The sequence below is a fragment of the Sapajus apella genome, unplaced genomic scaffold (genome assembly GCF_009761245.1).
Source record: "Sapajus apella isolate SASKATOON/1434 unplaced genomic scaffold, GSC_monkey_1.0 scaffold90, whole genome shotgun sequence".
NCBI lineage: Eukaryota > Metazoa > Chordata > Mammalia > Primates > Cebidae > Sapajus > Sapajus apella.
Genome location: NW_022437030.1, coordinates 5778041 through 5922219, shown reverse-complemented (window position 1 = coordinate 5922219; position 144179 = coordinate 5778041). Strand labels below are relative to the sequence as shown.

The 144179-nt window shown below is 38.8% G+C and overlaps 1 protein-coding gene across 4 annotated transcripts; it reads left to right on the top strand.

Moving 5' to 3' along the window:
• The first annotated feature begins 24105 nt into the window (after positions 1-24105).
• TOX3 (TOX high mobility group box family member 3) lies at positions 24106-129882 on the top strand. Of its 4 annotated transcripts, none has more exons than XM_032255717.1 (8): positions 24366-24613; positions 100070-100135; positions 104207-104458; positions 117692-117961; positions 122025-122252; positions 123895-123975; positions 127923-128645; positions 128919-129882. In XM_032255717.1, exons 1-8 carry the CDS (start codon positions 24527-24529, stop codon positions 128970-128972), a joined length of 1761 nt encoding a protein of 586 aa, XP_032111608.1. In that variant the 5' UTR covers positions 24366-24526; the 3' UTR covers positions 128973-129882. The 4 variants fall into 4 exon arrangements, with proteins under 4 accessions (XP_032111609.1, XP_032111608.1, XP_032111607.1 ...); XM_032255716.1 differs by having other exon boundaries at positions 104204-104458; XM_032255718.1 differs by having other exon boundaries at positions 24106-24613; positions 104204-104458; positions 127923-129882.
• The last annotated feature ends 14297 nt before the right edge of the window (positions 129883-144179 follow it).

Sequence of the window (144179 nt, the reverse complement as noted above, 5' to 3'; positions counted from 1 at the left end):
AGATAAAAAAAAGAAACCAAGACATAGCATGTAATTAATATGCTGCAGAACTGGCTTTGGAGTCAGACACATGGGTTCAACCCTCGCCCATCAGCTTTGTGACTTTGAGCTGGTCCCTTCGATACTCTGTGCCTTGGGGGCAACACAAGCCCCTAACTCACTGCATTTTTGTGAAGATGATGTGGCCAGGTGCAGTGGCTCATGCTTGTAATCCCAGTGTTTTGGGAGGCCGAAGCAGGAGGATCACTTGAGAGCAGGACTTTGAGAACCAGCATGGGCAATACAGCAAGACCCCAGTCTCTACAAGAAAAAAAAAAAAAAATTAGCTGAGATTTGTAGTCCCCGTTACTCAGGTAGGAGGCTGAAATGGTAGGATAGCTTGAGCCCAGGAGTTTGAGGCTGCAGTGAGCTGCAATTGCACCACTGCACCCCAGCCTGAGCAACACAGCAAAACCATGTCTCTGGGGGAAAAAAGATATTATAAAATGCCTAGAATCAGGCCTGTCATGGAATGAACACTCATGAGATGGTAACTGTTATTACTATTGTTATTATGAGTGTTGGTCTACATATCATCCCTACAGGAGGGTTCGTTTTATGCATGAGGAAAACAAGGCACCAAGGCTCAGAGAGGTTAAAGAATTTGCCCAAGGTCACACAGCCAGCAAATGTTGAAACTGGCATTTGATCCCTGGTTTTTCTGATATATTAACTCTCCATCCTGACTTGTTACAGGTGATGAATGGAAAAGAAAAAAATCGTACACACTAGCCGTGCTTAATCCATGCTTCCTTCATAAATATACGTTTTTCTAGAAGCCCAAATCATTAGCATATCTTTAGATGATTTCCACACCTGTGAGGGCTCTGCAGTCTTCTGTGAAAACCTGATTTATATTTGGAGATTCTGGGGAAATGAACATCCTCAAAAGTGGGGCATGGGAGCTGCATGCAGATAAAAACAGCATCCAAGACAATGGCTTGGTGAGAGAGGCTTCAGTGATTCACAAGTGACTATGGAACCTCTCTGAAGATTCCTAAGGCTTCTGTGTGCATGTAATCCCGAAAGCTTCTGTAATCCCAGCACTTTGGGAAGCCGAGGTGGGTGGATCACCTGAGATCAGGAGTTCAAACCAGCCTGGCCAACATGGCAAAACCCCATCTCTGCTAAAAATACAAAAACTAGCCAGCTGTGGTGGTGGGCACCTGTAATCCCAGCTACTAGGGAGGCTGAGGCAGCAGAATCACTTGAACTCGGAAGACGGAGGTTGCAGTGAGCCAAGATCATGCCACGACATGATCTTTTTGCTGCCCACAGCAAGATTACTGTCCCATGGGAGCATCTACTTACTTAAGCTGTTCTTCTGATTCACCATGTAAGGGAAGTTGTGGCCATCCCCACTTCTTTCTTGCCTGTAGTTCAGAGCCTAGAGTTTGTTGAGGACAGTCTAACCCCAACAATGGCTCCTGCTTGGCCTTTAAGCAATCTTGATAGCCCATTTCCCTTTGCTAGTGATAAGTCAAGGATGTGCATGTGACCCAGCTCGGCCAATGAGATGTGAGGAGAAGTCTGCAGGAAACTTCTTGGTTCTGTTTCTCAAGCAAGAGAGATATGTGAAAAGAACACTTTTCCTATGACTGCTTTGTTCCTGCTTGGTATGCTGGTGTGAGGACATGATGCTTGCAACTATAGCAGCTGGTTTGCAACTGTGAGGAAAGACATTGCTGACACATTGGGAATGCCAGATCTGGAAGAAAGAGCGTAGGTTATTGGTGGCATCATTAAACTGCAATACCAACCCTGGAAGAACTTACTTCCATACACTTTGCTATGTGAGTTCTTGTTTTATTGCTGATACTGCTATTAATTGGAGTTTCTGTTTCTAGACATAATATGAGACTGTCTTGGGATGGGACCTGGGCATGTATGATTTAAGTATTCTCAAGTCATCACTGAAAGAGTTGAGAATCACTTTTCTACACCATAAACATCTTGAATATCATGAGAAGTGTTAATACCATTCAGAAGAGGATGAGAGACTTCTTTCTGGTTGGAGTATCAGTGAAAACATCTTGGAAAAAGTAGCACTTGGTTTGCACTGGGTGGGATGGGTGGAGCCTAGACATGTGAGGATAAAGAGAATGGTCTATAAGTGAGCAAAGCCCTGAAAAGCAGAGGCTGTGTATTGGGAAGGACAGGTATCTCAATTTGGCTGGATAATAAGATGGGAAAGACAGGAGAGAGGCGGCAAAGAGGTTTGAGGCTGCACTGGGTGTTGGGTGATGATTTAATGCCATGCTAAGTACTTGGTGCCTGACCCTGAGATAATGGTTATAGGCAATTCAAGAGAAGTTTAAGACTCAGCCTGAACCATTCAAATGCTTCCAAAGCAATTAGGCGACAAGAAATACTCAAGGAATCTCTTAGAGACCCAAAGAAGCCATACATAATTGGTTCCCCAAGGAATGGCACAGAGAGAAAAAGCTTCAGGATGTCAGAGTCAGGAGGAAGAGTATGGGATCGAACCAGATCATGGAATTTAGGGATGTTAGAGTAGGAAAGATACTGACCGACTCAGTCCCTAACTTTCCAAATGCCACTGGAATTCCATTTAGGATGCTCTTGGGGAATGAACCATGGAACTCTGTCTAATCCCTTCTGAGAAAAATACTTCACTGATTTGCATCTGTCCTTGGACAGTTCCAATGGTATGATCATCCAGTTTTTAATTGCCAGAGTCTGTCTTGCTATAACTGCAGACCACTAACCCTCATTTTGACCTGTGAGTTCGGAGTGGAGTAGACTGAAGTATTTATTCCACTCCTCTGTAACAGGACTGCATGCAGTTCCCTTCCCATGACCTCACAGTGGATGAAGCCCCTTAAATTTGGAATGGCTTAACTTAGGCAATGGATATTGGCAGACATGATATCAGCAGAGGCTTTTAATGCATGCACCCTCTTGGGCCTCTTCTATTACCCTAAGAAAAATATTCCCAGGGGCACCTTCTGACTCCCAAAGGAAAAGAAACATATGGAGCAAACCTAAACCCCAAACATGGCCTGGAGCCAAACCCAACCACACCTACGTTAGATCAGACAAATTCCAGCTTACCTGCAAATACATAAGAGATAAATAGATGTTGTTACAAGCCAACATAGTATTAATGTGACAATAACTGACTAAAGCATAGAGCAAAAAGAATAGGTTTACTCCCTTTTACACCTGAATGCTCGTCAAATAGATGGAGGTCACTATTATTCCTGTAAAATATTATCATTTTGTTCTCATTTGTCCCCAGTGCTGATAACCAGCTCTTGTGTGACATGCATTTGAAATCCCTCCTGTATGTAATTGCACACTCTTTCACCCAGAACTGAGCACACAATACTCCAGATGTAGTATGCCCCACACAGAACCTAGTAGGATCATCACTGCCCTTCAACTGAGAATAAGACATTTATTACTGCAGCCTAAAATTGCTTTAAAAATATGCTTAGTGGCCGTATCTTATTGAAATTCGGGTTAATTAAAACCCCCAGGTCTTTTCCTGCTCAACTGCTGTCAATCAGACTCCTCAATCCTGTACCAACACAACTGACTTTTTTATGTTAAATATAGATTCTATTACTCTTAAATTGCACATGGTTGATGTTGACCTAACATCCTGGCCTGTCAGTACAATTGAATCCTGATTCCGTCATCAAACATGCCAATGATTCCTTCCATAAATGTGGTGAATATGCCTGCTACATCTTCTTCCAGATCATCAAGGAAAGAATATTAAACACAACAAAAGTAAAAACAAGCACCTGTGGCATATCTCTAGAGAACTGAGTACAGTTGATTGAAATCTTTTTAACTGTATAGTCATTCTACCTGTGTTCTTGCATGTTGTCCAGAAAAATATTATCAGTGTCATGACCAAAAGTCATGCTTAGATCAATGTACATCAGCGAAGTAATTTTATCAAAAATGGAAATTGGCTGGTACACTGTGATCTATTTCTGGAGAACCAGTTTTGGGTCCTAGTAATTACCTTTCTTTTCTATTTGCTTACCAACATGCCTTACCTTATAATTGTCAGGAAGCAATATTAAAATAATGTCTAGTCTTGAGAATCTACTTTTAATAATGTTTATGAAATTTCTCCTTGGTGAAATAGTATAATGTGCTGAAGTGCGCTCTAAGATGCTGTGAACTGTCAGGGCGCTTCTCTTGGACTTGACATGGTCTCCTTTGTTATGTCCTGGATTAGGTTTCATTTATTCACCACCCTGGACCCAACCCGGCCTTGCTATTGGATGGGAGGCCCTGACACTGGCATGCACCCTTCCCACTGTTGTAAAACCTGCTTACTATGGTTTCAGCCAGTTTTACAGATGGAGGGGCTCACTGGGGCAGCAGCTCCCAGACTCTCAGGGTTATCTGGCACCTCCTCTCCACTCTCCTATGTTATATACCACTCATCTCCTGCCCCAGTACTTTCCTGTTGCCACTGAGGTACCAGACACCATAATACAGACTCACTAAACACCTTCACATGGACAATGCAGAAGTGCAGAGGAGCTGAAGTCCCCTGGAAATTCCTTTCTTCCTCTTTTACAGAGGCATAATGTGTAGACGAGGTAGCTTCCCATGGTCTCCTAGAGAACACAAGACTAAAAAATCAACTTGTCAGGCCGGGCGCGGTGGCTTATGCCTGTAATCCCAGCACTTTGGAAGGCTGAGGTGGGTTGATCATCTGAGATCGGGAGTTTAAGATCAGCCTGACCAACATGGAGAGACCCTGGCTCTACTAAAAATACAAAATTAGCCAGGTATGGTGGCACATGCCTGTAATCCCAGCTACTGAGGAGGCTGAGGCAGGAGAATCGCTTGAACCCCAGGAGGCACTGTAGGACATGTTTCCGAGATGTCCCATCCAAAGTGGGTGGAATCTGGAGAATTTATCCTCTGCTAAATAGCACAGATCAATTTTTTAAATTGATGGCTATTTAGGTATCTCACATATTTAACATAATCTAAACCCTAAGATCATCTAAAAACCTTACAACATCAACTGCTTTATTTGCTTACAATCTGCGATTTGAACTGGACTTGGCTGGGCACTTGTGCTGGTCTGTCAGTGGTTATGCTTGCAGATGTGCTCAGTCGGCAGAAGGGTTTGGATCTGGGCTCAGGTGGGACACTGAGATGGCTGAGTGTTGCTCTCTCTCACTCCACGTAGTCTCAGGGTCCCCCCTTTCTCCATTAGCTCTCCATGGCCTTCCCAGCAGAGTAGCTGGACTTCTTACTAGTAGCTCAGGGCTTCGGAAGCCACTGTGCCTTCTTCAAGCTTACGCCAGAAACCTACCTGTTCTTACCTGTGCATTCTATGGGTCGAATCAGGCCATAGACCCAGTCCAGATTCAAGATGAAGGACCTTCACAAGAGTGTGGATATGAGAAAATGTAGTCACTGGGGAGTCCCGATATGAATAGGCTACTACAAGTGGCTTCAGGGGAGACTAAACTAGTTACAGGATCAGGGCTCTCAACAGACGTGCATTTCCTTTTATTAGAATTTATTTGTAATATTTAGCTTGAAAAGATAATTACACTTTTTACTATTGGTTGAAAATCACTGACTTACATCATGGAGTTATAGAAGATTTGGAGAGATTTAACCCTTTGCCTTCATTTGACCAGTAAGGGATCTGAAAACCTGTACAACATTCCTCTGACTTATGGTCCTGGGGTCTGTACCCCTAATTCTCTGCCCCTCTTCCTACTTTCACCTGCCTTCTTCTGATTTCCCATCTGTGGGCTTCAACACAGTCAGTTCCTGGATCAACAAACATTTATTCAGCACCTGCTATGTTCCAGGCATATGTTCCAGAAAGTTGCTATTCTAGTAATTTAGTAATTCTAGCCTCATATATAACAGTGGTGTGCTGGGGCCAGCTTGGACCATCTCACAAGACCTGATTATGCCTGTTCATCTCCTTCCAACTCCAAATTCAGTGTCAGCATGTTGGCAGCTTGAATTTTGTCATGACAGGAGTATTTACATCACAATAATGGGCAAACACGACAAATTGGGACTTTTTTTCATCCCCAAAGAGTTGGTTGTTAAACATTTACTAGCACACCCTGGATTTAATCTTAAATCACATTCTCTTTCAGGCTTAGACAGGTTCTTTCACCAAGGTCCATGCTGACCTATAGGTCTCTGACTTTTCATTCGTGTATTCATTCATTCAGCAAATATTTATTGATCAACTCCCATGCTATTTACACCATGTCTCAGGGGCAGTCCCCACTCTTTCCCAGCTAATTATTTTCAGGCAGGAATGTGGGGCTACCATTGCTAAATGTTCCTTTTTTAGGAGACATGAGTAATACAGATTTTTATGTAGAAATTGTCCAATTTTTAAATGTGAACAAGTACTGCCTGTGTCAAAGTAAATACATCTTTAAGTTACCTTTGGGGCTGGGTGCAGTGGCTCATGCCTGTAATCCCAGCACTTTGGGAGGCCGAGCTGGGAGGATCGCTTGAGCCCAGGAATTCAAGATTTGAGATCCACCTGAACAACGAGGTTAGACCCCATCTTTACAAAATATAAAAAGAAAAAAAATTAGCTAGGCATGGTGACGTGTGCCTGTAGTACTCGCTACTCAGGAGAGACTGAGGTTGGGGAGCATTGCTTGATTCAGAAAGGCTGAGGCTGCAGTGAACCGAGATCGCGCCACTGCACTCCAGCATGTGTGACAGAGTGAGACCCTTTCCCCAAAAATAAAAATTAGAAAGGAAATTGCATTTGCCGTGGAGTCCACCAGTTTGTGACCTCTGTTCTAATCCTAACAAAAGTAGGTAACAGCAAGGCCTTAGCCTCTCCACTCCTTTAGTTCCGCCAGTCATGCTACAGTTAAACCCAGGCATACGCATAGCACTCCACCCTTTGCCCTATGTCTGTTGTGCTAGTGGTGAGTTTTAGATGTGTGTTTCAATGACCTCCGCTTAAAGGCCTTATAGGGCTTCCTGGTAATGCTCACCTCTCAGCCTCCCATTCTACTCTCTCCTATATTCTTTCCACTAGGCTGCTCTGGCCTTCTTTCAGTTTCTTGAGCATCCCACACTGCCTTCTGCCAGAGGCCCTTTGCACTTGCCACTCTCTTTCCAGAACATTGCACTTTTCCCTCGTGAATGTAAGACAGAGATTATTTTCTGAAACAATCTTCATTGTCCTAGACTAGATCATGTCCCTCTAATTTACCCTGTCGTTATTGTGTTTTGCTCTATTGTAGCATTGCAGTGGTCATGAGCACGAACTTCTTAGATCTCTTACTGATGGACAGTCCCAGCTGCTGTACTCCAAATCCATCACCATATCTCTGCAGAGGCCACACTTCCCAACGGCTTTTCCCAGCCTATAGCTAAGCCCACCACGAAAACTAAGCCAGTTCCATGGCCTTCCCAGAACATCCTTAGGATGACCCTGAATCGAAGACCACCCATCCATCCATCCTCCCTTCTCTCTCCTCTTCACAGAACTACTTCCTGGTCTGATGGCTTTCCTGGCCTTCTCTAGCCTCCCCCCTGCCATTTTCTCTTATTTTTTCCTTTTATTTATTTTGTTTTGAGACAGGATCTCAGTCTGTCACCCGGGCTGAAGTGCAGTGGGGTGATCCAGACTCACTGTAGCCTCAAACTCCCTGGCTCAAGCGATCCTCTCACCTCAGCCTCCTAGTAGCTGGGATGACAAGCATGCGCCACCACACCTGGTTAATTTTTGTATATATATATATTTTTTGTAGAGACAGGGTTTTGCCATGTTTCTCAGGCTGTTCTTGAACTCCTGGGCTCAAACAATCTACCTACCTTGGCCTCCCAAAGTGCTGGGATTACATGTGTGAGCTATTGCACTCCACCTCCAATTTAGGCATTTTCCCCAATAAATACCTTACCTGTTTATTCCTGTCTTAGTGTGCATCTTGGTGGACCTGAACTAACACAAGTATCTATTATGGTGATAAATTTATGCCTATATGTGTAATTTTTTTTTAACGGACTAGTTTTTATTCCTTGATCTCATTCCTCAAAGCAAACCTCTTTTTGACTTTTTTTCATTAAACAACTCAAAGCATTTAGTTTTATACATATAAACAATCATATATGTGCAATTACTTGACAAATGTGTACCTCTCAGAGTAGATGAGGGCAGAGACCAGATTGAGCATATATTTGTCTTTGGTTTATCATTAAATCCCAGGACATCCACTAGGGCTGAGCTCTCACACTGTGAGCTCCCACAGTGGGTGCTCATGAACATTTGTTAATTTCATAGTGATTGAAACAATTAAAAATATAATGCAACAAAAATGGAAGGTATGCTTAAATGTAATGTATGTTTGTCCTAATTATAGGCTTTGTAGTTATTTTTCAACATAGAAAACTGAAATTGGGGCATATTCCTGGAGAAGAAGGTAAATAAGGCAAATGTGGTCAGTCACAGCAGTCTATGTTGTAATATAGGGACTTAGAATTGGATCACATTTCAGTGTGCTTGTAGGATGGACCTCTGGTTTTTCCTTCCCTAAACCATAATAGTTTGGTAATGGAGAATACGCTAAAAAGTGTCAATCCAAATACTAACCAAGAATGAGCAAGTCAGCTAGTAGGCAAAGAACGCAGTTGACACTGTTTTGAGACTTGACTTGCTTGAAATCTATAGGGAGCCAGCTCCGGATCTTGGGCAAGTCACTTTGCCTCTCCAGATTCTGATATTTCCATCTTTACCATGAGACGAGTGGCCTGGAACCTCTGAGTCACCTCTAGCTTGGGTAACCCTGGATTCCAAGTGGAGAGGAGAGAGAGGGCGGGAAGGAGGGACCTCTTTCTTGTTCCTTGCTGTGTTCCCAGTACCTACCTCAGTGCCTGCATTTCGGGAGGCACTCAAGAAATCTTGCCTGAACGAGTGAATGAAAACCTGAATGGAGAATACCTCTTCTTTCCCCTGGGTACACACTGTTTCAGGGCCCCAATCTGTGCTAGCAGGGGAGGCAGGAAGCAGCTGTTTACCTTTGAGGGAGCGGCTGGGTGATCTGCCTGTGTAAACAGCCATTTACCCAGGTGTCAAGAGGAGCAACTGAAAGAGAACACACATTTATTCCTTTCCTCATGGTAATGATCCAGAAATCCTGGCTTGTCTCTGCATTTTTCCCGGCACTGCTGCAAGGGGAACCTGGTCTTTTTCTAACACAGCCCCGGACCAAGCATGATCCCCAGTACTAGTCTCTACTCCTACCCCAAGTCACTTCCTCTCTAGTCACCCTTCTAGTCACCTGTTTATGCTTCAGGGCAAAAACCAGTATCTGAAGTTACCTTTTAATTGAATGTTTTGGCCTGCCTGTTGTCTGTATCCTTTTCCTACTATGTAAACACCTTGAGAATAAATTGCTTTCTTCCATGCTCTATCCCCACACCTGGAAGAATGTCTGGTACTTGGTGAGACTGCTCAATCAATGGGCAAGCAAGGTTTGTACCAAGCCTGGTTTAGTGCACTCCCCAACCTGAAAGGGTGCCTGAAATTCCCATTATTAAAGTCACCTCTGGGTTAAGTCTGCATTCTTCACTCAATCATAGCACACCACTTTTAACTTTGTCATATTTCCTGCTTTTACTTACTTATTTCCTCAATTCATCTTCCCTCTTTAATTTAAATAAATGTATTTAAAATGCAAATTGTATGTCATGATTATAAATGGAAACCAATTGCACTTTCCATAAATAGAAAGTAACCATGAAAATAAATACAATAATCACAAACTGAAGTGGCAAGAAGATGGTGGATGGAACTCTATTTCAACATATTCTTTATTTTGCAATATTGGGTATTTTACTGTAAGTATTTACAAGCATTATTTTGATACAGGGTTCACAGACTTCATCAGATGTCCAAAGAATCCCATGTCATTTTCCTTAAGAACACCAGAGTAGAGATACCAAGACATTGACTGCCAAGCTTGAGATCTTTCTCTGTTAAAAAAAAAAATTTCTAAAATCGTATTAGGATGGTATAAAAGACATGTTAGCACCAAACTGAGACTTTCTCTATGATATAATAAAAAAATTATCAAATAGCATTAGGATGGTATAAAAGACGTTAGCATCAAGCTGAAACTTCCTCTATGATATAATCAGAAGGACTGACAGGAAATAGAAAAGGGGCCACGTATAGCATCTCACACCTGTAATTCCAGCACTTTGAGAGGCCCCGGTAGGTGGATTGCTTGAGGCCAGGAGTTTAAGACTAGTCTGGGCAACATAGTGAGACCCTGTCTCTATAAAATTTTTCTTAGGAAATTAGTTGGATATGATGGTGCATGCCTGTAGTCCCAGCTACTCAAGAGGCTAAGGCAGGAGGATCACTTGAGTCCAGGAGTTTGAGGCTACAGTGAGCTACAATTATACTACTGCACTACAGCCTGGACAACAGAATGAGAACCTTCTCCTAAAAAAAAAAAACAGAGAAGTGAGTGACTTTCTCCATGTAACTTTGTGTCTGTGGGCTCTAGTAAATTATCTCAAGGAAACTGAGATGATTTAATGGAGCCCACAGGCAATAAGACTTCGTAAGATGTTCAGAAACCCCAATTCTACATATATTACTTAGGGTTAAAATTGCAAATATATTAGTACCATTATTTTGGATTATCAGTTCATATCATTAAATATTTGTTGAGGGACTATTATATACACAGCTCATGTGCTAAGCCCATGTACTAAGTATCTCTTGAGTAACGTGAGTGGAGAATGACTATGTAATCATGGCTATTTTAAAGTGTATGACTAGTAACTCCAATATCCGGACACTCTTAGGGTCTGCTCCTCATCTGTTTCTTCAGTCATGTGGTTTTGTCTCCTTAAATGACTGGTAGTTTGAAATTAGATACCAGATGTGTATATAAAACTAAGATAATTTGAGCCTCTTGGTAATTTTATTTTCTTTCAAAGAAGATTCATTTTTATTTTTAGTAAACAGCATAGAGGCAGATCACCTAATCCAATCAGGGATAATGTTTAATCAAAGCTGGACTTTGTTATTTGTGAGGGTTGGTCTATTTCTGGTTCACCCTTATGTTCTAGAGTATAGCCCTTGGTGGATGTCAACTAAAATCTTGGGATACTTATCATGGACTCTTTTCCTTACAGGGCTCTGAATTCCAGTTTTTCCATATAGTGTGATAAGACTGACAGAAGCCTAGCTCAGCTTCTCTGCTCTCAGCCACTACTTGTGAATCAGCTTAAGGCCTTGAGAGGAAAAGCAGACTGAACATCAAGGACACCTCTTTGTACTTCCCTTTTCTCAAGAATCTTAGCCCCTCAAGTCCTTGCTGACATGGTAGCTCTCTAATGCCTTCAAACCAAATCAATCGAATATTTTGTCTGGCTTTTCTGGTTGCCCTTGGCTAATGGATTGATCTGTGACAAACAAGTCTGTCATTACAGCCTACAGTCCATATCCTTGCATGGGAAAAGCAAATTACAAAAATGAAAGAGGAGTTACCTAATCATTTACATTGGTTACCTGTTATACATTATTTCATTTCACTTTCTATGCTACCTATTTTTTGTAATGTTTGGACTCTAGTTTTCAGTGAAGACATATTTCATAACATGAGGAAGTTTGTAAGGTCATTTCCAAAAGATGAAAGAAATTAAAAAGGCATAACAAAATAGCTGGAAAGTGAGCTTGTCCTTATCTCTGTTTCCTAATCTGGGAAAGTCAAGCTTACAGAGAATCCAGCATTAGAGGGAAAGGTATGGTACCATGGTTAGACTTATGCTGTTGATTATGGTAGCCTTCCCTTACAGTATCAAGAGGCCCCTTGGTTCAGGGTTTTTCAAGGTTGGTGAGTTAACTGTAGTGACTCCAAATTATTTACTGGGTCATTTAAACTACTTGATCTGCAAATAAAAGGGAAACTGAAATTATAGAAATCTTCCAACTCTAGGAAAACATTTACTTAGCCAAACTAACTTTAGCATGCAACTAATTAAAAAGGACTTCCTTCTTGGAAAGAGAGACACATATTCAGAGTGCTGTAATTTATTTAAGAGTTCATTTTGAAAACTCTATTCCATCACTTTGTAAGTGAACACCGAAGTCCAACTTTGGAAATTAATATTCACGTGAGCTAATTTTTATCTTACTGATTCTACCCAGATTTCTAGCCCTTTAAGATGATTTTGAGTCTGAATCTCATTTCTAACCATCTTAATTAATGTTTTTATCATTATGTCAACTAAGAATTTAGTGGATGTATTTTCTATGTCCTAACCTGCTTATTAAAATATTGGGAACATTTTTTAAAAAAATCAGAACTGAGGGCAAGATAAAATTGGGCTTTGCTAAAGACTTCTTCCAGCCTGTCAGTAATGAATCAACACCTTTGTATATGATTGTTCCATCTGCTTCATATCCACTGACTACATTATAATTTTATCCACATTTCCCTCTTCCACTAGAGCTGCTAAAGAATTTATTCCCATTCAAGTCCTCTTGGTGAACTAACTTAGCTATAGATCACAAGAGGCAGCCCTTGCATACCACCTGACCCATGCCCCTGGCCACAGCCTATTGGACCAAGGGTAAACACTTGATGAAAACTGGGCCAGATTCTCTATCTCAAGAATTTCACAAACACAAGGGTCATGTGACTTAGCAGCTGAAGCTACCATCATGGGGCACTCATGATGAGCTTCATATAAGCAGAAGGGTGAGGAGAAAGAGACAACCAAAGCATGCATGCTGAGAGAAATATAAATTTGAAACCACGAAGAAAGAAAAAGACAAAGAGAGTAGCTGCCTATTGGCTTCCCAGTTCTCTGGAGGTCTGACTTTGATAACTGCACTTCGATTCTGTGAAGATTTTTTTCCGAAATTTTAAAATAAACTCCCCTTTTCTTGGCATGAGCAAATGTTATAGGTTGAACTGTGTCCCCTACACAATTTATTTGTCAGCCAGGTCCAGTGGCTTATGCCTGTAATCCCAGCCCTTTGGAAGTCCTAGGTGGGTGGATCACTTGAGGTCAGGAGTTCGAGACCACCCTGGGTTTTTCAGTAGAAACCCAGTCTCTACTAAAAATACAAAAATCAGCTGGGCATGTTGGCACATGCCTGTAATTCCAGCTACTTGGGAGGCTGAGGCAGGAGAATCGCTTGAATCTGGGAGATGGAGGCTGTGGTGAACCAAGATCATGCTGCTGCACTTCAGCCTGGGCAACAGAGCAAGACTCCATATAAAAGATTAAAAAAAAAATTCATATGTGGAAGTTCTAACCTCCAGTACCTCAGAATGTGATTGTATTTGGAGACTAAGCTTGTAAAGAGGTAGTTAGGTTAAAATGAGGCCCTTATTGTAGGCCCTAATCCAATCTGTCCTGTGACCTTATAAGAGAGAGGAAGAGACACCAGAGAAGTGCACTCACAGAGGGAAGGCCACGTGAGGACACAGTGAGAAGGTGGCAGTCCGCAAGCCAAGGAGAGAGGCCTCAGGAGAATCCAAACCTGCTGCACCTTTATCTGGGACTTCCACCCTTCATAACCATGAGAATATGAATTTCTGTTATGAAAGCCACACAGCCTATAGTATTTTGTTATGACTGCCCTAATGGACTCATATAGCAAGTCTAAGAGGGTTTCACTGCTTCCCATTGCATGTAACAGAAAACTAGGACTCAACTGGATCAAAAGATGAGATTGAGTTATCTTACAAACTAGAAATCAGAACAGAAGGAGCTCCAGGTTTAATCAGTGACTCATGACATCGTCAAGGATCTATGTTCTTTCTGTGTTTCTGCCTCTCCATTCTCATCTCAGCGTGTCAGCTCTGATCTCAAGCTAGAGATCTTCTCATGCTGATGAGCTGGCTACAGCATTTGAAGATATGACATTGTCCAGAAGAAGAAACTATTATATATTTTTTGAGTGTTTCTTTTTAAAAGCAAGAAAACCCTTCTTAGAAGCCCTCTTGTACTTTTTTCCACGTCTTATCGACCAGAAATGCATCAGAGAACATGACTACAGTAATCATTGGCAGTGAAAATAGGGCCATCATGAAGGATCCTCCCTGGATAAATATGGTCCCAAGGAGAAGGGAGAACCTAAATAAAATAGAGGTAGGGTTAAGAAAAAAGGAGAGGGAATGAATTTGGAGTAGGTAACCAGCAGTGCCTCTGGTTTGTTTTACCAATGCTCCCTAGACAGGAATTCTGTGCAAAATTGTCATGGGAGATTTTGACAAATGTGTTACTGAAATAGCAACACTTTCTTTAATGACACTCCTCTGATCTATCAATTTATTTAATATATACCAACAACAAGCACAAAATAAATTTGGATTTTCATAACCCTGCGTAACTTAAACTTTTTGTATGCATTATGTCTTTTGCTATACATATCGATTTTACAGAATGAGAAACTGAGGCTCAGAGACTTGAAATGATTTGCTTGAGAACACACAATGTTTGTCCTAGCATAGTGAATACAATGACCAGGAGGCACATGTCAGTAGTGATGGATTAGATTGGATTAGAGCAATAAATCAGTAAAATGGTAGGAATCTAGGTGAGATTATGAGGACCTTGAATGTCAGAGGAAGGAGTTTGAAATTGATTAAACATATAATAAAGTCTTAATCTGAGGCATGATCTGATGAAACAATATATCAGAAAGATTGATCAAACACTGGTTTCTAAAAGCAGTTAATAAGTGGCTTAACCAAATAGCAGACAGAGGCCAGACTTAATTTGAGATTCATTCATTTTCCTCCAACCAACATTTATTGAACCTATACTATGTGGGAGGTCCTGTATTCAGCAGTAGGGTTAAGAGGATGTACAAGACAGGTATGGTCACTTTCCTTGTATCAATTAAGGTCAGAAGGGTCTGTATTAATCAGGATAGGCTGGGCCACGCTGCTGTAACAAATAGACACTGGATATCTGGTAATGCAATACCATCAAGACATGTTTCTGCTTGTGTGAATTCTGAGGCATGAATTGTCTTCCATCTGGTGCCTGTGTCTTCCAAGGCCACCATAGTAGGTCAAGAAAGATATAGAGGAAGCATACATATAGAGGAGGCAATTCTTAATTGCCTCAGCCTGGAAGTGGCACATATTACTTCTGCTCACAGTCCGTTGACCAGAACTGGTCACATCATTCCCCACCTAACATCAGGAAAAATTGGGAAATACATACTGGGGAGCATTATGTATTTGGTGAGAATTAACTGTCTCTGCCACAAAATTTTATAATAAATACCTTAGGTAAAGGTCTGTCTCTTCTTTATTCACTTACAAAGTTGTACTATGCAAGTAGTTATATAAACATCATTTTAATGACAACTTCTGCTTGAGGAGAAAAAGCATCATATTAACCTTGCTTTCAGACTGTGTATCTAAGGAGAAGATAAAGAATAACAAGTCCGTACTAAAGAAAGGTGACATTTTAATTTCTTTGCCCTGCAGTGATGTAGTGGAGAGACCTCACTTTGCTGCTTTTGTGTCCTTAAGCAAGTCACAGAACCTTGGTGAGCCTCCTTCAGCTTAGGAAAGAGAATAATCCTTATCTACCCCAGAGAGATGTCATGAGGATCAAAATTTAAAATATAGATTTTGCAAATGTCTACATGCCACCATCATTGACACACAGAAGAAACTAATTAAATCTTAAATGAACCTGCTCTATATGTGTCAAAACAAATTTTAGATTAGAACTCACAGTTGCGTTGTTTTCACACCATCATATATCCTCTCGCATCGAATCTAACTCAGCTGCTTGGACTTCAAAACTCCATGATGTTTCACTTCCAAGTCTATCTCCTCCCCATATGACTTCCCAGCATCTTATCTCACCAAACTCTTACCCTCAGCACTCACTCACTCCTCCTGCTCCACAATTTTGCTTGCTGCTTGAAACTTTTGTTAGGTCTCTAAAATACTCTTTCCATGGCACCCGTTGCATTATTGCAAAATAGGGGGCTCCTCCTTACTCTTTTCTAGGCCAGTCCCTCCAGAAGGGTCATGCTTTCTGAGCCATTGACATGGGGCTTGGCCATCTGATTTGCTTTGCCCAGTGAAAAGTAAGTGGGAATGATGTGAGCAGAAGCTTTGACAGCCATAGCGGGTTTGCACTCTCTTTTGCCTCTCTTTCAAGAACTACATGCCCCAGATAGAAGCTTCTTTTTCACCTTTGGTCCTGAGATGAAGATGTACAAATGAACAGCAGCTGATGGATGATGGATATCAACAGGGCTGAGGAATAGTCCTCTGTGCTGGTAACCCACTAAGATAGTAATGGTTATTTGTTACTGAAGTTTAATCTACCCAACAGATGGCTGATGCAACCCAAAATTCTCACCACACATAGAATCTTTTCTCTTTAATAATGATGTTCAAAACCTTCCTCCACCAGGATATTTTTTCATCCCTCTTGCCTTCCCAAAATGCCGTCTACTTTCAAATGCCTTCTCCAAGAAGGTTCCTCTGATTATCCTGATCGTAAATGATCCTTCTCTTTTCTAAGTAAAACCCTAACATATTACCTGTAACAATGTCTGTAAATAAATGTCTGTTGACTACACTAGCCTGAGAATGCTTTTCCTATGGCACTGATTACAATATTTCATTATTACACTACTTTCCTCATGTCTTGTCATGTTTAGTGTACACAGGGATCATGCTTTTTCCATTTCTGGAAACATAGTACCATATAATTAGAAAGGCACAGTAAACATTTGTTGAAAAATAAATGACACGGGTTTCAGCTCTGAGTAATCACACTCTACTCTCTTGCTGGCACTGAACACAGCTCTCTAACTTGGTGCTTAAGCACACAGGGGGAATTCAGTTGGTGATGGTTCCAGATTAAGAGGGCTTAGTCTTTCAGTTGAACAATAGTTGAAATGTGGTTTTGTACTGCAGAACAAGTTTTAGACTGGTGAGATGCAAAAACTTCCTTAAACCCCTTTCTCTGGGCCTGAGAATTGGCCAGTTCAGTCACACAAACATTAACCAGGACATTGGCTCTACAGTAGCTAAAATTTTGTTTTTGTTGTTGTAGGTATGTGAGAAGCTAACCAGAGTTCCTAATTCTAATGAGCTCTCCAGATTTATGGCTGCAGCATCGCCAGTAAGGGGTAGGGAGGGGCATATAATAAGCTACTCTCAGAAGATCAGAAAGAAAAGGGAAGGTGAGGAGGTATGATCTAGAATGCTCAGGGTGGTGTTTACATGACGATCTCCGTGCCTTATGAAACTGACTTTATGTCACAGTGAAGAAGATATTTTGAGGAACAGTAGAGAGTACTTCTTAAATAGTTACTTCCTCCTGGGGAAAAATAAAACAATTAAAACGTAGTAGCACTGGGCAGGTTGGCCAATAAACAAGCAACTTGGATGGAAAAAGAATCAAAATCAAACATGGATTTTACTCTAAGGTCTAGGCTAATCCAGGACACTCATGGAATTTGTTGTGGGTGAATGAGGGAGGAGACAACATGAGGAAAGAGGCAATAGGCAGTAGGGGAGGCCAGCTTTAGAATCAGCCACACAAGTTACGAGAGTGTCATTTTCAGTAGCTGTCCTACCTCAAGATGTTCCAACCAAGTACCAGTTCTGAAGAATCTTCAAAACTTCATTGCCATCTTCATTTCCTGCCTGCCCTAGGCTTCCGGGATGTGTGGGTTGGGATAACAGGTGGAAGGGAAGACAGCAATGCTATTTCATTGCACAACTCTAGGGGGCATCATCCACACTGCATTTATGTAGCGGAATGTAATTCTCCCTTTCCTCCCTGTGGCCTCAACATAGAAGAATGTTTTTCCTGAACCATTTCAAAAACCACCTTTCTATTTGATTTCCATTATATATTTAACCGTTCTTCAATTCCCAAAGCACTAGTTCAAAATTTTTAAATCTTTTCCTTTCCTTCAACATGTTGTTGACACAGGTTAGAGAGAATAGATGAAGCTAAATGATTTTACCTGCTCTCCTTAAAAAGAAAATCTCTTGTGCTAACTAACCTCATTTTTTAAAACATGCATTTTAAAAAGTGCAAATCCTCTAATCTAACTTGTAAAACATTTAATATTTTGGATATATGGCTTTAATGACCATCCAGAAGTCACAGTGGCTGGACAATAGGAGCTGCCAGACTATTGTCAATTGGCCACAAAGCCATGAGGTGGCTATTTTTCCCGGGTCAAGAGGTCAAGCTTCACAGCATTAATTTTGCTGAGTTTCTTTGTTATAAATAACAAACAAGGTCATTTATTTTCATTTTCTTGTTTCTAATTGCATGCATCTTCTCCCGAGGATGAACTCCATAAACAGGTGGCTGGAATGCTGGGGAGAAAACTTGAAACTGTTCCAGAAAAAGAGGGCATGTCCCACTCTGGCGAAACAGTTTGATGAGTTAGAGATTTAGTCACTGCAGGATACGCACCTGCACTATTACTCCAAAAGCAAACACTCATCTGTTTGGCACGCACAGATCTATGTAAATTAGGAGAGATTTTGCTGCGAGTCCTTGGCTGTTCTGTGATCAAATGCAATTGTTTCTCATTTCTTAAGAAACAGAATCTTTATCAGACTCAGTTCTTTACTTGTTTATTTTTACAATGTTATTGTTTTATGGTTATTAAAAAATAACATGTCACATAAATTAAGCCTAGAAGCATGGATGCTTATTGAAGAAAGGATTGTCATGCAAGGTTCCAACTATGAGAGATATTTATGTGCAATGGTATATAGACCTGTCATAGCAGTGTTTGGTTAATATCTGCCTAATGATTTTCTCTCCTTAATGCCTCTATAGATGTCCCTTAGTGAAGAATAAAATTATGGACTGACCCCCACCCATTTGCTAAGAAAGTACTGGGTCTTCAGCTTCCATTGTTCAGCCGGTGGTCTTTGTGGACAACACCAGGGGCCCCTCCTGCTGAAGACTGTCTGGATTTCCTGATTTTCACTCCTGTATAAACCCCCTCCCCCATTACTACTTTTGTCTCTTTGCGGGGGAAAAATCTTTTTCACTTAAGCAAAATAAAAACTACCCAGTATTTGTTTCTGGAGTGTAATTATAAACTTCATTGTACATTCTTCCTGGCTTTGATGCTTATCTTGAAAAGTTCAGTGAAAATAATTGTTTTTATGAAAGCAGAGAAACCATTTGATAAACACGCTGTCTCTGAAAATTGTTCTTGCCACAGAGGTCATTCTTTCACTTTAAAAGAAATGGAATATATTTCAGAAAACAGGCAGGACAACCGTTTAGGATTACTGTGAATACGTTTTTTTTTAAGGCAAAATGTAAATACACTGAAAATTGCACACCTCCTGATTGTGTTGAGTGTTTTGGTTTCTAAAATAGCTTTATTGAAGAGCTACTTAGGTCACAAGCAAATATGTGCTGCATTTCATATTTGTGGTAATGAATTCTCAGCTTAGTAGTTTTTTGCTACCAGGGTGTTGGAGGTTACTGTCCCATAATTACTATATATCTGTCAGAACCTATGTGTATATCTATTCTTAGAAAAAGTAATAGTCAACTGGCAAGATGATTAGTTTTCTAGAGCTCTTCTTGTGCATGGTAATACAGAGACCAACAGGACTAAAATTGTTTGTAGTAATATGAGAACCTCAGGTACACAACTGAATATATATTTATTATCATGAAAAAAAAGTTTGCGGATTTTTATCCCATTTCCCCAGACTTCTGTATTTTGTAACCAAAGTAAAAATATCAGAATAGCTCACGTTTCCAGACCAGAAAAGTTTAGATTCGCCGAAAACTGAAACTAACAATGGCTATGCTTGGGATTTTTTTTTCATACTGTAATTCCTGTGTGGATCTCTCTATGGTGATTTGTTTTAGGTATTACACTGGCAATGTGTCATCAGGTCACTCAGATCAGAATTCTTCCTGTATGCCATGTGTAGGTTAACTATTGTGAGAGTCTTCGTAGGTGCTGACTTGCTTTCATCTGCACGTGGTTTAGACTTTGCATGCAAAGTGTTGATGTGCAGACATGACACTCTCCTAAATTTCATAAGGATACAAATACTAAGAATACAGGCTGGATAGGAATACTATGCTTTACGACACAACACCAAGTTCAGATAAAAAACTGAATATAAGGTATTTTAGCAGTATAATACATTAGCTGTTACTATGGAAATAGATGAGAAGAAACGTGCGTAGCCCTGGCCTTGTTAATTTCCACTTGGAACTACCGTTAATTTGGCTACATTACTTATTGCAAGGATCATAATATTTGGATAGGATTTTTCATCGCCAAAACTCAAGAGAGTTAAACTGTATATACTGTTTAATAGTATTCACATCTCATCTTGAGCAAGCAGAACACAGAGGGGTTAAATTACTTTCATAGATTCGTAAAAGTGGGGGTTTCAGTGAGGTTTTTGGTTATAAAACTCTGGCAGGTTTAATGAAGTCCTCATGGAGACTTTCTTGCATAATTTGAAACCAGATAAAGTAGACAAAGTTTTCAGGTTCCGTCAAGATGTAAGGTAGTTTTCCCACAATGTAAAGTTTGTGCATTTTCTCCCCATTTTTAAGAGATTCTTGGATGACATCAACTATTTATTTAGAAACACAAAGCTAATAAGATGGACGGTTGTTATCCAAATCATCTCAAAATCCTAAAGGAATTTTCTTATGCCCAGAAGTTGCATTTTGGCTGCATAATTGATTCTTCTGCTGTCCTTCTAAATCAATAACTGTTAGCATTGTTCAGCATAATTCAAAGCATATTTAAGATATGTTGTTGGAGAAGTTTCTTCAAATTCAAGGCTAATCCAGTATAAAGGAAACCTTTGTCTATGGCTTTCAGAAACAAGACTGCTGACAGACTGAAAATAGTGACACCCTTAAGATAACAAATACCATGACAGTTACAATTGCATTAAATTTTTAAAAGCATCATTGTAAAGTTTTTAATGCATAGGCTTCAAAATCAGTGGAACCCTTAAAATTAGATGACAGCACAAAAACAAAGGAGAGAGTGTAATCAGATCAGTTCTAAAGGAAACTACATAGGATCCTAGTTTTAATGTATACAAAGTGTCTACAACAGCAGGGTGCAAAAGGCCCCACCCCACCCAAGGCAGACTGTTCTAATCCACGTTAGAGGCCCTGGATACACTCTTCTCAAATACTGCCTTAAGGTTCCCTACAAATAAATCACACTATTAAAACATTCTAACTTTTTTCCTTTCTTCCTTCCCATGTTCTTTCTCAACTTTCTTTCTTTAATGGATATTTATTTCCTGCAAACAAACTATGTGCCAAGCATGGTCTGAGGTTCTTGGGATCCAGCACTGCCTCATCCCTTGAGCCTTCTTATGCAAATACCATGGGGGCGTAGTGGTTGGCATCATTTACACTATATGTGAGTTTGTTTTTCATGTTGCTTCTCTCAACAGCAGTTAGTGGCGGTACCATGACAGTATCTTCAGGTGACTGGGATGGTTCAGGGCATGTATACACGTGTGCATGTGAGTACATGTGTGTTTTGTGTTCTAAGAGTCAAATTCATAGTCCTTTTTGAGGACTACCTTATGTGTCATGTTGGGAATTTTCTTTCTCATTCACAAGTGCCTAAAAAATCATGTCTGGTACACGGCAGTTACTCAAAAAAAAAAAAAAAAAAAGCGCCGAATGCATGGAGATTGGGCAAAATGGTCAAATCAGCAGACTTCCCCAGAGCCCTTTTTCTGTTCTAGTGATTTTCTCATTCTAAATGCCCCAACATACACATCTTCAGCTCATCACCCAGTTTCTTCCCTTACTCCAAATCATAATCTAGGCTCAGATCTTGTGCTTACCTTACATCCTAAATCCAAATAACAAAATGCAGACTGATGAGTATTGTTCCCCTCTAAAAGGCATTTGCTTCCTAACAGGGAAGGGAAGTTTAAGAGAAAGCCTTTTCCAAAACAATGGCCAGGAGTTAGGGATTGTCACTGAGCATTCCTAACTCCTGAGAGCCTTGGGGGTGAAGTTCTTGCTTTACTTTCTAGGCTCCACCGCCCAAAGCTGAATGCAGTACATCAGCCCATTTGCAACCCCGTTCTTGCAGCTAGTGGGTTTCCACTGAAAAGCATATTTATATTCGTGATCCTCGAGGTCTGATTACAACTTCAGGTTTAGTCTCTGCAACTTTGATTATACTTTTCTTTATCCTTTAATCAAGCTCAGATTGCTCCAGATGCAAAACGGAATGAGCAGAAGGTGAGGATTGTGAGTGTGCAAAGAAAAACTTAGCTTTCCAGACTTTTGGCTCCTTGTCAGAGCTATCTGTAAACATTTTTTTTTTTAAATAGTTCTTTTTTGGTACCCCACATCATCACACTGCTCCTCTCCTGTGGCCAGATCCTGCGCTATACACCATTGTTAAATACTAATAGGAAACTTAAAAGATGTTCTCTTGAGAGACAACAGGTGGCCACTGCAACCTCCAGCTCTGATTGGTGGAAAGGCCACAGGCGCCCAGTGGCCCAGAGAAAGGGCCTCCACTTCTGCGTTTCAAGAACTTACTCAATGGGGTGTTGTCCTGATAATATCTCAGCTCACTGTCAATTTGTGCAACCTGCTGGGCCATTAGGGAGCGCCGCTGGGTCGTCAACGTTAAATGGAGACTAGGGAGAGGAGACCAAAGCTTTTCGGGGGGCGGGGTACGGGGGTGGGGTGGGGATCGGAGTCAACCCAGGGACAATGTGAGCAGTTGTTTATTTCCTGAATGCACACTGCTCTCCCGTGCAGTCTCCAGACCCAACTTTTTGATAAGAGAAAAGCAAATACACAAACTTTCACCTAACTGAAGTTTATTTTTTTTCTGCTCCGTTCCAGAAAGATAATATTGAGTGAAGGTACACACACAGGTGTCACAAGCCCGATCTACTTTGGAGAACAGAAGAAATGAAAATCCATGTCATGCTTGCCTGAAAAAGCTCAGGCCTGGGCCAGCAAGGTGTGACCAGGGGACGAAACTCTTCGCGAGTGTCATAGGAAATATTTCAAAATGTCTCCATTCTGGTTAGAGTAGCTCGCAGATAACTAAACTGGGGAGGGCGCAGATCTCACGGCCTCTCCACAACGTTACCATCTAGTATAAAGCCCCTTCCCTTCCCCAAGGCTGAAGGCCAAACTCAAATTAACTCAAAGCAATAAAGCCGATGAGAAAAAAACAAATAAAAAGATGGAGCTTAAGAAAGAGAAAGGAAGAAAGAGGGGTGGATGAGTGCAGGGTGGGGAAGTTAATCAGCCAGAACCTTTTAGGAAAATAGGGACATTTTCTCTCCAAGAGCAGTGAATGATCCGCCTAGATCCAGTTACTCAAATGCCTTTCGAATACAAACAAGAGCAAAGAGAATACGACGAGAATCGACAGGAGGCTTCACCTGGAAAGCTTCAAGTCCGCCTACCTGTGAAAGGTCAGGCCCCAATATCCCTTCTGGGAAATCCCACAGGTGAACTTGGGGTCCCAGCTCCCGGCTACCGGGAGACACTCGTGCAGGTTGGCGTCTGGGTTAGGTGTGTCCACGCAGGGGACATTCGAGGGGCAAGGCAGGGTTGAGGAGAGGGGCCCGGGGACAGGCACCCACGAGGAAGGAAGGGGGGCGTGGGAAGGAAAGCGACAGGAAGGTAGCAGACGGCGTGGGGATGCCGGGGCCCGGGGAAGCGGTGGTCGCGCAGGAGTAGGGTGGGACACGCGGGACGCAGGGTCAGCGTCCGCTTCGGCCGAGGAAAGGAGGGGAGAGACGAGCGCTCCGAGGCAGCGGGGACAAAGAGAACCGGAGCGGGAAGGGGGGCGAGGTGGGGAGAAGAGGGGCCCCGGAGAGGGGGCGGCCGCCGCGCGGGTGATGGGGCCGGCGGGGCGGGGTGGGCGCGCCCGGAGGCGGTCCGGGCGGAGGAGCGCACCGGCGGGGCGGGCGGCGCGCCAGCTGCCCGCGGTGGGAGGGGCGGAGCGGCGGCGGCGCGGGGAGGGGACCGGCGGCGGAGGCAGGAGGGGGAGAAGGAGGGGTGGGGCCGGGCCCCTTGTCTCCGCCGCTCGTCTCCTCAGTCCGCCCGGGGAGGAGGAGGAGGAGCGGGGCCAGCTGCCGCCGCCTTCGCCGTCGTCCCAGCCTCGCCCAGCGCACCTGAACTCTCCGCGCCGCCCCGGGCCCCCGCGTCCCGCCCTGCGCCCCCGGCGCCCGGCCCGCGCGCAGCGCTGCCTCGGTGCCCCGGCGGGGCGCGTCCCCCGGGCCGCCTCCCGCTCTCCCGCGGCTCGCGTGGCCGCGCCTTTGTGTGCGGCGGCCGCGGCTCCCGGGCTCCGGTCGCGGCACCGCTCCGGCCGCGAGTCCCGCGCGCCGCCCCCAGGCGCCCCCGACGGTGGATCTAGCGGCGGCGAAGAGGCGGGTCCCGGCCCCGGCGAACCCCAGCCTCGGCCCCCGGCCCCGGGCCCGGCTCCGGCATGGATGTGAGGTTCTACCCCGCGGCGGCCGGGGACCCTGCCAGCCTGGACTTCGCGCAGTGCCTGGGGTACTACGGCTACAGCAAGGTGACCGGGCCGGGCCGGGCCGGGCCGGGGGGCGGCGGGGCCGGGGCCACCTCCCCATCCCGGGCGAGCCCCGCGCTCGGGCTCACCGCCTGCTGCACTTTTCTTCCGCCTCTTTCCTCCCCTGCCTACTCCTTTACCTTTGCGCCTTCGTCTCTGTCCAACTCTCTCCGATTTTTGTCCCCCAGCCTGCGTCCCCCTCGGCCCCTCTGCCCCCTCCCACCTCCCAGCCAGACTCTCCTTTACTGCCCCAAAGAAGCGAAGAGCAGCCCGAGGACTGAACGAGGGGGTCGCGTGTGATTCTTTGTTGCTTTTATTAGTAAACACGATCGCAGCTCCCCTGGAGTGAATGGGGGGGGCAACGCAGGGGTCCCTGATCTCCTGGTCCGACGATCTTGCCCTCCCCCACCCCCAGTCCTTCTTACCTCCCCCACCTACTCGCAAGCCGGCCTCCGTGCCGCTTAAGGACGGAAAGGAACAAACTTTTGAGTATGCCTTGGACAGGGAAGTGGGGGGAAGTGGTGGGACCACGCAGGTGGCCTTTGCTGCCCTTTCGCTAGGGCGTTTGGGACCTCGGAAACGGGGTCCCTGGCCCTACCTGCTTAGGTGGCTTCTCTCCTCTCATTATTTTTTGGGGGGTAAGTTTTGCATTTCGGGGATATCGGGATTAGAGACCTCCACACCACACCCTGGGGTCACCCCACCTTCTCCACCTTCCCGCGCACCAACTTCTGGGACCCAGCGTTCTAGGTGGTGAGGCGGACCTCAGAAGGGAAGCAGGCGCCGCTTGGAGCAGAGAGGCGGGTGGGAGTCGCAGGCTGCGCGGAACTCCCCCCACCCCTCGGCGTCCTCTGTCCTTCCTGAAACCCCCAGCGCCGAATTTGCCGAAAACATCACCCTGAGGGTGAGATTCGGAGAAACAGCCGGGTTCTAGAAGGCCTGTGCCTTTTGAATGTGGTTTCTTTCCCCTTCCCCCTGCTCCTCCCTCCTCCCTCCCGTTTTCTTTCAAATCGTAGTTTGTTTATGATTGCTTGGATAACAGGAGGAAAGAAGGAGCCTGCTGAAAGAAAGGTGCTAAACAAAACTAATGAATAAATAACAGGAAGAAGAGGAATTGCATCTAGAGTGAGGAACAGTTTGCTGTGCCCCGTGGCTGATGGAGGCTCGTGTTGCTTTCTATTTGTTTATACTCCGTTCCCAACTCCAGTGCTGAAGTTTGTAAAAGACCATTAGGCTCTCTCTTGCTCGCCCTCCCGTGTCATCATCGACCAGCTCCGCGTCTGGCACAGAGGGGCCTCCCAACAAGTATAGATCGAGGGGACTTTATCCCGTGTGATTTAACTCTTTGGTGGTTGGAGCGTTCCTGCTCTCCGAATTCCAAGGGCTATGCTAAGCGTTTAAAGAGAAGCCAGAAAAGGCCGATCGCTGGAGCCAGAGTTAAGGATTAGTTTGTGGCCTCTGATTTTGGATTTACTCAGGTTATTAAATGCTTTAAAAAGTCCCCCATGTATGCTCAGTCAGGGACTTAGGCAGCCTAATTAAGTATGTAGTGTTTCTGAGAATCCACCTAATTGTTCCAGTGGGGTATTATTTATCTCCTTACAACTTAGTATGTGGATGCAAGTCTTACATAAACTGGGCATGCCCTTATTTTTGGAAGCCATTACCTTGCCTAATGTAACTCCTTCTTTCTCTGATTTAAGATCGGCAACACTCGAATGACACCAAAATAGAAACCTATTGTACAAATCCAGTCACTGCAATGCGTGGCAAATCTCTGTTCACTGGAATCCCAAGGGTACTTCAAGGGACCAGAGGAAATTGGGGGTGTTTTGTGTGTGTCTCTTTTTATTTTCTGAGAAAGGCTTTTTTATTCTATTTAAGCTCAGAACATTTATTTCAGGGAGGGTATATAAAGCTTGGAAACAGACATTATTTACCGAGGTGCTTGTTCAGCTTCAGGAGTGTGGATGCAAGTTGGTTTACTGTCGTGTTTTCCTCATGCAGCTATTTGCCTGAAATAATTTGCTGTCTTGGTAATTTAGCAATCTGATCGTCATCAGTGCTCTGTGTACCCAAGTTATGAAAGTTAGACACAGCGCTTAATATTGGTAGGAGTCAAATTATACTTATTCTAAGGGATGTTTGCATTTACTTCCTTGCAGGTAAAAATATAACTGTCTTTAAACTGAGCCACAATACTATATTTTGCTACTCTTAATTTCAGAAGTGAAAAAATTTTATTTCCCATTACTTTTCTCTTAATACAGAGAATATAGTGGAAGAGGAAGTATTAATTTTATGGGTATAAAGGAGCAAGTGCTAATTAAATGTTTATAGCATTTGGTTTCACAGCTAATTTGTGTGTCTGAAGTGGTGGTGTTCAATATAGGTTTATATTGAAAATGCAAAAACTAGCACATAAAGACATGCATTTATCTTATTTGAAAATACCTAAATTATTAAGTAATCTCTAAAGATTTAACTTTTGATGACATGTATTATCTTTCTGGATGGGAAATGATGGATTTCAAAGAAAGTATGTTTCTGCCCTCTCTTGTTTTAATGACCATCTGGGAAACTTTAGAAGAAACACAGAACTCTTGGCTCTAGGCTTAACAAGTGAAAGTTAGAGCTTATCTTTAAATTTATTTACAAACCGTGAATAATAGGGTTTCATTCATTTCTGTCTTTAACAAATGACCAGAGTCCTTTGTATAAATTATATGCATGTGTATTATCTTTACATTCTGTGAGTGTATGGATCCTTTACAAAAGTCAGTGCTCATGAAAGTGTACTGTGTCTATGGAGAATGGATGAAAGAGTTTTCTGGGTTCAAAAGTCATTGCAAGTAGGAGAATAACTTCAAATAAAATATAGCCAGGATCATTAAAATCAGTTAATAATTCATGAACCAGCCACTGATGTATAAACTTAAAGTCATGACTGTTTCCTAAGGGCTAATTTCCATTTTAATTTCAAGTAAAAAGTTGACTGAACATTTATTTTTCTGGTGTGGCTAACAAATTAAACCCTGTATATTAAGAAAAAAAAAAAACCTCATTATGTTTCTCAAGTGAATTGGTGACTCTTTGACTATATATTTGTAATTTTTCTTTCCTGGGTTCAATTTGTCTTTTCACCAGTAAGACAATAATACACAGAATATCAATTCACGAATATAATTTCAGTATCCCTAATCTGAAAATCTGAAATCCAACATACTCCAAAATCCAAAACATTTATGAGCACTGACGTGACAAAGAAAATGCTCATTGGAACATTTTGGATTTCAGATTTTTGGGTTAGGGATGCTGAACTGGTAAGTATAATGCAAATATTCCAAAATCCAAAGAACCCCTAAATCTGAAACTTCTAAGCATTTCAGATAAGGGATACTCAACCTGTAACTATCAGAATTCTGCCATCCCAAAATAAGATACTGTATTTAATGTGGATGTGAGGTGAAATCATAAAGTAGGTTATTAATGAATTTGGACTAAACTCTAGTTGCTAGCTTTTTCTGCATATTTTTGGGGCTTTTTCATTTGAATTATGGCTACTGATTCCTCACTTTTACATAGATTGGTGCTATGTTGTTTTTATTCTATCAGTCCCAAACTTTGCTTTGTAATTATTATGTATATTATTTATTGATTACTCTGCTTAATTAAGACATTCTTATATTATTGCTTTGACCCTACCTCATTGGGCTTCTGCCTTGGCTAGCTTGAAGGGCAAAAGAAACTGAAGGATATTTTGTCATTTGTCTACCTTCTTGGGAATCATGGTTCAAATTGAGAACATATTGACAGGGTAATTTGATTGAAGCTCTTCTTAGATTTAGAGATTCCTACATCCTATCATGACAGGTCTTCTCGTAAGATATTGAAACCTTATTGTAAAAAAGAAGTAATGTTTTTCTAAGAACCTTAGATGAGGGATCATAAACTCAATTGTCTCTAGAAATAGCAAGTTAGCCTACATGGAGATAGGATTTGTGGCCAAGTGGAGAACATACCCCATTTAAAGGGGTAGCCTTGGTCCACATCAGTAGATTGTTGCAATGCCAACATTTGGGCCCAATATCTCCACATTTCACAGTTCTTTTCTCAAGAGAATGATAATCTGGATTTTTATGTGAATTATCATGAATTTTAAATGTTGGAATCAATTAACAAAAAATAATTAAAAATCAGTATGTGGGACCCTCAAAACATGCTTGTTTGCTGATTCTTACACTTCCTGTTGTAAATTCATATGTAGATGAGGATCCAAACATAATTTTTTAATAAGTCATTTATGGTTTATGTGCAACAATGTGGACGATTCTACTCCCACGTCCGACTATGTAGACAGTTGAATAGAATGGAGTAGAACTGGATAAAGAAATTTGTGACACCTGTAAAGAAGACTAGACTTACCACAGAATGGTTGGCTTCAGATTGGTACTCAGGGCCTTTTTAGAACCTTGGCAGCTCTAAGCACTATTGATCTGAGCTCCCCGCCACGCCCCATCAGACATTAAGATGTATCTACATCCTGCATTTAATCTAATATGATATGCCATATCCGAATTGATATGAATCAGTTGACTTACGTTTATATTTTGTAAACATTTAGCTTCACATCTATTAGTTGTAATTTTGTAGTTTTCTGGTGTTGTGTGGCCAGTTTATTTTTTCTCACATTTTAAACATTGTTGTGGGCCCATAAGAAGTTTGCAGTTCTAAGTGTGTGGATTAATGGATAAAACAGTCCCGCTGTTCCTAACTAGAGGACCACAAACTTTTCTGGGCTTTTGATGAAGACCCTGTGCTCGGTAGAGACTAGCATATAGTTAGCCAAAGAAAATGAATTTTAGTCATTTTAAATGAAGTCAGTAAATGTAAGCAGTCACAGTTTTCAAAGCATGTGTTGATATTTCAAGGAATCTCTACTTCATGTCACAAACTCAGCTAGATGTGAATCCACTTGAAGATTTGTTTAATCTGCAGAGTATTAAAAAAAAAAAACTTGGTTATCTATGTCTAAAAAGCTTTGCACGTAAATCTGGATTCCAGCTTTTCTTTAGAAATTTGGCAACACTGAACTGATATCCTTGTATGGCAACATCTGCTAGGTGTCCTTCAGATGTGCCTGTACCTCACAGTTCATCATGGTCTGCTTCACAGCCTGTCTCATATTCCGACCTTTTTAATCCTCTCAAGTCCTGGGAGGCTTCAAGTTTAAGGACTTTGATTAAGAGGAGAAGAAATTAAAGGAGAAATAAATGATTCTCAAATCCAGTAAGGTTACTGTTACTAGACAAATTGCAGATCAAGTGCACCTCATGCTGTGTAGGGTAGTAGCTGAGATGGTAAAAAGTAATTTGTGATCATTTTGTAGAGCAGCGTCTCTCAAGCTTTACCATGTACAAGAACCACTTGGGAGCTTGTTATAACACAACTTTTGGATTTTACCCTTAGAGATTCTGATTCATGGGCCTAGGGCTGGGATCCCAGGTAATGCCAAGGTTGTGGGCCTGTAGACTCCACTTTGAGTAGCACATGATGCAGAGGACCTTCTATGGTAAGGTCAAGAGTTTGCTCTTTCTAAGTTGATCAAGTAGAGTGTTTTGGGCTGCAGATAACAGAAAACTCAACAAACGGTAGCATAAACCATAAAAGACACTTGTTTACCTTCAAAGAAGTCTTTAGGTTGGTAGTGCCAGGCTGTTTTGGATGGTTCAATCACGTTTTTAAGAGACCTCCTTTGGTTTTCTTTTTATTCTGCTATGTTTGGAGGTTAAGCAGTCTTCCCATGGCCACAAGTTGACTGCTATAGCTCTGAGCATCACATCCTCACATGAAAACACATAAAATGAGAAGCAAGGTGATGGTGGTGAGAGTGGTAGAAAAAGAGTACTTTCTCTTCCTGTACATCTCTTAGCAAGAAGGAAAAGGTTTTCCAATAGACCCTCTCTTTTATCTATTGGTCAGAAATGGGTTGTGTACCAACCCTAGGCCACTCACTGGCAAAGAGGAAGATTACTGTGATCAGTTTAGACCAATCCAATATCATCCCTTGAGGCTGGGCATTGCCACATGAGCATAATTAATTAATATTATGCCCTGTTAGCAAGGAAGAAGGCTGTTGGAAAGACAGCCAACAGTGCCTGCGACTGAGTGCATTAAGAATATATATTTGTCTCAAAACTATATACATATATAGTTTTGAGACAGGGTCTTGGTGTGTCACCCAGGTTTGAGTGCAGTGACCATGGCTTACTGCACCCTTGATTTGTGGGACCATGAGAAGCTTACAGTTCTAAGTGTGTGGTCTGTAGTGATTAATGGTTAAAACAGTTCTGCTTCCCCTAACTAGAGGCCCACAAACTCTTCATTTGACCACTCCAGATGCCGGGCTGTTGATGAAGACCCAGTGCTCAGTAGAGTATAGTTAGCTAAAGAAAATTAATTTTAGTCATTTTAAATGAAGTCAGTGAATGTATGTGTTCACAGTTTTCAAAATATGTTTCAGTTTTCAAAGTATGAGACCTCCTGAGTAGCTGGGACCACAGGTGTGTGTCATCATGCTTGGCTAACTTTTTCATTTCATTTTTTTTGCAGAGATAGGGTCTTGCTATTTTGCCAGGGCTGGTCTCGAACTCCTGGCCTCCAGTGATGCTCCTGCCTTTGACCTCCCAAAGTGCTGAGATTACAGGCGTGAGCTACTGTGCTGGCCTGAAAAACTTTGAGGGTACCAGTGGCTTCGTTAGAATTGTACTTCGTGAAGATGGATCTGACCTTTTTAGTAGATTGGTGTAGGCCTTAGCAAGAGTAGGAGAGACCGAGTAGGATGCCATCACCCCATTGAGGTAAGGTATGGAAAGGATTTGAGTAAAGGAGATGTGAATTTGGATGAAAAAGAACAGAAAGCACTCAACAGAACCTCCTGACTTGGGAAGGCAGAAAGAGGAAGCAGAAATGACAGGGTGTTTGAATTTGGGGGCATGAACGAATGGTAAGACCTTGAGTGGAAGCAGAGTGGACAGAGGAGAAGCTGGTTTTGAGGAAAGATAACCAGATCAAGCTCATTTTGGATATTTCAGTGGTATATTTCCAGAGTCATGCACTGGAACTCAAGACAGAGTTCAGGGCTGAACAATCAACATTGGAGTCTTTCTGTTTGTGGTAAAGCAATGGAAATGAATTTGAGTCCTTCAAGAGGAAGGAGACAAGAAACGCAAGGACAACATCCCTGGGCCTGAGGGCTGGCTGGTATTGCCAGTTCAGCTTCCCTGTCAGTGAGGCAGTGATTTAGGAAGTAACATGTGAACCTCAGAGAATTTGGAAATCCTACTGCACCATTAAAACAATGCCATAAAAAAGGAGTGTGTATTTATGTGTGTGTTTGCATGATGAAACATCGTTTCTCTCTTAATAGTTATTTGGAAGGAAACATTCTTAAATGCTTATTAAGGGGGGATGATGTAAAATTTGCAATAACATAATTTAAAACCTTATTAGGCATTTATGGATGAAAACTTTTTTTTTGGTTAAGAGGTACAATTTCAAATTGGATTTTGTGAAGTGTTAATGGTGTCATAACTATCTTAGAGAATTTGTTTTGAGTATGGTTAATGAGAAAGGAAAGGATTTTTGTTAAGGATGCTTACAAATTCAAATATATTTTGAAGGTGGATTTAATGCTCTAGAAAAAAAACCCTGTTTAAAAATATAAGGAGTAGAGGCTTTTATTTAAGGTCTGCATGAGCTTCTCACAGGTTTAATCATCTCCCTTTGAGGTAGATCGTTTTATTTTCTTTGTTTCCTAGATTTGTATCCTTAATCTCTTCCTCAGGGAGGCCATGTTCTCTTAAATATGTTCCATGCTTGTGTAAAACACGCCAGCCCCTGGAAAATGGCCCTTCTTGTATGATTAACATTCTATCTTTAATCTTAATTCAATTTTGCTTTGTTTATAAAAGAAGAGTTTGAAGATAGACAAATGGGCTAATATGAAGACACATTTGAGTTTTTACTGTAAATACGTATTTGAATGATACAGGCTCATTCGTTTGGGGGAGTGAGGTTTTAAGCTGGGTCCTTGTCCAAATGTTGCAGATTTAATGTAGCTTTATCTACATTGACTAAATTGTTTATGCAGAAGAATTATGTCAAAGATGGTGATGAGAGTGAGTTTTAAAATTCAATTTATTTTAAATGGATGTAGTATAACTGTACCATATTGTGAGATTTTTTTCCAGCAATTTCTACAGCTAATTTGTAATGAGCAAGGGATTTACTGTAGAATAATAAAAATTCTACAGCTTCTTTAAAAAATCTCCTAGGTGTTGGAAGTAGAAGTTCAAAATGCTGACCTGACTAGAAAACTTTTATGAAATATGTATGATTGGTTGGAAGTTGATCTTCTTGCAAAAGGGGATGAGCTAAATCTAGAAATATTGAACAGTTAAAAAACATACTCAGTAGATCCATGGTACTGCTCATTGATGCCAACTTATGTTTAATGGGAGACGCAACCCTTATTATTTGACTTATTTAAAAATTCTAATAAAACAGTTTAATGGAAAAGTGGTTAAAACAATTGTATTAGTAAAAATGCTTCGGTTGCAAGTGAGAAAAAGACTTCAGACAAACTGAGTTAAATAGAAAAGGGATTGTGAGTTTTGTTTCAGGCATAGCTGGGTCTAGAGTCTCAAGGGATGCTATCAGACTTTCTTATATTAGTTCTGCTTTCATCTGTTTGTTTTTTTTTTTTTTTTTATCAGCCAGGCTGTACTCAAGTGGTGGGAAGATGTCCAGCAGCAGCTCCAAGTTACATTCTCACAGCTCAGCATCCTCATGAGGGAGAGATTCTTTCTTGCTCGTTTCAGCAAATTTTCTGGATCAAGTCTCATTGGATAGACTTGGGTCCCATGCCCAGACTTATAGCCACATAGGCATGCCAGTGGGGGAGTTGGACACCGTCATCTTCTTGGATGCCACAGGAGTAAGGAGTAGGGAGCAGTGATTCTTCTAAGGAATAACAAAGTGCTGATGTCACAATGAGAGAATGTGCGTATAGGATAGGAAAGCAAAGTCCATTGAAACTGCTAAGTGAAGTGAAGCTTGATGATTTTGAAGATTTCTGAGGATTGCCATTGCATATGTTTATTATAATTCTTTGTGGAAGCCAAATTAGCCTGTGCTTATGTAATGCAGATATAATCATTGTTCATATTAGGAATGTACTTCTTTTTGGGACTGAGATTGGGTGTGGTCTGCCTTCAAGAGACCTACAGTTTGGCTGGGGTGCAGGTGTATATATATGTATTCATGAGATATGTGTTCGTGTCAATATGTGTATATACGAGAGATGTTGCAGACTAAAGCCCATGGTGGTGTAAAGTGCTTACAAGCAGAGTGGATTAGGATAAAGATCAGGAAAGGATGGTATGGTCAGGAAAAAGCTTATGGGTTATCATGCTTGGAATGGAAAGTAGGAAAAATAGGATTTTGGAGAAGGGAGAGTGGGAGAGGGAATTCCAGGCAAGGTGCTGTGTGAGCATAAGGGGTCTATGCATGATGGTCCCCTGGAATATTCTATGGAAATGAGATTTCCTCTTTTCCTGGTGAGAGATGTGGTTGGTTGAGAACAAATTGTGAAGACACTAGAATGTCCGGTGAAAGATCCTAGGTTGTATTTGAGTAGGTACTAGTAAACTATGTGTGTGTATGTGTGTGTTGGTACATTTGTATATATATGTGTTTACATGCATGTACATGTGTATAGGTAGAGGATGATATTTTGATGTGGGGCTAATGAGAAGATATTTTCAAGACAGTGTCTGAGTATGTTTGAAGAAGAGATTAGAGATAGAGAGTTAGAGAACTATTGAGTGATGGATTGGGTTATTGGTTGCTGTTGGAACGAAGACTGTAGATAAAAGAGAGCCCTTAAATGAAGCATTGGTGATCATTTCTTTGCAATAGTAGGAAAGAAAGAGAAGATGATTGAAGATTCATATATAGCTATGTATATATGTACACGTGTATATATACATATATATGTACACACACACACACACACACACACACACACACACACACACACACACACCCCACTGCACTCCAGCCTGGAAAACACAGCAAGACGCTGACTCTTAATAGCAAAGAGGTTATATTAGGGTTCAACTTACACGTAACAGAAAAAAACTTGATGAAGTAGACATTCATTTCTTTTCTTTTTTTTTTTTTGACATTCATTTCTTGTTTTCCTAACCAAATCTAGGGGGAAGTAGTCCAAGGCTATTATGGGGGCTTCTTAAACACTGAAGAGCCAAGCTGCCTCTAGCTATTCTCTGACCTTTGTCCTTATGGCTCAAGGTTGACCTCTAGTCAACCTCCATGGTCCAATCAGCAAGAAGGAGGAAGGGGTTTGAAGGGGATCAAGGGTAAACGGAGGTTTCCAGAAGCTGTCACATGTCACTTTGCTTATATCTCACCGGCTAGCCTGCATTATATGGCCACCCCTGGGTACGCAAGGAATGTAGTTGATATTGTGGCTGGCCATGTGCCCAGTGAAATACCCAATTACTGTGGAAGAAGGAGTGAGTGGAGAGGAAGGGATACCAGGTAGTTCAGTAGGTGTGTTGTGTGTAAGTGAGCGATGGGCGAGGTCTGAGAAACTAAGTTTGAGATTTTATGTATACATTGTAGTGTTCTTGTTTTTCCTAAACTTCAAAGTTTTGGTTTTCATGTGTTTCTTGGAGGATCCTCTTTTGGTGAGAGAGATACACTGTGATAAGATTTGTGTCTTTTCAGGCCTTTCTTCAGTTTTGGGATTTTATTTTGGGCACACTTAAAATACCCAGTGATTTATGTTCTTCTTTGCAAGAACCACACATCATTATGTCCTAATTTTAATTGATTACCTGTATTTCAGGCCCAAATTTCTCTTTTCAGAATTTTTCTTCAGTTTTGTAGCGCCATTCCTCAAGTCCCAACTTTTGGTGACACTTTTGAGCATTAGTTAATCTTTAGTTGACATTTTAAAAACCAGTTTTTTTTAAAACAATTGATGTTTTTCCTTTTTGATCAAGCCTAGCTTATTTCTCACTCCTTACATCCATACATTCACTGAGAGTCTTGTTCCCACAGTCCAATCCACTGCCCTTTTTCATTAACTCTTGACTTTTTTTTTTTTTTTGAGTCAGGATCTTGCTGTGTTGCCCAGGCTGAAGTGCAGTGGTGTGATCATAGTCACTGCAGCCTCAAACTCCTGGGCTCAAGAAATCCTCCTACTTTAGCTTCCTGAGTAGCTGGGATTGCAAATGCACACCCTATGCCCAGCTAAGGTTTAATTTTTTTGTAGAGACAGACCTCACTATGTTGGCCAGACTGGTCTCAAACTCCTGTCCTCAAGTGATCCTCTTGCCTTGGTCCCCTCAAAGTGTTAGAATTATAGATGTGAGCCACTGCACCTGGCCAGCCTTTGACTCTTTCACCTTGACGATGAGGACATGTCAGCTATGTTTGCCACTACCCAAGCTCCTCTGTCCCCTTTTCTTTGCTGTTGTATTTTTTTGTGTCAGCCTTCGAGTCTAATTTCTCAGCTTTGGGATAAACTGTGTCAATTTTCTTTGCTAAAAATTAATGCTGCCTGACTGTCCCTTGTCCTTTGCTGCCAAATTCTTTTTATATGTTTATTCTGTTGGGCATTGCCCACAGTGGATATTCCAAGTCTTTCCTGTTCTTTTCCAGTCCCAGTCAAACCAAATCTCATTTTTAGATGGGACCTCTAATCTTTTACTTTATGAAGAATTTGATATTATCTGCCTCAGATCTCTCATTTGTTATCCTCCCCCATTTAGGGACAGTTCTTTCTTTCTTCTAGGTCCAGGGAGAGCAGCTTCTACTCTGGGATAAATCCTTCCAACAATCCTTCCTGCCTGTTGAATATTCTCGGTTCTGCAGACAGCTCCCATCTTTCCTGTCTCTTACCCTTCTACCTTCAAATGTGCCAGATGTCTTCTGACTTCCACTATAGATTTTTCAGTCTTCACTTTGAGTGCTACCTCACTTGTAACAACTTATGCTATCTTCTCATTTGCGTCCATATCATTATATGCTTCATATTTTTATTTACCTCTTTCTTCCTCTTAAATAATGTGAAATTAAGACTACTGCAAATGGAAAACCTGACTGGTTTCCACGCACAGAAGAAAAATCCTAAAAATAAACACGAAATGGGTATCAACTGTTTTTCAAATCTCACTGGAGACCTGGCTTGTCTAAGGGTCTGCTCTCTGTTGAACTCATTGAAAAGGGAGATTTGCAAGTGTTAGAGAGATGTCAAAGATATTCGTCTTATTTTATCAGGGGGCTTGAAAGGGAATTCAAAACAGAATGACTTTCTCAAGATGTCATTAAATGCTCTTCAGTTCCTTGTCTTTGTACTTGCTAGAGCAGAGCTTCTCAAACTTGAATGGCAGATGGGGATCTGGATAAAAGACAGGTAGTAGGTCTAGGATGGGCGTGAGAGTGGGCATTGCTAACAAGTTCCCAAGTGATGCTGGCATGGATGGTCCCAGACACGCTTGTGGCTGTAAAGTCCTACAGAAAGGATCTGACCTCATCTTCAGCATCTCTCCGAATGATTCTTCAAAAAAGTAATCTTTACCTAGCGTCCCATATCTTTCCCACCCAGGCCCCCCTTAACACTCCATAGATCACTTCTATTCCTTGCTACGTTACTGACATTGTCTTCTCATTCTTCTCCAGCGAGCTTTGCCTTGCCAGATCAAGCCTCAATAATTTATGCAAAAATACCAGTGTCTTCTTTAGGCTGATGCTGTGCCAATTAAGCCCAGTGCTGTACTTCTCTGATGAGTCCTTGACTTCTCCTACCCCCACTTTTATCCCCTGTGTCCTCTGCCCCCACATTCCTGGTTCCCTGATATTATATACTTGAATGTTTCTGATCGCCGTTGCCCTGTCCTCTTGTCTATGGCTTTCCCTCTTCTTCCCAGGGATTGAGAATATCCTCCTAAAGCTTGACCTCTTACTCTTTTGTCTCTGTTTGTTTTTCAGTTTTTAGGCAGACCTGTGTTGTTTGTGTCAGTTGTCTATCACTATGTGATAAACCACCTCTAAACTTTGTGACTTAAAAAACACATATTTTGCTCGTGATTCTGCAAATGGGCAATTTAGGCAGGGCTCAGTAGGGCAGTGCTTCTTCTCTTCTGGGTTCGCTTATGTGTTTGCAGTTTGCTGCAGATTGGCGGGGAGGGTTTGCTTCAAGAGGTTGGCTGGCTATCTGCTGGGATCCTTCAGTTCTCTGGCATGTATCTTTCACCTCCAGCATACCAGCCTGGACTTGTTCGTGATGGCAGTATTCTGAGACAGCAGGAAAGTACACAAGAACCCTTGAGTTCAGGCCCAAAAATGGCACACTGTTCCTTCTACCACATTCTACTGGCTAAAGCAAGTCAGGTTCAGCTCAGGTTCTAGGAGAGAGGACATAGGTTTCATTTCTTGAAGGGAGGAACCACAAAGTTACATTACAGAAGGGCATGGATAGACGGAGGTGTGAAGAATTGTGGCCATTTTTGCAGTCTACCCCAGGGTCTCAAATCTTCATCTCTAGTGTGATCTACATTTCTCATCTGCTGCATAGTGGCTCTCTCCAGGCTGTGACCACTTCCCAGTTCAAATCCAACATAAGCCAGAAGACAACCTGTCTCCCCCACTGGCCCCCAAACTCCCCATTGAATTTCTATTTTTTTTCAGTGCCAAAATCATTTCCAAGTGTGCAACTTCAAAATTAATTTAGATCACTTGGCTTCTTTTATTCCCTTAGTACAGGGAGTCTTCATGTCTTCTTTATTTTTCCTTCTGATAATCTTCTTCTTTTCTTTCTGCTGTCAGGATCCTAGCCCAGGCCTCGCTCCCTACTTGTGGTCTTTTCTCAGCTTCAATAGAATCTATGCTTTACTTCTGGTTTAATCTTCTAAAAGATAGCAGACTAAGCTATCGTTTTCCTTCGGAACACTTCCAATGTCTTGCTTTTGTTTAGAGCAAGGCATTCTCAGATTTGCCACATTCATTTTTACTATATCTACCTATCACTGCTATTATTTATTTTAGAATTTTTTACATTGACTCATTTTTTAATTTGTATAACCTTTGCATGTGGCAACCCTGTATTGCTTGCAATGTGTAAAGATTACCATACAATAAATGCATAGCTGTTAAACTTTTAAAAAAGTTTCTTTCTATACCACTTAAGTTAATCCAATATGTGTAACAGACACTGGGAGCACTGGCCTGCAAGGTAAATTGCTATGTCCTTACTTGACATTGAACACCCTCTGTATTTAGCATCAAACCTACCAACTTAAGCAAAAATAAAATTCCTTGGAAAACAGCTGGTGAGTTTTCTTAAATGTTTGAGTTCTGCTCAGGGATACTATTGACAGTCATTGCAGTGGTAACAGGATTGCCACAAACTAGAATTGCCTGCCTTTATATTTTTGCACCTTTCCTGGATATATTTGTTATTTTAAAAATAGCTATTGTCCATGTGACTCAAAACCCATTGTTTATAATAAATAACTTTCTCGTTGGCATAAAAGTCTTGCTCTGTCTGCATTAGTAACTTTTTGAATATCCTCCCCAGTCCTGGATTTGGCCTAACAGATTTCTAATTGCCAATGGAGTGAAATAATATATTATATGTTCCTCTTTTTATGTCTTGTCTCAGTCCTAGATTCCTAAAGGCACTGTAGTTTTGACTATACAGCCTTAATCATCTGAGCATTTCTTGATAGTTTAAACACTGAAAACAATGGAGCTTTAAGCAGGTACAAGACACAGGTGACAACATTTTCCTTCCTCCATGTTTTTCAAAGCTACATGCCTATTTGGATGAAGCTTGTGGAAGTCCAAGGCAGAAATCAAGTTAAGGAAAGCCTAGCCAAGTTAAAAACTAGTAAGATGAGGAAGAAGAGTGATAACAGAAGATCAAGAAGAGTGCCATAGATGGGAGTGATTTAGAAGATTCTATATAAGGGAGAAAGACAAAAAACACTATCCAGTTGTAGAGAGGAAAAAGAGAAGGGTATCTATCTATTTATCTATCTATCTATCATCTATCTATATTTTTAAAGAGGGGCCAGGTATCGTGGCTTATGCCTGTAATCCCAACACTTTGGGAGGCCAAGGCGGGCACATTACCTAAGGCCAGGAGTTCCAGTCCAGCCTGGCCAACCATGGTCAACATAGTGAAACCCCATCTCTACTACAAATACAAAAATTAGCCGGGCGTGGTGGCAGGCACCTGTAATCCCAGCTACTTGGGAGATTGAGGCAGGGGAATGGCTTGAACCCAAGAGGCAGAGGTTGCAGTGGGCTGAGATTGTGCCACTGCATTCCAGCCTGGGCAACAAAGCAAGACTCTGCCTCAAAAATAAAATAAAAATTAAATTAAATTAAATTAAATAGGCCAGTTCAACCCTAAGTTAAGACATATGTTTGACAACAGACAAAACTCATGGCTTGATTCCAGTTGCAAACTAAAATTTCCATTGTAACACTACCCATACATTAGAATTCAACCTCCTAGCACACTTTCCTGATGATAAATGTTGCCAACATATGTAAGGGCTTTGACCCAGGATTTTTGTCCTTCTTGAAGTCCCTGCTGCCCAGTTTGTATTAATAAAATCTGTTGGAAGAAATAAAATATTTAAGGAGAATGGCCTGAAGAAGATACCATGTATCTGTTCATCCAGATAGCCTAATTTGATGAGAGATTTCTGCCAGACTTGTGAGAGGGCTGAAAGCTCACAATGGCATGTTTTGGTACACCCCACTTCACAGTTGCCTTCATGGGCCCTCTCTGCTTTATTGAATTGCACACTGATTAAGGCGTACTTTGTATTGAGAGGATCATAAGTAACAGTTTCCTGAAGATATATATTTTAAATTCTGTTTACAGTGTATAGCCCATTATACCTCATGGTGTCTTTTTTAATAATGATTTACAGGGAATCTTCTTAGGTTACTATATCAAGAAGAACTGAAAAAAATCCACTTTGCTTTATTTTATTGGGTATTAATCTTGTTATTCTTGTTCTTTCTTTGCACTGATGGCCAAGAAGCTTGGAGTCAAACAGGAAACCCATTTAGTAGCTGCCTAGGCCAGTAGGATATGTATTCCTTTGTGCTGGCCATATAGGCTTTATCATTTTCTCAAATTTACTTTTTCCTTACCTTGATTCACCTATTACTTATCTTTTAAAAATCAAATATGCTTTTAAAAGTCACCTCACTTCCTTTGTACAGAGAAAAGCAGGCTATGAATAAATACTTAAAGTACTTATCAGTACAATGAATATGTTTGTATAGTGTCCAGGCTAGTATTCTTATCATTCTAAAAGGGAAATTTCCACATTTAAAAACAAATCAAGTCTACTATGTCAATATTGTAAAGCTAAAAACAAGCTCTTATCTCTTCTTCTTTTAGGCTTTTTATAAAGGTGGATACAATTCTTAATTTACAGTACTTGCTAGAATTTGTTTCTTAAGGGATATTTCCCCCCAGAATTATAGAATCTACTGAAATGATGAAAACAGGAAAATTGGTATACTCTTTGAGCCTTTAAATTCACGTTTCAGCTCTCTTATCATTCAAAAAGTATTAATTCCTGAAAGCTCTCCTCCTGACACAATCAGCATTGCTCTTGATTTTACCCAAAGACTGTGCTGAGGTTAACTTGGCATTGGGGGTCCATTGGACCAGTGGCCAAGTGTCGTCTGGTCCACATGTAAATCCCATGATCCCTGAATTAGCTCTCTAGCGGTTGCAAAGAGTTTCTGCACTCATGCAGGGCATTTGTCCTTTGAGAAAGTCACCGTCTTAGCTTCAGGAAGCCTGCCCAGTGCCTGGTGCCACATGAGTCCTGATCAAACTGAGAGAAGCAGTTAACCTCTTATAAAACCAGCCACCCTCTTAGATTGCTTTCAAGTGGCTCATGGCAATACAAATGTACTTCACCATTGTCTTAGGGTCACTGGTTTGTTTAATCAGACTCTTGAATATTGGAAAACTTTTGGTAACTTTGGAAAGCAGCCTAATTCATTCCCCTTAGGTTGGTTCTGCTTATCTAAGGTTAGACTCAAGAGGTCTAATGGGTTTCAGTGACTCCACATATGAAGCAGTTGGCTGGCTGGCAGGGTGCGAGAGAGAGAGTCTAGGGAACCAGGCAGCCTGCCCAGTTTGAACCTGGGTTCCACCATTTATTGGCCCTGTGATCTCTGGCATGTTCCTGAGCCTCTCAGCATTATCATTTCTGAAATGGAGATTTCACTCTGCTGGGTGCTGGGCAGATGGTAGTGAAAAAAACAGATCAAGTCTTGCCCATAGCACACACTTCCTAGGGGGTTATAAACCCACATACTCCGTAGAGTTATTGCATATGATAAATGCACTTACCTTCTAGAGGATATTAATAACATTTGCAACATAGGATAGTTGTAAATATGGACTGTAACTCTCTGTATACCAAGCATTTCATTAATGTTACCATTATCATCATTATTATTCTAAGATATTATTAACATCCGAAGATCAGGTCAGTTTTTTAAGATGTGGATAAGTTGCTGAACATAGACTATGGTAGAAGAATCCTACTTCAGAATATTTTAACAGAACTATCTGGGGTCACCGACAGATGACCCCATTGTTCTCTGTTTAATGTATAACTTAAGCAGGATTTCTTAATCTCAGCACTGTTGATGTTTTGGGCAAAATAGTTCTTTGTTTTGGGGGACTTTCCTGTTTATTGTAGGATGTTTAGCAGCATCCTTGACCTCTACCCACTAGATGCCAGTAGCACCCCTAGTTATGACAACAAAATATATCTTTTTTTTTCTATAAACTCATTTACTACTTTAAAGTTTTTAACTGTTTGCAGTTAACAGAAATTTTTTTAATCAAAAAGAAAACTATTTACATTTCAAATACAAAAGAAAATTAAAAATTATTCTTGATTGATCTCTAAAACCCAGCCACTTAGGTGCTCATGATTATTATTTTCTTTTACCAATCCATTATACCCTATTCAACATGTGCAACCTGTGTACTTACTAAGCATTTATCTGCACATGGATTTTCTGTGTCAGGGTAACAAAATATATCTTTAGTTATTGCCAAATGTCCCCTGGTTCAGAACCACTGAGCTAGAATAATATTTTGGAAAACTTTCTGGTTCTGCCGTTTAAAATATGCTAACTGGGATGAGTTATTCCTTTGTTACAAAGGGCATTTATCCAAATATAGGGCAGTTATTTCTCTAGGGCCTGATGGAGCTAAAAGGAGCCTCCATTGCTGTGTTCCCCAGAATAGCTAAGAAGGCCAGCACTCATTCTGAGGAGTAGATGGTCACCAGGGAAGGAGGCTTCCTGTACCAGGTAAAATAATCTACACCTGTTTCAGCACCTGGCAAATGTTGTCTTTTTCTGTCTCCTTCTTTCTGTTGGAGAACATCTCTGGGTTAGCAAAACTATGTTTTAAACTTATATAGCTGTGTGATCTAGTGGATTGGGAAGAGAAAGCCTTTGTTCATTAGAAGAAATAGTTGTCCTTCAACAGGGGAAGTGTCTCTGGGTGCTTGAACTAAGTCACAAAGCTTTTTAGGAGGAATTGTTAAAACACTACTAATGACCAGTTCTGTGCAACAATGATATTAAAATAATAAATAGGATTAATATGTCAAGGATTTTGATTTTTTGTTCCATTTCTCCTAATATTGTGGGAACACATTCAAGTCCGTTGTTTTGTGTGTTTGATTGTCTCTAGTATACCTGCTAGTTTTTTTTTTTTTTAATCTTAAGTCATGTGAACCTCAAGCTCAGAAGTTTTTTTTTTTTTTTTTTTTTATTCATTCATTCCTCAAATATTTATGGAATGATTACTTTGTCTGGCATGGCGTGCATAGAGATTTAAGAAGCAGTTTTGCCCTTCCCAACTATGATTTTTAGAGAGTAGTGACCGCTGTGTTTGGTTTGTTCACTGCTATGTGTTCAGTACCCAGCACTGTGCCTGGTGTGTAGGAGAATATCAATACATAACTAGTTGTGAGATTTTATGCTAACATTTAGTGTTCATTGCTTAAAGATTTCATAAGCTGATTACACATTTTTGGAGCAATTGATAGGATATCTTAAGAAAGTCTGTAGTAATTTGTTTAAAAGAATACATTCCAAGAAAATGTATTGTTGTAGGCCAGCATTTCCCAAACAGTAAATTGCGAAACCTACCTGGTTAGATCCTTCCCAAAGCGGTTGTCACTGTGACCCTCTTCTCTCTACTATGTCTGGAATTCCCAAAGGAAAGGGGAGTGCTGAAGACAACAATGTACCTCTCTGGCTCTGATCAGGGTTTTATTGTCAGGAAATCCCCCTTTTCAGGGACTTCATTGTCTGTATCCTCTAACCAGCCCTCCCCCACCACCCCCATCCCCCGCCTGCCAACGATTTCAAGGCTTTATGGAAATGAAAAGTTGCTCTTCTTCACAAAAAAGATTGGGGGAGATAAAGTGATTAACACTTATTTTGTTCAGGAATCCATCCGAGCTACCATCCTTGAACACTCATTTGGCTTGTTGGAAGGGTAATCTCTTTCAGAAACATTGGACAGAATTGACCAATTCATTATGTATGTAAGTCTGCTTAAGAATGTTTAATTCAGTGTGCCCTCATCTCCTGGCTTCGTAATCTCCTGCTTTGGCTATTCTGTTCTCTTTGAGTTTCTGCAACTCATTTCTCCCTGATTATTGAAGCTTTCCCTGGACATTCCAGGCAGGCTTGGTCGAATCTTGATGAATAGATTTATGAGGAAAAAAAAATACCATCCTCTTTTATTTGGTTGTTGATGACCAGATTGTTCTGGGGTAATTAAACTTGGGAAACTACAAATTGGGGCAGAAAAGTATGAGAATACTTAAGCCAATGGGAATGTTGGAGAATATTTCAAAGGCAGTGGGAAATTCTTATAAAAAGTAGCTACTATGGGCAACATGGGCAGTTCCTGAACAGCCAATTCTGGAAGATCTACATTAAAACAAACAAACCTTTAGTTCTTTGTGGGTATACTAATATTTGCACTATTTAAAAACAGGAACAAGTAATTTAATTATGGGCATCTTTCAATGCGATATATTGCATATTTTTTCCTAATTGTTTTTCTTTTGGGTTCATTAGGCAGATTTCGATTAAAGTATAGTATCACTGCTGCTACAGTTTCCATTAAAGTATAATATCACTGCTGCTACCCATAACAGGGAAGACAGGGAGTGGACAAAATATTGGAAAATGTTGGAATGGGGTGTGTGTTTGTTTGTGTGTGTGTGTACGCACGCACATGTGCACACTTGGATTTTGGCATGTGCACTCTATGGAACTCAAATGGACTTTTTCCAATGTTGGAGAGGAGTAGAGGTGTGAAATGAGCCTCTCTTTTTAGTTATTGCCTTTTTAGTTCATGCCCCCACTGTCTTTGATAAAACAGATGCTATGGGATGCTTGACATTGCTCTTGATTTGAAATTAGTGTTTGCCGTCTGAGTATAGATAGTAAAGTTGCTGATGGCAGGCTGCATGCTTCTTAGCAAGTGTCCAGGTGCCCAGAGTAGAATTCGATTATCTTCTTCTGTACGTGCTTTATTGTCTTAGTAATTTAGGCAGGCACTCTGGATTCCATGTAAGTTTTTCTTCCATTGCCTTTCCAGTAGGAGAGCTTCAGGAAAAAAGGAAAAGAGAACACCCATCCCCAAACTTAATTAAATAGATCTTTAATATACTCAAAGAAGATACATGGATAGCTCTCCAAACACAAAATATCATCAGCCTTTGCACTCATCAGAAAGATTCTCAAGTTGTTTTATTTACTCTACCTGATTAGATTGCAGTGTCATCAGCACACACAAAGCATGCAATTGTCAGGTCCTGCACATTTATTTTTTAAAAAGCAACAAAACAGTGTTCTCTTTTTTCCCTCAAATATCTTGCCTTTCAGGTTTTTGAAACCAGAATAGAACAAAGTAGGATTTAAAAAAAAATGATCACTGCAGCTCAAGAGACTTTCTGGGGAGTTTACCACCACAGAAGAACATTGGGGTGGGTGAGCTAGGGAGGGAAAACAGCATCATGCTTAGGTGTGGAGTTGTGAAAAGGCAGAAAATAGGGGTTCTCAGAAAGGAGACCCAGAGAGGAGGGTCAAGGCCAGATTTTGAAAGGCTTTGCCTGTCATGCTGCAGTTTAGACTTTATCTTCTAGGCACTTTTAAGCTCAATGTGCTTCAAGGGCCATGCTGACATTTCTGTTTGGATGGTGGCTGGAACTGGGGTGAGGGATGGACTGGGGAGAGGAAGAGAGGGAGGAGTGGCCGTGTTCTTATAACAAGAGTGAGTCCCTTTCAGTGGTCTGTGGGAAGGGGAGGGCACTGAAGACTTCATTTCCTTCATGTCTTGTTCAGTGAATGCTGACATCTTCTCAATGCTCATTAAGAGACTTTGTAATTGAGTACACATACCCATGGTGATTGGAAATCATTTGCATTTACTGCTCCATACATGTAAATCATAGTAATTTTAGGAAGAAAGAATTGCAAACATCTAAAAAATTCATTTGAATTCATTTCTCAAATTCCATTTTTAATATATCCCTTTCTTTTGGGCAATCTAATGTTTTATCAGAATTATTTTTTAAAACTGAAATAGACCACTTTTAGGCCCTATTGGATTCAGCAAGTTATTAAATTTCACATCTTCCAGGGTTTACTTTTTCTGATGCCATAGTTCAAGATAATGTTTTTTTAATACTACATGCAGAGTTCTAGAGATTCATAATAGCTTATGACATCTTAATGTCCATAGTGACATTCCACTGGTCATATCCAACTGTGATAAACAGCTCTATACTCTATAAAAGACGACAGTCACTAAGTAAATGCAGAAAGATGCAAACAGCCCCTCAATCTCATGAATAATGTTACAGATCCTGAATGTTAATTTTGAAGAAAACACATGCTTAAATTTAAAGTTTATGTCTTCAATTCACAGTTCTTTTATTCTTCCAGGAAAAAATATCAAGCAGCTATACTTTAAATGAATTTAATGAACTGCAAAGACTGACATTTTCACTATAAAAGTCACACTTCATTTAATGAGTAGTTAAATATTGATGCTATATTAAAATACAGGCAGAATAAAAATGGCACAATGGATTTCAAAATAGGAATTCAGGGTTCTTTCATGTTGAAAATTTCATGAACTGAAAAAAAAAGTCTCGTTCATCAGAATGTCTTCATAAACACAAATATTCCAGTGAAATAGAATATTAGCCTGCAGTATATAAATCCCCATAGATAACCTGAGATAAGTCTTTCTTTTTCTGTTTGGTTCTCTGTCAGTCTTTGTTGCCACAGGACTCGGTGATGTTAAACGTGGTTCCTGTCTTCAGTGGGAGGGGATGCTGAAATTATAGAAGGAGGGGAATCTAGTTTCTTTGGACTGACCTCCTTGAATAACAGGTCAAAACAACTAGATGTCGATGACTATTTGAGAAAAATAAGTGAGCTAGATCCTTGTGACTCCTCTGCTTGGAGCTCTCCAATGGCTCTCTGATTCATTCAGATGAAAGCCCCGTCTTAACTCAGTGGTGGGCATTATTTCCTTGACCTAATGGAAGCCTGTCTCGCTTCCTTCCCACGGATACCCACCTCTTCTTGATCACTTGGAAGCCCCTGGCACACTCCCACCTCAAGGTCCTGGGCCTGTTTCCCTCTGCCCCAAATACCATTGCCTCAGATATTTTCATGGCTCAATTGTTCATCCTCTTCAAGTCTTTCCTCAGATGTCCTTTTTCTCAGGGAGGACTTTGATGGTCACCTCATTGCTTTGCCTGATACTCTCCATCCTCCTGCCTTGCTTCTGTCACTTAACCATCATTCAACATTCCCTCTGCCTTTTTTATTTTGTTGTCTCTCTTCTCCATGCTAGAACATAACCTGGCAAAAGCAGAGATTTCTGTCCCTTTTGTTTATTGCCTCATCACCAGTGCCCAGGTCTGTGCCTGCTATAGAGAAGACATTCATCCAAGAAGTGCTTGAATAACACATAACAACGTGAAGGGAAGTGTGTTTTGAAACAAAAGTGGGATTTGCAAAAGAAATGCTTCTCACCGTACTTGTAAACAGACCCCAGATAGGAGAGACACTTGGACTGTAGACTTGGGAACCATCTACATAGATAGGGTGACCATCTTGTCCCAGGTTTCCTGGTACTCCCCCTGTAGCATGAAAGACCAGTGTCCTGGGAACCCCCTTGCTTTCCAAGTGGGACAACTGTCACCCTGAAAGCAGAGGGCATACTTAGAGGCCTCAGAGTTTGCAGAAGGACAGGGCTCACAAACCCCTGTGTCGCAGGTGCCAGGAAGATGGTACGTGACTGACTGCTGCTGATCTGCCTTTGTGTATGAGACTGCGGGAGACCAGGCTTCTTCAAAGGAGGTGGTTGCTACTTTACTCTGCCAGTAGCTCCAGGGAATTGTAGGCTAGTGTTGTCCGAGGTCCTGATTTTTCAAGGGGAACCAGAAATTTTGATTTCTGTGATATTTAAAAATTTTTAAATGTTAGAAGTATTTGGAAACTGTCTAAAGTCTGTATCTGGCCAGTGGCCTGACCTTTGGCTGTCTCTGCTGAAGTTGCACACTTCCAATTTATTAGGAGACAAAGCCTATGAACCTCATTTTGAGCCTTAAATGAAGCTTGTAGTTATTAATTGTCTTTATTATTTGGAGAAAATATTATTTAGCTGCAAGTAAAGCTTTTATGTAGCTTACATGGAATACTATTGATATTTGTGTAGTATTTCCAGGAACTATTCTAAGTACCCTATCTATATTAATAAATTTAATCTTCCACAACTCTATAAGGTAAGTACTGTTAATGTCCCAATTAACAGAAAAGGAAATGGAAACAAGGCTGAAATTAAATAACTTGTTCAAAGTCGCAGGCAAGGAGATGATTGATCTGGTATTTGTTCAAACCAACAGGCGGGTTCCGGAGACTGTGCTCCTTACCCACAGGCGTTTCAAACTTTACTGAGCATCAGAATCACCTGAAGGCCTTTTTAGAACCCACATTGCTGCTTCACACCCAGAGTTTCTGATTCAGTAGATCTGGGGTAGGGCCCAGGAATCTGCAAGTCTAACAAGTTGCTAGGTGACGCTGCTGCTACCTTCTGGGATCACAGTTTGAGTTCTACTGCTCAGAACCATCCAAAGGCCTCTGAAGGGACCCAGGATCATCGGAGAGATCATACTTGCATCCACTGAAGCTGTGTACGCACAGTTGGTCACTGCGCTCATGATTAGGTACTCCAGTGGTAACAGTTATTGGCACAGATGGCTATGCACAAAGGCAAGACATATTTAAGGGCCATAAAGTAAAATGAGTTTTATGTAAAATGAAGCACTTCATAGACCTCTGCGGTCTTATACCACTGAATTTTTTTTTTTGTTTTTCAGCTGAATAGTACAACCCCTGTATGTTTCCAAATATCTGGTAGAGAAAGTAGGGCTGGCTAGACGCATGAGCAAACATGGTGTGCTGGTTGGCGTAGGACAGAGGGAAGCTAGGCAGGTGGTGCTGGGCTTCTACCATTGGTAGGATGTAGCTCAATTTTAAGCTACAAGGATATGTTTTTAAACCATATTGAATTACATAGAAAGCATTTCCATTTTCCTTTCAGGCTTTCTTATTACATCAGTGAGAAAATTTCAGTTTAGCGTGAATATATCTTTAACACCTAATACTTGCTAATCTCTTTTTTTGCAGAGCGATTGAGACACATAATAGAGGGGAGAGAGAGAGGGAAAGACAGAGGAGGTCATACAGGACCCAGTTACAAACCCTTCTGTAGCTACTGGTTTGCTAGAATTGAATAGATTATTTTGTATTTATTGTATTTCTTTTGATGGTTATGTGCTATTTATGGAAAGGAATACTGGTTTTTCACGTATAACGTAAAGTTTCCTTTTGTTAACAAAAAAAATGCATTACTTTTTATGCAAATGCATGAATTAAATAACAATAAAGGCTCATAATACTATACCTTAACTATAATTCCAAATTCTAAATGCTCTGAAAAACAAATAGTAAAAATGGTTATGGTTACACATTTGCAGCAAAACCTGACCTGAACTCACATGAAACTTCTTTTTCTGTATTCCTCTTTCATTATGTGAATATTCAGACATTTTGCTGCAAAAATGTCCACATGTTTGATTATGGGTGCTGCCTTAGACCACTTGTGGTATTATGTAATAATGAAATATGCACCATATTACTTTCCTAATCTTAAAAACTCTGAACTGTAAAATACATCTGGCCCTAAAGTTCTGGATAAGGAGGAATGTGGACCTGCCTTAAATGGCAAAATCTATGAAAGTGGTATACCAATAACTGAAATTTGGCAGACGCCGATCTAGGAAGAAGAAACGTCATTCAACATGAGTCTATTAACATGAGCAGAACAAACATAACACCTAATAGGGGTTTCCAGCTTTTGCTTGCTGTAAACAGCTGGCAGTGGTTACATCTATATTTGTTAAGAGGCAGAGCACTGTATTTTGTGTAAGATAAGGTGCCAGTCTTGGCCAGGCTGCCAAGCCTGGGCTTTTAAAATAAAAGTTTTAAAGAAAAATTTTAGCATAATAAATTACACAATTTTATTGGAAAACTGAAGACATTCAACCAATGTTAGTTTTAAATATATTTATAAATACTATTTCAGGAACTTTTAAATGTGCTAATTACTCTTATGGATCTGCTTTTTATGTTTGGATTTTATATTCCAATATTTCATAAAATTGGATATATGGGACATGTCATATCTGCATCCATACTTCAATTTCCTTCAGCCATTGGGGCATTCTGTTTGTAGCTCATTCTACTTCTTCTTTTTTGAGACAGAGTCTTGCTCTGTCACCCAGGCTGGAGTGCAGTGGTGTGACCAGGGCTCACCACAGCCTTGACCTCCCAGGCTCAAGAAATCCTCCCACCTCCTTAGCCTCTTGAGTAGTTAGGACAATGGATGTGTGCCACCTTGCTCATCTAATTTTTTTTTAGTTTTTTGTAGAGACAGGCTCTCACTACATTGCCCAGGTTGGTCTTGAATTCCTAGGCCCAAAAGATCCTCCTGTCTTGGCCTCTCAAAGTTCTAGGATTGCAGGTATGAGCCACTGTGCCCAGCCCATTCTACCACTTCTTACTTGGTAAGAAGTGATGTCTTCTCAGTGTGACAAACAGTCTATTGCCCAACCATCTTGTTCGTTTTTTCTTCTGCCCAGCTAGGATGCACTTCTCTCACTCAACCCCATTCAGCCGAGGACAGAAGAGTCAGAAGAGCGTAGAGAGGATTCAGATGCTTACAGAAGACATAGGGGAGGGCGATTAGGGCCAGCCTAGCTCGGGGTGCGGGGCACATTGACGAGAGACTTTTGTTACCTGATAACTACCTATCTGAAAGTAAGACCTAATCTTCTGGTGAGGTTTCTAATGGGTCTTGACAGGCTAACTGATAGTGAATTTTATCAGTTTGTCTGATGAATGAACTAACCCTTACATTTCTAGTTTAAATAAGATGAAAGTGGTTGGGAATAATGAGGTGTAGATTTGAATATAACATGCATGAGTGAATGTCGTTTCAGGGGCTTTAAACAATTTGTGGCCTCCACAGTATTTATAGATAACTGAAGACGGATTAGCCCATCCATCTGTCCAGGGCATTTAGCGCTAGAACAGGTTGGTTCTACATGCCTCACATAATACCATTTCCCCTTGATCTTCGTGGCAGTAGTTGTCTTGTGAGTCATCCTCACTATGTAGAAGGATTTCCTGATACCTGACATTTTGCTCCTTGTATCTTCTAACAGCCTCTAAATCCAGGCTCATTAATCATTGCCATTGGTGTTTACATTCAAGTGTACATTTTGGTTGGAAAAAATTGAAATGATTTGCTCAACTACAAGATATTAATGATTATTGAAATATACTTCAAATCAGAATCATATCCAGCTAGAAAAGGAAATGTTTGGGAAAGCAGTTCATTGATCATTGGGCTTGTAATCTGTGAGAGCTAGATCCAGCAAAGTGGTTGTTCTTTTTATTTATATTTTTCAAATAAACATTAGGCTCAGCAATTCCAAATTACTATGAGGTACTCTTCATCTCTGTTCCATGTAGTGCCGCATTTTATCAAGGTAATGTAGATATTTAAGAAATATGTTGCTGACAATTCTTGTAAATATTAGAATTCTGTATGAGAATATTGATATTAAAGCTGTATTAGGATGGATACCATTAGCAGCAATATAGAGAAGATGTTTTATTAAATACTAATTTCATATGTTATTTAACAAGTAGCTGGCTTTGAACACATTAATCTCTCTTTTTAATTCAAGGTTGATGGTCTGGGTCTTACATATTGTATCCCTGAATAGGCTATTCAATAACTATGCAAAATATCTATTTCTCCCATGGGTATTTGTGCTTTGATATATTCTGATCCTTATTAAATTTAAACAGGATCAAATTTATACAGCTCTGGCAGAGATTTATTAAAATACACTGAATGGACAGCTTGTGGGAGTGCAGTGTACTGTAATAACATATGCCTTTTACCAGAGAATAGTAATTATTGAGAATCAAATAAATCTGTAGGAGGTTAAGTATATATGGAAAAGATATCAATTGCAGTTCTTCAAAACTAGCCTGAAATATTATTTGAAGATGTGTTACTGTGCAAAATAATGAATCTCATCTTTTTAGACTCTAAATATTTAGCAATATTTGAAAATGCAGGGTTTTTTTGGATGTTTTAAATTTCAAAAGGGGAGGGGTGGCTCAACATTATCAGAAGTGTTACATGTATTTAGTATACTCCATCTGTAGAGGCACCTGTTTTTACTTTGCCCTACTTCTTATTAAATAAAATTGAAAGTACATATATTACCCTGTTGGTAAAAAGTACTTTGCTTTTGGAAGCAAAAATCTGGGTCTCTTTTGGTCAGAGGTTTGGGAGAGAGATCAGAGATGGACTAAATAGAAATGTTTTTGATACTTTTAAAATGGTTTATATTTTAAAAGTGTTATTTTATTCTGAATTTAGTGTTTTCCTCCATACTTTGAGAGTGAACTTGGTGTGTTTGATCAGATTGCAGTAGTTCCAATGTATTAGTTCTCTTGGTGGGTATCACTGCAGAGGGCAGTTAGGATTTCTAATACTGAACGTGTAGGTAAGATGCATGTAGTCTACCTATTCTTTCAGAGCTCTCATGGCTCTGATATTTTATCCTTCATAAATTATTTAATTATGTAACAATAATCATTATTAGCACTTTTCTCTCCTCCTATTTATAGACACTGTTGAGGGTGGGCTGGGGCACCACCAAGAAGAGAACTATCCACGTGGCAAGAGAATATTTTGCCCCAGTAAACCATGTTGGCTTGCCAGTACCTTCTCCTTCCAGTATTTGAATCTTTCTCTGCCTAGTCCTTTCTAGTATAGCATCAGAGGCACAGGTGGGGTGGGGCACCCTTCTTTCCTGGTCAAATCTGGATGAATGTCAAGTGACGGCTCTGGGAACCAAGGGAATATTTGAGTGGTGGTATCTAGAGGAAGTTAATTAGGATGCTCCCTGAAATTCCCCTGATTCTTAAATTCCATTGAACATTGATAAATGATAGTTATGGCAGGGGGTGGGGAATGTGTTTTTGCCATGTATTATGGTGGCTAACCTAATTTTTTTACTCCTTAATTCTTAACATATTGTGTATGTGGATAGATTTTACAGGAGAATCACTGTTTATGCATACTTTATAGTGTTTTCTTGGGTCGTGGTTAATATTTGAGTGTTCGTGATGTTCTAGGTAAGTCTCTAAAGGAATTATTTTTAAGTGTCATGGTATATCAGAGGTTTGGAATTTTGGGGGGGGGAGTCAGATATGTTACATACAATAAAACTTGCCAATTTTAAGTATGCTATTTATTCAGTTTTGACAAATATGTGCACCTGTGACCAGCCACCACATGATAAATATAGAACATTTTCTATCATCACAAGTTTCCTTGTACCCCTTTGCAGGATATACCCTCATCTGTTTACATGATATGTATGATATGCATATTTGTTTACATCAACTAAGTTAAACCAATATGTATATAAATATTTTGACATATCATATTGGTAAGCCTTTATGGTTAGTATGTATCTGATTTTTTAAAATCTTTCATTACATTTTGGTCAAATGAAGTCATTATCAGTAGAATGGGGAATTGTCAGAAATTTGGAGTTTGGGCAATAAATGTATATTTTGGTAAAAAAGATTTTTAAATGCCTCCAATTATTTGCTACTTAGAAAGTAAGTGTACTTGGCTTTATTGCCAAATTTTCTCCTTCATTGCTGCTCTTGAATAAGACAGATTTTTCTAAATGCATATAACTGATTAATCCAGTTCCCTTTCTCTTGCAATTAAAAGTTTTCATTTATGTGTCTATTGAAATATAGGAAAAACCTTGTAATTTTTCTTTTATAGTGCTAGTTAGATCTATAGGGCAATATAGGCCTAGTTTCTGAAATTTGAAAATGAATAAGAATATTAAATGAGATGATTTTTTAAATCTAAATGTCTTAATGTTAATATTTGATTGATTTTCTTAGGTATTAATATTCATTACCATTTAGATAACTGCATGAAATTTAAAAATTATTTTACAATACCAACATTTTGGTATTGGACCAGATGAACTCAAATATTTCTTCAGTTTTGTAATGTGTGATTGATTCTTTGAGGATTTTTTAAAAAAATGTATATATGTGTGTATTTGATTTATATGCCTTATAGATACAGTTTCAGATACATACACACACACACAAACACACATTTCAAATGGAAAAGAGAAAAAAGTAATTGTGCTGTTCATATTTTCAAGTTAGTGTTTCAGAAGATTGATTATAAAGATAAATTAAAATAATATAGTTCACAATAGGTATCCTTAAAAAAAAAAGGAAATTTAAAAAAGACGAAATTTAGCTTATGCCATTCTTCTGTTTTACCTGCTTCTAATTTAGAGTAACATGATCACTAGTTTCATAAATGCAAAGCTCTTAAATCGTTTGCATTAACAAGAGCATGTTCTAGTGTTGTCAGAACTTTTGTTTGCACCTGGTGTTACACTTGATCACTGAATAATTGAGTGATAATGACTGTTATTTTTAAACTGAAGCATAACATCAGGGGAGGATGGTAAACACAAACCGCCCAGCTCCCCAAAGCTGGTAGGGAAAATATTTCTAAGTGTCAAAGCATGATAGAATTGTTGAAAGTAGATGCAGCCAGCTATGTAAACTCAGAAGATAAGACATAGAATGATTTGTTCTGCAGCTCAAAAAATCGTACTTTTTAATTCCATAAAGGTGTAAAATTCAAACAAGGAAAAACTAGTAGAATTTGAACACCATGAGCTAGGGTTAGGAAACCATCCTCCGTGGCCAGTTATTCAGGACCAAGGACAAGGCTATCGGCATGCTTCTCCCCACTTAATTTTTTTATTTTTTAACATTCATAACTGTACTTTAAAGTTATTCATTTGCTTCATTTATTCACTCAGAAAGTAAATTACCTTTTGAGTATCAAATAGGTAATGTGACAAAACAAGACAGCCATGAGCTCTGTTTTCATGGAACTTACATTCTCTCGGGCCATTTTATATTTAGCTGTTATATGCTCTTTTTCTTCTGGGGCTCTGCTCTTCCTTCAAGGTAATTCCCATATCCCATATAAATGCCTCTTCTTAGATTCTTGACCTACTAGTCTTCTTCCAATATACTTATCCTCCAAAAGCCTTCACAAGCCTTCTATTTTCGGCTCTATTGAACTTGCCAAAACTGTTCTTATTTCAGCTTTTACAGCCATACAGAGAAAACAATACCTATTTTTCTCATTTTTTAAATGGCTTCTCCAATGATGAAGTCTGTCATAGAATGGTTTAGTGGTTAGGTATCAGTTGGGCTCAAAACTCATCATGTGAAGTTAAATTTGTAAGCATTGGCTTCTGATTCATGGTTGACCGGATATTCAGAATACAAGGGAGGAAGTGCAATATTGAATCAAAAAGTGTTTATTTAGGCTCCAATAATTTGGAATTTGTTAAATTTGTATATTTGGATGGCAGTCTGATAAAGTGGAGAAACATGGATTTGGAGCCTAGTAAGCCAAGATTTGACTCCATTATTTAGCTTCATGTCTTTGTTTACATTGTTGTGATTCCCTCAGAAATGAGGAGATAGTAATATCTACCTCAAGTTCATTGCCAGGTCTAATGCATATAAAATGTCTAGAAAAATATACATAAATCGCTTGCTCTACCTTTTCTGCAGTGGTCAATGACTTTTAATGAAAGAAACTTAGAGTACTTTTTTCTGTAAAAAATATTTAGAGTTTAACTTTTTCAAGCCAAGGTTTCTGGGAAATAGAGACATACTTTCAAATTATCTTAAAATAATTAATCATTAAAACATCTTGATCATTCCATTATGGTTAAGAAATGTTTTTATAAATGGTTTATTATTACTTAAACTTTTAATTGAAGAATAACATATATAAAATACACAAATCATAAGTCTACAGTTTTAAATTCACAATCACTAGGTATTTTTTAAGGAGTCAAATAAGCAGTGGACATCCCTTATTTTAAAAGTTTGACATTTTAGATTTTTCAGTTTTAGATTGGCCTTTCTATCTCAATTCTAAGTCACCGCTTTTATTCAGTAGAGCTTTAGCTTTAGATCTCAGGTGGGAGCAACACAGAAAAATCAGGTCACTTTTACCTTGTAAAGGAAACTAACATTTATTCAGCCCTTATAGGATTGTGGGTTCTCTGATAGGAACTTTGCGTATATTATCCCACACTAAGTATAGGAGACTCTATTTTCCCATTTCCATCTCATCTAGAATTCTATAATTTTAATTTATGCCTTTACTCTGGTAACAATTCCAGTTGCATGAATATTTGGGAAGTAGAGGCCTAGTCTTAGGGATTTCTGTACCTTGAATATGCAACAAGGAAATGATTATTGCCTTTGTGATGAATACACCATACATCTCCAGTTATAGCCCAAAATGTTTCTAGAAGACAGAAGTAACATTGTATTACCTGTTGCTTGGAAGATGATGTCATTAATTGTGATAGTTCTCAGGGCATGAGAAGCATTGAGCCAGTTGCCTTTTCTACAGCCTATGCCCTTAATATTGTTCTTTGAGTAAGGTTGTGATTTAGTCAGCCTTTTGTTTTGGTGCCTGGACTTATTTTTTCTTAAGCTCCCAAAAGAGTCAGTTGCTGTTTGTTTGCATTATAGCTCTTCTTTCCTTGTGTTCCACTGCAATGGTATGCAACGTGACATTATGTACTTACTTGTATTTTGGCATTGGATAAAGAAATCTGATCAGCTTTTGGATGTGAAGAATGGTATTATTTATTCTTTCGCTTACGTTGCTCACACCGTGTTCTCTAACTCTTTCCTTCTCCCTGCAAGCTCACATCTTAACACTTCTTGGCATTCACTTTGTTTAAGCCTTCTTTTCTTTTCCTTTCTTCTTCTTCTTTTTTTAAATAACATGCCAGCCACATTCCTAACCGAAAGCTTTTCCATTGATTCTTTCTTCTGCAAGGAATTCTTTCCCCAGCTCTTTGTAAGGCTAGCTCCTTGTCATATGTGTCTCAGCTCAAAAATGTCATCTCTTCTGAGAAGCCTCTCCTGTTTTCCTTTTCAAAAGTAGGCTACCCAACAAGTCATTTTAAGTGACATAGTCTTATTTTACTTCATCTAATATTCTTATTTATTACCATCCACCTTTGCCTGTCCCCAGTCACCAAGGGCATAGACTTTAGCCTCTTTTGTCTCTAGCTGCATCTTAAGCCGATAGAATGTGCCTGGCATGGGATCATGAATATGTTGCATGAATGGATGTATTGAGCAGTAACTATGTCCTGGGTAAATGGAAAACAGAGGTTCATGTTGGTTGGATTGTCTCTGGAGTCAAGTTCTGGGTAATAGAGCATTTTGGGTTGGAATCATTTTGAACACTCAATCTGTCAGTTTCCTAATTTTTTTCTTTAGAAACTTCCTGTTCAACTATTTTTGGGGCAATTTTTCATGCCTTTGATTCAAGTAAAACAGAATCCATTTGAGCCAATATTTATGTGACTTTTTCAGAATGTGTCCTGATATTGAGATAGGATCATAAAAAGTATCTTGCTACCTCCATGGGTAAACTGTCTTAAAGATGAACCTGCAAATTCAGTGGAACAAACAAAAACCACAGGGACTGTTCCTCAGACTTACCCTGGAAGGCAGATATGACAGGTTGATCATTTTTTAAATTGGGGAATAGGTAACATGGTGCTTGAATGTGGAATATCTGATTCCAAGTTCTCTTCCCTTCTGTGTTCTGCTAGTTCCCTTCGGAGTTCTGAATGTGTCCATTCAGGCATTTTCTGTACTTCTTTAAGTATTCTTTGAAATTATACAGGCAAACATGACTTTATATTAAATATTTTTTCTCCCTGCACTAAACTTTCAAGTCATTAGAATACAGGCAAATGGTTCTCGAACTTCTTGAGGCCTTCTGGCTCACTCTTCAAACTATTGCTGGCATCATTCATGTTTTATTAGTATATTTTTACTTTACTGGAGCTATTTGGGTTACAATTCCTTGTATGCATTCTTTCCTACAAACACACATAAGGAAAACTGCAGATTTTTACCTCATAAAGAAGCATATGCTTCATAGGAGAAACAGAATATCCTAATCTGTAAATACTTTACCACCTATTACAATGTATTTTAGGGCATCTTCTTATATTCACTTTTCTGTAGTATTATGACACAAATATGTTTCCTGTAGGCCTTACTGTTTCTATTTGAATATCCTGGACTCACAGCTTTTATGGGATGCACTTGTTCTAATTAATTGTAATTCATATTCTCATGCTGATGCTCAGATGGCCACAGCATGACCGGCGGGAGTCCCTTTAAATGTCCTCTTCGGTTCTCTTAGGCATTCCTGAAAGCATTGTTGTTTTCTGAGAACTACAAGTTCCAGTGGATCTTGATTTTCTCATGACCCAATACCTGAAGTCAGCTGTTCTCTGAAGAGCTCCGATTCCTTTTGATAGAGCATAGTGGCATCCAAAATTTAGGTCCTCTGCATGATATCAAGCTGTTTCATTCAAATGTTTCTATCACTCCCTAGTTAGGCCATTTTGGGGAAAGAACTGGAAAAGACATATTTTCTATTTTCTTTTCTTCCTTTTTTTTTTTTTTTTTTTTTAGACAGGGTCTCTGTTTCCCAGCTGGAGTGGAGTGGTGTCATCTCGGCTCACTGCAACCTTCACTTCTAGGGTTCAAGAGATTCTCCTGCCTCAGCTTTCCAAGTAGCTGGGATTACAGGTGTGCACCACCATGCCCAGCTAATTTTTGTATTTTTAGTAGATCTGGGGTTTCACCATGTTGGCTATGCTGGTCTCAAACTTTTGGCATCAAGTAATCCACCTGCCTTGACCTCCTGAAGTGCTAGGATTACAGGCGTGAGCCACTGCACCCAGCCAAGACGATTTTTCTTTAAGGTCATGAGTTTAAACAGACATTTCCAATTTAAATCCAGCATTTCTAAATCCATTTTTATTTTGTTTTAATGTAAATTTTTAGTATCTATTTTTGCTCAACATACTTACTCTAGATTCGTGAGGCCCTGCTCTCAAATACTACTTTGATTCCTTTCTCTAATCTTTATGTTTTGTCTGTCATTTTATTGTAATCACTTTATTGACAAATATTTTGAGATTATTCATGCCTATTGTAAGAGAAAGGGGAAAAACAAATGAAGTACCTTGCCTTTTGTCTTGTAAGCAGAGGCTTTTTTTTTTTTTTTTTTTTTTTTTTTTTTTAACAGCAAGGCTTATAACATTGTTCTTTCCCTTGGAAATGCAACAGATATTTTTTGAGGTTAAGAGGCGGAGACAGATTTCCAGAGATTGAAGGGATGGAGCTGATTTTATACTTAGAAACCCCTTTCTCATCATTACCGGCAGCAAATATCTCTGGTTTCTGGGAGGGGCAGGACTGAGGGCCCCTTTAGACTCATCTCTTGAATAACATGACTTACCATTATTGTACCAGCCTGAGAACTACTGCTCTGGATCTTAGACTTTGAACTTGATAATTTAAATCCAAAGGCTAATAACATTAGTAGAACTGCTAATATCAGCCATTATGTTTAATAAGTTGGTATGCTTCAAGCCTGTTTGTTTTAACCAATACCTAGCAGTGAATGTGTTTGTATGTATTTAAACATTATGCGTGTTTGTGTGTGCACATGTACATATACATTAGGATACACATTAGGCCACATTGCATCATCTGGAGGAATTGTGAGTGGGCGTGTGTGATTGGCAAGTGTGAAATTGAATTTAATATGAGATTCTCTGTCTTAGGTAAAATATTTGAACGAACGTTGATAGAGAAAAGCTGTCTAGCTTTGGAAAAAAATGGCTTATGTGTTTTGGGAGCAAGAGGTCTGAATGTTAAAATTTCATTTAAATGGCAAAACACTTTTAGAACTATGCTGAAGAATTTGGTTTTAGTGGGAAAACTTTAATTTGCCTATAACATGAAGTACAAGTTATTAATTGCACCAAAGATAACATGCTAATTAAAAGGTTCATGCATAATTGTCAGAGGTTAACAGTGCACACTGACAGACTTGGAATAGAAACTAATTATATTATGTTCTCTAAAAGGAATATTTTTACCCATGAATGTAAGATACCTTATTATAGCACTGTTTTTTCTTAGCTTGGAAAAAAATCTTTTAGATGTTCTTTGTAATGAAGCTGCAATGATAAGTGTTCAAACCAATGATGAAGCTATATATAAGTAGCTTTATTTGCAACATGAGCTTCCAGTGTAGTTATAATTCCAAATAAGTATTTATTTATATTTGCAACTTAGAAAAAGATACTCAAAGTAGAACCTTCCTAAAATTTATTTTCCTGGAGTAATAAATAATGAATGAGTAATTAATAAAGCAACCAGGATTTCTGGAAATAGTCTAATGTGCTTTTTTGAGATACTTTATGAATAACAATCATCTTTTGATTGGCAGTATGCTAGAGATTTGGGCGTGTACACTCTTTTATTGTATTTTATACCTCTGAATTGTTTTATATCTATAATACATTCATATATATCTGTACATGGGAATTAAATTATTTAAATTATGAGTATGTTTAATAGTAATAAAATGATCACCTATTTGTCTAACATCCAACTTAATTGAAAGTTATCAATAATTTTGAGGTTTTCTGTGTGCCATTCTCAATTGCAGTTCCCTCTGCCTCCAGAGATAGCTACTTTCCTGAATTTTACATTTATTGTTCCCTTGTTTTTTCTTTATATAAAAATTTACCCTACATCTCTCTATCCCTTAATGATATATTACTTAGTTTTACACATTCCTGGTTTCTTTGTAAGTGGAACGATGTTACACATTTTCTTTTCTGACTTGTTTTTCCCTCCTTCAATATTATTTTTGTAATATTCATCTAAGTGGATGCATGTGTCTGTCTTTTTGTTGGTTTACCACTGTATGGTATTCCATGATCTGAGTATAGTACGTCTGGACATTTGATTTGTCACCAGTGCTTTGCTATCATGGGTGGTATTCCTGCAAACACCCTTGTGTATGTACTCTGCTGCACATGTGCTAGAATTAGTCTCATGTCTTTACTTAGGACTGGAACTTATGGGTTTTAGGGTATGCTCTTGACTTGGTAATGCCATATTGTTTTTCAGAGTGGTTGTACGAATTTAATACTCACACCAGAATGTATCTGCATTATACATTTCCTCCAAATCAGCCTTCATATAATGTCTCCAGATATTTGTATGATTAATTGACTCTCCAATTAAACAAAGGAAACATTTTCTTATACAATGGAAATTTACAGGAGTCCTGCTATGATAGCATATTTCTTTGCTTACAGCGCTTAGTCAAAACTGCTCGATATTTTTGATCAAATATTAAACATGTTCAGTAACCTCAAGCTCATTTATAATATTGTTATAGTTATGCAAACATCAAAGCTTAATTGTAATATAGTTCAGCCATCTGATTTACCTTCATTCCTTCCTGGGAATTCTGTTCCTAACATGATTTGAAGCCATTATTTACTTTCATATCATATAATCTAGAAATTCTAAGAGAGAAATAAAAGTAGTATTAGGCTTAGTAAAATGTAATTAAGATCATAGACACACTGTAAAAATTATTTGATGTATTTCATTTCTCAGTATCTGACTTCTGGAATCCTGGTATCTTGGATTATTCATGCTATTCCTTTGCTCTGTTAATATGAAAATAATTGAGATATATCATTTTTTAAGAAAAAGTTTTTTGAAGCAGTATTGCTTGTTTGTGACTTATTTTGCTTACTAAGCCATGTGCACACAATTATGTTGAAATAAAGATTTCACTTGCCTCCTTTAAGGTTTGCCCTCTTAAACAGAATCACAGAAGCACTCCTGATGACAAAGAAGGCAGAGAACTTACATTCTTTGAAGTCACTTAGCCTGCAGCAATTCTTTAAAGCCTCCAGTTTTATTTTTTAATGCAAAGATTTGTGTGTGTGTGTGTGGAGATGGGGGTCTCACTCTCACTATGTTTCTCAGGCTGGTCTTGGACTTCTGGCCTCAAGTGGTTCTTCTGCCTTGGCTTACCAAAGTGGTGGGATTACAGGCGTGAGCCACCATGCCCCGGCATTAATGATTTTGATAACTTCTTTTACCTAGGATCTCCTTGTTTGCTATGATACAAAACAGCCCCCTCTTTTTTTTTTTTTTGTCATGGCTCCCTTTCTACCCACTTTGAATCAGTTGATAATCTGAGACACAATCCAGTTCATTCTGTAACTCTGGAAACTTTTAGGATACATGTATGTGAGAAATGAAGTGCCACACGTTTTAACACTACATGTGAACTCTATGGGTCTCTTCACTTTGAGAGTCTATGACCATTTTGCTGTCAGCTGTGGACTGTTTGAGCAGAATTCAGATCTCTATGGGCAATTCTAATCAGGGTTTCCAGCTACTTAAATCCATTAACCTCCAAGATAACCTTTTTTTGAGAATTTGACACAAACCATGCTACATTATAAATGCTAGCACTTCTTAGATGCAGTGAGTGATGGACATTTTAAGGAGAGTCAGAGTTCTAAGGAGGAGAATGTTAATATGTGATTCAATCATGTTTTTAAATCTTTGATGTGATTATAGGTGGAATCTCATTGTTGGAGGCCTCTCCAATAATTCCCCACTCCAGCATGAGTGTCCTCTTACCTTCACCTTGCCTGCAGCCTCCAGAGAGTCTGCATCACTTCATGAACCCGACCAATAAGTTTGTGGTGATGAATGATTTATGGTAGGGTCTGGCTTCTGTGACTCTGTGGGTTCTAACTCTGTCTAGAAACTCCTCTTCTTTAAAAGAAGGGCCACTGTACTCGACCTCCAAGAGATTGCTAATTCTCATTGTGATAAAAAATTTTTAATTAGTTGAGTGTGATTTTGACTATTTAGTAGTTTTTGGAACTTGGGGCTTATCTGTGAGGCCATTCTCTGGAAGCAAAAGCAGTTAGTGATTTTTGTGACAAAACCCCGTCACGAGCTTCATGAAAACCCAATCTAGTGATATTGTCTAGCATCATCTGTAATTATTCCTATACTTCCAAATTGTCAATCAGTTTGTTTAATGCTTACTTTGGTGACTCTGGCATTCGGAATTTATTACAGCTAAAGAAACAAGCAAACAAATAATCCCTCTGAAGAAATGGATTAACCAGATGATTATTTTTGTTGGAATGAGAGGTTAACAAAATTAGTTATTGGTGGCACAAATTAATCACTGTGTTCTTAACTGCGTTGATGACTAACAAGAGAATAGTGAAATGAGAAGGTTCAGGGAATACTAGCCAGGCCTTTTCTTTCCCACTCAGTTCTCTTAGGATCTTCCTATCTTGTTTTTTTTAAAGTCCCTCTTCTTGGCTGGTGTGGTGGCTCAAGCCTGTACTCCCAGCACTTTGTGGGGCCAAGGCGGGTGGATCATTTCAGGTCAGGAATTCAAGACCAGCCTGGCCAAAATGGTGAAATCCCATCTCTACAAAAAATACAAAAATTAGCCAGGTGTGGTGGCATGGGCCTATAATCCCAGCTACTCAGGTGGCTGAGGCAGGAGAATTGCTTGAACCCTGGAAATGGAAGTTGCAGTGAGCTGAGATCATGCTACTGCACTCCAGCCTGGGTGACAGAGCGAGACTCCGTCTAAAAAAAAAAAAGACCCTCTTCCTTTAAATACATCTCTAAATACATCTCTGGGGACTGCCATTTCATTGGACTTCTTTCATCTCCACTCTTCACTCCCCGAGATCCAGTCCCTTGCCTTGCCTTTCTGTCTCATTGATCCTTTACTTGTCTGTCCCATGGGCCTCTAAGAGCCTCCTTTACCACTTCTGTGAAACAAACCCCATTTCTTCCATCCTGTAAGTCTCATCTCTGCTTTGAGATGAGAGCTGAGGGTAGGCATGGCTGTGGTCTCTAACTAATGTGTGTATGTAGGACGTTGTGTGCACATAGACATTTCTCTTCATTTTAGAATGTGAACTTCTTACAGGAAAATACTTGGCTTTTTCATCCTCTTCCAACACAAAAATTGTTTTACAACTAGGAATGGTTGGCATATGCTACCCTCATGTTCAATTTTGCTAAAAGAAACTACCTAATCCCTGGATTATGATGACCTATTATTTATTAAATATCTCATCTCATGCTGGTAGTGAATATGAAAGTGATGATTCTTTTGAAGAACAAATACCAGAATATGACAATTGGATTTTACAAACAATGATAAAGCAGACTTTGGAATGATGTATTTATTTAATGTATTTATTTAAACTATCTGACATGATGTATGTAGATTATATGATACATTTATTCTTGGAAGCATTACTTTATAATACTGAAACTGATCAATTTACAATGTGTATGTTGTTTCCATAAATACATTCTTTGGTTCAAATAATGTCTTAACAACTAAAAAATCTTTTTATTGCTTATTTTTGGAAGCTGGAGAATAACAAATTCTTTAGAATTTTCCCTAGAAAATATGTCAATACAGTTTAAATATGAATTATTAGTTCTAATTGCCTTTTCTTTTTGTAAAGCATTAAAAAATTCAGGTTGTATTTTAATTTGGAAATGAAGGTAAAATTTTGCCATCCCACTCCCTCCTTTCATTTGCTCATTCATTCAGTGTGAGCACATCCTTATGCTGGCATTGTGCTGGGTGTTTTTATAGTACCATTAATGATAAGCTAGAAAAAAGTTGATATTGAATGCTATGATAGGGTAGGTGTAGGGTTATCCATAACTATGCTAAGTGCTATATGCATATTCACTTGTGTGATCCCTGCAGTGAGTGACCCTGTGAGGGGAGGACTGTCATCATCTTAATTTTACAAATGAGGGAACTGACACACCTAGAGATGGTAGGTCACTTTCCCAAAGTCACACAGCAGTCCTGGAACCCAGTCCTGCTTGACTTCACAGCCCAAGGCTTGCTGTTCATTCTGTATTTTAATATTTCACAAATTGCTTTAATGAAAAACATAATTTTCATGATGGAAAGACCCTAAAAAATCTTCTTTTAAAAAAGATAGATACAAATAATAATTTAAAACAAGGGTTAGCAGATCAGGGGCCAGTTGCCTGTTTTTATTCATAAAGTTTTATTGGAACACAGTCACACTCATTTGTTTATGTATTGTCTGTCTTCTGTGGTTGCTTTCCTGCTTTTTGTATAGTTGCAACAGAGGCTATACAGTTTGTATAGTTGCAGTGTGACTATGGATGACTCATAGAGCCTGAAATGTTGACTATCTGGTCCTTTTAAAAAAAAAAATTTGACCCCTGATTTAAAGTAACTTGCATTGTCATTGTTAGGATTACTCCAGCAAACCAATGTTATATTTAATGCAAGAAACAATGTTATTTGACAGCGTTTTAAAATTTCCAGAAACTGCATTACTTGGGTTCATTGTTCTTTAGAATATCATGAAATTCTTATGTTGATGTAAAAAAAATTTGTAATACTAAGAAATGCTTCTTCTGCTGCTATAAGTTTTGTCAAAAATTATATTTCAGAGAACTTTCTGGAATTCTTCATTTTGATGACAAGGTAATTAATTTATTTGGTTGAACTTCAATACTAATATTTTCTTTAAGATCTTACTGCTTTTTATTAAATGTGGCAACCTGGATCAATGGTAGTTTCCCTTTTTTCTATTGAATTAGTTTATCAGTCTGTGCTTTTGTGTTGAGAATAGATTTTTAGATTTTGACTGAAAATTATTTCCTTTTCTTGAAGATCCATTCTTGTAGGTTTGACTTGCATAATATTTATTGCTGCTTGTCTTGCTGGAAACTGGTTTTCTGGCTAACACATGAGGACAGACATTTTAGAAATGAAGCTAAACTTGAAGCATGGAAGAGTGTGGCTTTTTCTATCCAAGTTAGATTTTCCTCCTATTTTTTACTTTGAAATCTTGTTCCTGAATGGCCATAGCTTTTATTTTTGTGTTCCTAGTGCTGCACATAGCCTGGCAAATAGTAGGCACTTAGAAAGTGCTTAGCTATGTGTCTTACTGTAGGTTTGGAAGGAACTTTTAGGAAAGAATGGAGTTGTAGTGTGTCAGAAAACTGTGTGTTGCTAAGCCACCTAGGAAAATGCAGCCACTTTCTCCCTTGTTGGCATGACTCCAGTTTTACTTGGATGGGTATTTAAAGTACGGGCAACTGTGTTACCCTTTTTCCCTCTCCTGGTGCTTCCTTCCTGCAGGTAATTGGAGATGGTGCGAAGGGTCCATCTTAGCTCACCCCAGGAGGGAAGGCAGAAGGAACTTTATTTGTTGACATGATTGTCTCTTACAGATCATTCTGAATAGGGAGGCTTCTTAAAAGAAATCCATTTACATTAGTAGTTTAGGGCAGTACTTTCACTAGTATAATCCATATAGCTCAGGGAGTGAGCATTAAGGTTGGAGAAGAAAATATTAGTAGTTTTCTCTCTCCCCGCCTTTTCTTTTCTTTTGGAGATGGAGTCTTGCTCTGTCACCCAGGCTGGAGTGCAGTGTCACGATCTCGACTCACTGTGACCTCTGCCTCATGGGTTCAAGCGATTCTCCTGCCTCAGCCTCCCAAGTATCCAGGATTAAAGGCACCCGCTACCAGGCCCCACTAATTTTTGTATTTTTAGTAGAGACAGGGTTTTACCATGTTGGCCATGCTGGTCTGAAACTCCTGGCCTCAGGTGATCTGCCCACCTCAGCCTCCCAAAGTGCTGGGATTATAGGCGTGAGCTACCATGCCTGGCCCTCTCTATATTTTTATTCATAATTTTTAATTATAATTTTTGGTATGTTCTGAAATACATATAATATATGAGGATGGTGGTCCTATGAATATGGTTTATAAATAAACAAACCTGCATATGTTGGAAGTGGGTGCCCACGTTATTAAAGAGACAGTACGTGGCCCAGAGTGTAGTCTTTGGAGGCCTGTTTGTCTGCATCACCATATGGGCTTGGCCAAGGTCCTCAGTTTGCTTCTCTGTAGAATGGGTACAGTGATTGTACCTGTCTCATAGGCTGTTGTGAGGAATTAATGAGTTAACATATGGAAAGTGCTTTGAACTATACCTGGCACATGGCAAGTGATATGTAAGTGTTAACAGTTATGATTTATATGAAAATCATTAGAAGAGGTATGTAGTAAAAAATAATTGGAGACTACTTACTTAGCACTTAAGACTTCAGACTCAAACAGTTGTTAGTTTGAATCCAGACTTTCTTGTGTGTAAGTGTGGACAAGTTAGTTATAAATGGGCGTGGTCATAATTATAATAGCATATTTTACTGACTCAGGCACATTTTTTTTTCACATTGTAACATGTCTGTAGTTAGAGTATATCTTACAATCAATGATGTCTTAGATTTTATGAAATATGATGGCTTATACTTTCTAAGGTTGTTATGAAGAAGAAAATAAGACAATGAATGGGAAGTGGTTAGCATAATGCCTAGAATATAGATGGTGTTTAATAAATATTAACTGTTATTATTATTAAGATATGTTGGGATAGGCGTTATTCTAAGAGGGCAGTGAGAATGCAAAATGCAGTGACAATAGTTGGAAGGTCTTGATCAACCTTGGATATCTAGTAGGATTCTATATTTCTACCTGTACAGCTCTTGGAAATACTCCTGTGGTACCCAGCTTGGGAAATATGGCCGTGTTTTAATATTCTCCAAAATCCCTGTGAAACACTGCCATGTGATATTATTGCTGCATATGATCACCTGCCAATTAGCTGGTACTTATGCTCTTCAATAAACAGGGTATTTTTTGATTAGAAGTTTGTGCCAGGAGTTAAGGCCTAGGCTGAGATGATGTGCATGGGGTGTACCTGTTTTATTTACATACTCTTTGGTTTTTGCTCCAGTCATAGTGCTGCCTCCGCCAATAACCTAAATGCTTAAACACAAGAAAGAAACATATAGCTATAGAGTAATATTTGATGCGCTGTGATTTCCTTTGCAGACTAAACATTAATACGTTTTTAAGAATCTCTTAAACATAGCAGAATCTCTTCTATTTGGAGGAGAAAACCATAAGCATTTTCATTTCCAGTATCAGAACGCTGTGTCTCTGCAGAGATGGAAAACTTCTGGCCAACACAAACAAGTCTCTTGTTACTTGGATCAGATGCAGAAATTCGTAGTTGTCACTTTGTAGCCAGCGACCCTTGTGTTCCGGCCAAAGACGGATGCTTGTCATGGTTTTCTGCTTATCTCAGATTGTACACTCTCAGAACCTGATGGAGAAGTGACTTGCAAAGAGCTTTTATAAAGAGCTTTGCATCCTTTCCTTGTACCTAGATGGCTGGAAAGTTGTCGAACAGCTTCTCTGTTCACCCGCTGCCTGTCTAGGCAGGTATGTGTTTGAAGCTATAGGGAAAACGTATTTTCAGCTCAGTAGAACCATGGTGTCCAGGTGAGAGTATGCTGGGGTGGCTCTTAGATCTTTCCAGACCACTATGGAGGAGATTTTTTAGAAATAATCACAACTAGGTTGAGCATCCTTGTTATTTAGGGTGAGGGCCAGGTCCGAAAAAAAATCTTTTGGCCAAAATCCTCAGGCAATTTTGTTTCTTGTGGATTTTTAGAATCAACGTGGTTCTAAAATCTGATTCCTGAAGTTATAGATTCTTCACACTTTCCCTAGCATTATCTCATTTACGGCTTTTTGGTCTTGTATTTATTTTCTGAATCAGAAAACTTTGCATTAACACTGTAATCGAACACATCTTTAGTTAATGTTTTGAGTATCTGGAACGCTTGCCATGAAGAAAAACAAAGGAATACCTCTCAAATAATTTGCAAGGACTGGGTTTTGCATGCCGTTTCGAAGTAAATGCTGCCTGGCTTCATTTGAGCAGCTGTCTGAATTGCTAAGGCTCTGGTGTGGAGCACCTAATTCCCTTCTGTTGCTTACTGGCTTTCTAATTTTTCCCCTGTGATCATAGTTATAAAACCTAATTTCCAGGGGGTCTTGTGAATCATATTAGTAACTTTGTGTTATAATAGCAATTTTATATTGCATTGGTATTCATTTTCACTATTATGGAATAATCAAATCAGTACCTCTCTTATTATGCTGTTGAAATAGAAAATAATGGGACTGTAATGTAAAACTGCTAATGTGATGAAACTCGCTCATTGTGTTAGGGTAAGAATGTCCTCCTTTCTTGTTCCAGCTCACTTGAAACTGTGATTGAGGGAGGAAATGGAAAGCATTTCTACATCTGTGATAAGGCTTCGCGTACATCCTTCATTTGAATACGTAATTGTCTTTTGATGGCACAGGGTGTGCTTGTTCGCACACTTGGAGGCCTTTCCTGCCACCGTGGTGATGCTCGGGGAAGCGGGATGTGCATGGACCAGTTTTATCCTGTGGTTTCCCTTTTAATCATGAGTTAACATTGGATGTCTCTTTGTTTCCAGAGGATTTGTTTGCATCCTTTCTTGCTCATGGAGGCCTTCTTCTGGCCTTTTTTACAACTCGAAGAGTACGTTTTGGCTACATTGTTAGAAAATACAACCTTCCCTCCACCCTCCCCTCAAAGGTTCTGATTTGACAGGGATGTTGGGAGGCAGGTCAAGTGACTGCCTAATGAAGATGAATGAAGAAAATTGCTGGTACCAGGATCATGCGGGGGCTCCCAGCCCAGGTTGTTGCAAGTGTGATGGAATCTCATCGCTTCATTTATCAGTGTCATATTTGGGCTAAAAGTGAGCAGTATTGTTCTCATTTTTCCCAGATGGATAGGTCAACTTTAATATTTATTGCTCTTGTAGAACATTTGTTTGATGTATTTCCATTAGCTAGGCAATAATAGAAAAGCGGTGGAGAGAAACATAAAACAGTTCACTTCCTATTCAGTTGAAATACAGTGTACACTAATGTATAACTACGGCTTGAAGTGCCATTGATTTTCCCCCCTTTTGGTTGATGACATGATTGTATATATTAAAGATTCCCATGAAAATAATGGAGAGGAAGCATGAATATCATATATATTGAGAGCAGCTGGCAGGGTAGAAATTGTGTTGTCTTTTGATTTTCATGATTTGGTCACATAGCTGGTGAATTTCTCTTGGCCATATATTAAATTCTTAGCCCAATATCATATTTTAGAATGGGAAATAATGTGCAATAGATCGCATCATCCTTTGGGTTCTATGGTGAATCTCAATAAAGCTGAAATTTTCTTCCCATTATAGAGCAAATTGTTTTCAGTCGCTGAATAATGTTGATTTTTTCTTTGTGTCTTTGAGGGAGAAAAAAACCTTGTTATGAAAAGTATTTTCCGCTATGTTTTGAATATATTAAAGGTAAGACCCTAAACATTAAAAAAAAAAAAAGCTGGCTGTGCAAGGACATACAGCTCCTGAGATATTAGTTGATGATCACATTTTGCAGTAATCTGAACATTGGGATATTATTTTGTACTGTGGAATAAACCTAGCTCTTCATGAGGTAGGTGTTGTCTTAAGTGCAAAGCAAACATCCTAGCCATATGTTTCTATAATTTAAATTAATTTGGTACAGTCATACTGTTAATCTTTAGTGACTTGTTGATTGGCATTTTGCAGACATATTTCTGGAAGGCTCCCAATACCATTTTCTGCAGCCTTTCTGGCAGTAGCAGAGAGCAACATTTCCACAAATTGGAATCTTGTACAGCACTGGGAAGCAAGCCAAGATTTAAATTAGACAATAACCTCTGCTCTGTATATAGCTTCTATTCTTCAGCTGTAGGCAGAGTGATTTGTTTAATACAGTCAGCCCTGTAGCATATAATAGACTGATATATGAGTCACTCCTTGGCAATGTGTGTTTCTTAAATTTATATAGATTGAACAACTGGTTGGTAATGTACTTAGTTACAGTTGTACAAACAATAACTATTAGCAGGGCTGAAACAGGCCTAGAAAGGCTGCACTGGGCTGCTGTTTGTGAGGATCCTGAAGTATTGCCAATTTTCAGAATAATTCTCCTTTTGAGGCTAAGGGAGACTCTATTTCATAAACATGAGTGTGCTTTTTTAGCAAAGTAGCAATAAAAGTTTTATGTTATAGTTTTCTGTTTCTCATTTTCTATTTGTTTAAAATTGAATTGGGGAACCTAATTTGCTTCAAAAAATTAAACTTAACATCAATCTACATTTGGGGCAAGATAATTTGATTGCAGGGTTTCTTTTTTTTTTTTTAATGATTGCTTTTTTTTTTTTTTCAAAGAAAGAACATAGGTATAAATACATATTTTCCGTTTTCTCCCCCCCAGGTTAGACTGTCTTGGGCATTAACTGTTCATGGGTTGAAAGAGATCTTTCTGAGCAACAAAGATCTTTTCTTAAGAGAAAAGCTTGGGCTCCAAGTTCAGTTCATGTTTATTTAAAAGATTAAAATCATTAGACCAGATCTCACTTTTTTGTCCAAAAGAAAATTGATTTTGCTTCCCATAAAAGTGGGAACTGAAAGAGGATATTCAGGAATACGCAAATAGAAGCAATGTAGAAATCTGTTTGTGCAGCTGAACAAAGCAATTCTGTTTTTACCGCTGAACATTTACTTAGCCTTGGTGTGAAAATTTCTGAACAGAATTGTCACCTGTCTTTAGAAAGTACTTCTTTTGTAAGGCAAAGGGGATCATTTTGATCTGAAATGTTTTAATGCTTTTTTTTAAACTTCTGCCAACTGGAGCATTTATAAAATAACGTACCCTGTAAATATTGAACAATACAAAGACATCTTTCATAACAGTTTATAGTATGTTGCGTGTGCTCAGTGGAAGCCAGGCAGCAGTTAGTGGCAAATGATATGCCAATCAAAAATTATTACTGCAAGTATAACCTGATATAATGCAGTATCTTATCTGGAAGTGTCAACTTGATATAAGCCAACTCTTTGTCTTTTAAAGTTAAGCTCTTGTTTGCCCTCAGTTAATTCTGTCTCCCAAAGGCTCATTTGAATTGCATAAAGGATAATCTGCTTGACAGTTTTATACATTTAAGCAATCTTGATTATATGGTATTTTACATGTTTTTTAAGCTCTCAGTTACTATTTTATTTGGCTTTTAAGTCTCTAGTTAGAAAAGAATGAGAGAAACTGGTAGGTAGAATTTGATACTCTTTCTGTGAACAGCATTTAGTAAAACTGGATATAGCACCTCTTCTCACTGCCCCATGGTTCATGAGGGTAATATTTGATAATTGTTGATGATGGGGTGGAGGTGAGAATAAATTCTAGTGAGAATAAATGGAAGAAAATGAAATATCCAAGTTTCATTATACTGAAATAGAGATTTATAGACAGTCTTTTGCTCCTTCTCAACCATGACTGAATTTGGAGAATTTCTAGATGAATTTTGGGTGAAATTTTAGGATCAAGTGCCTAGTGCAAGGATTTGGAGATTATATATGTGATAGCTGTACTCTGGAAAGGCATGAGTTGTGTGTTAACACTGTGGTGGTAGTTAAGAGCATACCATCTGGTGTTATACAGACTGGCTTCAAATTCTGCATACACCACATGCGCATGTGCTGTGTGATTTTAAAAAAAGATACTAAACCTCTCTGAGAGTCTGCACCTTTAACCAGAGGAGAAAATGATACTTCCCCCATAGGGTTATGATCAAGGTGAAATGTACAGAAATGCCAGTAAATGCCACTGTTATTAAGGTCTGCCTTCCCCACACTTTAGGCCTAGTGAGATTTAAAAACGTTGGCCCAGAGTGGTAGCTTTAGTACTTATCTTCCTTTCACTATCAAATTATTTGATAATCATTAGCAGAAAGTCACATGGCTGTTCTGTATATCCTGAGAAGAAATGAATTTTGAAGTAAAAATAAGGCATCAGAAAATTGCACTTTGGGGACTTAACGAAGCTCCTCTGTTTCCAAAAGCACATTCAAGGCTCCCAATTCCTTTCAAAGTTTTATTATGAAGTCTTACAGTTAAAAGGGTTTCTCACATCGCATTATCAGTTGATGGACAACAATTCTGCAAAGTTAGCATCAGTATTATCTTGTTTTATAGATAAGGAAATGAGAACTTAGAGAAGGATCTTATAAAGAATTTACCTAACTGCAACTAGTGGATGGGATTTAAACCCATGTGCCCAGGACTGCAAACTGATGCCCCTTTGACCCACAGCAGGCAGCACACCTATTTTGGGAGAATCACTTCTCCGTGGAAGTTCTCCCCTACCTGTATGGTGCTGAGAAGAGTGGTGTAAACAAGGTAATTACTAGCCATTTAACATAAACCCTTATACCTACTGGCCTATGCAGCAGGTAGATGGTTTGTCACTTTGTCACAAAAGAGCAAACTGAAAAAACCTCTCTCCTCTAAAATCATACCACCAGATTGGTGAAATAATTTTGCATCTGATGTAAGAGTGCTGAGTCAATATTTATTGATGGAGAGATTGAGTGGGTGATGTAACCAAATGCAAGCAAATGTAATAGAAACAATAGGTAAGTGTTGAGAGGATGATCTTGAGTGGAAGTTTTTGTTAGAGAGATGGATTTAATCAGCGACTTGAAGGACAAGAGGGGCACAGAATAATCTAGCAAATGTGGAACTATTCAGATGGCCTTAAACGATGTGGAAAGTAGAAATAAGTAAATTGGAGATGGTGGCTCAGTTAGAATATCGTTAACAACTGTTAACGGATAGACCCATCATGTATAATGAGATAAATGTAATAGATGTATATTCCTGTTCAAGTGTTAAGTTCAGGGTTCTTCTGGTAGGCAGTGGCGGAAGGACCCAGGCTGGTGGAAGCCCTACCATCTTGTCTTTTGTGCCAATGTCCAGCTGGGGTGGAATGAGACATAGAAGGTGGAGAAGCCACACCTGCTTAGCTGCTTTGGCTCCAAAGTGAGACACATCCTTCTGCTTACATTGTACTAGTAAGAGCTAAATTGCCTACTCCCAACCTCCATCAAAATGCAAGTGGTTTGGAAACAGCCCGTAATTATATACCATGGTAAGAGGAGCATGACTCTTAGAAAATAATTAGCCTAGCTGCCACATATGACAAGAAGATTTGTTTGTCCGTATTAGAAGATTCTTTGGGGAGTTGGAAGAAGAGATGATAAAATTATTATTATAGTTGTGGGTTAAAGGGTTATAGGGGAGTTTTGGATTATCAGTCAGAAAATATCTGTTCACCTAAGATATGAAATCCAAGCCTTTCAATATTGGTGAAGATAAATGTTTAAAGAGCATGTGCCCACAGGGAAAATTATCAACAGTGGAAAAGCATCTGAAGTATTGACATTAAATATAAGGAATGTGGCAGTGACTGAACAACTGTCTGGGTAATTATGTGCTTAAATGGGTAGGTTTGGGAAATAATTACTACCATTTCTCCAAATGAAAGGGAGACTTTTTAGGAAAGGTGGGATTTCAAGAGATGGAAGCAAAGGCTGTTTAGATGAGAAGGCATGTTCTTTAACAGAGTCAGTTTTCAAAGATGATTCTGTGATGGAGTAGGATAAAAATAAGCAGATATGGAGGACATTTTCTTGTGAGAAAAAAGGAGTTAGGGAGAACAAATGAGAGTATTTAGGTTTGTCACATATTTATAACCAATTTTCTCTCTTTATTCTTGCCCGTAAGTAATTCTCTTCAGATGATATTTGGCATAAAATGTACTTTATTGCTTTGCATCACCCTGTAGTTTATATATACATTTATTTTTTAACCTCTCCTGGCAACTCACTATTACCACTTTCATTTTATAGTCCAATTTATGGATACACTGAACTTGTATAAAAATTGCACTCTTGCTTTTCCAAAGAGCTGGATTCTGAGAGGAAGAGGGCTGATGTGTATGTGGGTGTATGATGTGTGGGTAGGTGGGGGTGTGCGTATATGTATATGTGTGTCCTAGGTGAAGGACAGTGTTACCTTACATGTCTTTCTCACTTGCACCTTATTCTGCACAAGTTCTTTGAAATACTGCTATTGAGAGCCTGCTCCCATTGCCCCAGTTATATGTCACTGATTCCAGGTGCCTATTTCTTTTTCAGGACTGGAATCCTTTGCAGGCATGAATATTGACTAAGCATAGGGAAGCTTGGTTCTGTCCACTTGTTCTGTGTTCAGTGAAAGTACAAAGTACATGTTTGTTTCACTTGTAAGTATAAAGGGGAAAAACCCACCTGTTTTGCCTTCAGAAAAATTCTTTTGATCTGAACGAAAGCTGGAGTGATGGAGTGAACTTTTATTTTTTGCAGTTGGGTTTTCTGATCTACCTTGTGCCTCTCATGAAAACACAATTGGGAGCTGGAAGAATCTACTGGTGAGGAAAAAAAGGAAGATGCTTTTCATCATCCTGCAAATCAGAAGCAAAGATAGGGACCCCCCCCCTTTTATTTTCTTGCCATATCTGATAATGCCTGATAACATGTGGAGCCCTAACTCAGCTGGGAAAAGGAAGAGTGGCTTAATTTTGATTGGCCATCTGTCTCTTAGGTCTCAGATTCAGGATATGAGAATTTAGTTTTCAGGAACATTCCACCTGAAAGAAAAAATTAAGGAATATATGTGTATTTATATGTATGTATGTATGTATCTATCTATCTATCTATATACACACACATATATATACATATATATATATGTATCAGTTTGAAAATTAATCAATAACACAGCACTATTAAAAAGTTTCCCAAATATTGACAAAGTAATTTTGATGTCAGAATTCATTGTACAGACCCATTTTGAGAAATAGATTTCATTTATAAAGACAAGAACAACTAAAGAGGAATGCTTCCAAGTCAGCCTTTGCTGTGTCAAGGGGCCTAGCAAAGCTGTTCAGATTGGAGTCCTGCAAAAGCTCAAAGCTTCCCACTGCTCCTGGCAATGTGGTATGTAGCTCTGAGCATAGCTTCATCTGAGGCCATGGGTACTTTCTTTCATAAGAGTCAAGAGGCCATCAGAAAAGTTAGAATGAAATATTGAAACATACTGGCATGTCATCTTCTTGTCTTTGATGTAAAACCACAGCCAAAGTGCTTCTGCTTCAATTCCCTTCTCTAAGGTTGGAGATAACACTGCGAATGACCTTACAGGCTATTTCTTCATCTATGCAGAAAATACATATTTAGCATCAACAATGTTTCACATAGTGTATCCAATACTGAGAACAAAAGAGGGAGTAAAAAGAGATGTAATTCCTTTTTGACATTTCCAGTCCATGGGTGGGACAAACAGATCAATCCAAGAACTTCCCAAAGACACGTAAAATTGCAATTCTGATGCTCAAACAAGGTTATACATACCGGCACATACTTAGCACTCAATGCGTGTGAGCTCTTGTTAGAAATATTACACAATAAGCCCTTTTCTGCTGAAAAATCTAGATGAAGAAAACATTGTTCCCATTTATTTAATACAGATTTGAGGGGCTGCTGTGAGTCTTTAGCTGTGTGGTAAGATTACATGTCTAGTGGGGGTGCTCACAGCTTAATTAGGAAGAAAGACAAAGAAACCAATCATAGTCCAGTATGAAAGGGCCTCAATGTCAGGCCAGGAGGAAGGAGAGCTCACCCCACTGGATGTTAACAGGAAAGAACCCTTCTGTAAAAGGGGTTAGAAGAACCAAGAAAAAGAGAAAGATGATGAGAGAATAGGTGATGAGGTTGGCAATAGGGGAGAGGAGCAGAAGGAACAGGAGGGAATGCGGCTGTATAAACAAAGTGTTGTTGATTTGTGAATAGCTTTTTCCTTCAATGAGGAAAGGAGTTTTAATTAGGCTATGGGTAACTGTGGAAAAATTTTAAACCTGACAGTGACAGGTATGATCAGATTTCCATATTGGAAGACTAACCCTACTGAAAATTGATTTACGTAAACCATGCTGTAGCCATGCCTTGGCATAGGACTATCATCCCAGCACTTTGGGAGGCTGAGATGGGTGGATTGCTTGATACCAGAAGTTTGAGACCAGCCTGGGTAGCATAGAGAGACCTCATCCTACAAAAAATAAAAAATTAGCTGGGTGTGGCGGCATGTACCTGTTAGTCCCAGCTCCCCAGGAGGCTGAGGTGGGAGGATTGATTGAGTTCAGGAAGTTAAGGCTGCAATGAGCCATGTTTATGCCACTTTCCTCTGGCCTGGGTGACAGAGCAAGACCCTATCTCAAAAAAAGGAACAAAGAAAAAGAAAAATTACATCTGAGAAGGTCTCAGTGAGGAAAGTGATTACAGAATATTTTTCAATTTTAAATGTATACTAAATATACTTATTGGTTCCCCCTTGTTTTAAAGATTATATACACATTGCAGAGAGGGGGGATAAAAATGGGTAAGTATTATGCCAAAATATTAAGACATTAAGTGTTCATCTTGGGGATGGGGTGAGAAATGCCTTTTATGTTAAGTCCTCAGGCTTTCCAGTATTCTCCATTATTTTAAACAATGCAATATAAACGATAAATGGAAATAAAGGTGTATTGGTCCATTCTCACACTGCTATAAAGAACTAAATGAGACTGGGTAATTTATGAAGAAAAGAGGTTTAATTGACTCACAGTTCTGCAGGATTGACAGGAAGCATGACTGGGAGGCCTCAGGAAACTGACCATAATGGTAGAAAGTGAAGGGGAAGCAAGGACCTTCTTCACATAGTGGCAGGAGAGACAGAGTGAAGGAGAAAGTGCCACACACTTTTACACCATCAGATCTCCTGAGACCTCACTCACTATCACAGAACAGCTAGAGTGAAATCTCCCACCATGATCCTGTCACCTCCTACCTTGGTATACTGTGTTAAAAATTACATCATAGGCCAGGCAAAGTAGCTTATGCTTGTCATCAGTTCAACATGAGATTTGGACAGGGACACAAATCCAAACCATATCAAAAGGTAACTCCAGGTGCAGTGTGGAGAATGGGTTAGAAGGGGGGAAACTGGCATCTGAAGATCGGTTAGAATTGGTGGTATCATTAGAAAGATATGCGGTGATGTGAAAGATGTTTGTGTGGTTGGCATAGCTGAATGACCACATGTAAAGGATAAGAGAGAATCAAAGTTGATGGCTTTGGGAAGAAAGTTTAATAGAGTGAAGGATTTCTAGACAGCAGCATGTCTGAGATTGGTAAAGATAAGCTCTGCATTTGATTTGTTGAATATGTGTTGTTAGTAGGTCATCCAAGGAGATATTCAGAAGGAGTTAGAAATTTGCAACTCAGTATAGTGAAAGATATTCAAACTGAAGAGGGTTCATGGTTGATACATTGGGACATGATGAGTTGTTAGAACATGTGTTAAGAAGCTGAGAACTTTTCCAGGGGATAAGATCACTGGCTTGGAGTGATTGTTTCCAAATGACAATAACTCTTTCCAGAGGGCGATGGTTAAAAATGTCAGAGGAGGAAAAGTGATCATTTGAGACCTAGATACTATGGGGGATGTGTCCATGGGCTTTGATGGTTAGAAATCCACACTAGACTTAATGATCACAGTTTATTAAATAGAGAAAGACAGATTGTAGAAGGGTTAAAGGTGAAGGGGGCAGATCACAATGTGGAGATGGACACATAGTTAGTGGGCTTGGGGGAGGGAGGTACGAGATTGATTTGAGAGAGGCTCAGCAGTGTTTGCTCCCCTAACTCTAAGGGTGAATGAGATTGGAACATTTTGCTAGGAGTAAACAGTACAGTGGAAAAAATTGAAGAATGAAATGAGAGGTAAATTGACAGAGCCAAACAAAACCAAGATGGCAGAGTGGGATTCATAACACTGGTGAAATAACGTGTTTTGCTGGGCAAAGGAAAAAAGCGGATGATCTGAGGTTCTGGTTTCGGGTGACAGTTGAAAAAGGACTGTATACCTCATGGCCTCTGTTTACTGAGTGAGGGACAAAGTTTATTAGTGGAGGAGTGGGTAAGGTTGGGTGCTGAAAGCTTTGCAGGGCTGCTGTGGGGAAATGGGATAGGAAAAGTTACAAGGGCTGAGTGCTTGCAGAGGCGCTGCTGAGTCAGAAACCTAACAATAAAAAGTTCATGCCTATTGGGAGAGACACATTCTTGATGCTTATGTCTCCAAGGTTTATTAATCATGTGTGTCTGTATGTCTGTCTGTGTGTGTATATCTATTCCATAATGAGAGCTCAGTACACATTTGTTGAATAAATGAGTCAATCATAGATTTCTGGACAATTTTTTTGGTCTACATCCCAGAGCCCAAGTAAATATAACGCCAAGATTTGAATCTTTTTCTTGAGTCCGCTTTACTATTTTGACTTTTGTTTTCCTTCTCTATACTTGGTATTGCCACTTGCACTAAAAAGAAAGCTTATGCAAGAATGAAAAATTAAATCCAAACACTTGTGTCTTTTCTATGGATAAAGCATTAGACCTGCAGAAGAGTCATGGCAACAAGATGATCATTGTCCTTAAGAAGCTTCCAGCATAGTGGGCATGGGAGTGGGGGGATGCAGCAGAGGAAGAATTAACCATTATCAGCACAGGCTGCGTCATAAAGAGAGATGGAAAGGAAGAGCTTTGAACATTCCAGAGAAGGGGTCAGTAAATCTGATAGCTTGAGCTGAGCAAAGTTCCTGTAGTATGGGAGGTAGTTTACACTGGATGCTGATAAATGCATGGAATTTCAGCAGCGGACCACTGAGTAGGGGCAGGGTGTTTTGGAATGGAGATGGCAAGAAGAATTTCCAGTGGAAGAGAAAACCTGAAGTTGGGAAAATAAGGAATGTTGTCAAGAAATAAAATATATATGTGCAGATATATCCATATGCAGAAAGCACAGTGAATTAGTTACTCATTGTCAAGTTTTGCCACTTGGAAGTTTCCTTGTGGCTTACTGAGGAGAACTGATAGGACCTCAGATGAAAGAGGAAAAGATTCAATGTGGGTCAGTTTCATTTTTTTAAGACATATCAGAATCGTGGGGAAAGACTTGCTTTTCCCTATTAGTCGTTAAATATTTGGCTCCTAAAATCACAGACTTGTAGAAATTCACATTGCTCCATAGACAAAACTGTCAGTTTTAAATGGTTCCAACAACAACATTCATCAAAACCAAATTATGTTGAACAATGGTTTCAAATTTTGTTAGGACACGTGTACACGAATGTTCATTGCAGCACTGTTTACAATAGCAAAGACCTGGAACCAACCCAAATGCCCATCGACGATAGACTGGATAGGGAAAATGTGGCACATATACACCATGGAATATTATGCAGCCATCAAAAACGATGAGTTTGGGTCCTTTGTAGGGACATGGATGAACCTGGAAACCATCATTCTCAGCAAACTGACAGAAGACCAGAAGATCAAACACCGCATGTTCTCACTCATAGGCGGGTGTTAAACTATGAGAACACATGGACACAGGGAGGGGAGCACTACACACTGGGGTCAGTTGGGGGGAAATAGGGGAGGGACGGTGGGGGGTGGGAAGCAGGGGAGAGATAGCAAGGGGAGAAATGCCAGATGTAGGTGATGGGGAGGAAGGCAGCAAATCACACTGCCACGTGTGTTCCTATGCAACAATTTTGCACGTTCTTCACATGTACCCCAAAACCTAAAATGCAATAAAATAAATAAATGGGAAAAAAAAAGAAATTTCCTTAAATTCCCAGTTAATATTTTGTGTGTTAACTTTAACTGCAAACCCTCCTCTGATTCCGTTGTTTTTAAGACCCTATTGAGAAGATACAGGACAACAGTCATTTGGGGCTTATACATTTTGTTGTCCTAGAGACAAAAACAATCCTTTAATCCTGTTTCTTTTAGTAGATGTCATTTTCTTAAGAACACATTCAGATACTTTCTCATACTTAAAGGACGTGGGTGTATAAAATTGGGGATGGAGGTGTTTCTATCTCTGTACATGTGTGTTTGGTTTTGAACTGTCCCTGCTTTAGAACTATTAGTTCTTGAGGTGAAAGCAATCTACATTACCTTCTGATACATGACATTTTCTAGTAGTGAAAGGATATTGAAGAAATTTATTTTTCTTCATTTTGCCATCATTCATGATGAAGAGATGTCATTTTCTTTTTATTTATTTATTTATGTTTGTTTGGTTTATTTATTTATTTTTCTGCCTGACTCAGCTGCTCTGGTGGCCCTGATGGAGAGGGATGTGGGACTGGGGAGTGAGCTTAGCTCTGCGCATATCACTACCAGAAGCCAACAGTTTCCGAGTTGTACAACTGTTGCCATCCAATGGTGAACAAGGCCTTCTCACTAATCCCAAAAGATGCATCTTCTACTTTGTTATAAGAAAACAGTTTTTGTCCATTTGTTCCAAGTATTTTCATTTATGTACCATTTTGGACTCTGTTTATCTACAGAGGAATAATTTATATGCTAGGGGCATAATGCTTATTATTTTTTCCCTTAGAACAGGGCAAGATCATATGGTGGATGGTTACCACTTTTTTTTCTCTTTTTAAAAATTAATTGATTAATTAAAGATGTAGAGTCTTGCTTTGTCACCCAGGCTGGAGTGCAGTGGTACAATTATATCTTAATACACCCTCAGCTTCCTGGGTTCAAGTGATCCACCCATCTCAGCCTCCAGAGTAGCTGGGACTATTGGCAAGCACCACCACACTCTAATTTAAAATACATTTTTGGAAAAACAGGGGTCTCAATATGTTGCCCAGGCTGGTCTTGAACTCCTGGGCTCAACCAATCATCCTGCCTACGCCTCCCAAAGTGCTGGCATGAGCCACTGCACCTAGCTCATAATTTCTTTATATCTATAATTCTTCCTTGGCTATAGCAGGCCCTCTTACTCTCAGCCATTTTACCATTCTCCTGCCAAAACTGGACTTGAGTATTTGAATTTCTTTTTGACATGGTTTTGTGTAGGTGCATGAATGTTTGTTCTGTTTTCACAACTCCTGGAAGGCAGCTGGTATCATCCCTCCCTTATACTTCTGCTCTGTGCTTTTGATAAATACCAAAGTGCCTTTGATGTCATGGAACCCAACAGATCTATTTCAGCCTCTTTGTACATGAAGCTTCTGCAGCATTCAACATTACTGATCACTTTCTCCTTAGTGAGGGCTTCTCTTGATGTCAGCGATCCCACCCTTGATAGGCTTCTCTTCCACATCCCTTCTGCCCTTTTTCAGGCTCCTTTGTGGGATCGGTGTCTTAGTTATCAGATATTGATGTTCTTCAGGGCTCTCCTGTAGGACTCTTCTCATCTCACTTAGGAGGTTCTCCCTTCTCAGTCTTAGTACAGGGAGCCTCATTCATTGAACACCAGCATCCATGTGTCTCACAAAGAGTCTCACACGAAAAGGTGACTCTCTTCCAGACTTTTCTGGTAAATGACAGATGTATCTCGGCACTTCAACCCCAACAATGCTTAAAATGCACCTGTGCTTTGACCCACTGCTGGAAGACTGGTTCTGTTCACTTTCCCCTGTGTTGATGAATGGCATTGCCACATATCCAGTTATGCCAACCCCAAACCTAGAAGCTTCCTTGATGGTTCTTCTCTCTCACCCTCTCAATTTATCATCAAGTCCAGGGAAAACACTCCTAAGGAAGTTCCTGGGATCATTCATGTCTCAACTTTCCCCATCTTTGCTCTCTTTCCATTACCACCTAGGATCATGCTATCATCATCTCTCATCTGGTCTGATGCAGGATTTTCCTAACTGAACTGCCAGTGCCATCTTCTTCATTCTCCAACCTATATGCTTCCTTTTTTGTTAATTTTATTTTGTTTTAGATTCAGGGGGTACATGTGCATTCTTGTTACATGGGTATATTGCAACCCAATTGGTCGGGTTGGTCTTCTAGTGTACCTGTTACCCAAATAGTGAACATTGTACTGATAGGTAATTCTGCAACCTTCGCCTCCCCCCGCCTTCCTTTTGGAGTCCCCAGTGTCTGTTATTTCCATTTTTTATGTCCATGTGTACCCACTGTTTAGCTCTCACTTTTAAGTGACAATATGTCGTATTTGATTTTCTGTTTCTGAGTTAGTTTACTTAGGATAATGGTCTCCAGCTCTACTTATGTGCTGCAAAGAACATGATTTCATTTTTTTAAATGACCCCATAGTATACCATGGAAAGTATATATGCATACACACACACACACACACACACACACATATATATCACATTTTTTTAAATTCAGTCAGCTACTTATATGTACTTAGGTTGGTCCCTTGACTTTGCTGTTGTGAATAGTGCTGCAATGAACATAACAAGTACAGGTATCATTTTTATATTTTGATTTCTTTTTCTTTGGGTAGATACCCATTACTGGGATTGTTGGGTTGAATGGTAGCTCTATTTTTGGTCCTTTGAGAAATATCCATACTGTTTTCCATGGAGGTTAAACTGATTTCATTCTCATCAACAGCTATATCCTTCATGGCATAATTCATAGGTAAAGTCTCACATTCATTCATTTATTCACTTATTTCTATAATATACTCCATGAAGGCATAAATTTTTATTTCTAATGTCTTTTCACTACCTTACCAAACTTCCTGGCACATAGGAGTTAATCCAAATATATCTGTTGTAACAATGAGTAAATAAATAAACAGTAAAACTTGATTATTGCTGTTTGTTCTTTTCAGGATTTATGTTTATTTACATGCTTCATGCCAATGGAGATTAATGAAATCCTTCTTGAGCAGTTTTATTATAAATAAATATATACTTTTTTCTGATTGCAGAACTAGTAGGTATTAATGTTAAAATGCATGGAAAGCATAGAAAAGCAAAAGAATAAAATAATTCTATCAAACTGGATATGGTTTTGAATCACGCTTTTGTGTTATGCCGTGACTATTTTCCTTTGTCATTCAAACCCACTTCAGAAATTTTTAAAACAAAATTGACAAATTTGAGCCACAGAACCTTTCTAGAATGTTTATATTTGATGAAAGAAAACTCTTGGAAAGACTTTGTTTAAAGAAATTTCTCTACAGTATTGAAATCCATAAATTATGATGAACTTTAGGCTCCTTTAAAAATATATTTTGTTTAGTGTCAAAAATATGTTTTCTGCTTCAGTAACTACTGCCACTTTATATAACACCATGTTATTATCAGGATCTTCCATCATTCTGATTTGAAGGCTAGTGTGAGGATTCCTTGGTTAATATTTGTTACAAAGCAACATTTTATATAGTTCCAGTTGACCACATTAAACACCAACTTCAGGTTCTACCACTAGGAATTAAATATATCTTTGTTAAGATTACTTTTCATGTATTAACGAAACTGCCCTGTGGCTCATCTCATGCCTGTAATCCCCACACTTTGGGAGGCAGAGGTGGGAGGATCACTTGAGGTCAGGAGTTTGAGACCAGCCTGGCCAACATGGTGAAACCCTTTTTTTACTAAAAATACAAAAATTAGCCAGGCATGTTGTTGCACGCCTGTAATCCCAGCTGCTCGGGAGGCTGAGGCAGGAGAATCACTTGAACCCACGAGGCAGAGGTTGCAGTGAGCTGAAATTGTGCCACTGTACTCCAGCCTGGGCAAAAGAGTGAGACTCTATCTCAAAAACAAAAGCAAAAACGAAAAAACAAAAAACAAAACAAACTGCCTGTCTAGTCAAGGAAGCAACTTTACCATTTTACCTAACAGTGGATGGGTAGGCAATGTGTAGGTTTCATCTCAGCTCATTTGACAAAGGCACATGAGGGGAGTTTATGATCATACACTGCTGGGATGAGGTACACCCATGGCATTTTCCCAGCTCTCCCCTTCTAGTCAATGCAAGAGTCAGGAACTTTGACTTAATATAACATATTTTCTATTTTCCCTGGAGGGTTATTTTTCCATGGAGAATTCTGATTCCTTGTGTCGAGAGCTTTCTTTTGATATGCATCCTTTTATTTTCAGTTTTGCATTAGATATTCAGTGTCACCTCTTTATAATCTTATTAAAGTCATTAAAACATGGAAATGAAACAGCGTGGGTGATGCACGTCATTGTTGAAGGTGTGGTTTTCCTGGGAGGGCATATTTTTGGTCTGGAGTATTTAGCACAGTGGAAAAGGGAGCGGCTTATGGCTAGTGCCAGATGGACATCCCTCATGGAATCTGTTACTTATCCCAGGGGCCCTTTTATGCAGGGTTTATTTTCAATATTAATCTTGATATGAAGGCAGCTGCAGTTCTTAAAAAGAAATCATACCTCTAACTTATTTTTATTATGGCCAAAGAAATTTATAGATTGGCTTTATAGATGGATTCTACTATTCCCTTCTGTTATTAACCAGCACTGTGGAATGTGGAGTAATTTTTCCTATGTGCCATATATATTCTTCCACTAGTAGTGATGAGAAAAATAATTCTTTTTTGTTAGGAACAAATGGAGTCAGTGTGTATGGTAATATGTGCACTTTATATAAGAGTGGCTGTAAATAAGGTGCTAACATTTTATTTTAAAGCTAAGTAGTGTGTCCCCTCCCTCCCACCCCCCGCTTTTTTTTTTAGCTTCTCAGTAAGAATTTTCTCTTTGAATTTGCTGCATTTTTAACTGTGGCATATTCAGAGGGTTAATAAATTTTAGATAGTATTTATAGTGTTTTTAGCTTAAAATGCAGCCTAACTGATACCCTTTTGTGGTTGTTTTAAGATTTTTACATCTGTTGTACCTCTCTTTTGGTCACTTTTGCATTTACGATTTGATATAATTTACCTAAATACAGTTGAGTCACTTTTTTAGAATTTAGTTTTTGCTGAAGCGAGTAAAATTTAACGTATGATTTAAGAAGAGCTATTTACAAATTGCTGTATAATCACATCTTTTTAAATGTTTGTAAGGAAATGTTAAGGTAATATTAAATGTGTTAGTATACAGTGCCTGTTTGGGATCCCAAGAATAAAGTGCCTCTGTTGTTTAGGAATACTTAAATTCATGGCTATTTTATATAAAATGCTAAAATAAATTTTAGCTGTAAACCAGATTAACATTGATGTCTTGACTGAATTCCATTATTTGTCTTCAGGATGAAAGCCAGCGGCTCCTACTTTGAAGGGATTTTATTTTATGGTTATGTTTAAGAAACCATTAGCCACATACTCAAACTAATTAAAATATAGGTTTAGTAAAAACCCTTCTTTTAAAATAAATATAAGATATAAAATCTCAAGTAACAGATTTTGGAATAGCTGGTTGGGAGGAATGTGATTTCTGTTCTGCCTGCCCTAAGACCTCATCAGATGTGGGATTTAGAGCCTCATGTTAGCTCTTTCCTAGTAAAAGATTTGAGGTAAACATAATTGGTAAAATACAGAGAACTAATGAAAGCTATATGATCACCCATCTGGTAAAAAGTTGTCCCTACAGAATTCAGGCAGTCATAAAATCACAGAAAAATGTATGTAATCAAGATATTCTTGCAGTGTGAGCAAAAGCTCTCTGACACTATGCAGTAAGGCATTAGCCCTGACATATTTCTATAGCCAGACCAGTACCAGTGGTTTCATAGATTCCCATAATTTCTTATCGAGTATCTGAGACTTGCTCTTAAACAATGATAGATGTGAATTAAGAGACATTAATAGACCTTAGATGTAATCCTGTTTGGCTTAAATGATTATATGTTGTATATGCTTAGGAACTTCTTATCATTGATGATTTGTGAGTTAAGTAGGCTTTAAGTATTTGGTTTATCAAATATGATTAAGACTGGAGAATAAACACATTCAGTCTTTTATCATACTTAAGGAAGAATTTATAGGTCTATCGATCTTTTAAAAATGTTATCCTTAAAAGAACATGTTAAACTATTTCTATGTCTTGACTTATTCTCAGCAGGAACAAAAAAAGCAACTGGGTGTTTATATAAATGGAAAGCTTCATTGCTGAGAACCTGCTAGTTGATACATATTTGAAACACATTTAAGAGAATGTTTAATTGCAGTCAGTAATCTTATAAATAGATATATCCAAAGGCAACACAATGCCCTGTTGAAGAAAGAACACATTGTATTTGGATAGTGTAGACACAATGATTCTGTAATATTTATTGTAAAATACCTTAAGTCTTGAACTTGTTTAATATATGGATTAGTCTATATCAGAGTTTCTCAGTCTCTGTTGATGCTTTGTATAGGACAGTTCTTTGTTGTGGGGGCAGTCCCATGCATTGTAGTATGTTTAGTGACATCCTGGCCTTTACCCCCTAGATGCCAGACGTCATGACAATAATAAACTCTCTAGACATTATCAAAGGTCCCCTGAGAAATAAAATTGCCCCAGTAGAGAATCACGGATGTTTATGCCTATCCTTTTATAACCGTTTATAGCTTTATCTGCATCTGTGTATTAGCACATTAGTTTTTGGCACCTGAATATGATCATGGTTTAAGAGCATTACATTTTATACTTTAGAAAGCAAAGAATGGAAGACAGTATAGGAAGTCATTGATGTTTTGGTGGAATTCATACTAACTCATAATTAGAGGGAGTTATTGAAATTAGAGAGTGTGTGTTTTTACCATTGGTTAGTAAAAAGAGTTCGGTTACTGAACTAAAGAAATTTTGTAATTAAGTTAAAAGGTTTTCATTTTAAAATACTGAGGAACATTTTATTTAATTTGTTGTTCCCCTTTTTACATTTGAGGTTTCACATGGTTGTGTAAGAAGTAATGCCCAGGAGGCTTACACAGGGTGTCCAGTATAAATATGTCATGTCATTAGAGGCCTGAAAGTTTGTTTTCAGCAGAAAGTCTCTAAGGTCCTTAGTCATTGGATTGCAGCAAGAACTACAAAGTCTGGCAGTACAAGGAAAATAACTCAGATTTTATCTTACATGACTTTTTATTTCCATTTTGTTTTAAGGTTTGACAGTACTTTGGCAAACCATAATAGCAATGGTTCACCTGAATTTGATGTGGACTGCGTCATGTGCAGAGAAAAATAAATGGTTTAGTAACAAGTGTCTTTAACCACATTGAAGCTGCCAAGTGCAAGGCTCCCTGGGGTTGACACTGAGGCCGATGCATTATCAGTTGAGTACCTATTGTGTACCAGGCCCTGATGTTGCAATGGCCAATGAGGCATTGCCTCTGCCCCCAAGGACTCTAGCACGGAGACAGACACTGAAATTGATCATTTTAACACAGTATAGGGCTATGCACAGGTTACCTTGGAACTTAGAGGAGAAGAATCCATTCCAGCTAGGGGTGGAGACAGTGGTGCCAAGGAAGTCTTTTCCAAAGAGTTGTTTTCTGAGCATCCTTGAAGATGATACCTACTGTGTGCATCCATAGAACTACTTATTATGAATGAATTCACACTGAAGTACCCATGGCAGATGAGAGCTAAGTTGTTATTCCTCCCAGAGATATTAGAATTTATAACAGGTCACAGCCCTTTCTAAACCCAAGAGAGAATCTGCTAGTAATGGAAACTTGCATGTTAAAGTCATATCTTTTGGACCATGGAGAAGGGTTCTTTTCAATTCTGACAACATTAAAGAAAGTAAACACCTTTCCATCTGGATTAATGGGTTCTCTTAGCTGTCATTTCAGTGATTCTCACAAAATCCAAAACAGATCAAGCACATCTCTTTTCTAAGTTGCTGTCATTTTATAAGAGATGCCTAGTAGTTCGCCAGATACAAGAGAAGACACACAGAATAGACATTATTCTTACCTTCTGAAAATTATGCCTCAAATTTTATCTTCTGCTATCATGGTCTGATCTTCCTTCTCCTTTGTGTTTAATCTCTTCCCTACCTGCAAACACTCACAAATCTCCTTTTATTCATAAGCATGTTCAAGCCATTCCTCCCCTAAGCATAGTGTATACTTGCAGGCTCCTATATCAGCCTTCCCTCTGTCCTCTCTGCCTTGAATGCATGCATCTTTATTTCTTGGTATGCAAGTCTCACTTTGATGACATTATTTAGGCCTTTGCCCAAGTAGTTTTATCTACCAGAGGGCTTTTGTCTTACAGGTGAGATCCTACATATCCTTCAACACCCCACTCAAATGGCTTCTCTTATTTGAAAGCTTATGCTGACTTTCCAGGGGGAGTACTTCAAATATCTCCTCCATGTAGTACCTCTCATGTGGAGTCATATCTGTTTTTTCTATTAGAGCTGTTCTTGGATAAGAACTGGGTCTTATTCACATTTTTAGCTGAATATCTACCATCGTTTCTTTTATATTGTAGGCACTTAATAAATGCTATACAAAATGTTTCAATGACCCATTCATTTCCCCCAGATTATTGAACTCCAGTCTTCCCAGGCCACTCATTCCCAACTCTGACATTTATCAAGTACCTCTCTGTATGATATCCTTTGCTGGGAGTTTGTGTTGTCTCCCTTCTTGCACAGCCCAGTCCCATGTAGTTCTATCCTTTCTTCCTTAGAAATGAGGAAACAGAAGTTCAGAGAGGTAACACGAAGCAACTTACCTGATGATACACAGCTTGTAAGTGGTAGAGCTGGGCTTTGAACTTGGATGTTTCTGGCTCACTTATTCACTTATGCATTCAACAGAAACATACTGAGCACCTTCTGTGGGCCAGACACTCTTCCAATGAAACAGCATGGGAGTAGACAAAAGGACTGTCTATTCTAGAGTGGAGAGGAATAGTAAATTGACAAATAAATGCAGTATATCAGTCAGTGATAAGTGACTTTGTATCTCTGATGAGATATAAAGGAAGAGAACGGGCAAGAGACTGAGGAGGGCATGTGCATGCCCTTTTAGCTAAGATGACTGGGAGGACTCCCTGAGGAGTGAACATTGATCAGAAACTGACATAAAATAGGGATAAAAGAGATAGTGGCCCAGGCAAGAACAGCAGGTGCAATGAGTGACCCAGAGAAGGAACTGAGGACCCAGCAGTGCAGTGTTCCTGGAGCTTAGTTGATGGGAGCTGCTCTTCTAGGAGGGAGTTTGGAGAAGGAGCCAACACCCAGATGATACAGGGACTTGTAGCCCATGGCGAGGAGTTTGAATTTTACTCTAAGTGTCTTTGGGAAGGCAGTGGAGTTCTTTAAATAGTAAAATTCTCATAAGCTACAGCAGTTTGTAAAAGAGATATGCTTGGTCTCTGTTGGTTTCTTCAAAATTAATTGAAATGTTACCTGGCCACTAGTATAGATACAAAAGGTGGCTTTAAGCCTGGCATGGTGGCACATGCCTGTAATCCAAGTGACTCACTTAAATGGGAGGATCATTTGAGCCTACGAGTTTGAGGCTACAGTGAGCTATGATAGCACCATTGCACTCCATCCTGGACAACAGAGCAAGACTCTGGCTCTTACAAACTAAAAAAATTTTGAAAAAGAAAAAGTGATGTTATATGTACTAACCCATTTAATACTCAAAACCCCTGTGATGCGTCAAATAGTTCTTTTCCCTGTTTTATTGATGGAAAAATTGAAGCACACAGAGAGTAAACAACTTGTACACAATGACACAGCTAGCAAGTAGCTCATCTGGAAGTTGAACTTGTTCTTAAGACAATGAGACAGTTTGCCTAACATCCCACAACTAGTTTGGTGCTAGAATTGGAATTCAAAGTTAGCCTGACTCCTGGCAAAGTGCTCTCTGAATTTTGTTCTTCCTACTGTTGCCTCTGCCCAGTTCAGACACTTGCAGCTTCCTGCCAGCCTTGAAGTGTTCTTCACTGGTCTCCTTGCCACCAGCCTTTCTTAATGCTATTCGTGGACATCTCCCACTAGTGATATGCTCAGTTGTGGGCTTTAAATCTCTCTGTCTCTGGCTCCCTCCTCTAGCAAAATCCTTTGTGGACTTTCCTATTTAATATATTTCAAAATAGGTTGGCCTTCAAGGCCCACCAGAGCCAGGCTTCTTCCCATCCCCTCCAGCTTCCTTCCCTTTCTCCTGTAGCCACATTGTTCTCTGCTTTGTTCTTTGAATAGTGCCTGTGTACAAGTAGGTCTGAAACATCACTCGCTCCCTCCTTTTTGCCTGGGACTCCCCCTCTGTCTGCCCTCTTTCTTGGTTAAAGACTTGTTTCTAACTATTGGGTACTACATTCACTACCTAAATGATGGTATCATTCGTACCCCTAACCTTAGCATCATTGCAATATACCCATGTAACAAACATGTACATCTACTCCCTGAATCTAAAATAACAGTTGAAACTATATATTGAAAAAAATACCTGTTCCTCTGAGAGGCCATTCCTTTTTGACTCCTCCTCCCAGATTTGAAAGCCACTTGTCACAGAGTTGGCCCTTAGCTTGATACATTTTTTTGTCTCTTCACCCCAACTGAGTTTTTATGCCTTAAAATCAATGATCATATCTTCTACTTCTCTGCATCTACAAAGAAGTAGATATATTCCACTAAATATATCCTACTAAGTAGCATTTAATAGGGACTCAGTTAAGTGTTGGTAAGGCTCTCAGGGAGAAGGGAAGAAGACAAACTGGAATTAATGCAAAAGATGTAGTCACTTAGCAGCCTATGTGTTACCACTGGCTTCTTTTGTTGATGTGTATTTGAGGAAAACCAGAGATCCGAGGCCTTTTCTTCCTGTTCTCTGAATATTGGTGATGATTGGTTGCTTGGTCAATCTCAAAGATGGCCCCATTTTTGCTTAAAAAAAAAAGGCAACAGAAACTCCCCAAAAACAACTCAAAAACCCCCCTTAATTCTGGAACCTTAGTCTCCACTCCTAGTTATATTTGTTTTCCTGATATTAAACAAGTGCAGTTGGGTTTGAGAGGGTGTTTTTTCCTTCTTGCCACTTTTAACTAGTCCAGATGGTTATGCGATTCACAGACTCAAATGTGTCCAGATCATGAAAATCCCAAGGCCTCCGTGTTTGAGCAGAGTCCATATGTTTAGGCATTGTTGTTACTTGTGTGGGTCCACAGAACTTGTTGAAGAATCCAACAGTGGAACTTGTGTTCCTACTTGATCCAAGTTTGGATGTTCCCATCCTTCCTCCTGGTGGTACGGGTAGGAGGGGGCTGGATGGTCACCTCACAAATGGTTGCATGTCCCTGTCATCTAAGAAAGTGAGGGGAGATTGTAAATATGCATGCCAAGCCTTCATTGCTATAAACAAAACAGCTTGTGCTCTATCAGCATTTCTGTGAGATGTGCAGAAACATTTTAAAAAAGGAATTTAAACGTTAGTCTAAAATGAACTAGGCTAATAGTTCTCAAATATTAGAGTGCTTTGGAGTTCCTTCAAAGCTGGTTAAAAGTACACATATATAGGGTCCCACTGCCTAGAGAGTCTGCTGCGGTAAATCCAGGGTGGGGAGCGGGTAATGTGCATTTTTAACGGCCACCTGGTTGTTCTGTGGTCCCTAGCACAACACTTGGAGAAACCCTGACCTATAATATAAAGCAAATTTTTTTTTAGAAGAGGAAATTTTAAATTAGAAAAAAAATTAGCTGTCAAATCTAACACTTGAATCCTTGCCCCCACTGACATTAGCTGTTGGTTCTCTCTCCCCTCAGCATTTTGCCTGCAGGCCAGAATCTGTGTTATTCATTGCAGTTTGTGCTCAGCCACCAAAAGCGCCTATGCCTAGCACCCAACCCCCATCCACCTAGGGCTCTGTAAAAAGGTTAGTACATTTTCTAGAATAAAGCCTTTTTCTAGGTAGGTAGCTCTAGAGTTCAAATCAGGACTTTTATTATAAAGTGGAAACCTTACTGTTACCGTGTTTTTCCCATAGATGTCATTTGGGGGGTGACTAGTGGTGGTGGCCGCTGGACATCTTGTTTTACTTGGACTTGGATTTCAAGTACTGTGTCTGAGTGGGCTTGGACAGCAGTTCTGAGTCGCATTATTTTGCATCCAGAATTAATTTGTGCCTATTGATCACCTGCTATTTACCAAACACCCTTCTTCTTACTGGGACATCCATAAAAAAGACAGACAAAACCTTCTTATCTTGATTGAATTTATATTCTAGGGGGAGGAGAAAAGCAGTAATGATATTATGTGATGTTGAAAACTTCATGGAAAAAGTAGACTTGAAGAAGAGGGATAGAGAGTGTTGGAGGTGGAGGAGGGTAGTCAGAGAGAAGATAACATCTGAGAAAATACTCCAAAGGCAGGGAGTGAAAGAGCCCTGGGAACGTTTATGGGGACAATAGTCCAGACAGAAGAAACAGCGAGTACAAAGGCCCTGGGGTGGGAACCTGTTTGGGGTGGTCAAGAAACAACAAGGAAGCCGGTTGGCTAGAGTAGTGTGAGCAATGGACGTTGGCCAGAAGGTAAGAAGAAATGAAATGGGCCATTGTAAGGATTGGGCATGTCGCCTGAATGAATTGGAAGCCATTGGAGAGTTTTGAGCGGAAGAGTGACATGGTCTGAGTTAGATTTCCTCCCGTCCTCCCTTTTTCTCTCCCTCCCTTCCTCCCTTCCTCTCCCTTCCTTTCTTCCCTTTTTCCTTTCCTCCTTCCTTCATTCTTTTCTTCCTTCCCTCTGTCTCTCACTTTCTTTTCCTCTGTTCCTCTCTCCCTCTCTTCTTTCTTTCTTTCCTTCATGTTCTCCCTTTCCTCTTTCTTTTCTTTCTTTCCTTTTTTATTTTTATTTTTTGAGACAGGGTCTCACTTTGTCACCCTGGCTAGAGTGCAGTGACATAGTCATAGCTTATTGCAGCCTCAACTTCTGGGGCTCAGGCGATCCTCCCACCTCAGCCTCCTGTGTAGCTGGAACTACAGGCGTGTGCCACCACGCCCAGCTATTTTATTTTATTTTATTTTATTTTTTAGTAGAGATAGGGTCTCACTATGTTGCCCAGGATGAACTTAGATTTCTGAAGGGTCTCTTTGGCTCTGTATTGAGGACAGTCTGTTGGGGAGTATGGAAGAACCAGAGGGATTGGCTTGAAATGCAGTTGCAGAGGTTCAGTAGGGAATGGATGGCTTGGGCCAGGTGGATCCTGAGAGGCAGGCACACATGATCCATTTGGGTACAATTGGAAAGGTAAGCCAACAGAATCTCCTGATGTTTGGATGGAGGAAGGGAGAGAAAGAGGGGATTGAAGAATGGTATTTGACCTGAGTCACCAGAAGTGAGTCATTTCCCCATCAAAGGAGATGGAAAAGACTGGGGGTAGAGCAGGCTTAGGGGAGAAGATGAGTTCAGTTTTGGACATAGCTCCGAGATGCCTATTGGCATCTAAGTGGAAGTGCTGTAGACAGTTGGATGTATGAGTGTGGTGCTCAGGGGATCATCATCTAGGAGTTTTAATGTGTAAACAGGTGTGTGTGTATAATTCTATGTATGTGTGTGCAAATTATGTAATTGCGTATACATAATAAGCAGAATTGTGTACATATATGCTTGTGTGTATATATATCTATATATAATTATTTACAGATTCCTATATTATACCTCATAGCCTGTTGTTTGCAATGTTTTGTTTCTAGACTATTGTCGAACCTCCAACCTTTGGTATAGATGGACTTTAGTCACAAAGTCATTCTTTGCTTCCTAATGTGGTACTCCAGACCCATCCGTGATAATATCAAGTTTTAATCATCACCCGCCATATTGGCTTGTTTTCACTCCTTTGGACTTTATGTCTTGAAACAGATTACCAGTGCTGAAAATGGTTGAAACTTGATGATCTCTCCTAAGTTCTCTTCCAGGAGGCAGTTAACCGAGCCTCCACACGCATGTGGACTTCGCATTCCTCCCTCCGCCAGCATGTGACTGTGCTTGGCACACTTGATCCATCATGGCACAGTTCATTTGTGTAAGCGACTTGACAGATGTCCGTAGTGAGGCATCAAATTGGATAGTGTCTGCTAACAAATCTAATGAGAAAAAAAGAAAAGAGAATTCGAAGGATTATCTTTTTTTTTAGGATTAAGTTTGTGCCATTTAGCTGTTTGAGACCCTGTAGTTAATGCTGCTTTATTAGAAGCCTATACAATTCCTCACATGGGTGTCAAAAGAATTTCGGTGAAAATGATGTTGTGTGGATGCATCAAGCTGAAGTATTCGTCTTGTGATTACAGATGGGTTTTTGTCTGGGCTGTTCCACTTTCCTCCAGTCTCTTTGCTGGACTAGCTAGACTTAACAATCTGCATTAATTTACTTTGGCACTTCACACGGTCAAACAGGCCACGAACATGATGGTCTTTAATAAATTTCTAAAAAAATCTGGCAGTGCTCCTTTTTAATTGACATCCTTCATCAATTGTATTTGCCCAAGCTATAATTACTCATCAAGCAGCAAAAGCAAATCTACCTCCAAGTACAATGAAGATGTTCTTTTATGAAATTATTAAGATACAGAAGTTCAACATAGAGTAATTTAGTTCTGCTTTATAATGATATCTTTGGGGACTCTACCTTTGGGGATCACATCTATTAGAGCCTATCAGCATGGAGAAGGACCTATCACCACCAGTGTGCCTTATAAATGCCAAATGCCCCTGCTTCCCAGTGACCATTTATGTGTCTTTAAAACACTTGGAATTGGCTGATTTCTTTAATAATGTGGTATGTGACCTTTAGAATAATTAACTACTTCACTTGATATTCATTTAGTTAACTTGGAATATTTTGTTTTGACTCTGGAAATTACATAGAAGGTCTCATATATGGTTGAGCAGGGGATCTTTGAGAGAACATCAGTGTAGGTTTACAATCTAGAAAGCTTAGAAACAGACCAAGTTAAGGTGACTGAGAATGAATAATTAAGAATTCTGATTTAGTTGATTCGTATTAATAAAACAGATACATTTTATCTTGCTGTAAAATTAGGATATTAGCTTTCCTAAGAAAAATTCAGGGAAAATAAAGTAATATTGCCAATAAAGGGCTTAGAACAAGCCTTCTCAAAGTGTGTTTTCACAAGATATTGCAGGGGAAACAAAAGGAAGTGATCCACAGTTTTTTGTTTGTTTCCTGTCTCCCCTTAAAGAAAAATGGAAGCTTCATCCAAGTAGAAACCTTGCCATCTTTTCCATCATTTTGCCTCCAGTGCCTAGTACAGTACCTTGCACATAATAGGTGCATAAATATTTGTTGGACAAATGAACTGTGGGGACTTCTCAGAGCCTTTCACTTTATAGCAAGCTTTGTGACTCATCAAAGAGAAGTCAGCGTTTCCCAAACTTACTGGACCAAAATCCTTTCTTAAGGAGCATTTTACTAGACTTGGGTACCTTGAAATACTCTCTGGAAAATTCTAGCTATGAGTAAAATAGATAAAAAAGTAAAACTGAATTGATCACTGAGTGAAATATTCAAGCTTTTTGGATATAGGAATGTAAGTGATAGATAGAGATCATGAGGTATGGAGGATGCCAGACTTCCATGGTTGAATCTGTAACCTTGGGTAAGTTACTGAGCCCTAGAAGACTCAGTCTACTGATCTGTAAAATAGGAATGATAAATATCTTACTGGATGTTGGGAAAATAGATTATGACTAGCCTCAGTTTTGAAAGCTAAATGAAATAAAGTATGTAGGGAGTGTCACTAAGCTACGTACTTATTACTACTATCATACAAAAGTAAGTGAAAATGACTCCAGTTAGGATGGGCGATTAGGAGACCCTGAAGTTTACATATGATCAACCTTTCTCCCTCCAACAAATGCTAGAGTGATTATAATATTCCAGGCATTGTTTGTTCTGGGGGAGATGTCAGTGAACACAGTTAAGGCCCTTCCCCATGGACCTGTGGGGTTTTTGTACTATAATGTGTTTACTGATGTCACTGTCTCTTAGAACATAAATTTAATTGTACACAATTCACTTAAAGTTAATTGTTCTGAGGTCATTATATTAGAGACCTGCCCCAAAGGAGCACTTTCAGTCTCAGAATCAGATCTGTTCTTACACCAAATGACTAAAGCAGGATTCATAGGTCACATTTGAAAATAAAACAAATAAAATCAAGCTAGCATTACTAGGTAAGGTAATCAAATGAAAATGCCACCCTTTCATTTTGATTAGTTTAACCACCACCATAGGGTGGTCAGATTTAGCAAATAAAAATACACAGCACCCAATTAAATTTGAATCTCTATAAATAAAGGATAGTTCTTTTAATATAAGTATATACTAAATAGTGCATGGGATATACTTACACTAAAGCAAATTTGCTGTTTATCTGATAAATTTAACTGGATGCCCTATATAGTATCAAACTACCTTGCCACACTGAACTAGGGTCCCAGGTACCTGTGCAGGAAAAAGACAATTGCCTGCAATAAGTCAATATTTAAGGCCCCCTTTGTAGAGGGGCTGTTTTACCCAATGCAGAATAGAAAGCTTTACATCTATTTGAAATGATTTATAACTATTCCCGCCTGATCAGCAAGTGTTTCCAAATTAAAAGCCATTAATTAAGGCCTTCTATAGATACAAAAGATATGCAAGGAGTGCTTTGTAATTCTAGCTCAGTACTTCAGGTGAGAGCTTTTCAAATTACCTGGACCACTGGAGCCACCTGCTTGACTAAACGCCGCGTGGCCTGTGCTGCTCATCAGTGTGCACCGCGGTGCCAGCATAGTTACTGATTTTTCTCATTTCTCCAGGGCAAATACTAATTAATGGATACAATTCACAGCTGATTAGCTGTAGTTTCTTCAGTAATTACATTCGCATACTAACTGTTCAGAAGAGGATTTCTAACCCAGTTCTTATTTCACTTTAAGCTTAATTTGTTTTTTGAATTGTTTAGGCCTTTAGTTTAATAGCCATTTTATTTTTCTTTGTTGTTTTAGGTGCTATTAGATAATAAGTAAGTTTAATCTTAAAAAAATACTCTCTGATAATGAGCTGTTTGCTTTAAATGGATTTCTAATTCCCCAACAAAACCTACATTTAAATAATGTTGAAGTTGTGATACGGGCTGTTAGGGAGTTTGAGGGACCAGGATTGGTGAGTGGAATATTGATCCCAGGTTCTCTTGAATATCCAAAAGGAGCATTTCAATGGAGGCCTGAGATTTTAACTCTAGCCTCATTCATCAAAAATTTCATGATAGAAACCTATACTTTTTGTTGCATATATTTAGCATTGTAGAAAAACGGGGAGAATATGTGTGTGCATGTGTGTGTGCCCATGTGCAGCCATGTGCATGTTTTTGGTATCACATGCCTTCAGAGAAACCAGATAAAGGTCTTTCTTAAGCACCAATTCATCTTTCAGAAATCTCTATAAAGATATTTACCTAAATGAAGCTGAGTGCTCAGTAAGAGCTTTACGGATGGCTCATTGTGTGTGTATTTCGATGTGTTGGCTGGGGTGGGATTTTGCTTCTGTAGACCATAACAGCACCCTGGAACTGTTAGAGTCTTTCGTATAAATCCTGCTTAGTTCTTGGATCCCTGACATGATAAAGTGTAGCATGTCAATCCTGCTTCTGGGTACAAGTCCTTCAGGTTCAGAGTCAGGGATTGAGAGTCCCCCAGAAATAAGTGTTAGTTTATCGAGGAAGAGGATTATATGAGTCTTCCATATCTGTGTATCTCTTTCCATATTCTATTTATTCTCTATATTTATCTGTGTATCTATCTATGTACCTACCTATTTATATTCATCCATCCATCTATTGCTCTCCTTGGGAAAATTGGATCTTTAAATAATTACTAGCTTTATGTATGTTAGAGAATAGATATACACAATTCACCCTCTGGAGACCAAACCTGTGTTTTATTTGATGCATTAAAAGAAGCAAATAATACATTTTTTAAAAAGGACATTATTTTACCAGTTAGAAATCATGAAAATAATATAGCTCTAGATCATTACATTCACAGAGGCTTTCCATATTGCCAGACTGATAACAGAATGTTTAAAGCAACAAAATGTGCCGATTTAGACCATTTGAACCTGAAAATACATTTCTGCCAAAATCCAAGTTTTACATTTTGATAACAGTTCCCTAGAAGTAAAGAGCTTAAAGTCTGAAATGCTGATACGGTCTTATTTGTGATGATATAAATGGCCCATTGTGTTAGGGAATGAAGTAAAAATTGCTGTGTTCATAAGATCCCACTTATTTTTAAACCTCTTTGCACTTAATGTTACATTGAGAGATTAAATATCACTGTTTTCAGCAGCTCTGATGGATATAGATATCGCTTTAAGCTCTGTTTGGAGAGTTAAAAAATATTCTTTAGCCTTATAATTTATTTATATTCATGCCACACCCCATTCACTGGAAAATAGAATTTGAGTCCTGGGAATTGAATTTTATTCCCTTTAATTCACATTTTAACCTACCCACACTGGTGACATCTGTTCTTGAAAAGAAAGCTATAAAATCCGTATGTGCTTTAAAAATATGTCAAGGTGATTTTCTTGGAAACTCTTTTTCCCTCTCACCTCTCACAAATGCCAGGTCAATAAGCAACACACACTGGTGACCAGTGGCTTAATGTTTATAATCCTCTCCCTTCACAGTTAGTCTTGATGAGAAACAAAACTATTTTATAGAATTATTGAGTTAGCTTAACTCTGTGCTTTATTTTCTGAGGGAAGCAGCTGACTGTATATAGCATAGTGCTTTGAACCCTTTGTCATGTTTCACATTTGGGCTGAGTTGAAAACCCCCTTTCATTTAGCAACACCAGCATTCTTTCCAAATCACAGCCAGAATGCTTTATGATGCCCCATATTAACAGAAAACAATCTGTTTTCTTTCAGTTTGGAAATAATAATAACTACATGAATATGGCTGAGGCGAACAATGCATTCTTTGCTGCCAGTGAGGTAGGTGACTGTCTTAATGTGTTTGTTCATGTTTTGTGTGTTATTGAGATAATTTAATAGGCTTGAAGGGAAAAACAAAGTATCAGATTTATCTCTCTCTTATGTGGCACAAGGTAACGACTTTGGAGGAGAAATGAGAAAAGCCTATTGGAAAAGAAAACCTGAGAAGCCTTTATCACTTGTCCGTAGACCGTTACTATTAGTAACTTCATACAAATCTTTTGATTAAAAAATAATGCAAACAAAAAATAAATATGTAAGAATAGATATTAAAATGTGCACACACACACACACAAACACACATACACACACAAACACACAATGTTGGTATCTAAGTAAATAAGTGGTTATTTTTTTAGATACCAGTTTAGAAGTGACTTTTAATGGAAAATAGTTGTATTTTATGGAAAATAGCTCACATATCTCTAGGGATAATTGCATTAAGTTGCCATGGTTTGGGAAACTATGTGTCAGAAGAGTATTGTAGTTTCTTGGGGTTTGAAAGAGGTGATGTGAAATGAGTGTTGAAATGTGTTCCTAGGTATCCCCACAGCCCAGTACAGTGCCTGGCAGTAGTAGGTGCTCAATAAATATTTATAGAATAAATGAATGAGTGACTGGCATGCTCCAAGACTTGGTCACAGCTGGGGAAACTGGGTGATGGAATCTAAATGCAGCACCTCATTGTCTCTGAGTCTGTCTTCAGTTTGTGGGTGCAGATGAAACTAGCATTGTCTTCTTGCTGCTGTTTTTCCTGCATTTCCTGTTACTGATTTTGGACTGCGGTTTGCTCTCATTGGCCTGCCCTCCAGAAAACCCTCCATCTTGATTAGATCAAATATGGTTTCCTAAAAATGGTAGTCTGTGTGAGATTTAAGATTTTAGAACAAGAACAAACAGAAGTGAAATTGGCCCAAATGGAACATTTCCTCTTGCGGTTTGTGTAATAAAAAGTCCTCATTTTCCAGATACATTCAAATATAGGAAACTGAACTAGCTTGACCCCAGAGAATGAAAACAGTAATGGCTTCATAAATGATCTTGGTAAAGGGAGGCAAGTGATATGAAAGAAATTAACTTTGAGAAATTATTAGAATAAATGGAGAATCAAGAATTAAGGGTATTCCTAGATTAATCATTTTTATAGTGACCATCATCTCTCTAACCAAAAAGACAGCTTAGATAAGGGAATATTGTTTGGCACTGGCTGCTGTGTTGTTTGTGATAATGAACACAAACCCCATCTGTAAGGACAACATGATGTTTCATTCTGTAGGATTTTTTTCCCCTACATTTGAATCAAACATTGATGAAAGCTCTACTGCCAGCAGCTGTTCAGAGACAATTTAATTCCAGCTGTGATAATTCACCGTGTCAGACATTGGCTGTTATATGTTGATACAACAGTTCTCCAGATTTGCATTTTTATCAAAAGGAACAAATGTTTTGAACATTTCAGTACAGATGGTATTTAACCATGTACATACTACTTTAACATGTTCAAGGTAAACACTGAAAAGTCAATATCTGTAAAAAATAATCACGTAAACTCTAAATGATTAATGTGATATTGGTGAGACGGCACAGTTACCAAAGTCACTGTGTCTTTGTTGTTGTTGATGCGATATATAGTTTTTTTTTTTTTAAATAATCTCAGATATCCAGCATTTTAGATTCCTTTTTTTCTCTAAGAACGCTTAACTTTAGTATATTACCTGTCTTTAAAGGTAGTTTAACATTTTAACATTTTATTGGTTATTGCATTGGATTATTATGTTAGGTTAGTATATAGTAATATGCTAAATTGAAATTAATTTGTCATTAAAATAATTGTACCATAGGGACATATTGCATATGACATCTCTCTCTAGTCCTTAACAAGAATAAAAACCTTCCTAATTGTGACTGCTTAGCATAGACATGTTTTATGTTAGTTTAGGAAGTAATCTTATGTAATGATTTCTCCATACATCTTTTCTTGAACAAAAAATAAAGCCCAAGAAAATGTTAATGCTACATTATAGCATGTGCCTAATTTCCCAGTCACTGCATTAAAAGTAAATTTATTTGGTTTTTTAAACATTTTAATGAGTGTAAACTAATTCAGGAAGACTTTAGGTTTGCATGCTGTAAACTCTAAATTGTGCCTGAAACCAATTCCCTTCACATGGATTTTGTCCTGTAGATAACACTACCGGGACTAGGATAGTCTGAGTTTGAAATTCACACATTTGCTTTATGTTTTCTGTCTGTGTCATGATTACCCTGACCATTTTTAAAGTACTTTAAATATTTATTGAAATAATATTTCAAGTGTTAATTACAGTGGTAATGAAAACAGCCAAATGCCACATATCAAGAATGAGTGTTTATCCGTATTGTTAATGTGATATGTTAGATTTCATTAAGCAGTAATGGGGTAGCAAATGAGTCACAAATTACAGTTGCATCTGTTACTAGACCACATTAGTGCCAAAATAACGGCAAATGCAGCCATAGGGTTATGTTCATTAGCCAACCACATTTGTGTCCAATTCATCCCTTTGTGTTTGGGAACTAGGGGTTCCACAGTTAGAAACTGACAGCTTTTGGGGTCATTATTAGAATGCATGTGTCAGAAAATCCAATATTTCAGCCTAGCATTTAGATGTATTATTATGCCACAGTGTTTTGCATATATTGAGTCTGCTAAGAACCTCAAGATGTTCAGTTGTCCCACCATGGACTGCCATAGCTTGTGACCTCTTTTTTTCTGGTGAGATACAAATAACATTTGACAGGTTCTATATGTAAGAAGTGTTTTTTTGTTGCTTTTTTTTTTCTTGAGTTTTTCTTTTCTCTCAAGTGGTCATTATGTTGTATCATGATTGATAGCTTGAAGAATGATGATTTTCAGCACTTAATTAGTCCTCTTAACTGATAATAGCAGACTCAAATTATCTTGCACCAGTTCATTCTTTCAAATACTATTAATAATAAATGAGCTATAAATTTGACCCTCCAAGCTAGGAATAAAAAATATGAGTAGTCCCCCAACCCTGACCAAAAAAAAAAAAAAAAAAACCAAAAAACCAAAATCAAACCAAAACAAAACAAAAAAACAAAACCTAGATCTTGCTACTTCCCCAGACCTCTCACCAAAAAATTCCCCCCAAAATGGTTAGTGTGGTTGGGTGGAGCAAACTTGATTTACATCATGGGGCCCTATTTTAAAATATTGCCTTTAAGAATCTCAGTATCAGTGAAGAAAAACAATGCATTAAGATTACTTAGGTCCTGAGATACAATACTTTTCTAAATAAGTGAACAGCATCAATCTAATTAGTATATCTATGCCAATATAGCTCTATGCTCTCTAAATCATCTTTAAAAAGTAGAAGACTGGTAGAAAATGTTCAGATAAATACATATTAAAATATTCATGTGAAAGAAAATAACCATCTTTATAGTTTAAATAAAAGCAATTGCATCTTTTAATATGAGCTATGATAATCCTTATATAAAACATTGTATTACATACAGTAACAATTTCCATAGAAGTAGTCATTACACTTGAGAATATACCAATGAGGAAATTAAAAAGCAAACCAGAAATTTAATATTACTTGTTTTGTATGTTGTGGCAGAAAGTAAATAGAAGTAATGTTCAGTTCTGCATTAATGTGCATGTGTGTGTGTGTGTGCACCACAGAATCATCAGCCTTTTATAAAGCATGTGGATATTGTCAGTAGCTTGAGCTGTTTCACTAACATATCAATAAAGTAGCAATTTGTTACATGCTCCAACTAACAACAAAGACAGATGTTGCTAATTAAGTAGGCATTAAAAAACTGTTAATAGTGATACGCCATTAAAACCATATGATAATGAGACTTAAATCTTTAATCAGAATGATCAGCAAAACTTTATATATGGAAATCTGTGTTTAAGATGTTTTCATTTGAGAAATAAATATTTGGCCTAGATCTGTAGGTAGTGTTTTCATGCAATGTCTTTCTTTTTCCCTCCAAGGAGGAATCAGATACAGGAACAGAATATGAAGATATCTGTATTTTGTTTCCTTTTAGCAGACATTCCATACACCAAGCCTTGGGGACGAGGAATTCGAAATTCCACCAATCACGCCTCCTCCAGAGTCAGACCCTGCCCTAGGCATGCCGGATGTACTGCTACCCTTTCAAGCCCTCAGTGATCCATTGCCTTCCCAGGGAAGTGAATTCACACCCCAGTTTCCCCCTCAAAGCCTGGACCTCCCTTCCATTACAATCTCAAGAAATCTCGTGGAACAAGATGGTGTGCTTCATAGCAGTGGGTTGCATATGGTAGGCACCATATTTATTACCTATTTTTTTTTTTTGGTCATTTGCACAAATCATGGTAAAGATCTGAGAGTCTGTGTTCTGAAACATCTTTTGCTTGTTCTTAGTGGATTGATCCTCATGCTGTTTACATGTAGGCACTGGATTGCTGCCTGGTATTGAACAAAAGGGTATGGGCTTGGTTGACGGTAATCTAAAAGAGGATGATCCAAAAAGATTCTGCTGATCTAAGATGATGTTTTTTAAAAAAGTCTAATTTATTGGTTTGGAAGTGGCCAATCTTCCCTTGCCTTTGGTTTAACACAGAGGTGTGCTTGCCCAGGCAAGATTTTAGAAATGGAAGTCCTTATCAGGTGCCTAGGTCTTTTGAGTTTTTAGTATTATAATGCTTATGATATATGATTCACTGTTACTGCAAATGAAATACCAAACTGAGGTACCAAAAAAGGGAAAAAGTATAATTTGCTTATAACCAGCAGAGAAAAATATAGAAAAAGTGATTGTGTGAAATACACCTAATTGTGTTATTTATTGTCATAAACATGGAATAAGGCACTCCAGAGAGCCAGGATAACTAATGCAACAATTTTGGTTCTATTTTTCTTAGTGTGCAATTATAGACACCCATCACTAGAGTAAATCTGCTTAAGTGTTTTAAACTCTTCTGCTGGGATTTCTCTTTTTTTTCCATCATAGCATATAATGCATTTGTGTCTATCTAGGTGAGGTACTTAGTAGACATTTTTAAAATGAGATTAATACTTTATGAGGCTTTTTCCTTTAAACCCTGATAAAATGAAACAGATGTGTTGGTATAACAAAAAACAAATCCTCTTGCTTGTTTACATATTTCTCTGCACATTAGGACCATGCCAGTGATGTTTATTGGTTTCATTGTTAATTCCCCAGATAACAACATATGATTGCAAAATATGTAGTGGATTAGCGGCACAAAGATTCAATGTGCTCTCTGAAATATAAGATTACTTTCCCAAATAGGATTGCAGCAACATAATTTTCTTTGCCTGTGATCTTTTGTGTTTGAGCTGAACATCAGGGTTTTTATTTTTACTCTTTTTTTTTTTTGTCAGAAAAGAATGCAGTGAACAGTCAGGAAATAGTCATTAAGTATTCATAAACATTATTCGACATCACAAATAATTGTTTCCTGGGGACTTTCTTATATTTTTGTCCCTTTGACACTGGAATGGAAGGTTCTATTCTCTGTTTCTTTACAGCCAGGCTTTCAATGTTTTGCTTAGAAAATAGTAAAAATAAAATGGGAGTGTTTAGTCACCAAGGAAGTTTGCCAGGGTTCACTGTCATTCATAGATGCTCAGTGAGGCTCATTTAAGTTGCAGAAATAGTTAAATGTATGCTAAAATATGTACTTTATTAAATTGGTAAATATTTATTAATAATATAAGAATCTGCCTTTAAATTAAACATCTGATGAATTACCTTGCCTTAAAGCTATAAAAAACTGTTATTGCTGCCATAAAAAAGTGTAAAGGAGGCATTTTGACTATGAAATTTCATTTCATGGTCAATTGAATTTACTATATTGGAAAGAACTAAAGATGGAATCATAAAATAATTATGATATTCACATACACTTAAAGAACAGTGCTTTCACGGACTGGCGTTGGGAAAGAGGACTCAATTTTTAATGCTTCTTTTGTAATGTATGGCTAATCACTAAAGCAGTTGAATTATTTCATTGATTTTTAAAAGTATAGGTACTTTAGCTAAGTGCAGGCTGTTGTCATGGTATTTACATGGACCTCATCACATTTATTGGTGCCTTTTTGAAGTTTTGCTGAACCCGAGTGATATTTATTTTGGCTTGAAACAAACTAATCTTGTTGAAAATTCTAGTAGAATTTCACCTTGAAGAAATGTCATGGGATTTTAAATCACAAATGTTGGAAAAAATAAAATGTGCTAGGACAGAATTATGATGAATACATTGTGTCGTTGGCTTTGTTGTATGTACTACCTGACATGTTCACCTATAAACTTGAATTCAGAATCGCCAGAGGCATGGTTAAAAATTGGTTATGTCAAGGTTCTTCTATATCTCCCTCTGGGTACTGAGTTGGCTGGCTACATCATAACACTCCACAGAAGCCTCCTCAGAGATTTCCCTTAGGAAGGTCACCAGAAAAATAATAAATAATACTTTATACATCATGCATTCAGCTTCCCAGTGCGTGTTGGATATTTCATACCTTATGCAAGTAAGAAGTTTTATTATCCAAATGAAGATGGCTGTCTGTTAAGGATTGCTATGGTGAATTAAGACTGTAATATAAGAAGAAAAGCCAGCTTGTTGATGTTGTATTGAACCAGCTTTTCTTCAGAGCTTCATCGGTTTTCCTTTAGAAAGAGTGACAGTTTGTCACATTACTGATTAGCAGCATTATTGTTGGCAACAAGCACAACATGTTTATCTTCCTTAAATTTATGCCATTATATTTAAAAACAGAAGGCTGGAACTAAAAAGGGGGATTAAAAGGAGTCCAGTGATTAGAATTCACATTTCAAAATATGCAAATAATGCCCCAGTATTCAAAAGCGAATTGCTGAAAAATTGAATGTCGACGCATTTGTGACTTCAAAGAACAACCTTGATTTGCTTGTCGTGAATACGTGTATTTTAAAACAGGATGTGGCTGGCAAGTCAAAATTAACAGTATATTTTGGTTAAAAATTTGTTACCTCTAAGCATTATTGTCAGTTCAGATGATCATCTGGAAATTGTTTTAATCTACAAAAGATTGCAATTCTAAAAATCTACAATGTGTGTTCCAAAGGGTTGTGTTTTTTTTTTTTTTTAACACCTCTCTATAATCTGCCCAGCCTGCTGAGTAGCATTGACATCAGTAGTACATCAATTTCAGAAAGTGGATTATTTTTACTAGACAGCTATTGTGACATATTGGGTCAGTCATAAATGAAAGATATTCATGCAAGCATGCAATACTTGTAATGAAGTCTCACTCTGACCTTCTGTATGATTGATTCTGTAATTTAGTTTTCTCAGGCAGTGCCTGAAATGAAATGAAATCATGTTGAACAAGTTTTGAATACCCACAGTGCACCAGGAGAAGAAAAATCTGCAGCCCTAGAGGCTTGAGAGAGAGCAGATGAACGATTTATCTCTATGCTATTATAGCCTTTGCCAGCATTCAACATTTCTTTTTTTTTTCTTATTTGGCTTAAGTACTTAATTCTGCAGGTAGCAGTAAATGGGAAAATAAAATGCTGTTCAGATTTAAAATGACAGGACAGGAGTATGTGCAGGGGACTGATAAAATATCTTGAATAGAACTGACCTTTCATGTAGCTGAAAGTTACTGGGGGATTCATCCTCATAATTACCATATAGATTATTTTTATTTCTTTCCTGCAATGAAACATTTCAGAGAGCAGTAGTGCTGATTGAATGAAAATTGAACTTGTTAACATTCTTTTCAGCTTAGCCTGTTGTACATAACAGAAGGTTAGCTTTGATGAATTTCAAAATTCTCTTTGATATCTAAGAAACAGACAGTAAAATAATTGTCTCTGTTCTGATATTTTGTATACCCCCCCAAACGGGAATTTATAAAACACACTGATAATTCACATACTTTTCTTCATATATTGTGTTTCCATGTTTAGAGCACTGACATTTTCTGTTTGATATTACCTTGAATTTAATTATGATCACATATATTTATAGAAAATGCTCTAGCAATATCAAATGGAGTATTAGAAAATTGAAAAAGATGGAAGTAAGAGAAGTATTTGAGTATGGTAGTATTCTTATCTGTTAAAGAGAAGAGAAAAAGAGAGGAAAAGTTCCTATAGAAGACACTTATGCAGAGAAGAAAATTATGACCTTTTAAAATATTCATAAGCCTCTTAAGTAATAATCCAGACAGGTATCATTTTTGATAGAAAAATGACAATTTGTCAAAATATTCCATCTAAAATTACCAGGCTTATTTTAGAAGTTTTATACCATCATTTGGCATGGCTCTAATTTTGAAGTTTAATTATTATATTTGTTTTCTAAAAAATGACTTTTATACTTAAAGTCTTACGTTAAGAGACATAGCAGACGTTCAATTAATATGTTGTTTTTAGCAATGTTGCTTAATGTGTTACAGATAAAGCAGTTATTTCATGGGCCATTAATGTGTTTAATGCATGGAACGTTCTATTAAAACAAGCCCTTATTATTGTTATGAACACATTCATTGCCATTGTCAATAGAGGCTGCAGAGCTGAAGTCCACAGGATGATGACTGTTTAGCCATGGGGTGACAAGCAATTTCTCATACAAGTTGAATGCTTACAAATTTCTCATACAAATTAAATAACTTTGGTCACGTTATGGTCAAAAACTATTTTTAGTATAAATTAACAATATAAAAGTCACAACTTGCATGGGCAAAAATACACATTGACTGGAATAAGACCTATCTGCGCAAAGTCTCAATTATAAAACTGCAACCGTATGTTAACCTTCGATGAATATTTACTGAGCACCTACTAAGTGCTGTATATTGTTTGTTGTTATATTTTTCAAATTTTACATATTTTTTTAGAGATGAGATCTCACTCTGTCACTCAGGCTGAGATACAGTGGTATGATCATAGCTCACTGCAGTCTTAAACTGCCATGTTCAAGCGATCCTCAGCTTCCCAAGTAGCTGGGACTACAGGTGTGTGCCACCATATCCAGCTAGTTTTTAAATTTTTTATAGCAGCAGGGTCTTGCTATCTGTTGCCCAGGCTTGTCTTGAACTCCTGGCTTCCAGCTGTTCTGTCTTAGCCTCCCAAAGTGCTGTGATTAGAGGCATGGGTCATTGCACCTGGTCTGTTTTTAACCATTAAACCTTGATTATACTGTTTGTGAAATTGTTTTTGTTTTTGTTTTTTTCTACCAGCATCCCCTCAACATGATACAAAGATTCAGTCTGACTGCTGCTCCAAAGAAGCTTATTGTCAAAAGCCAACTTTTATTTAGCTGTTACTATACCTTGACAATTGTGGCTGCAGACATTTTTGCAAGCTGTCTTCTTTGTAGAGCAAAGAGCCTTGTATCATACTGAGCTTAAAATAAATAACCTTTATTCTTGACCTGTGCATACTACTGACTCTGAACAGATAGATGTTGTCTTTAGGGCTGAATTAACTTGAGGGTCATCTGTCAAAGTAGGACTATGTTCCAAACTTCTACTAAACCTAATTAGCCCTTGTGCAGTGTTATACATGATTACTTGTTTGGTTTATAATATTTAAAGGCAAGTATTATGAGAAGGCTGGCTGTGGTTTATGTCCTGTATTTTCTTTTTAACATACATCATCTACAGTTGAGTATTGTAGTACTTAGGAATGGTTCAGAGACAGCAGAGACACCCTTTATAGCGCTTAGATTCCCACTTGAGACTGACATGATGGCTCAAATATTTTTTGGAGAGGTGAGAATTACTCTGTATACTATTACCCCTATTTCTTTTATTCACAGCCCTTGTCATCCTTTGCAGTGGTTTCCTTAGCTTGCTTCCCACCTGTCCCCTCTCTACCAGAATAGATGCTCTAGGAAGGCAAGTGCTCCTAGGGTATGGTTGCTGTCATCCCTGGACCTGGAATATGCTTGGCTTTCAATAAATGTTTATTTGTTCAATATATGAATGAATAAAAGGACAATGAAAGGATATTTACTTGTTATTAAGAGCATACCTAGACTGCTGAGTTAGAATGGAGAGGAGGGGACTTAAAAGTATCAGCAGCTATAAAAGTGGAATTGCTCTTTAAAATTTTAATTTAGGACTGACTAACATAGCATGGAGCTGTCTCTTTGGTAAAACAAAAGCAGTTACAGGACACATGAGTGAAATACCATTAAGTGTTCATAATAAAATCTTGAAAATTTTATTTTGTCAAGAAAGTATTAACTAACTTTGGAGAACACTGTTTTTTACAAAACTCTCATGTATAGGTATGTCTGATTACAACCCTGAGAGCAGTTATTAAGTAAAAATGATCTATTTCAGTGGAGATACTTTGATGAATGTAAAATTGGGGGTATGTAGGTCTGTAATTATCATTGGTATGCATTTGGCATAACTGTTTCAGGGTCTATTGGGGTTACAAACATAGCAACTATGCATAGCTATTTGATTGTTGTTAATTGGGAAATAAAATTTTAACATTGCTATAGGACATAACTAAATAATTGAACATAAAATTATCGGCCTACATTTCCTATTTGCAGTTACTCTGTTATTTATTAATACAAAGTAATTTTTATTACTGATAATTGTTTAATTAATTCATTTCTCAAGAAATATTGATTAGAAAACTAGCACAGTGAAAATATATTTAGTCACACTCTAATATATTTGGGTTATTTGCTTCTTAATTGGATGTTATGCTCTATTTTGAAAACCTAATATTGGATCATTATAGAGAATATTTATGTGCAAGTACAGATAGAAGATGCATTAAACACATTAAACACATATTAGAATTAAAAAAATTTTAGTGATGAAATCAACCCAGGTGGAAGTGCCATTGTAATAAGTAAAAACAGGTAATACAGAATAACAACGTATAACACTTAAAATAAAATATCAATGTGAAAGCTTATGTCTCACATTTTCAAAAAGAAACAAAACAAAGCAAGACTAGGGTATGTGTAACTATGTATTACTCAGCTTGCAGCGCAAAGGTAAATGCGGTACTGCTCCAGGCCTGAAAAAATGAGTGAAAAAGATTTAAATATGTAGAGTTTTCTCATAAGGAAATTAGAATGAGTTTTATCCATTCTCTTCTCATATCCTTCCACCCTAAGACATATCTTTCTATGAAGTACAAACATGATATTATTGCATTGTGATTTACACAGAAAGGAAGTTTTTCACCTTTCAATTATGTTTCAGTCTTGATTAAGTCCAGGAGACTCAGTCTGGGGCTAATTAAGTGTTTCACACCTTTCTTTTAGCTTTCTTAAATTAAAGAAAGCAGAACTCAGGCCCAGAGCCTTAGGCAGGCCCCAGTATCCAGGCTGACTATAACAGTATTAATTTCTTTTATTGGTGTTTATTTGGCATTCCATTGATCATGAGTAATTTTAATTTTTTGTTTATGTTAGTGATCTAAACTTTCCTTACTGATATAACATTATTCAGATTTTAACAGTTCACTCAAATGATTAATGTTGAATAATAGACTGGGTTTCAAGCAATTTAAGAAAATGAGGGATTGCTACCCAAAATATCCGTTCATTGGATTTTTCCTGTTTAAAAAAGACAAAGAGACTCTTTCATCAGGTGGAGAGAGAAGCGAGCCTCAGCCAAGCATTCCCCTACCCCCACCAACACATACAGAAGCCGGAAGGCTTTGTTGAACACCACAGGCATGAATCTTACTTACAGGCCAATAGATAGAAGGCAGTGCCCCTCCTATTAGTGAGAGCATTTTATGAGATCCATGGCCCACCCATTCTGAGTGACCTTCTGTGACTGCAAAAATTAATCTTGGGGTATTCTTCAAAACACAGATTGAGGCGGTAGGCTATACATTTATATTGAAACTAAATAGAAATGTCCACAATTGATTTAGATGAGTTGGTTGCCCATAAGGTATGGTCAGTTAATATTTATTGCAATAAATAGCACCACTAGATAGACACCATGCTTGCAATGGCAGCCTTCTACACTGTAAGTATAATCCAGATTTCCTAACACAGACAATAAACCTTGCCACTTTATGGCCATGACTTGCCATTCCAGCCTCAGAGCCAGCCGTGATCTTCCTGGCCCATTCACACTGGACTGTCATTTCCTTATCTGTGGTGTGTTTGCCCATGCCCCAGGTTTGGGTACATGTTCATCTCTGCCTGGGATGCCCTGGCTTGGTTAGCTTCTCCTTCCTTTATACCTTAGCATAGTAGGTTACCTCCTCAGGGAAGCATCCTATGATTTCCCCACTTTACGCAATCAGACCAATCTCTCCAAGCCTATTACATTTCATCCTTTACCTTGCCTACCCTGCACTCAGCTTTCCCGTCCATTCTTTCGTTTCTCAAACTTGTCGAGATCTCTCCCACTTCAGACTTTGTGCATGCTGTTCCCTCTAGATGGAACATGCTTTTCCCTTCACTTCATGGCTGGCTTCTCCTCATCCTTCAGCATCAGCTCAAATGTCATCTTCTTTGAAAGCCCTTTCCTGATGACCTAATCAAATGTAGCCATGCTTCCCCAATAACTCTTTTTTGTATAATCTATTTATTTTCTTCCTGATATTTATGACAATTGGTATCTTGTTTATGTGGATACCTATCTATTTTTAGGGATAGAACATAGGCTTTGAACATTCACTACCTGCGCATCCCCCAAGAAGATGTTTTTTTGTGATATTTGTCTAATACAGTAGTTTGCAAACAAAGGGGGTTTTGACATTTGCTAATGCCTGTAGACATTTTGGTTGTCACAACCTGGTAGGGGAGGGGTGGCTACTGGTATCTAGTAGGTAGAGGCCAGAGACGCTGCTGAAGATTCTATAATGTATAGAATGGCCCTCCCCCAACAAAGGATCATCCAGGCCAAAATGTCAGTACTGCTTAGGTTGAGAAAATTTCATCTAATATTGCCAATTAGAAGGCAGAACGAGACAAGGAAGAGAGAACGAGTTTTTCCCAAAGACTGAAAAATTTAGGAAATGATATAAAGGAACATTACATATAAAATGTAATTGTGAAAGTAGTTGAGAAAGATACCAGCATTCAACTCTTATTGTTGGTTATGATAGTGGCAATCTCTTATAACCCAATAGCTGGTAATGATCTATCTGCCTTTAAATGATCACTGATAAATCTTTTAGGACTTAATTTTTGTAAGTGAGAAGTAATCGTAACAAAAGCACATTAAACTTATCTGGTCTATATTCATGGTTATACATTGCCTTATTGTGTCATTACTACTGGGAAAAATTATGAGCAATTTTGGTGGGAGTATATAAAAATTATCCTGGCCTACACTTTGTTGTAGTAAATTTGTTAGTCCATTCAAGATTTTGTTTAATGTGTAAAGTAATCATATGGTAATTTCCTGGTTTTCAAAGATATAAGCTTTGATATATTGCCTTCTCTGGCCTGATACATCATAGGTGCTCAATAAATACTTTTAAACTGAGCTGACATCTTTCTCTTTTTAAATGGTAATCCTAAAATCAAGGGTAACATCTTAAAGGTTACTTTTATGGAAACTAATTGGAGCTGTAGAGGATCCTCAAGTTCCGCAAGGCAGTTGCTAATAATTGGTGGCCCTAAAGGAGCTTGAATTTCTGAAGAGACACGTTAGCCACTAATCTTCTTATACCATAATCTTCACTCATAGGAAGTTATTATTGAATAACTGTGGACCATGGTGAGTGGTAGCACATTTTGATGCATCAGTTATGTGGGTCCGAGGTTACTTTACAAGTAGTGTAAAGGTCCTTGGTATCTTGTCCAGTGGGAGATAGCATCTTTTTTGGATCTGAAGACTATGTAGATGTCTGTAAAGTTTGGCAAGGCTATGGCCCCACCACCAGTACTCTTCAGGAATGGTTTCCATACCGTCACCACTGCAGAAAAAGTCGTTTTTTTTTTTTTGTTTTGTTTTGTTTTTGTAATGAAATATTATTAGAAACCTCAATTTATAAAACAAATGGAAATGGAGTTGATTTTGTTAGAGGGGGATGATGGCAGTGGAGATCACAGAGTCTCATTCATCTCTCTTGGCCAGGACATGCCTCAGGTACCATGGCTCTCTAGGGCCCAGGTTTTCTGTCAAGCATTGACTGGCTAGCCTGGGGACCCGGGGAATCATTCTTATCTGTCTAAGAATGAATATAGTGCTAATATCTAATGCAGAAAGAAATTTAGGGAATTAAGTTAGAAAGTGCATATTAAGCTTAGCACAAATGCTGGCACATAGTATTAAACCACAGCAAAACTTCCTTTTTAGTACAATGAACCTTGGCTGTCCATCAACAGAAGCTCCCCAGCAACAAGGTCCATAATAAAGGCACAAATTGCAGATGGAATTCGGGAAGAGTTAATGAAGCCAACGAGCCTTCTTAGCCTTGTATTTGGCCATGAGAGCCATCTGAAAAATGCTAGAGGTGTGGGGTGAGTCAATCGAGCACCTGTATGTGTGGCGTTTTCATAGGCATTGGAGTAAAGAGAGCTAAGTAATTCTCTGTTAATGAGAAAACTGCATAAATCAGATTATCACATTTCATGGCCATGCCAGTTAACTAATTTATTATTATATAGTCAGAATTAAACTACTTCAGTTAAATGTGCCCTGGAATTTGCCTGTAGATACTTTAAAACACCTAGATTTAAATAAAATAGAAAGTCTTTTAAAAAGCATTCTGAAAGACATATATGAAGAAGAACATTTAGAATAACATAAATAGCTTAATTACCAGTACAGGTTGTGCTCGACTTACTACCACGGTCGGGACCGCGGACCGGTCGTAACACGATTTGGTCGTAAGTTGAGTAGGCTATATGTACAGTTGAAATGGTGCATGCGGAAATGGTAGTGCTGCCGGAAGCTGGTCCGCACTGTCGTATGCCCAGCTGGGCAACGTTTGCGCTGCCAGACGCGGAGCAGTCGTGGCCAGCGATTGTGGTTGTAAAGTCGAATGGTCGTAAGTTGCATAGGTGGTAAGTCGATCAATACCTGTAGTTTGAGGGTGAAAGTGGTATCAGTGAGTAGTGGTTAAACTTCAAGAGAACATGGAAGACTGAACAGATACCTCATACTTTCTAGGAGAAATGAGTAAATATGGTAGAATGCCAATCAAAAAAATAATTAGGATGAATGGATAACCTAAAATCCACACAATCTGCAGAAAGACACCTGCAGGTAGAATGTAATATTGTAGGAAGCGTCACTGATACTTGTGACGCTTTCCTCCAGGATTTCACAGTCATTATTCAGAAATTGTTAAGAAATGGGAAATGTATGTATTTAATATTTAATTCTAACACTTAGTGATGGACTGTTTTAACAACTTGAATTATCTTCTTTTTTCTGATTAAAGTATTTCGTTTACTTTTGCTTCATATTGTGGTCACAGCTTATCAAAACAGCATACACATGTACATAGAAAAAGCTGAAACTCTCCCCTCCTTGCCCTCCCCATTCTACCCCTCATAATGTAACCATTATTAACGTTAGGATATACTTCTTTTTTTTCCCAAGAAAATGAGACTGTACTTTATAATTGTTTTGTAGCTTGCCTTTTATGTACTGTATATTGGGTATCACTCTAGATTAGTGGTTCTCAACTGGGAGTGGTTTGGCCCCGCCAGGGGGCAAAGTCTGGAGACATTTTTCATTGTCATGATTGACAGGGGGAGGGAGGTTGTTAGCATCTAGTGGGTAGAGACTGGGGATGCATCTAAATACCTACAATCTGCAGGACAAGTCCCCTCAATATGCAGGACAAGCCCCTACAATAAAAGTTATCTGGTACAAAATGTCAAGAGAGCTGAAATTGAGAAACTCTGCCCTAGGTCAATGCACATAAATCTAATTCATTATTTTTAAAAGCTTCATAACACTTTGACGTATGGATAGATCATAATTTATTCAACTGGTTTTCTTTGATAGAGCTTCTTATTGAGTGGCATTTATATATTTAATATGAAGAAACCAAATGCTCCAATTTAGTTATTTACAATTCATTCTGCTTCTTTAAAGAGCAAAAATAAGCCTTATCAGAAGGACTCAAAAAAGGAACAGTTAAGAATTCATAGGCTTGTGTATAAAATTAGATTCTGGGTCACTGTGAGTCAAGAGAATTTGGTTTCAGCAAAATCACAGACTCACTCCAAATGACATGTCTTAAAGTAAGTCATTTGAAAAGCATGTCTTCATTTTTTGATTCTTTGGAATTTTAAAAAAATAAAGAAGCAGCAGCAACAACTATCAGGCCTTTCTGTATGACTACCAAGAACAGAGACAGCTGCATTTGAAGTAACTGCAATAACTTTCATAAAAAGCTATTTCTGATGCTCTTTACCATGTTTTTATATGTATTTAAGAAAATTCATTAGTACATTAAATCATGGTGGATTGAACAAAAGAAAACAAAGTAGGTTTAAATGAAAAAAGTGATATCCAATCCAAAGACATTGAATGACTTCCAGATGCCACTGACAATGTAATTCAGAATTGGAATGACCGTCTGGTTAACCACAGAGGATTTCACAGAAAGGGTGCCCTAAAGCAAACAGATGTTTGCTCTGTGAAACCAAAGCTCTGTGATTTGCTGGCCCATCCTCTGCATGTCCTGTGCATTTCTGAGAGGATAAAATAAAGAATGACTTTGCCTTCTCTCATAACAGCTATGTGTGAGGGAAGGATGTAAACTAATGGATGAGCCTGAATGGGTGGGGCCGCTGCTTCAGCCCTTTCCCTGCCACATCTTCCTCAATAAGAAACAAGAACTGTAAGATTATATTTCGTTTTGCTAATTCATTCCCTCCCTGCCTCCCTCCCACCTCCCTCCTTCCCTGTCTCCCCCTTCCTTCTTCCCTCCCCTCCCCTCCCCCTCCCTCCCTCCCTCCCTCCCTTCCTTCCTTCCTTCCTTCCTCCCTTCCTCCCTCCCTTCCTTCCTTCCATATTCATTGACAGTTCTATAATGAAATCGTCTGGGCTGGTCCCCAGCACAGTGTCTCACACCTGTAATCACAGCAACTTAGGAGGCTGAGGAAAGTGGACCACGAGGTCAGGAGATGAAGACCATCCTGGCCAACCTGGTGAAACCTGATCTCTACTAAAATACAAAAAAAAAAAAAAAATTATCTGGGCATGTTGGTGTGCACCCGTAGTCCTGGCTACTTGGGAGGCTGAGGCAGGGGAATTGCCTGAACCCAGGAAGCAGAGATTGCAGTGAGCCGAGATCACTCCACTGCACTCCAGCCTGGCAACAGAGCAAAACTCTATTTCAAAAGAAAAGAAAAATAGTCTGGGCTGGATATTTGGATTTTGTGCTTTTCGCCTTCCAACTTCTTGGCATGTGTCCTTATATTTAATAAATGAACAGAGACCATCATCCTGCAATAGGTCAGACCTATCAACATTGCAACAATTGAAACCTATCTAATGAGCTGCTAACCTGATAAGTTCACTGGTATCTGGAAAAACTTTTCCCCCTTCACTGCTTCCTTTCTAGGATCAGAGCCACACACAAGTATCCCAATATCGGCAGGATCCCTCCTTGATCATGCGGTCTATCGTCCACATGACCGATGCTGCGCGCTCTGGGGTCATGCCTCCTGCCCAGCTCACCACCATCAACCAGTCTCAGCTCAGTGCCCAGTTGGGGTTGAATTTGGGAGGTGCCAGTATGCCTCACACATCTCCTTCACCTCCAGCAAGCAAATCGGCTACTCCCTCCCCTTCCAGCTCTATCAATGAAGAGGATGCTGATGAAGCCAGCAGAGTAAGTCAGAACTGCCTTAGTGTACAAACTGCCAGAAAATATGGGATCACCCCGTACTATTTGAATTTCATTCATAGTATTACTGTGTTTTTTCTTCATGGATTTGGAGTAGCATTTAAATATATGATGGTTTGTTGTTTTTCTTCACTCTTTCATTTATTTTCTATAGGAAGCATGTTGGACTGGAAATGGAGAGATCTGGCCTCTCCTACTATAGATAGCTGTAAGGCATTGGATATGTTATTTAACTGTTGTAGGCCCAAGTTTTCTAATCTGCAAAAGGAGGACGCCCTGCTACACATTTCCAGAAATTCTAGATATTCCAGAAATTCTAAACTGCTCTGGTTCTAAGTTAATGTCTGTGTGAACAAGCTTGATCCAGTGTGTTGGCCAAGCTGCTGCCACATTTGACAGCCTTGTACCTTCAGTGATGTCTATCACTGAGTTCGTTCTCATCATCTTACATTTTTGCCTTTGTCCTGGGATACGTATAATTTTAAATGATACATAGTTTGAAATAAAAACTGTGTCCCAGGTATGACTTTTCTAAATGCTTAGAACAAATAATGAAAAAGAATACTGTAATAGTACATAATTACTCATTAGTCACTCATTAACTGTGCGTTGTATACCTACTCTGTGCTTGACATTTTGTTTGGTTCTTGAGATACAAAGATTTACAAGAGAATTACTGCTCATGAGACTCCCCACTGGGGATGAATAGCAATGTTTAAAACTAGCTCCAGATGTGATTAGTGATATAATTGATGTATCTGGTGTGCTGAGATTCTAATCGATTCTGCTTGGGAGAGTGATTTGAGGAAGAGTTTATTGAGAAAGTGATATTTGAATTAGGTCTAAGAGGATACATAAAAGTTTGTGAGGCAGAATAGAGAGGCCAGCATTTTGGTGGGGGACTAGTGAAGAACAGTGGAAGTACATGGTATTTATGGGTAACATGAAGTTTGATATGGGGGAAGAGAGAAATAGAACTTGAAGAACAAAATGACTTAAATGTGGTGGTCTTTATTCTGTTGGTAGCTGAGAACAGATTAATTATTTGCACCGAGGAGTGGCATAAGTAATTTATGCTTTAGAGAGATAACTTTGGCTATATATAGAATGCCTTATAAAGGGAGGGACCAAAGAAAGGGAAATTAATTAGAAGACTCTTTTGTTATATTTTCTTGCATCAAGGGAAGGAATGGACAGGAGATACCAGATTAGCAGGCATTTTAGGAGTGAGAATCATAAAGATTTTAAAGATTTGGTGATCCACCAGCATTTAAAGAAGAGATAAATTGGGTTTTAGTTTGAGAGCCAGAATGGAGATCAGTAAATGAGAGGAGCAGCCCACAAAGAGAGGAGTGTCCTCCCCCATGAGGAACATGAGTTTGGCTTGTTAGAGTTGGGTTTGAGGTGCTTACATTGGAGTCTAGAATTCAGTTCATGGGAGCTGGAACTATAAATTTTGGGACCATCAGGGCATGGATGAGAAGAAGTGAAAGTAATCAGGACTTCTCAGAAAGTATAAGGAGCAAGTCAAGGACAGAACCCTGAGCATCATTTACTTCTAAGTAGCAAAAGGAAGAAGAGGAGCTAGAGACTTAAGAGTGTTGAAGAACAGTGGAGGGAGGTTCGAGTGATGCTGCAGAAATTGAAGGGGTCTCAAGATGAAGGGTTTAGTCTATAACATCACATTAGCACCCCACTGGGCCCATGAATGGTAAATGCACTGACAGTCTTCTCATAGTCACAGAACTTCAGTCCAGAGGATTGAGAAGAAATGGCTAAAGACTCTTGAGGGCTATGATCGGATGGAGTTAGGTAACAGCTTAGCCATTACAGTTCCAATGGATTCCTTTCCCTCCAATCACATGTCCACTGATCTTCATACTTGCCGCTGTACCAAGCTGAAATTGTCATGTCTTAAAGAGGACCTCTTATGGGACTCCTAGCTTGCTCCATTTTAAGCGAGGGTCTAGGTTTTGTGTAAAGACAATGAAGCCAATTTATCGTTATTGAACCTTAGCTGAGAAAGGAAGATTAAAATTATCATTGATTATGTCTCTTGGGGTAAAGCTGTTTTTCCAGCTTTCTGTCCCAACCCTTTAAAGTCAGTGACACAAAAATTTACTTAGGAGAATTAATTCTGAGTTTTAATTTAAATTGTGAGACTCCTCATTTCTAGTTTATCCTTAAAAAGTAATAATGATTGGGGCACATAATGGTTATCCAAGAAGGACATCAAAGGTGGTCAATATTTGAATATTGTTTTACAGATAATGAAGTTGAACTCCTCTCATTTTGAAAAAGGCTGCTCTGGAAATTAATTTCATCTTGCCATTGGTCAAGATATTGTGGCACTAACAGTGCCAGATTTTCTTCCACGAGAAGAATATAGTTGTTTGATTCAACTAGAAAAATATGTCTGTCTGTAGATAGCTTTTCTTGTTAAAGTAATGTTTTTCATTGAAGGAATACTTAGTCCAAGTGAAGCTCTAACTGAAAGGCATCTGACTCTCTTGGAAATTCACATTCATTAAGTAGAATTAAACAAGTCTCACTTATTCTGAACATTTAGAAAAAAGACTATGGGCTCTAGAGAATTATTGAATTAATTGTGTGAGTTATGAAAGATGGCATTTTGGAGGAGAAGTGAGATATGACTTAACACCATCTGAAGCTTATAAACTACTCAGATAAAGTGTAGATGCTGTTATCTCTCAAATAGTGCAAACAATAGCCTCACCCAGAAGTAGGCCAGTAGTTTCTTAACACTTTGAGGGTTCAGAGTTCTCTAAGAAAAGTTCCTTATCAGTTTTCTCCCTAAGAATTTTAGTAAATGGTAAAAATTCAGTAAAAGTTCTGAATGACCCTCATTTAGAAAGTAAATAATACACCAGGAAAATTTGAATTAGAATTCAAGCCATTAAAAGTCAACCTGTTAGTAACTTGAATCTACCTTGCCCAAGGCTGGCTTTGAAAACAGATTTTGTCAAGCATTGGGGGATTCTTGATGAAGTTAACTGCAAAGTTATCTTTGATAGTTATATTGTAATCTCGGGGAATGAAACAAGGTTTACAAATCATGTACCCTGCTTCTCTGATAAGTATACTAAATGATCAGTGAACTTAGATGATGGTAGCTGGCGAATATGGAGCTTAGTCGTCTTTAAAGTGGGAAACTATCCCCATATCAGTTTATGGTTCTGATATCTTAGAGTTCATGTCGCGAATATGCGTGAGTCTCTATGGCAGTGTTCTTGTGGGCAGAGTTACTTGCCATAGATAGCAAACATCTTCTTTCTAGTCTTAGTGATTTTTAAGTATCATATATTGCTTTTTTTTTTTTTTACAGGTTTTAAATTTTACGGAGAGTATCAATTTCCCTTTTATCTCCACTTAAAGTGGTTTTTACATTTTTACATTTGTTGTTATCTTAATCTTTAGAAAATTATTGTTATTTTAGAAAGTAAAGATGACCTTTCCCTTATGTTGCAAGTATAGAAATTGGAACTAATTTCCATTTGAGTTTCTGGAGAGTCATTAGCAAAGTAACATTCTGGCAAAATTTAAAAATCAGTCTCAACAAAAAATACCACAACAATTAATTCAGATCACACATCGGGCCTGTGACCACGGCTAGGGACCTCATTTAAAATATTTGAATATGATCAACATCCTGAATATTATTTAGGTTTTACTTCTAAAACCTCTGAAAATATAAAATATTTGGCTGATGTATGCATATGTAGTATAGCATATATACAGCATTGCCTGGTATAGAGTGTTCTGTTTTTCATTACTCATAATTGCTAGTTAGAGCATATGTTGTGGATGTATTGAAGATACTTCTGGGTTTCATTAATCAATGTTCTAAATGCTAATCTCTGCTGTCTGGTTAACTCCAAGCAAGTTTACCCCTCCCCCGGTTTTGGTGGTGATTCATCTGTTGATGATGCCTAACAAAACCTTCAAAGAACAGTTATGGATCTGAGTTAAGTCTTATTGCATTCTCTGCAAGTACATTCTAGGCAGTGAATTTCTTCCTGCTTTGCAGGCCATTGGAGAGAAAAGAGCTGCTCCAGACTCTGGCAAGAAGCCCAAGACTCCAAAGAAAAAGAAAAAGAAAGATCCCAATGAGCCACAGAAGCCAGTGTCAGCATATGCCCTGTTTTTCAGAGACACACAGGCTGCAATTAAAGGTCAAAACCCCAATGCAACCTTTGGAGAGGTCTCAAAAATTGTAGCATCTATGTGGGACAGCCTTGGAGAAGAACAAAAGCAGGTGAGACAAAGACCCATTAAGGCCCCGTATTAAAACGTTACCCAGAGTATTCCTCACACCTTTTCTGAGTGCACGTGTTCACTTAATATGATTGCTTCTTTTGCAAGCCTTTTCTAAGCGATGGTATTAAAAAACCCAGACGTATAAATCTAAACAACTCTCCAGTTATATTGATTTCTCTGTCAGCTCATGGGTGCATGTTCAGAACTCACTCAGAGAAAGGTTGGAAGAAATCCAGGCAGTATCCTGCAAGCATAAACTTTTGATGACCATCTTTTCATTTTAAATAATGTGGAATTTTTCCCTCTTTGTTCAAAAAGGGCACTACAAAGGGATTAGGTCTATCCCGCTTGCCTTTCCATTGATCATCTTTCTGAACCCTTGTGCTGTCCTGGTGGGTTTCCAAACTTTGAAGCTGCCTCTGCATGTCTCATTATTGTCACTGGGCATTTGAAATTTTATTCCAAGTTCATTTTAAAGCAAGGCAGTATGAGAGGTATTCAGAAATTAGCCATGCTGGTGGGAGATACTTCCTTAGGGGCTTCGCCTCCTCTTCTTCTCTTTGCAACTCCTCCACACAAATGGAGAGAAGAATGGGTACCTTGGGGGTCAGTCCCGGTCCCCCCTTGCCCTCCCCCCCAGCACAAAGCTCCAATTACCATTAATAGAAGTTAACTTTCACATATCTGCAGAAGAATAGATCAACCCCTATGAATGATAAAATAGAATAATTGTTTTAAGGAATGAAGAGTGGAAAGCCCTTGATTTTTATTTACAAATCATGAACTTATTTCAGGAATTCATTTCTAGGTTCTTATTTTGTTGGGATGTTGCAGCACTAGAAATTTCTCGTTCCTTTGCATTGAGTTTATTACTGCAGACAGCAGACTGATTTTCTGTCCTAGAAATACAATTCAGTGGGACTGGGAAAGTGCTGCACCTAACTTTTAAATTCTGGAGAGAAAGATAGTTTGCACATGGATCTAACACCCAGCCATCAGACGACTTAAGAAAAGGAGAAGCCCAAATCATCTTTAATATGCTGGGATTTTGTTTTTGTAACTCAGTGGTGTCACTGATGGAAATCTCCTATCTTTGATGATTTTTGACTTTTTATTTTGCTCCAAGGTTGAAATGCCTTGCTCTTTTCTCTTCTGTCTTCATCATTCTACCTGTTGTTTTTATCCTCTGGTTTGGTGTAGTTTAGAAGGGTATCTGAGGGAAAGAAGCCATAGATGGAGAAACTCATTACTTTGTATAAAGTAAGCCATTTGCAGCAAAGCTTATTTTTCTTGCTACCTTATTTATTGCCTTAGCTTGAGGTTTTCAGCTGTTCTCAAGGAAAAGTGATTCTCAAGGAATCTCTACTGCAACCAGAAATCTTTTTCTTATTTGCAATAATAAATATAAAAATTGTGCTCCAGTGAGGATGGCAGGTTTTTTGTTTTGTTTTCATGTCCGTGGGTATGTGTGTGTGTGTGTGGGGGGGTGGGTGTGGGTGTGTGCTAATATTTAAAAATCAGAGCCAAAGAGACCAACCATTTTATGTGAGTTGTGTTTATGTGACCTAATTTGTGCAGCAGTGATTTTATAGCTGAGAACTTATACGCTAAAGGTGGTGCTAATTGTGGTCTTTTAATAGGTATATAAAAGGAAAACAGAAGCTGCCAAAAAAGAATACCTGAAGGCCCTGGCGGCATACAGGGCCAGCCTCGTTTCTAAGGTAAACCTGGGCAGGGGCGGCTGGTCTCCAAAATAGTTACAGCATGGAAAACAGCCCTTAAGCATTGAAAACATAATTTGTAGCTCCCCTAAGAGTTGATGGAAAGGCATCTTGAACAACTTGTAAACTGACTTGTTTTCTTTAGAGATTACCCAAATGATGATCTGAAAATACAAGTTAATTTAAGCAGCTGAATCTAAATTGTTTCTGAGATTCCCTGATCTTATATATGTGTATGTATCCATATAGACAAATTTTAAGTAGGGTTGTATGCTTTTGGTCAGAGATTGGGACCTGTGTTAATGGTCCTCTGTTTAAACTGGGAGTTATGTTTGCCAGGCATTTTTGGACATCATATTGTAAATTCTCTGGTGGTTACATTACTATAACAGAGGGTGTTGCATTTTTGACCAAACTCTTCTGTATCATATAAATAAATAAACCTCATGATCATTTAAAATAAAATTATACTCCAAAGGCTAAAAAAAGCCTATATGTATTATATATAGAGTATACAGTGGACCCTGATGTGTTATAGAATGCACCAATATTCCAAGCAAATGTCACTTTAGATTGTAATCACCTTGATTCAAAGGAATATAAGTTGTTACATTATATTAACATTTAATCAGTTTTGTCTCTTGCCTTTCTATATTTTTACAGGTTTGGGGAAGGATAATTTGATCTAATATATTTTTGCTATAGGTACTTTTTTTCTGACAAGTAGAGATACCATTTCCTTGTCACTGTTGCTGTTTCAAGTACAACCTAGGGCCTCAAAGCCATTTTAAAAGGGTTCTTTCCCTTTTTTCTCTTTTCACCTGAGTTGTTTCTTCTTTATAATCTGTATTAAGTATTTGTATGAAGATCTATCATTTGCAGCTGCTCAGAATCAGATCAACAGAGGTCCTCCTGTCTTTGTCGACAGCTCTTAGGACACTTCCCACTTCATTAGATATGGAAGAGATTTATCAGGTCAATAGCCAAGCCTCTTTCTCAGACGCTGGAAGACACATACTGGAAGATATACTGATGTTGTACTCAGACTTGCACACTGGCAGAAAACAGCTGACTGTATGGGCTGTAGATGTTAAGAATTAAAATATAGTTGGTGGTTAATTAGATGGAGTGAAGTGAATAGAGTAATAGTGTGCATGTACTTCTTAAGTGGATCATTTATTCATTCATTTATCCAGAGCAGGTATAGGTGATTTTGTGCATTAGAGTATGAATAATTGACCATATATGGATTTAAACCAAGATCCAGCATCTCAAAAGGCATTCAGGGAGTATTAACCATGATTAGGCTCGTGAAGCCTATGACTGACTTAGAAGGGATAACTTAAAACTTATACATTACCTACTAGAATCAGGATTGAAAAATATCTCCAGATGGAATTCAGTGACACCAAAAAGAAAAAAAATAATAATTCAATAGGATAGAATTTAGAAGGAATAAATTTAAAATACTGGAATTTTGTTTGCTTTTTAGTTCAGTAAATGCACTTTGAGAGGATCCTAAATCTCTATTCAAAGTACTGGGAGGCAACTAAAGTAGTCTTTAGTTATAAATTTAGAATAATTTCAAACTGAACCAAAAGTGTGAAGTAGCTGCTAATATAGCGATCCCACAGGATGCAGCATCTAATTGTACCATGATTATTAGACTACTTCTAAAGAATTGGTTCTGTTTTGGACCCCACAATTTAAAGAGCGATGGCAATCAGTTGAAGTCTCTCTAGAGCATTGCTTCCCACAATGGTGAGGACTGAAAATCACATCATGTTAGAATAACTGGAAGAATCAGGGAGGCAAGGACTTGGAGGCATATGATCTTAGTCCTCAAATCTAAGGACCGTTATATAAGGGAAATGAAGTCGATGTTTGTGCCCAAGAGAGGAGAACTCATCCAAGGGGTGATCTTACAGGAAACAAAAGTTCAGCCCCAGCATCAGAAATATCAATAGGGTTGCATCATATGCACATTTAACTTATGCCTCTGCATGCAGAGCCTCAGACCTCCTCCCTTAAGATGCAACTCTGCTATCACTTTTAATCTTTACAACAACCAAATAAATTCATAGAGGCTTACTATTAAATCATAAAGGAACAAGAAGGCAGGCAAGGAAGAACTCTGTGCAATCATCCACCCATCTCCACTTACCATTAAGGCAACATTTTAATAGCAAAACTGTGCAACTGAGCTGCCCAGGTGTTGAAATACAGACTTTCTTTGTGTTTTTTTCCTTAAGACTAGCTTGTTAATTTTTAACTACTAGAGTGTATAAGAATTATGTACATGTTTACTGTGTAGTCTACTTTATGGGTGATTTAATTTTTTTTAAAAGATGACTTTGAATATTTATAGGCTGCTTCTTACCCTAAGACCTTAGAACATGGCCATTCAGGAACATGCAGCCCCACTGAGTTTTGTAATGTGGAGAGCTGTCCACTGAAGGGGAGTGCCTTGAATTGATGACATGTGTTCAAACTGAAACCATCAGAGATGGCTTTTCCTACACTGGGTAACATCTCAGTTTCTTTCCAACAGGAAGATTTTATAAATAGGAGTCATAAAAATTTAGAAATACAAAATTGTTAGAGATAGTGGATGGCCACTTGATGTCTCCTAGGTGTTCCTGCAACACTCCCCTGCAAAATATCCTAATCGAATGAAGTATAAGAGGAAAAAAAATCATCTTTGGAATGGATCATTCCAATCACTGTCATGTTAGTGGAAGAATTTCTTTTTGTGGAGGCAGTGAAGTGTTTTTAGTACAAAATGTAATAGATAGTTCCTCTGTATGTTGAGCCCTAGATCTGCTGTTTATCTTTTAACAGGCAATTTGGTCCCATGAGGTTGAACGTTTTCCACTTATTTATGACTCCTTTGATAAATTCTAGAAATCTTCAAAAATAGTTGATGAACTAAAACCTTTCTAAGATTGTGAAAACTTCAATTTGGTATCTCTAAGGAAACCGATAATGGTTTTCTTATATTTGAGTGCACATTGTTATAAATAATCACACATCACAGGGCTTTCAAGTGTTTTAGTGGCTGTTTTCTGGTAATGATAATTGTTAACTAATAAAAATAGCTAATATTTATTGCTTCCTATGGACCCGACGCTTTCCTAAAATGCTTAACATGTGAGTTCATTTAATTCTCACAGCCTCTGCACAAGAAAAATACCATATAACCCAATGTTATAGATAAGAAAACAGGAACAGATGAGTAAATTAACTTGCCCAATGTCACAAAGTTGTTAGGTCAGACAGCTGGATTTGAACTCAGGCAATCTGTACTATATTGTCTTTCAACATATGGTACTCAATGGTAAGGTGGTTACTACAGACTTAAATACAAAAGAATTGTTGCTCTTAAATATGTGCATCAGTTGTCTTTTACCACAATAGTGCTATGTAATAAACCATCCCCAAAGCTCAGTGATGTGATAAAAGATAAGCATTTATCCTGAGAGAGTGCCAGTTAGCTGACTGGTTCTTCAGACCTAGACCAGACTTGGTAGAATCAGATATTCTTGATCCTTCGTCTGGGGTCAGCTTGCATGTTGGAGGGGGCTGGACTCATTCACATTGATCTCAGTTGGCTGGCAGTGAACTGACTCTTGAGTGGGGTAACTGGGCCACATGTCTGGGCACATGGCAGTGGCAGGCTTGAGGCCTCAGCTTGGAACTGGGACAGTATCACTGTTACCACATTCTGTTAGCCAAAGCAAAGGCACAAGACCAGCCCAGACTCAAGGAGGTAGGGGTTTGACTCCATCTCTGGGCAGAGTGAAAAAGTCACAAGTCAAAGAGTATAGATACAGGAAGGCATGAATAATGGTCATTAAAAAAATCAATTTATAATACCTAAAAATGCTTAAATATTTTAAATACTTATGTATTGTAACATTCTGGAATTTTTTTCCCCCAAAATGCAGGCTGCTGCTGAGTCAGCAGAAGCCCAGACCATCCGTTCTGTTCAGCAGACCCTGGCGTCAACCAATCTAACATCCTCCCTCCTTCTCAACACTCCACTGTCTCAACATGGAACAGTGTCAGCATCACCCCAGACTCTCCAGCAATCCCTCCCTAGGTCAATCGCTCCCAAACCCTTAACCATGAGACTCCCCATGAACCAGATTGTCACATCAGTCACCATTGCAGCCAACATGCCCTCGAACATTGGGGCTCCACTGATAAGCTCCATGGGAACGACCATGGTTGGCTCAGCACCCTCCACCCAAGTGAGCCCTTCAGTGCAAACCCAGCAGCATCAGATGCAGTTGCAGCAGCAGCAACAGCAACAACAACAGATGCAACAGATGCAGCAGCAGCAACTCCAGCAGCACCAAATGCATCAGCAAATCCAGCAGCAAATGCAGCAGCAGCATTTCCAGCACCACATGCAGCAGCACCTGCAGCAGCAGCAGCATCTCCAGCAGCAGATTAATCAACAGCAGCTGCAGCAGCAGCTGCAGCAGCGCCTCCAGCTGCAGCAGCTGCAACACATGCAGCACCAGTCTCAGCCTTCTCCTCGGCAGCACTCCCCCGTCGCCTCCCAGATAACATCCCCCATCCCTGCCATTGGGAGCCCCCAGCCAGCCTCTCAGCAGCACCAGTCGCAAATACAGTCTCAGACACAGACTCAAGTATTATCACAGGTCAGTATTTTCTGAAGGCCCATGTGGCAGACGGATTTGTGTATACCGAGGAGAGTGGCATACGAGGGTAAAGCATATGTGGCTGAAACCTGTAAGTTGGTGTTGGTTATGCAGAAATGTGTAACAGATCAAACGGTCCTCTCAAGTGTCTATTAGATAGGCAATAAGAACTACAGTGTAGCTGAGTAACATCTTTTAGCTGACTATAAATTACGTTGTTTTTAAACAAGGAAACCTGTGCTCTTTTATGTGATGCCTTTTTTATTTATTCAGGCTATACCTACAATATGTGAATCAAACTGTTTAATGAATCCTGGGACATATTAATGACTATAAACTGGCCTCTCTGAGTCATAGAAAATGGCCTTATTTCTCCAGAAGTGAATAATCCACACTTCCAGGCTATCTGAACTTCCGAAGCCCTAAAAATAAAAAGCACAGTTGTAACTACCTGAAATATGAAGATCCAGTTTCATACAAACATTTGTATGACGTGAATAGTTGATGGCATTTTTTTGTCATAAAAAAAATAATGTAAATCACAGACTTTTGCCAAAGCTCTTATTTTTTTTCCTAAATCTCTCCAGAAAAAAAAATGCAAGTGATTAGCTTCAATTATTGACTTATTTCCACTTTTTATCCATGGCTTCTCCAAATCAAACCACAGTATATGTTGTAACAATATCTATGACCACGTTAGCCCATTATATTCATTCTAATTAGAAGAAAAGAAATGTGAATATTATATTCCGTGTTTTGAGTGACAAGTTTCGAAAAATAAACACTGTATTTTTAAAAGGGAAATGCACTTAAATGAAGACAGTTATTACAAAAGTTAAGATTTAAAATGAAAAAGCAAGAGTTTTTATTATGATGTAATACCAGTAGAATATTTAAAAGGCATACCACATCTGAATAATCAATGTAAATATTTTCTTTCAAAGTTGTAAGTTTTCATATCATGTGCTGTAAAGTTTTCCTAAATGAGGCTTTAACGTAAACACTGGTGACATAAACCATTCATTGCTATGTTGCTTATTGTGTTTTTATGCTGTTTTATACTTTTTTATGAGTTATGATAGCAGCAATTAAGTTGTTTGTATTTTGCTTAACTAAAACAAAAATGCTTTTATCTTGCTATAGAATAAACACATTTCAGTAAAAACTGTGGACTGTATTTTGATGCAACAACAAGGAAACTGTTCACTTTTCAAATAAAATGATATGTCAGATTTCATTTTTGGTTCCTTGAATACATGTAAGATGGGAAAATATGCCACATACCAAGTTTCGTTTGAGCCCAAGCATCATCTTCCATTTTTCAACTGGAAATGTGATATTTATGGCCAGGAATATGCATTGCACAGCCTGAAATCAAGATCCTTGAAAAAACCAAAAGAACCCCTTGCAGATATTTGTGTAATTGTCTTTTTTTAAGATGCAAGTACAAGGTAAGTATAGAGAAAATAGTAATCACTTTTTTCCTGAGGGGGAGGGGTGGTTGTAACTAGCTGGGGATCGTGATGTTACTGCTATTAAAATGGTGAATGCTAATTTTTAAGCCAAAATAATTATTTTGGTGCCCATTTCTTTCCCCCTCTCCTTGCTCTGTAGCAGTTCCTCTTTGAGAGCAGTGTGACCACTATCCCCAGTTGTCTTGCATGATTAATTACAGCATCTGTCCTGTCAGAAGCTATAATGAAGAGGTCTTGATAAAAATTGCAAATTACCACTGGCAACAGTCTTAAACTGCTTATGATAAAATGAAAATTAAAAACAGCAAGTGTCAACCCTGACCAGAATCCTAATCTGGAAAGAATGAGCGTGTGTGTGGTACGCACCATAGCTACTGTGTGTAAGACATTCAAAAATAATGGAATATGGATCCCTCAAAGTTGTTGTATTTCAAAGAATATTTACTGTATGTTGTGGGTTATGAATAATGAATTCAGCTTTCAATATTTCATAATCCTCTCCTACTCTGTATTATGTACAAATATTGAACAGCAAGAGATTCTAATTATAAATTTATGGATTTCTTGCTGTAGAAAAATTTATGTCTAAATTGAAGCTTTTCATAAGATGTATTAGCTGACAGGTATCAGTGTTCAAACAGCCTTAGAATGATGCCTAATCACATCTACAAGGGGGTGATTGTATTCCACAAAGAAATGATCTGCTAGCATCAGACCCATCAGAAGTACAGCTCGAATGGTAAAAGATTTTCTGTGAATTGAAACTAACATTACATAACATAACCATTTTATATTCTGTTGTGAAACCTTTAGACAAATGTCTTCAAAATTAATTGCTAAACTACATGTGACAGTAATTGTGTATTAGTTCTGTAATTGTCATTTTGAAAACCCATGAAGTATTGCTTGGAAAAAAATGTCACTAGTGATAAGACTTAATTGCAAGTGAAGTCTGTTTTCAACTGTTTGCAGTTAGAAGCAGGTGTTATAACATCTATTAAATGATTTTATAAATCTTAGGTTTTATCACATTTGATTAAATGCTGCTAAGCCACTGACGGTCAATTCCAGAGGAATAAAAAGTTTAATGACTACCAGTTTACAAAAATAATCACAAGGCAGATCTATATATTTAAAATGTCAAAAGGCTTGAATCATGAAGAGAATTTCTCAACCTTGTTACCTAATTATTATTTTCAGGATTTACAAAGCATGTTATGTACGAATTTATAGTTCAGCTTATACATGTGACTGGTTTCTATTCCTGAGACTTAAGTAAGTACTTGGTGCACTTTTTTTTTTGTTACAGGTCAGAAATAAATCAGGATAATGAAAAATAGACATGAGAAATGTGGTATCTGATTAGCTTCACAAAACCTAAATGGCCCAAATGCCTTCCCTCTTAAGTGGTCTACAGACACACCCTCCTTCATCGCGCACGCGCGCGCGCGCGCGCACGCACACACACACACACACACACACACACACACACACACCTTGTCTCTCTCACTGCCATGTAGACATTATTTTATTACTCTGGCTAAACATGTTCTCTTTTTGCATTAACCTGTACTGCTGTATGATGAAAGAACATAAGGCATTTTCATTTTTAGCTGACACGGGGTCATTTGTTCTTGACTCAAAAAACAAAAGCTTAAATGCCTTCGTGCAGCATAATTTCTGCAATATATTACCACCTGACGGAGGTTTGAAGGCTTTCTAGACAGATGGATTAATATCTCAAGTTTAAGTAGAAGTCCTCTGCTGTGTCCATTCAGCAAGCTTTAGACATCTGAGTGGTTTCTTTTCCATTTCTCACTTCATGGAGCATTTTTCAGCACTGGACTTCAATATAACCTTTTCTTCCCCCCCCCACCCCCTTTGTTTGGCTTTTGTTTTGCAACAGCTGTTATTATCGTTTTTGGTCAGCTGTGATTGCTGGAGGCAAAATAGGACCAGATGGTGTTTTGCTATGCATGAATGGAGAGTTAGAGGAGTTGGGATTGAATAGGCCAAGTTTGAATGGTGTCTATGCACCACCTGCCTGCCTTAGCTGTGGCGTACACATCACAGTAGCATGATCCGTCTCAGACCTACTAGAATCGGATGGGAAAGTGGAGAGCTGGGGTGGATTTTCCCCATATTTATTGATCTTCCATGCACTAACAGAATAATGCAGTGTACAGTCAATTTGAGATAATTGGATATGACACAGCATGGACATGTAATCTATCACTCCAGAATTCTGGTTCGCTTTAAGGATCTGACTGCTCTCCCAAACAGACACACACACACGCACAGACACACACACATACAATCAGTAGTAGCAAAAACTGGGCTAAGTAGGCACAACTGAAACAAAATGTCTAAAGCAGACTTTTAGGAGTCTGAGATTTGGAGAAGGGAAGACATTGAAAAATGTTAATGCAAAGTGAAGAAAGCCTGATATTAATAGAAAGCCCTCATATTTGTACATTATACTTCAGGTATTACACATTTGTAAAAATGTGCCTTACTGAGAAAGTCAAACAGATAACCAGACTTGAATTCTCCTAGAAAATATTCTTAACTTTATAAATGTCTTCTCCCTATCCCCTCAAATATAGTTAGCTTTACTGAGGTCTGAACTGACCTCAGAATAAAGACTTTCCCTGAATTTTAAAGCTGGTGGGCAGATTTAATCTTCACAGATTTTGATCCTACAGGTGTGTGGGTTGTGTGGCACTGAGGAAATGCTTAACATCCGGGAGACACGGCATCAGATTCCATTTGCCTAAGGCCCTAATTACTTAAATTTATTTCTGTTACATGCAAAACACTGTGATAGGTCTCAAAGAGATGCAAAAACAAACAATGCCTTCTGTTTATCTTGTGTGTGTTTGAAATTTTTCATAATAAAAGTTAAAAAGAAAACAGTGAAATAACAAAGCCATTCTGAACTTCAGGAGCTTTCATTTTTTATTGGAGTAGAAAAGGCACCCACCAGACACAATGATTTGTGTGCCCGGAAGAGCCATTTTAAAAGTGTGTTCTTTAATCTGAGAAAATTAAAATGTATTTAGAAAGGGAGATTGCCATTGGTTAAAGTATTAAGGAAAGCTGCATGAAATTATGGGCATTTAAGATGTGCCTTGGAGGTTGGGTAGGATTTTAATGGGCCAAGATAGATGTCATCGTGGTAGAAGTGGAAGACATCTCCAGCCAAGGGGAGAGCAGAGAAAAGTCATTCAGGTTGAAAGCACAGGCACCTCAAAATAGCAAAGAGAATCAAACAAAATTGGACATGCAGCTTCCGTGGAGGTGAGCAGGAATAACACTTGAGAGGAAGTGTGGGATCCAATTGTAGATCTTCCAGGGAACTATGATGAACTGCAAAAGCACTGAAGGCATCCGAGTAAGGCAGGTATGATCAGAATTGACTGAATGCATGAAGGCGAAAGGGTTTTATCTAATTTTTTGGAAGAAAGTGTCCAGGAGGCACTGAAAGCTGAAAGACAAATGGAAAAGATGACCACTTAAAAATGTATCTCAATATTTAATTATTCATATCATAAATACAGCCATCACTTCGTGCTCTTTCTCGTGCCACTCCCATCTTCCTGGTGCAAGAACACACCATCAACAAATCCAAATCAAATCAAGGGGTGTGTGTGTGTGTGTGTGTCTGTGTGTGGTGGCAACTGTAGAATAAGCCTTATCCTTCCGTTAGCATCAAGAGGGAGATCATTTTCTATGTTTCTGCTGTGAAAAGAAAGCTATTTTCACCACTAGTAAAAAGTACCTCTTGGTGCTTGAACTCAAATGTGATGAAGGATGAAAGAAGCCCTTGCTTTGTTGCTGAGTAAAACCTCAGGCAGCACTGGGAGAGATGTTGGTTATGGTCTCAATTTAATTTCAAAGAAGAACCTTCACAGATAGAAAACGTGAATGTGGATGTACCCTTCTTAGCAAGGGAATAATGCTCTTTTGTAAAACGTATCATTATCCCTGGCATTTGTATAGCACTCTGGACATTTCAAAGCAGTTTTCTGTGTATTCCTTCATTTGGTTCCCTCTCTAGATAGGGCAGGAGTTAACTTCATGTAGCAAATTAGGAAACTGAGGCACAGAGGGGGTGGTGGCTTGTTTCAGCATCTCTTTGCTTTTAAGAGGGACAGCCAGAATGGAATGGAAATGTCCTGGCTCTAGGTCTCTTGTTATTTTATTTGCTTTCAAATATTCGTGTATGTATGACATATACATTTGATGTAGATTTATGCCTATCATATATTTGTATATAGGATGTGTAAATATGTGTTTGTGTGTGTAGCTAGCTAGATGACACATCCATCACAACACTGAACAGAAGCATTACTCCATGCTTTCCTCATGGTGAGGCAAGTGTAAGGCAGAGTGAGTGCCACAAAGTAGCCCATGTTCTCGGTGGGGCTTAATGCCACATGGCACTTTTTTGGGGTGTGAATCCTTTCCAGTCTATTTTCCCTACCTCTCTGTCATTCTTCTATATTCAAGCAAAAAGCTTTGACTGTGGGGTTCAAGTGTTATGGCTGGAGGTGCTACCAAAGTGTGAAAGCATAGTATCCTGTGTGTTTAAAAAGAAAAACAAGATTTAAGGAAGCTTGAGATGAGTGAGGATTGGGTAGGTGTTCATTGTTATACATGATTTAAGGAATCCAATGAATCACTCCAATGTTGAGCATGAAAAATCTAAGGAGGTATAGGGTATGTATCTTCCCAGGAATTATGCAGTAACAATACAGTATACTGCTTCGTGAGTTTCCACTCAATTTCTCAGACCACATGCCCTTTACTAAGTGGGGTGCATGCTACCACTCATTTGTCAAATGAGACATGTCCCAAGTCCACAAGATTTTATTATTACCTTAGTTTTAAATGAACAGAGCACTAAAGCTACCTTGCAAATGGTCACTTGCTAAGATTGAGTAGAAGTGAATGACAGTTTAGAACATATTCATCCAGCTACCAGATATGAGGATTCTGGTATTTGAAGCTTTCATTTGCAAGATATTCATTCGAGTGGCTTATCCAGAGTCAATTAAGTAGTGTTTTTTTTTTTTTTTTTTTAATCCAGGTCTTATGTTTATTTTCAGATTGTTGGCCTATTTTTTTTCTTTCCAGTCAGTTTGCCTTGTGTCTAAGGATGTATTGTTACCAGGAAAGATGCCTCTGATAGCATTTCTTGTTATGTCATTACTGTCATACCTCTGACTTGCAGGAAGAGCCTTTATTTCCAGTTTGTCACAGTGAGTGAAAATGATGCCATGTTCTAAACCTGCCTTAATCGGTAATTTGCAAATTTGATATAAGATCTTAGTCCAAATCATTCAGGCCTGCTGTTGCAGCCCTCACCCTTTTTGCCTGTTCTCTCTCCTTTATAATTGGTATTGAGTATGTGGGATCCCAGGGGACAAATAATAGCATCTGAGGAAATTACCTACACACAGTCTGACATCTTGTGTGTTTTTTGGATGCCAGATTAAGACATCTATCTTTGGATATTTGGACAGTTACCTGGAAGGAATGATATCATTTTGTCCACAATAACACTTTTATAAATTGTGTCCAAACGCTGGCATGCCTCATAACTTTGAAATGATGCTAAGAATATTTTTGCCAAAGAATGTGAATATAGGTGTAGTTCTTTCCAAATCAGAAACTAATTCCATGGGGGAAATGCAATAGTCTTTTGGATGCAACAAATAAAACCATTGCTTATGCTCTTTGGTGGTAGAAATTTTGCAACAAAAAAAGAGAGAAGAAAATGTATGTTTTTTCATAGCTTAAATCTTAAAGTCTTAGTTAGCAAGGAGATCAGGCCTTCTAATAGGGAAAATTTTAGACTAAAATATGCTAAAAAGATGACAATGGTATTTACTTCTAGATCATCAAACACCCAGAAATATGCTGATTATGCTCAGTCAATGGCTAAGACAAGCAACAAGTCTGAGCAGAATGGTTTTTAAGAATGGGTACAATTTCTCTTAGATTTGGTTAAATTTCTGTGAAGATATTTCTGTTTATTTGTAGGTTATATCTGGAGCTTGTTTCCTGCTGAAGAACCACTTATGGATTGGAGACAAAATGTATGCTTTGTTCAATTCTCTCAAGGTCAGCCTGTCTTGAGTAGGTTAGATAGCTCTCAACAGAGGTGTAAATTCTTGGATCAAAGGTGGTGCAGAGATCAGTCATCTTTTAGAAGTTGCTATTGTCTTCAGTTGTTAAAACTTTTTACGTAGTGAGGGGGCCTCTTCAGGAGGAAATCTTCATTTGGAGATTTGTGGAGGAACAGCTTGGAAGGGGCACCAAAAGACCCTACTAGCACTTAGTGAAGGGGAATTTAGGAAGCATCCCTGTTGTCCAAGTTTAAGGACCTAACCGAAATCTGTATCACACATATAGGAAATGAGCCGAAGTCTGTAGCACAAAGTAAGTGCACTTAATGCTGAACAGAACTGCAGAGGTATGTCAACATTCTGGGCACGTGGGCCATGATTTCTGCCAAGATCCTAAGCTATCAAGGTAACTAACCAGGCTTCAAGTCAAAGAAACAGAACACAGCTGGAGAAGATCATCAGATTCATGTGGATTGTGGAAGCCTAGGCAATAGCCATGAAACTGCTTGGCCCCAGAACTAATAAGCTACATTTTGTAAGCCTGTGTTCTTACAACAACTAAGAGTTTTATGTTTGATACAGATGGTGTTTATATAGAGTATGTGAGCTCAGCGTGAGAAGTAGTCATAAAACAGACTGGGGTTTGGTATAATTATTCACAATTACTATTGTATAATTGAATGCCATAACTATTATATAAAAAATATTTTAAGAAGTAGACTCGCTCATACTTCCACAATAGTTCTTAACAATAAGAGACATATGCTGTAAACATCGTAACATATTTTATGGTGTTTACAAACTTACACAAGTTTTGGCGAAGTTGCAAATATAAAAGGCCGGGTTCTCTTTCTTGCATCTTTAGGGGAATCAGCTGCCCTTATCACCGTCAGTAGCAAGCTCCCCTTCTAGTCACCTGTGGACTTGAGAAGCCAACTGCATTGGACCACCCAAATAAATGAATGAATATGGATAACAATATTTTGGCAGACACAAAAGAGAAGAGAAGAACGGGCATGTTCTGTGGAAAATACCCAGTTCTCTAGCTTTCTCCAAGCCAGCAAAGGAGAATTCTACTGGGCCAAATTTTGGCAATTGGAGTGTTAGCATAATTCTTATTTTAATATTTCTGGATGAAATCAGTGAATCTATCTATAGTGTCTAATTGTTATATTCATAATCTCCTATGTTTTCTCATAGCAAGAAAGCCTGTGTCCCTATCAGCCCCAAGCTACAAAACAACCAAAAAGAAAATTCATTAGAATTTTTAGTGAAACTTCATTTCCTTTTAATTGCATTTACAAAACAGGCCTGAGTTCATAAGCATGGCAGCTCTTCATGCAGGGAACAGCAGAGCACAGGAAGCAAACTTCAGAACAAATGACTTTGTGATAGTTTTGTTTTCTAACACATCTGTAATGGGCATGGAAATCATGCCCTCCTTTGCTCCTACTCATGGGTGGCAACCATTGCTAAACTTTTGCCTGTTACCCTCAAGGCTAAATGCTAAGCTTTGATGACACAGTAGTTACAAGAGATTTCCAATATGTGCTGTGTTTAGCACTGAAAGTGAGAAGCATCTTTATTGTCTGGACCCCTCTCCAATTTCCGTGATTCCTAACGCAGAGGAACATGCGCCAGGCTGGAGAGCGTTAAGCAAGCCCATCTTCTGTTGTCATCATGATGGTGCCCTTGAATATTTGTCTGCCAGATGACAAACAGGACATCTTGTGCCTTAGCAGCCTGGGAGAGTGAGAGTAAGCTCTCTTGTTATGTTGGAAGCCAAGACTTAATGTTCCAAGCCTGAATTGAAACAACCTGTCTTAGGTATGGTTTCCAAAGAGAATGCTTCCAAATGTCCTCCTTAGCCCTGGAGGATGGGGGCAGTGAAGTATGGCTTTAGTACTTTTACGCCTGAGTGTGTAGCTTCAGCCTTTCAGAGATTCTCAGCTATCTTGCTGTTTCCTACACCTGGAAGATGGCCAAGAAGGCTACTGACTCAATGAGAGCAACAGCACATCCAGTGAACTCCAGGATCAGAGTTCCTGAGAAAGAGAATGTGAATGCTTAGTGAGCAAGGATGATTGGGGTTTTGCCTACATGGGTCTGGACTTGCCCACACAAATATATATATTTTTTGCAGGTGTAATACATGCCTACATATTTATGTACTGCTAAGTTTAACCTATGCATTACAGCTGTTTCTTTATGATTGTATAGTACCACTTTTTACCAACCTGGCTTAATTCTATGGTGCAAACAGCCCAAGGGACTATTAATAAAAGAAAACCATTGTGCTTTCTGATGTTAACCTCAGTGCTTAGGATTTTATTTCAAACACTCTAGCTTCCATTAATAGCTTACTGTGAAAGCACTACCTATTAATTATTCTCACCTTGCCATGTTTACAAACGTTATTGTTTTTCTCTAAGCTTTATAGAGTATCTGTTTATTTGACTTTTTACCTTTTAGCTCATCATCTCATTGGCTTACATACAGGCCTAATAATATCCAATTGAGTGATTCATTTGTGCATTCATTCAGCAAATGTTTACATGGTGCCTTCTTTCATGGAGTTATATTCTGATGGAGAATGCAGTTTTATTCAATAAGCATTTAGGCACCCAATAAATGCCATGAATAAAAATAAGCATGGGAGGGGGAGAAGGCAGGTATGGGTGCACAGGGGATGGGCTACAAGTTTTAAAAGGGTAGGCAAGGAGGGGCTCATTGAAAAAGTGACAATGGACAAGGGAATGAAGCTGTGTGTCTATCTGGGAGATCATCCTAGCCAGAGAAAAGGTGACTAAAGGCTCTCAGCTGTGCAGTGTTTGAGACGCTGCAAGGCAGCCACTGTGGTTCTAGAGGAATGAAGGAGGGAAAAAGCAGTGGATAAGGTCTGAATGGGAAGCCCCAAGGCAGGCTGTGAGGAGCAGTGGTTCTCCATTCTTGCACTGGATCACAATAGGTGTACATTCTTCCTTAGATGTGTCAATGATATTGCGGTTATGTTGGAAGAAAAATGAATCCGGAATTTATTTCTGAAATATTTATAGATATTGATAATCTAGATAATGACTATCTAGATAATGCAGAGATATCTGAATTTGCTCTATAGTAATACAAGACTGGAGAACTGGATGGGGATGTGGAAGGGGCAGGATTGGCCATGGGTGGAGAGATGTGGGGACTAGTGACGGATACACAGAAGTCAAAGCACTACTTTGTCTACTTTGTGTATGTTCAAAATGCTCCATAATAATAACTTTAAAAGAATTACCTGGGGAAGCTTTTGGAAACATAGCAGCTCCAGGAATTGATGTAATTAGTTTTGGGTGCAGCATTTACATTCCTCGCTTGTTTGTTTCTCTTAAGCCTCTCTAAGTTTTGTTAATTTCCTATTAGTAAGAGACCCACTGGTATAGGGTCTTCTAAGTCATTCTTAGGGCTTGGGGTTTTATTGTGAGTGAGAAATGAAGTCAACGGAGAATGTTGAACAGTAGACGGACACAATCTGCCTTTTGTTTGAGACAGATCATTCTGGCTGCTGGGTTGAGAATAAACTGTAGAGGAACAAGGGCAGAGGCTGGCAGATCCAGCAAATTACAGACAAAAGTAATTATAAAACAGTTTGGTGAGGACTGTGATAGGAGAGAATTTAGGGCACATAAAAAGGTAAGCTGAACACACATATTGTCAATCCACCCAACCACTGCGAGCAAAGAGGGGCATTCCAAAATGTGCTAGGATGATGTGCTGCGAAGTGGTAATGATATTTTAGGCCTTGGTTAGAATACAGTATGCGGGAGAGTGCAATGACCTAGGGAAACTCCCATTGCAGCGGAAAGTCACTTGTTCTTTAAGACCTTTGATTTTCTTTACCCAAAGCAATTAATGCATTGCAGTTATTTGTCCAATCTTCACTCTTATTTTTGATTTTTAAGGAAGGGGGCAAGACTAGGAGGGGTAGGAAGAAGAAATGTTTTCAGAATCCAACATACAGAAACTTAGCCTCTCATCTTTCACTCACCTGTGAATGTACAGAAGGCTTTGGAAGTCCAGCCAAACCAATCAAACCACAGTCTTCAATGACAGTTATGATATTTTTCCCATACAATGAAATCTTCCACATTTAGAGGCAGAGTATTGTCCATAATTCTGGGCTGTATCTTCCAAATATTACTCTCAGACATCTTCTTCAGTAAATCTTGTATAATCCCCAACAATATATGGAATGAGCCTTTGTAACGTTCTGTGTTGGATCTAGCAGGGAACAAATAGCCTAAGGTGCAAGCTTTGCCTTTAGTAGCTTTTAAAAATGTATAATTAATGCTATAAGTATTATTTTATTTATACAAGTTTATAGGGTATATGTACAATTTTATTAAATACATAGTTTGTGTAGTAGTCAAGACTTTTATCATCACCCAATTAATATATGTTGTACCCATTAACAACTTCTCATCATCTACCTCTCCCATCCCTTCGTGCATCCCAGTCTCCACTATCATTCCACTCTCTATGCACAGGTGTACACATTTTTTAGCACCCACTTATGAGTAAGAACAAGTGATATTTGACTTTCTGTGCTTGGTTTATTTCATTGAAGATAATAACCTGCAGTTCCATCCACGTTGCTGCAAAACATGTGATTTCATTCTTTTTTATGGCTGAGTCATGTAGGGAGCTTACATTCTGATTCTCCCGCTTTTTGAACTAACCATTGGACTTTAATGAGTACACATATAGCATTTGTTGATAATCTAATTTGTTATGTAGATCACTACTGATTTTAAAGCTCCATGGAATACAGGGTCCATGCCTTACACATGAATGTTTACATTCCCCTCATCACAAGGTGGGTTCACAATAGATGCTTAAAGATATTAGTTGATTTCTAGATAATTTTTCTATGTGAAGTCAATAACATGACATGAAGTTCAAGAACAGTGCACCTTCTAAGTTATTGTAGGTATTAGGATATTGAGATGACTGTAGCTGATCTGACCTAACCTTGGAGCATGTAGAGAACTCGCCAAATCCAACATACCAAAGAGCACGTGGGAATGGGAAGCTGAATTGATTGATTTCCCAGTGGCATCTAAGAGGATTGCAGTGTTGGCCAAGACTCTTAACTGCTGTCTCAAGCCTAAACCCTTTGGCCCAAGCCCATCTGGCTAAGGAGGGGAGAAATAACCAAATTTGACATTGACCCAGCTTATTTCTCTCCAAGAAAACTAGACCTCTGCCTCCCATGTTGACCTTTCTCTTTGCACCACCTCAGCCCTTCTGTATTTTATTTGCTACACCAAGCCCTTTTTATTGCTATGAGTTGAAGTTATTCTATACTTTGTGCATGTGTAAACACTGTCTTTTCCTTTAGCACCTCAGAAAGACAATGCCTTCTACTTCTTCAAAAGCCCAAAGTACATGCTCAATAGTTTTAAAATAAAACAGAGTTAACACAACACATTATTCTGTTTATTCTTGTTTTAATTAGGACTCTCAATTGCAAGAGATAAAAACCCAAATCAAATTGGCTGAGGGAAAATTATGAGTATTTATTTGCTTGTGTAACTGAGAAGTCCAGGGACATAACTAGCTATAGACACAACTGGTGCCAAGAGTGCAAACATGTCATCAGCACTCATTTTCTCTCTGTGTCTTTGTTCTGACTTCTACTGGATTGTCTTCATTCTCTGTTTTCACTTAATGACTTCTGGAAGCCCAGCTCACAAGATCCTCACTGCTATTTCCAGCAGAAAGAGAATGATCTCTTCTCTCACCATCTCAATAAAATCTCTCCGTTAAGCTGGGTCTAATTGGGTCTTCTGCCCAAGTATAAAGCAATGACAATGAGCTAGTGTAGTGTACTGATCTAATTGGTTAGGCTCAAGTCACCTGCTCATCTCTGGAACTGAGGATGGGTTTAACTCCACTGTTGTTGTCAGAAGAAAAGTGAGTGGATGCTGGTGACTTTAACAGTGCATATGACATAATTTTTGCAAAGAAAATTCTTTCAGAGTTGGTGGATAACAAAGCATTTATCAGAAGTCTGGGAAAAGGAAAAACTTACTTTTGGTTTAGGCCCAAATAATAAGTGTTACGACTTTGGGAAGGTGTTCTCTGTTACTCTCAGCCTGCCTTTTACATGAGGACATTGCCTAGAGTCAACTCCAATAGTCTGTTCTTCAAAGTGAGGCCATATGACCCACATGTTGTTCAGATTCCCTGTCTTTGGTTTTTTACAGAAAATAAGGAGAAAAACTTTCCTCTGCAAAACCCACCAAACATCCATATCACACTTGCCTCCTCTTGTTAGCTTCCCCATGTGGCTGTTGAATAAATGATTGAACATAGGGCAGCACTTAATCTTCCTAACAATAGCCCTCCAAATATCCAACACTGTCAGATGCTTTCCTGGCATTTGAAAATATGCCTGCAGCAAAACCATCTATTGAATTTTCACAGTGACTAAGACCTTATGGACAAAGAAGACTGTCAAGCTGCCATCATTTGGTGAAATCAGTGGCCATGAGGCCTCCCGGGGAAGAGCAGAGACCTGGATGGTAACCCCCAAGAGCCAGCCAGGAGTGGGGTGCTGGGGCTTTCCCAAGCTTGTACACTGACTTCATGACTTGACTGCACTCCAATTTGGGGACATTTCAGGGTGTGGGCTTGGAGATTGGGAAGAGGGGTAGTCCTCCATAGTATAAGTGGTATCCTAGATGTCCCAGATGTAGTATTTGCCACCGTAAGCCTCTATCTCTTGGCTGTTTTCCTCTTGCTCCATGCAATCTCCCAGTCCAGGTTGGATTTGCCACCAGGACACTTCCTCCAATTTTCCAGACAGCCTCGTTTTATAATTTCAAAAAATAGTTGATAAAATATTTCAGCACACTAAATGAGATTTAAAGAATGGATAGTGAAATGTACATAGCTTTGGCTTATTTTATTGGTAATAGACATTACTTATCAGTGATTCCTTGCTCTTGGCAATTTCTCCTTCTCTGGCACTGGACCCTGATACACTGGACAGTGTTTTTCAATACACAGTCTTTCTGGCCATAGCTAAGGGACTTGGGAGCAGACACCTGTCCCTGGGTGAGCCAATCAGATTATCCCTTCCCGTAATTTGCCAATTGGAGCAGAGCTTGAGGGTCAATGGAGTGAATATTGGCACTGTATTCAATGTTTCTTGGTCTTTTCTATTAAGTATACAGATTCTAGCATACCCAACGCTCCACCCAAAATTCTCATTCAGCAAGTGTGGGTTAGACCCAGCAGTCAGTGTTTTGACAAACATTTCTAAGTGAGTCCTATCATCAAGTTGACCTGGAGAACACCTGTTAGAGAAAGTTTAGGAATTTCCACTATGGGATTTCCAAGGCAGGCTTGGTACTTCCTTCCCAAGTCCTTGCAAGTGTTCTACTCTTCAATCCATAAATAGGCCTATTACCTCCCCTTTTGTCTTTATTTATTTATTTACTGGGTTCATTTCTATTGCTTAAAATACAATACTGTGAATTTGAAAATATATCATTTCTTGGGGGACCAGACAAAGGATATTACATGTTAAAATCTAAAGGGGAAAGAAACCATTTGATGCATATGGCAGAAGTAGATGAGCTAATTGAATAAAGCCCATAGCGGGGTAGGGGGACGACTCCATACTAGAATATGCTCTACATTCATTTTCCCTGGAAAGGAGAAAAAAAATGAAAGAAGATTAACAAGCTATAGTTATTGTTTTTGCAGATCTATGTGACGTATTATATGCCTGGTGTCTTATTTTCTTTCCTATCATTTTATCTTCAGAAATCAGCTAATGTCCCAGGCCTTCATGGTCAACATCCCTTTTGTGCAAAGATGCCCTGTGTTATCTTTAGATGTAATGTTGATATAGGTGATAAATAAGGCTAAAT

Bases quoted from the DNA above. Each gene is read 5' to 3' on its own strand.
- TOX3 (XM_032255716.1), top strand. From the start codon at position 24,527: ATGGATGTGAGGTTCTACCCCGCGGCGGCCGGGGACCCTGCCAGCCTG. The intron at 100,136-104,203 runs GTAGGTGACTGT...GTTTCCTTTTAG, and splicing joins CATTCTTTGCTGCCAGTGAG to CAGACATTCCATACACCAAG. The intron at 128,646-128,918 runs GTCAGTATTTTC...TTATTTATTCAG, and splicing joins AGACTCAAGTATTATCACAG to GCTATACCTACAATATGTGA.